General features: G+C 45.1%; 1 protein-coding gene across 1 annotated transcript; it reads left to right on the top strand.

The window, feature by feature from the left end:
- The first annotated feature begins 1,677 nt into the window (after positions 1 to 1,677).
- OTOG (otogelin) lies at positions 1,678 to 103,736 on the top strand. Its single transcript, XM_021005386.2, is given in 57 exon segments — positions 1,678 to 1,750; positions 1,852 to 1,915; positions 2,183 to 2,255; positions 7,426 to 7,504; positions 8,487 to 8,579; positions 8,856 to 9,010; positions 13,020 to 13,138; positions 14,619 to 14,824; positions 18,125 to 18,255; positions 18,800 to 18,906; positions 19,445 to 19,554; positions 20,201 to 20,329; positions 21,099 to 21,207; positions 22,508 to 22,554; positions 23,028 to 23,173; positions 30,064 to 30,196; positions 31,109 to 31,286; positions 33,102 to 33,226; positions 34,375 to 34,587; positions 35,677 to 35,851; positions 38,250 to 38,324; positions 39,752 to 39,795; positions 41,849 to 42,002; positions 47,961 to 48,068; positions 50,258 to 50,396; positions 51,002 to 51,136; positions 53,129 to 53,275; positions 54,674 to 54,793; positions 56,440 to 56,556; positions 57,195 to 57,351; positions 58,699 to 58,725; positions 62,997 to 63,161; positions 65,387 to 65,665; positions 69,699 to 69,816; positions 70,045 to 70,124; positions 70,672 to 72,581; positions 73,485 to 73,653; positions 74,460 to 74,605; positions 78,236 to 78,325; positions 79,354 to 79,537; positions 80,994 to 81,214; positions 84,313 to 84,451; positions 84,770 to 84,964; positions 85,771 to 85,983; positions 88,196 to 88,219; positions 88,222 to 88,299; positions 88,554 to 88,661; positions 89,561 to 89,662; positions 91,625 to 91,723; positions 93,069 to 93,109; positions 93,785 to 93,860; positions 94,078 to 94,256; positions 95,217 to 95,321; positions 96,481 to 96,600; positions 98,511 to 98,556; positions 101,685 to 101,764; positions 101,963 to 103,736. Coding segments are annotated over 57 exon segments (8,856 nt in total). The 3' UTR covers positions 102,164 to 103,736.
- The last annotated feature ends 18,490 nt before the right edge of the window (positions 103,737 to 122,226 follow it).

Below are 122,226 nucleotides of genomic sequence, written 5' to 3'. Positions count from 1 at the left end.
GAAAGGGTATGAAAAGTAAGTTGGACAGGAGGGGGTGGATAGGAGTAGAGAGGTGCCAAAGGAGGGTGGATCTGCCTAGAAGGCTAGCTTGGGACCAGGACTTGGTCTGTTTGCTACTTTTCAGAGAAGTGGGTGCAAGCTTGCCTCTGGGAGTGGATTTTCTAGTGTAACTAATGTGTTCTCACCTTACTTCCTCTATATTCCATGTATCCAGGGCAGACCTTTGAGTATTAGAGATATATTTCTTTGGGTGAATTCTTCATTGATTCCAATGTAAAAATACCCCAGGGAGAGGCAACAGGTTAGATTTATCATATATTTACACTTCAGTGTGAATTAGTTGTGTTGGCAGGGCATAATGTGAGGAGACAGGCTTTGTCTTATGTCATTCTTGAATTCTTATGAATTCATTATTAATTCTTGAATTCTGTAGGCCAAAAAAGGACTTCTTTCCTGGTTCTTCAAAGTTTCACAGTAACCTGGAATTTGGTGGGAGGAAGAGGGGGATGTGTGAAGCCTTTTTAGTGAAATTTGAAAACAAACACTTGGGGACTTTGAGTCACATTCCCTTAGTTACAGACCAGAAATCCTTTCCTGAGGTCAGATTTTGAAGAAATGGATGGAGGAATACAAGGGAGGGAGAAGAAAGGAGGGAAATTGGCTTCCCTCAAAGCTTGAATCCTCACTCACCAAATACTCTCTTCAGTTGAACCTTCTTTCCTTTTGCAGGGTGGGCTACAGGGGTGGGGAACCTATAGCATCCAGGCCACATGTGGCCTTCTAGGTCCTTGGGTGCAGCCTTTTGATTTGAGTCCAAGCTTTACAGAACAAATCCTTTTATTAAGGGGATTTGTTCTGTGAGGTTTGGATTCAAAGGGACACACTTGAGGACCTAGAGGGCCACAGATGGCCTCAAGGCAGCAAGTTCCCCACTCCTGCAGGAGTGGTATCCAGGTCCTAGCTCAAGTCCAACCCTCACCTTCATCTAAACCTAGAAAGTCTTCCTCAGCTATATGGGCCAGGCAGCAGACAGCACAGGACACAGCAGAGGATGGGGAGAAAACTTGGCCTTCAAGGTTTTTTGGGGGGAGGGGGAGGAGGGGGAGGAATTGGGAGCCTGGTAGGAAGCAGAAGTATAGGTAGGAACAGTGCCCATGGGGCCAGATTTGGAAAGGTCTGAAGAAATTAGCCGGATTAAGCAGTGTCTGAGTGCAAAGGTACCCTGCAGAAAAACTGCTCAGGGCGCAGAAATAAGGCTACAGTGACTGTTTACATACCCGAGTGGGACAGGGCGCTGGCCAAGTTGTTGCTAACCAGATTGCTAGAATGGAATTGAATTAAATAGACCCTGCCCACAGTGGAAAGAGGATTAGCACCGGCCCCCGCCCCAGGGCGGGCGGGGAAAGGCAGGTAGTACCTAAATTATAGTAATGAGCTGGGCTGTCCTAGGGCGCCCTCCCAGATTCTGGAAGAAGTGAGGCACTGGGGCTGAGATTAACACAGAGCGTACTGGCCTGGACGAGATAGGACACATGGGATAGGAGCGGACGGGACAGACGAAAACCAAAGGGAGAGACGCTGCTCTTCCCAAAGGCCTCGCCTGAGGTTTGCCGGAGATGCACCCTCGCCTATTCTAGGGTATCCCGCACCCTGTGGTCAACTAGAACCTAGGCCTCCATGGGGGTCCTCGCCTCGCACCCCACAGCGTCTGGGATCTGGCTGCTGTTTTTTTGTCTTTGGGTCCCTGAAGGTGAGCTGGAAGTTAGGAATGAAAGCCAGGGCGAGGGTCGGAGGAAGAGAGGACAAGACCTGGAGCTAGAGGCTTTTTAATTTGCTACCCTCTATTTTCAGTCACCAGGTCGACTCCCTTTAGCAGCCGCGCGGAGCTGCCGCCCTCTGGGACTGCGGAGAGCAGGTGAGTGGGGTGGGAGGTTGGGACCCTTACCAGCCACTCTTCTGGGGTGGTAAAGGTCCCTCCCGAGGGCACTCTGCAGGCACCTCTGCCTCCCCTCTCCTAAGGATTTTTGGACTTTTATCTGGCCCTGGCCACCTCGTTGGCGCGTCTGGGTGAGAAAGAAGCAGGGCCAAGTGAGGAGGGAAGGGCTGGTTTGGTCTGGGCGGGGGGCAACTGCTTAACGGCCTGTGCCTTAAACTAAGCTCAGCTAAGCTTCCCTTAGCCCAGAGTCTCTTCCCTCCCTAGTCTTGAAGACGCCAAACTTCGTCTGGGAGACGCCACTGCCGGCCGGGAAGAGCAGGTAAAGGAACAGCAGGGACACTGGTATGGGGTTTTTGGATGGGGGTGAGAGAAATCCTCTGCCGGAGCCTGCATCTCTCCATCTCTCTGTCTTGACCTGGAAAGAGGGTTGGTTAGTGATGTCCCTTCTACTGGACTAGGAAGGACGCTTAGAGAGAAGTTGGGGCATGTGGGTGATCTGTGCCAAAGAAAATCTTAGCTCCAGCTGAGGCAGACTGTCTAGGGAGGCTATAGGATGACATCTCCTGAACTGGGAAGGAGTTGAATTAGATGAAGCTCTAATGTCCCTTTCAGCTTCGAGATTTTGTAAACCAGGTCAATGGGACAGCAGGGCTGCTTGGGTGGTGTCATCTTGGGCCAAATAGATAGGACCTTTCCGACAACTGACGTTCAGGCTGGCCCAGGAGTCAGACAACGACAACCAGTTCCGCTGAACCTAGAAGCGGGTTTGTGTGAGAATGCCTGCGTGTGTGTATGGGGGTGGGGGTAGATCTACCCAACAGATGACAGACAATGGTTTTGGGGTATTCTAAAGAAGGAGCTAAAGGGAGAGGGGAGTGAGAACTCTCCCTTCATCTCTCTCTCTCTCTCTCTCTCTCTCTCTCTCTCTCTCTCTCTCTCTCTCTGTCTGTCTCTGTCTCTCTCTCTGTCTGTCTCTCTCTCTCTCTCTCTGTGTCTCTCTCTCTCTCTCTGTCTCTCTCCCTCTCTCTGTCCTCTCTCTGTCTCTCTCTCTCTCTGTCTCTCTCTCTCTCCCTCTCTCTCTCTCTCTCTGTCTCTCTCTCTGTCTCTCTCTCTCTGTCTCTCTGTCTCTCTGTCTCTCTCTTCTCTCCTCTCTCTCTCTGTCTCTCTCTCTCTGTCTCTCTGTCTCTCTGTCTCTCTCTCTGTCTCTCTGTCTCTCTGTCTCTCTCTCTCTCTGTCTCTCTCTCTCCTCTCTCCTCTCTCTCTCTCTCTTCTCTCTCTCTCTCTCTCCTCTCTCTGTCTCTCTCTCCTCTCTCTCTCTCTCTCTCTGTGTCTCTCTCTCTCTCTCTGTCTCTCTGTCTCTTCTCTCCTCTCTCTCTCTCTGTCTCTCTCTCTGTCTCTCTCTCTCTCTGTCTCTCTGTCTCTCTGTCTCTCTCTCTGTCTCTCTCTCTGTCTCTCTCTCTCTCTCTCTGTCTCTCTCTCTCTCTGCTCTCTCTCTGTCTCCCTCTCTCTGTCTCTGTCTCTCTCTCTGTCTCTGTCTCTCTCTCTCTCTCTCTCTCTCTCTCTCTCTCTCTCTCTCTCTCTCTCTCTCTCTCTCTCTCTCTCTCTCTTTCCTGACTGTCAGGGACACTACCCTGAATCCCAAGCTGGGCCTCTCTGCCCCACACTAAACTTCCCAGGATGCCTGGGATCCTTGCCTGAGATGCATGATAGAAAAGTAGGGCAATCTGGGGTAGGGGGCGATAGTTGGCAGCAGGTGCTGGTAGACTGTGTTTGTCTACATGGGTGAAACACACAGTGGAGCAATTATCTGAGTAATCCAGAACTTCCCTTCCTCTGAATTTCAACTATAGCCTGCTGAGTTTGGGGTGTGGCTTTCTTTGCTTTTTCTTTCTTCTTAAACATTTTGGTTGGTGCGGGTGGTGGTCAGAGAGCCAGGTGGCAAACTTGTTTCTACCACTGCCTTCCTTTGTCCGTTTCCTCTTCAAATTGTTGTCTGTCTATTGTTGATTTTTGTTGTCACACAGGAGTGAGACAGTAGGACAGAAGCAGTCACTCTCCAGCTGTCTTGATAGACTCAGTTTGCAGAGAAACCTCCAGTGTTCTGAGGTTGTCTTTGTCTGACTTTCTCTATGATGTTGAGAATGGGGAAAACACTATCTCCATAACTCACTTAAAAAATTATAACAGTCTACAAGAAAAGAAGGACTTTTAGAATATGAATCTTTGGACCAAAAGTTAGTAGAACTCAGTGCTGATTTTCCAACCGGTGACTAGTGGGTTTTTTCCCTTTTCCTCTACTCTAAGCACTTAGTCTCTCCTCACTATCCTCTGCTTCTAACAAAAGGAGAGAAATGTACAGTTATCCCTTCCCATCCTGGTTTTGACATATTGAGGGTTGGCAGAAGAAATTAATGGAAATTTTTGGGGAATTTTTCGGAAGCTGCAGATAATATGAAGAGGCCTACAGATAACACAGAAAACGTTTAAAAACTCAGAAATTCATAAAATATATGTATACTATTATATAATAATATCAATCCAAATTTTACAATAAGGTGCTGTAAAGACCCCATAAAAGAAAAGGAAAAAAAATTAGATTTCTCTGGTATGAAGGGAGGGCCAGAAATTTTTCCATGGATTTTCCAGATCACAGGGGCTGCTGCACCCATAATCTTAGCAATGTGGAAGGGATAACTGTGTACTTAGTAGTTATTTTGGATACTGCAGACAGGTGGGAAAAAGTGAATCAGGGAGAGGGGAGGATGAAATTTTGGATTAAGATCAGAGGATCTTAGATCTGATGTTGAAAGTTATCTAGTCCAAAATCCTCATTTTACCATGTGATGAAAGTGTAGCTGTTAGGTTCCAGAGGCAGGATTTGAATTTAGAACTTCCCAGCTTCAAAGCTAGCTTTCTATCCAGTGCTATGCAGCCTCTTGATAACCTCCCCAAATCACCTTTTCATTAACTCATTGGCTCACTCAATACATTCGTCATGTAATAATCTTTATCTAAGTACCCCTGTCTACACCGTATTCTCTTTCTTTGCACAAAGGAGAATTGCTGAGTAAGTTTCCCTCCCACCTTTCTCCTTAGTGAGATGTCTATAGACCTGTAAAGGCTGGCCTCCAGCCCCTTAAGAATGTGGCCCCTAACAGATTTCTCAGGTTACTGTTTTTGGAGCAGCGGAATATCATTATTGTCCAGGCTGTTGCCTGGGGAGCACAGCTGAGACCAGAGGCAAGGCACTTACCTGTCTGTGTAGGGAGTTGAGCTTAATACCAGTAAGACCTGTGGCTCTTTCTGAAAATGGAGGCACTGACGCTTGACTTCAGTTCTATAGTCTTTTTTTTTTAAAGGGATGCCCATTTATTGTGTGTTAGAACATAGGATCACGGATTTAGAGCCAGAAAAAGCCTCAAAGGTCTTTTGGCAACCCCTTCTTGTAGAGATGAAGAAACTGAGGTCCAAGACCAGTTTTTGTTTTGTTGTTCTGACTTCAAACCCAGGCAGAAAGTATTATGACATCCCCAAAGGTAGAGATAAACCTCTGTATTACTATACAACTATGAAATTGAAGCCTGAAACCCAAACAAGTGAGAGTCAATCTAGAGGTTGTTGGTCATTCCAAGGGGGCTACTAGCTTAAGGAGCAGTCCCTTGCTCAGAATTTTTTTTTGGGGGGGAGGTAGTGGCATGGACCAATGATTTCAGTGTACAGTTATCCCTTCTACAGAGAGACTTTCCCCTTCCCTCATCATAGTTTTGATATATTTCTGATCATCATAAGAAATTAAGTGGGAATTTACACCAAATTCACTCTAGGGATTCCTGGGTTCATCATCACTTTGTGCTTTAGGGTAGCTCAGGTGTTTGATAGAAACTGGTGGGGTTCACTCAGGCAGATCTGATCGGTTTCCCAATTTTGAGGTGCCAGGTCAGGGATGGGATGCCTATTACCTAAGCAACTGGAACTTTTGGGGCATAGAAAATTCCAGAAAAGGGAAATTGATTCCAAAGAGGGAACAATGTAAACAATATCTTAGAGGCATGCTGATATCACATGGTTTATTTTTTTTCCATAAAAGTTCATAAGCTTATAGGACCATTGTAAGGCGAGAATACTGAGGCTCAGAGAAATTAAATGCTCTTCCTATCACAGCTAGGAAGTTCCTGAGACACAATTTGAACTGAGATTACCCAGAGTCCAAGTTCAGGATTTTACCCACTTTGCCATGCTGCTTCTTTTGCTGTTGACTCTTGCCACATAACTAGCCCACTTTCTTTTCTGGTCGTCAGTGTCCTCAGTCATGTCCTTTGTACTTCCTGCTCAGGCCTCTTGGGTAGCCCACTGTAGCATATCCATCCTCCTTTGGATTCTTTGTAAACCTAAGACATTCTGAAATCACAGTGCTTGAGAACTTGGAAGAGAATATCGTTGCAAAAGAGCTGGACTCATATGGCCTAGCAGTTTGGGCTCTGATTTGCATCTTTCCCTACTACTGAGCACAGAGCCTTGCATGCAACAAGACTGGAATCAATAGGTGCTTGATTAGAAGGTTGCTGAATGGGGCATTGGATCTGTGAAGACTGAATCATCCCGGTTAGGCAGATAGAATGAGAGTTATGCTCATAAATGTGTAACAACTGGCTCTCTGGAAATGGAATGTACCCACAATCAGCTTTAGGTTTAGTCTCCATTATTATCACTTTCTAAAATCTAGACAATCCATAAAACAATGAATCAAGCTCCAATTTGTAGCATTTGCAAATTCCCAAGGGTTAAATGCTTACAATGAGCCAACCAAATAGGTTTGGCTATAGACTCTTTCAAAGTTGCTGTGACTATAAATGAGGGAAACTTGGCAGAGGGGAGGAATAGGCAAGAGATAGGTTTTAACTCAGTATTCACTTGTACATGGTCTTTGGCCAGACCTTCTGGAAGAACAGTAGTCTCTGTTGGAATCTTCTTTGCCCCCAGTCTCATTCTCTTTCAACAATGTGTATGGCCCCTTGGGATGGATTATTTAAAGTAGGAAACTGTATCGTTCAGCAACTGGGCTTGGGTCTCATGTGTGTGTGTGTGTGTGTGTGTGTGTGTGTGTGTGTGTGCATGCGCACACGCGTGTGTGTGTGTATGTACATCCATGTGCTGGGCTTGGATCCTATGTGCAGTGTGCATACTCAGGCCAAAGATGGGCAGAGGAAGAAAAGTCAGGTGAATGAAGAAAACACCAGATTCCTCCAGTGTCTGAAGGAAGAGACTTTAGGTCTTCTGTAGGAGCAGTAGCTAAGAGTATGTGGACATCGTTAGTGTAATGGAGTTAGGCAATTCTTTAATTCTATTACTCCCTCACCTGACTTTTTTCCCTCTATCCATATGTGGCATGGGTGTGCAAACACATTGCTAATTGTAGTGAATTAGGAAATGTAGTTGACCCTTGAATCTCTGCTTTAAACAACTCTCTTCTCTCTCTCGTCATTCTGAAGGAGGCTGCACCCTTGGCGTCTTCAGCCACGTTTTCTCTCTGGGAAAGACGACTCCATCGTACCAAGTGTGCAACTCCCTGTAAGTTGTCTTAAGCCTTAGAGAGGGACTGGCCTATGAAATTGGAGAGTGCCATGGTCCTTGTTACCTTCATGTTCTTCCTAATCTTGGAGAACTGCTCATAGACTTCCCTTCTCCTAAATGTCTCCTCCATATATTTGGATATACCTGGACAGGAAATTGATGTGACAGGGTGTACCTGTGTGAGCTCTCCCTCTTATCAGACTATCCTCCCATTTTTCTACATACCCCACAGGCTAACATGTTGCTTGGCATGTAGCAGGTGCTTAATAAATAATTGTTGATTGATTCATTCTATTCTACCTCCTATAGCACTTGGCTACAGGTTTTTTTCCCCCCTGTTTCTTGTGGTTTCTTCTCCCCTTCCACACTAATGATCTCTTCTTGCTCATGGCCTTCCCTTCTTACTATATTTTGTTCCCCAATCAGGTATGTTTGGAATTGCCCTTTGAGAGCTGTTGAGAAGAGAGGTATAGATTGAAATCTCTCATATGCCCATAACCACCAGCTAATTGGTAAACATGAAATTAGAGTCAGAGTTATTCAACCACTGGGTTTCAGTGACATCTGTGTAATTGGCTTTCTTCATGCTGTAGCTCAGTGGTGAATGGGGCAGGAGGATTGGTCATATAACACCCTCCCCTCAGTAGCCAATAATGGGCTTGTTTCCCAATCAATCACACAACTCTCACCCATTATAGCCTAATACTACCTCTACATGGAGTTTAGCAAGCTCCCAACCTTTCTCTTTCTGAACTGAGCATCATTTCCTCAAGGCAGTTACAGCTTAACTCTAACTACAACAACTATCCAGTTTCTATTAGGAAAATCTTAACATTGCCCTGTTATCTTCCACAAACCCACCCAGGGAAAAAATTACTGGTGGCATGGGTGATCAAAAAGTATGGAGACTACTGCTCTTCTCTAGAATCTAGAACTTAAAATCTAGACCCTAAGAGAGTAAATTGCTTTTACCTTGCAGACTTATTCTCCTGCTTTAATGGAGGGGAATGTGTGCACCAGACATTCTGTGACTGCAGGCGTTTTAATGCGACAGGTGCCCGATGCCAGACAGGTACGACTGAACCCAGAAAAAGATGCACTTAAGGACAGTGGGGTCAACTTTGGTAGAGAAAATGGGACTTGGAGAATCTCCCCAGTTTGTTGTTTTTCAGGGAGAGAGAACAACAGTGCCCTGAGCCCCTGACAGGTAGCTGGTGTATGGGAGAGACTTTGATCATTCATCTCTGGGCAACTGAATACACTCATCCTCCAGACTCAGCCACTGACCTCCCCCCCTAGAAATCTGCCCTGACTTCCTATTGAAAGCTTTCCCTTTGCTTGTGCTCAGTGTATAACACAGGCCCAGAGAGAGACAACATTTGCCGTACGTGGGGACAGCACCATGTTGAGACGTTTGATGGCCTCTATTACTTTTTCTCTGGGAGAGCCAGCTACACACTGGTGGGTCAGTATGAGCCTGGTGAGCAGAGCTTCTCCATTCAGGTGAGGAAGGTGCATGGCTTTAGCCCTGGTCCCGCTCACTATCACAGATGTGTGCATTTGGGGGTGGGAGTTTTGGCTTTTAAGCTCGTGTGCAGGACACAGTGCTATAGACTAAAGTTGAGATGAGTTGTAAAGAGTTTGGCTTGTTAACTTAGGCTGGGCCAAAAGGATTCTGGATCTTGGTAAGGTCTAGGATGTAGTCTTTCACCTTGGTCTTCAGTTCAGGAGCCTGAATTGATCAGCTTACTCTTAGGCTTCAAGGACTGCTTCATACGAATCAGCCTCGTAAAGCACTGATAGGACCTTTCCGATTGAGATTTGGTGATCAAATTGGACACCTAGCTCAATCTACACCTGAGAATTTGCTTGCTTGCAACTTTTATCCATCACTTATGGTTCAGCTTTCTGGGACCAAGCACAACCAATCTAAATCATTCTTCAAATTCTCTTTGAAAACATCCAGTGTGAGGGGCAGCTAGGTGGCGCAGTGAATAGAGTCCTGGCCCTCAAGTCAGGAGGACCTGAGTTCAAATTTGGCCTCAGACCAAACACTTGACATTTGCTAGCTGTGTGACCCTGGGCAAGTCACTTAACCCCAATTGCCAAAAAAAGAAAAAAGAAAAAGCAAACAAAAGAAAAAAAAAGAAAACATCCAATGTGGAGAGCTTGATGAGATTTCCCATTCCATTTTTAAACAGCTATAGTTATTAGGAAGTTGTTCCTTAACATGCCAAAATTAGTCACTCTACGTGTTCCCCATATAACTCTTAATTCTTCTTTCTGGGGCCAAGGAGAACCCATCTAATCTTGCTTCCACATGACAGTCTTTTGAATTTTTAAACCCAACTATGAGGTGTCCCTAAGTCTTCTCTTCTCCAAGGTAAACATCCCCAGTGCCATCCTTGGACAGCATGATTTCTGGTCCCCTTATCACCTTGACTGCCATGTCTAAATATCCTCCACTTTGTCAATATCCTTTCCATAGGCAGCCGGCACAGAACACAGTATTCTTGTGTGGTCTGACTGGAGCTGCGGGAAGATTCTCATCCTCTAAATTCTGGACACTCTCTCTCTAACCTATGATGGCATCTTTTTTGGGGTGTTTTGTCACATTGTTATTATCTAATGATGAGTTTTCAGTCCACGAAACCTCCAGATTTTCTTCACTTAAACTATTTTCCAGCTACTCCTCTTCCCCTTGTCCTGCACTTGTGAAATTGATTTTTTGAACTCAAGCTAGAACTTTGCATTTATCTCTATTAAATTTTATCATTTCTGGCCATTGTTCTAACTCAGCAATTCTCAACCTTTTTGGTCTTGGGACCCTTTTACACTCTTAAAAATTATCGAGGAGCCCCTTCTCCTAGGAGTCTTTATTTATGTGGGTTGCATTGATATTTACCATATTAGGAATTAAAATGCCTTAGTATTAGGTGGAAATAGTTTTGATCTTAAGTTCAGTCATTTCAGTCATGTACAGACTCTTTGTGACCCCATTTGAGGTTTTCTTGGCAAAGATACTGGAGTGGTTTGCCATTTCCTTCTCCGCTCATTTTACAGCTGAGGGAACTGAGGTAAACACGTTGAAGTGACTTGCCCATGGTCACTCGGGCTGGATTTGAACTCAGGAAGATGAGTCTTTCTGATTTTGGGCCTGGTGCTCTATCCACTGTGCCACGTAGCTATCCCTTTTGACCTTAAAGACCTCCTGAAAGAACCTCAGAGACCCCAGGATTCCCTTAACACTCTGAGAATTGCTGCCAGTCATCTAAAATGTTAACTTTCCCTCCCCATTTTGTTTTTCACAAATCTGACAAGTGTGCCTTCAGTGTCTTCATCCAAGGCCCTGATAAAAACACTGAATAGCATGAGACCAACTCAGGACAGATCCCTTGAGGCCTCTACTGAGAATCCATTAATGACTTTTTGTTTTAGCTTCATTCATTCAGCCAGGTTTTGAATGCATCTGACTAGATTATCCTCTGGTCTACATGTGTTCTTGTCTACAAGAAGTATGAAAGACTCGATCAAATGCTTAGCCTACATGCCAGTATATTAAGTTACACTAAGAAATGTTATTCCAGAGTGGGACTGGATTCTCACGCTGGTTAGCTTATTATGTCTCAGCATTGTCATCAGGTCAAATAAGATAACACTTGGAGAGCCCTTTGCAAACCTTCAAGCACTATATACATACTGAGAGACAGTGTGACTTAATGGTTGAAGTGCTGGGTCTGGAAAATCCAAGCTCAAATTCAACCCCTGGGACACTGGGCTTTCATATTATTGTTGAACTTTCAACTTTCATAAAAAAATTAATTTTACTTTATTTTTGGCAATTGACAAAAATCTATATTCTTTCCCTCTCACTTCCCCTTAGCCCCCATGAGGAAAATACAAACAAACAAACAAACAAAGAAAAGCCCAAATCCTTGGTAACAAATATGCATAGTCAAGGAAAACAAAATCTCATATTGGTTGTGTCCAAAAGATACATGTCTCAGTCTGCACTCCCTGAGAGGGAAGTCTATCCCCTCTCTCTGTCAGATAGAGTTCACTTTTCCTTGTTCAATCAATGGTCACTGCTTACTGACCACCATTTCTAGAAATGTAAGCTCCTTAAGGTGAGGGACTATGTCCCTTGCTTTTATTTGTATCTTCAGTGCTTAGAATAAGGCCTGGCACAGAGTAAATGCTTTCTCGTTTGTTCGTTAATTCATTCAAATTCTGCTTCCTTTACACTTAACTAGTTGTGGTCCTGTGTGAGAATCAAATGAGATTTTTCTCTCTCTGCCTCTCTCTGTCTCTGTCTCTCCCTCCTTCCCCTCCCTCCCTCCCTCCCTCCCTCCTTTCCTTCCTTCCTTCCTTCCTTCCTTCCTTCCTTCCTTCCTTCCTTCCTTCCTTCCTTCCTTCCTTCCTTCCTTCCTTTTTCTTTGTTTCTTTCTCTCTCTCTTTCTTTCTATAATCTATTTATATATCTAAATAGATAGATATCTATCTATATAGATTTCACATGCATGTATAGATACATATGTACGTATATATGGATATACACATATATACATAATACACTTATGTGTATGCTTATGTAGACACATAATGCTTTGTAAACCTTATTAGAAGCATTATAGAAATGTTAGCTGTTGTTACTTAACCTAGCTTTTCTCAGGTAACTCCCTAGTATTCTATTAAATTGTAGTTGGGTGAGAGATGTGTTGGTGGAGGGAGTTCCCACACCAGGAGTTCCCCATCCTGATGAAATCACAAATCCTTTGGGTAGTTTCATTTAAACATATGTAAGTTTTATTGTTATTATCATTTTAAAGCCATAGAAACCTGGGATCCCTATTCCTATTATAGAGAGAGATCTGCCAGGCTACATACCTGTAGGTCAAAGCACCTTTTGTCTCAGACAGTACTTAGGACACACTTGATAAGGTCTTCCTCTTCAACTCTTTTTTTTCTTCCATGGTTCCTTATTAGTCACCCAAAACTTGCCATTATCACACTTCCTCTTGCCAGATATGTAGAGGCAGCTAGGTGACAGAATGCGGGACTTTGAGTTAGGAAGACCTGAGTTCCAATCCTGATTCTGACACACACATTTGCTATGTGACCCTGGGCAAGTTGTGTTACCCTCTCTGTGCTTCAGTTTCCTCATCTGTAAAATGGAGTAATGATAGCACCTACCTCACAGACTTATTTTAAGGATCAAATGAGATAACATGTGAAGTACTTCACAAACCTTCAAATGTTCTATAAATGCTAGTTATCGTTATTATTATTGTTATCATTTGAGTTAATCCAACTAAAGTCTATCTGACATTAGTTATATTTCTAGATGAAGTCTGGCTCTCATAGTACCAATAAAGCTAAGAAGAGTTGAGAAAGAAAGATCCAGACCTCGCCTTGACTCTTGGACCCAGAGCTCCCCATTGGGGCAGGACCTGCTATGGGGCAATGCTGGGAGTAGGCCCCTGGTTCACATGTCTCAACCCTCTCATTTCAGGTTCACAACTACCCAGAATGCAGCTCTTTCCCCTACAGCTGCCCACGGTCTGTCAGCCTCTTCTTTGCAGGGGAAGATGAGATTCGCCTGAGCAGGAATGTCACCCACGGGGGTTTGGGGTAATGAGCTAACTTCCTTGTACCTTGTCCTACAATCCCTGGCATACGGGGTCTTGGGCAGAAGCAATAACTTTTCTAAGAGGAAAGTACAATGGAAAGGAAATTTTTCCATCTTCTTTTTAAATTCTCTGGCTGTGGATGACTTTACATTAAGTCTGCAAGAAATCTTCAGTTTGTTAGGGGGTGCAAGTAGGAGGGTTGTATATATAATATGTGTACAGACTGTGTATAGCAAAGGGCCTGCACAAAGGTCACCAAAGCTTGTATTTGGCCTCTACTTCCCTTTCACTTCTCTTCTCTCTCTTTCTCTCTTCCCTCTCAAATTCTTGGTGTCCAGGTTTCTTCTTTATTGGATCAACTCATATGATAAATTCACTCATCCTGAGGTTTTAGGGACTTCATGTGCCATCTTTCTTGGAGAGAGTTGCATTTTAAAAGAGAAACTTGTATTCATGCAAAGGAATGAATTATTAATGGTTGTATTTGGTAGTGTGGTAGGCTAAAAGGGGTGATAATAATAATTCAGTTATGTTTATTTAGATAGTAATAATAATAATAATAATGCTCAATATAGAATAATGAGTATTTGTATCATAATCACATAATATTTTGCAGTTTTCAAAGTGTATCCCTCATAACAACAATATTATAAGTATTATTATCCCCACTTTAGAGAGGCAAAAACTGAGGCTGAGATAAAGTGATTTACTTACAGTCTCAGAGCTAATAGGTGTTACTAGGCTCCAACTCAGATCTCTTGACTCCAGACCTAGTAGTCTTTCCCCTTCTATGATCTCTTGTTAGTTTGGGGGTAGAGGAGCCTCTCCCTCTATCCCTCCAATCCCTATGAGCATGTTTGGGTTCTGACCTTCTGCTCAGTGTCTTCATGCCTGATTGTGTAGTCAGTAGACTCAGGTTCAAGTCTTCGCTCTGAGACTTGCTATCTGTGTGACCCTGGGGAAGCTTTACCCCTCTGACCCTTAGTATCCTCATCTCCTCATTTCCTCATCTATAAAATGGAGCTATGCACTTACCACATCCATTAAGTGAGATCTGCATTGTGTACTGTAAGAAAAAGCTATAAACTATAAAATATGATGCAAATGTAAATTACTATTGTTTCTATTGTAATAGTCTGTAAACTGTAATTATAATTATTAATGTAATACTTTAATTTATTATAGTTTATTTTATAAATATAGTAAACTAGTTTACAAAATCTTTGTAAGCTGTAAAATATTATATAAATTATTATAATAGCTTGCTGTATAAACTATAGTTTATAAAGAACAGACTTTGCAAACAGTGAGTCACTGTTGTTTTTCTAATTGTCTGTGGTATGTTCCAGTGAGTCTGTAGCTGGTAGTAGATGTTCTAGCTTGGAATGCTTTTTAATAAGCACCCTACTTGGAGCATCTCAGTGAGCAGGAGGTTTGGGGGCTCTGAGTACCCTGTGTTGTCTCTCCCTATGCCACGGCAGGGTCCAGCTGCCTCACATTACAGGGAACTTGCGACTCCATCAGATGGCTGGCTATGTCATTGTGCGGCATCAGTCTGCTTTCACGCTGGCTTGGGATGGTGAATCAGCTGTCTACATCAAGATGAGTCCTGAATACTTAGGCAAGACTCATGGATTGTGTGGGAACAACAATGCTGACCCCCAAGATGACCTGAAGACCAGCTTTGGTGAGTCCTGAGGGCCAGTGGCTCAAGACTTTCTATTCCCCACCCGCTTCCCAACTGGAGCATCAAGAGAGGCATCCAGAATTGGAGAGATCAGGTGGTGGGGTTTGGGGGGAAAGCTAATCTTTTCATCAATTGAGTCAGTACTGTGTGCCTACTGTGTACTCAGCCCAGTGTAGACCTTGGTCCTACTGGATGGGCTTAGAGATCATGTATTTTGTATAAACATAGTTGTTTGCATGTTGTCTCTTTCATTAGAATAGGAGCTCCTTCAGGGCAAGACCATGTTTTTCCTTTCTTTGTATTCTCAGTGCTTAGCATGGTGCCTAGCACATAATAGGTACTTTGTAAATGCTCGTTGATGATTATTATGACCTGGTGTGTTTTGGAGCTAGCTCATATGAACAATAAATCAATTTATTATTTTGTTGATTGTCTAAACCTAAGAAAAGGTTTTAAAAATGTTAATGGTGCAGATTTAAACTTAAAAGTGTATTGAGCACATTTTGGAGATCTGGTTGTTAAACATTTACCAGTACACCCCTGATGATGAAGAGGATGATTTTATGATAGCAGTAGTCATCTGAGAGCCTGAGACTCTAGATTAGAAAGAACCTCAAAGGTCCCATTGTCCAACCCTTGCATGAAGTTTTTTCTACTTCCATGGCTTCTTATAGTTTAGAGGTAGAGAAGCCCTTCAAATCACTCTATGGGGTGATAGCCCATGTGTACTTAATTTTATGTCAGTGTTTTTGCTCCTTATCTTGTAGTCAGGAAATTTAGGTTCAGGTTTTGATGTCTAGTGCCTATGTGGCATTGAACAAGTCCCTTGATTTCTTTGACCTTCCGTTTCTTCATTTGTAAAATGGAGTTAGTAATTCTTGACCTATGTATCTCAGGTTGTGAGAAGGTAGTCACCCAGACACTGCTGGAATCATGATAATAGTCCACAGAGAAGGCACTAGTAACTGAGGAGACTGGGAAAGGCTTCCTGTAGAAGGTGGCTTCCTGTAGAAGGGAACTGGGTCATGTAGAAATCCAGGAAATCTAAGAGGTGGAGGTGAGGGCATCCCAGACATGGGCTGAAAAGACACAGAGTTGGCAGACAGAGCATTTGTGTGAGGAACAGCAAGGAGGCTGGTGTAGGTGGGTCATAGGGAGATGGAAGGGAGTCAGGTGTGAGAGAATGATTGTGAAAGGTTTTAAATGCAACAGAGGATTTTATACTTGCTCTTGGAAATGGTGAGGAGCCACTGAAGCTTATGGGGGGAGAGTGTTTTAGGAAAACCATAACAAAGACAGTGAATGCCAAATAGTATAGTATAGAAGTATTGCCTGATGGAGATGGAAAGTATCTAGAGGAAGGTAAATAGGACAGTGAGGGAACTGGAAATGGTGCCATATGAGAGTTAATTTTTTAAAGTAAATTTTTATTGCCATCTTTATTTTATGTTGCCTAAATTTTGCTCTGTATTCTTTCCCCTCTCCCCTCAGGTAGCAAAGAATTTTTTAAAAAGAGGCAGAAGAGAAAAAATAATCAGCAAAACTAATTAATATAGTAAAAAGATCTGAAAATAAACAGTGTTCCCCACCCATGGATTTCCTGCTTTAAAAGGAGAAGGGGAGGACATTTTCTCTTATCTCTTCATTGGGTCATGCTTGTTCTTTGCAACATTATTATAATTTTGTAACATTCACTTTTGATTGTTTAGTGGTAGGGGCTCTTTCCAATTTATGTAAATGTTTACATTTACATAATCGTTGTGTATATTTTCTTGGCACTACCTCCTTCTGCTTCAGTTCATGAAAGTCTTTCCATGATTCTTTATATTCATCCTATTCCTTGAAGATGTGGGACCTGAATTGGCCCTTGGGCAGGCTATTTTTGTTGGAAGGAGCAGTGTGAGTGAAAGTGCAAATGTTAAAAATGATCTTGGAATTTCTGTGACGGAAAGAATGGAAAAGAGTAAGGAACACTGTAGAGTGGGCGGGACCAGATTATGGAGGACCTAAAATTCCAGGCAGGAGAATTTGGACCTGATGTTGCAAGAAACTGTTGTGTGTTACTAAGCAGCAGAACGAAATGGTGGAAGCTGTGATTTAAAAAATAAATATGTATTTGTTTTATTTTTAAATCATAGTGCCTGGCACATAGTAGGTGCTTAATAAATGTTTATTGAATTGAATTTCCAAAAATCCTCTCCCTCCTCCACTCTTAATAATGATATGTCCCCTGCAACAAAAACCATTTTTTTTAAAAGAAAAGGAAAAAGTCACTCGACAAAATTAACCAACAGATCAACAGTCTGACAATATATAAGTTCCACATCCTTAGTCTCCCACTTCTGCAAAGGAGGGAAGAAGGCACATTTTATTTTATCCGTTCTTTAGGGATAAACTTGGAAATACTACCCAGGATTAAATTCTGTTTCCTTGGTGTTCTTTCCACGTACATTTTTGGTGGTCATTCTGTATATTGCTTTCCTGTTTCTGCTTACTTTTCCCTGCATCAGTTCATATGTCTTCTCATGCTCCTCTGATTCCGGATATTCATAATTTCTTTCACCACAGTAATATCTCATTACATTAAAGTGCCACATTTTTTGAGCTCTTCTCCAACAGATGGACATCTACTTGTTTGCCCCTTTGTTCCTCCTCAAAAATGCTGCTAGAAATATTTTTGTTATATATGGGAACTTGCCTTGGAATTTATGCCTAGCAGGTAGTTTCTGGGTCAAAGCGTATTCATATTTTAGGTGCCTTCTTAGCATAATTCCTAATTGGGAAGCTGCATTTTAAGATCAACCTGACAGTTTATGAAGGAAGGACTCAAGGACGGGGTGGATTAAAATCTTAATCACTAGTATTTATATAGTACTTTGAGGTTTGCGAAACATTTTCCATGTTATCTCATTTAGTCTTCACAATGAACCTGAAGAGATAGGTACTGTTATTATCTGAATTTTACAAATGAGGAAACTGAGGCAGAGATAGATTAAATGACTTGTGCAGGGTCTCGCAACTCATTAAGTATCTAAGGCAGGATTTGAATTCCTGTCTTCCTGGTTCAAAGTCCAGCTTTTTATCCACCACATCATTAAGGGCAGACTTGTTAGAAAAGAGACTGTTCAAACTAAAAGACTGTTGCAATAATCCATTTGTTCTGAAGCTCCTATCTACTTACTTCCTTTATTTTTACATTTTTTTTAGTGTTACCTGATATCTCTGCTATTTTACTGTCTTTTGATGCTATTCTTTCTTTTTCCTTGGTGGTCATCCCTGGGATGACATTTTACCCAACAGGAAAACTGACTGAGGACGTGGCCGAGTTTGTGAACAGCTGGCAGGAAGATCCTCCGGATGAGACTCCTGGACCCAATGTCTCATTTCCATCACGGCCTCCATGTTTCCATCAGAGCCCCACTGCCATGCAGGTCTGGGTCCCTCAAGAGTCTGTTCTTCTCTATTCCTATCCCTCAAGGTCCAGCCTTGGTTTCTCCCTCTATAAGAAGAGAAAATACAGGTTTCTTAGCTGGCCCGTGGGCTCCATTGCTGAGGTCTCATTTTAAAATGTGGGAGGAGATACTTATGGTGGGCACTTTGTGCAGAAGAAAACCATTCTCAGACCATTCAGTACTTCATGATACTGGAGGGGAGGGGTCTAGGAGAAATGTACCTTCCTTCATCCTTTCTTCCTTCTTCCTACTTCTTTCTCCTTTCCCCCTTTTCTATCCTCCTCCTTCTTCCTATTCCCCTCCTTTTCTTATCTCTCTCCCTTTCCTCCCTATCATTCCCCCTCCTTTCTTCACTCTCTAGGCTATTCTCTCTGTCTTCCTCCTTATTTCATCCTTTCTGTCCATCTGACTCTGGTCTAGTTAAGGAATGGACCTGCATAGAGATAGGTGGTGGGATAAGATGTCCCCTCTAAGACCTTTGTGCTCTTCCTTACTCCACCAGTCTGTGCTGCTTTGCTTCTAGGGGGTGTATGAGCTGTGTGAGGCACTGCAGAAGTCCCCATTTGACACCTGCCATGACTACGTCAGCCCCTTGCCTTTCATGGCTAGCTGCACTAGCGACCTCTGCCTGTGAGTGAGTGGTGGTGCTCTAAGGGAAGGCGTCCTGAGGGATGGGGATGGGGCAGGGAGCTTCTGCTTTAGGTTTTAGACAGGGCTATCCCCACCCACAGGATTTGGTCTAAGTCTTAAGCCTGAATTGTCTAGAGTCTTTGAACCTTATGCCTATCTTATTTTCAAAATATTCTTTTGTCTTTTATCTTATAGGGTTGGAATTGAGCTAGAAGGGAAATAGAATTTAATCTCCCCCTTTTTTAGGTAGGGAAACAGACCTAGGGAAGGGAAGTAGGGGGAGGAGGGGATCACACAGAGTGAGTGGCAGAGGCAGGGCTAGGACCCAAGTGACCTGATTCTCAATCCAAAGCCTCTTCCATTAAGCTTTGCTTTGTCCCCAACTTTGTTTCCACCCCTGGATGTAAATGAACAAGTCAGAAGGTCAGCCAGATAATGCCTCTGCTAGTTCTGTATCTATAAGGTCTCAGATATAGAGGTCAGGGTGGAGGGATGGACCTGTTTATCCTAACCATGATCCTTGGTTTCTCTGGTTCAGGTCAGCATCTGACGATGTCACCTGGTGCCGGGCACTGATGGAATATGCCCGGGCATGTGCCCATGCTGGGTGCTCCTTGCAGGGCTGGAGAGCCAAGTTCCCACTGTGTGGTAGGCTGAATGCATGAGTGAAGTCTGCACAAACACCACTGCAGGGAGAGTAAGGGTACCCCCCAAAAGCCTACGGGCACATCTCTGATCTGGGCTCTGAAGGAAGGGCTGGAGGTAGGGAGCCTCACTCAGGTCAGAGAAACCCGGCTTCATTGATAGCTCATTTGCCCAGGCTGAGTCATGGCTGGTGTCATCATGACACAATGGAAACCATACTGGCTCTAGATCCAAAGAACTGGGTTCAAATCCTGCTTCTGACATTCCATCTCTGAGATCCTATCATTCTAATTTATCCCCTTAAAGCTTTCTTGTCCATCCACGTGTTCAGAGATGAAAGGGGTCTGCCCTCTGCTGTCTCTGGAAGGCTGGTGGCTGGTATTTGGATCCTCAGACATGCTGGATACTGTTTCTGCAGTGATGCTTAACGACTCAACCCCACGGCTAGCTGGGGTGGGGGTGGGGGAGGAGATGTCAGAGACCAAAAGACTCCTTCCCTGAGGAAAGGAGATAGGGAAGGGAGAACTGGGTATGGGACTTGGGGCTTTGGCACGAGGATCACAAGAATTAGTTTGGGGACAGGCCAGATGGGCCAGGAAAGGCTAACACACTGCCTCATGGCTTATCTTCCGGTCCTCCTTCCTTCTAGCTGTGACCTGCAAGGAGGAGGCCTTCATCTACAACGAATGTATTAACTGCTGTCCCGTATCTTGCCAGCCCAGGACCCCTTGCATCGACAGCGAGATTGCCTGCGTGGATGGCTGCTATTGCCCCAAGGGTAATGTTGGAGGGAGGAAGTAGGTGGTTACCCTGGGAAACCTAATGCCAGAGCTAATGAACTCGGGGTTGTTGGTGGGTGGCTCTGAGGCCATGCTGTGAGATTCACTGAGATTTATAATTTGACTAAGGAATTCTGGTGTGGGAAAGACAGAGACACTTATTCACATACTCACTCATTCAGTTTATTCACTTAATCACTTACTCATTCACTCACTAATTCATAAATTTGCTCTCTTATTCATAATACATTAATTCACTCACTAAATAATTGATTCACTTATTAACTTGTTTATTCACTGTCATTCAATAAACCACGTCTTTCATGCCCTACACACACCACACACACACACACACACACACACACATGCACACACTGTGTATGTGTGTGTGTATGATGCACAGTTTAATACAACAAGGTCCCTGCCTTCATGGAACCTACATTTTGGTTAGGAAACCAGGATGTCGATACATGAAAAGAAACTTGACAGCACAAGGTAGTGTTTGACAAATACCTAATGAGAGGTATAGATGATTTTGATTTCAAAGGAAGGAGAGATCATTGTGTAGCTAGTGGTAAGGCAAGGCTTCATAAAGAAGTGGATTACGTGGATTAAGGCTCCAAGGGGTGGGAAGGTGCCTGCATTGTGGAGGGCATTAAATACCAGGCATGAAGAGCTCAATTCCCCATGTAGACAGTGGGGGAATCATTAAAGATTTTCGAGCAAGGCAATGTTGTCATCAGAGCTGGATTTTGCTTGCATTCCCAGGTCTGATCTTTGAAGATGGGGGCTGCATGGCACCTGCTGAGTGTTCTTGTGAATTCCATGGGAGTCTGTATCCAACAGGCTCTGTGGTGAATGATGATTGCAACACATGGTTGGTGCCTATTGTGGGAAAGGGTTAGGAGGAGCTGGGCATCCCCATATATCCAGGCTCTGTGGGGCCACTCGGGAGAGACGGACAGAGGCTGGTGGTGGCTTGATCCTAATTAGATGTGGTTATAGAAAAGATGGAGTGCAGTCATGGAGAGATGGTGCATGGGTGGGGGAGGGGGGATTCTCATTCCCTGATAGGCTGATGGGAGGTAGACACTGCCCTCTCACCCTGATCTTGGAACCATAGACAATCAGAGCTTCAGGGGCCTCTAGAGGTCATCTAGTCCAATCCTCTCATTTTGCAGATGGGGAAGCTGAGGACCAGAGAAGGAAAGTGACTTGTCCATGGTCACATATTGAGCTTGTTACTGTGCTGAAGTCAGAACCCAGGTTTCCTGACTCTTTGCTCTCATTATACTATACCTCACTGAGGAAAGACTTCTCCCTTTCCTCATAATTATCAACTCTTTTCTGGACTTCTTCCTTTCTGGCTCTAGGGCTCTTCCCAAAGCTTCTTCCCGCCCCATTTCTGGAGCGTTTGAACCCAGTGCAGACTTGGCCCAGGCTTCCTTGATTCCCTTTCCTGGGCTGTACTCTGAGGTACTGGGGACAAACTCTTCCCTCAGGCCCTCCTCCTCCTCTCCCCAAGCTTTAGAAATGCCCTGTCTAGAGGCCCTGGACAAATAGGCACTTAGTGAAGCCAGAGAGGTCACCAAAAAGGAAAGTACAAACGAAAAGGAAAACCATAAAAAGATACCAAAGAGAAAAGGTTAAAGGGACCAGAGAGTGTTTTAACCTCCCCCTAATACCAGCTCTCTGCTAGTGGGAAGGAGAGGACATGGATGGGAAGGGAGAGGCTGTTATAGGAGAAGAGCATTGTGCTTATTGGATCATTCCTAGGCCCTTGTACAGATATTGCTTGCTTCAGTGGTAGGGGTGGGGTGGGATTGGGAGAATATCTGTACCCTAGGTACAATGAAAAGATGACTGGCTGTGGAGATAGAGGTTCTAGCATCAAATTCTACCTCTGACACTAGCCCTTGGGTGGCTAGATTACCTCCATGAGCCTCCCTTTCATCATTTCTAAAGGAATCCCTAGGAATGTGATCCAGGATCTATGGGCCTTCTTGGGAAGAGCAGAGGGAGATCTAGATAAAGCAGTTGGTCAGTCTGTGAGGCCTAGCTAAGTTTGTGAATAGAGGGTAGATAGAGGGCACCAGTCCCCTTCCTGGTCACTGGAAGCTTGATTGTACCTGGGCCTGGTATAACATGACCTCAGAAATGTCATCTCTCTCTTTCAGCACATGCAGAGGGGGCAAATGGATGTGCAGCACTTCAGCCTGCCCAGGTATCTTGTGGTCTGGGGTGGGGGGTGTCTCAGCTTCATGCTTCCAGATTGGAGGGGGGAGGTGGGGACCATAGGAACAACTCTCTAGGGCCATGCTAGCAGTGATCCAGATATTTAATATAAAGAGGTCCTCTTTGACCTGAGTGTTTTTGCTTGATGATACTAAGCCCTGTAGACTGAACTGTTTTTTAATTTTGAAGTTTTCTAAGCTTTAAGAACATACAAGGTTCCTTCCGTAGAGTTAGGATGATTGTTCCCCTCCCCTCAGAATGAGCGCTTCTGGAGGCTAAGCCTGTGTCTCTTGCATCACGTCAAGGACCCAAGGACAGGGTCTAGGTTTCTCTGTCAGACTCTCCACTCCAAGGGTGGAGGGCTGCATCTCCTCCCTCACATCTTGGCTCCTAGCAGACCAGGAGCCCTAGGTTGGGGTTGCAGTCTTTACCTTGGGTTTGACAAGCTCCCTGCTCTTTCAGCGGAGTGCTCTGTGACTGGAGACATCCATTTCACGACTTTTGATGGCCGCCGGTACACGTTTCCTGCCACATGCCAGTACATCCTAGCCAAGAGCCGATCTTCAGGCACCTTCACGGTGACAATACAGAATGCCCCATGTGGTCTGGTAAGCTTTCTGCTACAATGGTCAGTGCTAGTCCGTGGGGGTGGCAAATGAGAAGAGGAGATTGCATGCAAATGAGCCAAAGGCCACAATCAATGGGAAAAAAAAACTCCTTAGGATGAAAGATAAGGCCCCTCCCCACCCAACTGCTCCCCTCACAGTCTCAGGGTGGGTATCAAAGTTCACAAGCTTGAGACAATCAGAGACTCACTTAGCATAAGATCAGATGCTTCTAACTATGGGTATTCATCGAAGGGTGAAGTGGGGTGTACACTCAAGTAATTAGAGAAGGCTTTATGGAGGAAGGGAGAGACCTAAGCTGTGTCTTGGAGGTAAGCAGGTAAGATTTAGATGGATAGATAAGAGGACTGCCAGGCATGGTTATCAAAACGACCAAAGGCCCAGAGATAGGAATGAGCTAGGTACATTCAGGGAATACTCAGAAGACTCTACTAACTAGAGTGGAAGGCGGCAATGAGAGCTGTATCTGCTTAGGAGCCCTCCACCACATCCCTGACAAGGAATCATCAAATCTCCATCGGAAGACATGCCTTTATTGATGGGGACCTCACTACCTCCAAAGGCAGCTCATTTTACTTATTGATACTTATCCTTAGAAAGGCATCCAGGACCTGAAATCCGCAGGACATAAGTTCAGTTCCAAACTGGTGCTTACTAGGTGCATGACCCTGGGCAAGTCATGTAATCTCGATCTGCCTTAATTCTCTCCTCTGTAAAAATGGGGATAATTATAATAGGACTTATCGCTAAGCATTTTGTGAGGATAAAACGAGGTAATGCTTGTAAAGTGCCTTACAAACCTTTATTAAAGCATCATATAAATGATAGCTATTATTTTTATTTGCATCGACCTGAAATCTGCCCTTCTGTAGGTTCTAGCCAGTGTTCCTAATTCTTCCCTTTGGGGCCAAGGAGAACATATCTAATCCCTCTTCCTTTATTTACTTGAAGACATCAATCAATGTCCCCCTGCCTAAATTTTCTCTTCTCCGGGCTAAACATTCCCTTCAATTAATATACCTATGGAATAATTTCCAGTCTCTTATTTATCTTGGTTTCCCTCTTTTGGACATGCCATAGATTATAAATGTCTTTCCCCAAATGTGGTGCCCAGGACCGAGCTCCAGATGTGGTTTGGCCAAGGCAGCAGAGTAGCACTATTTCCTCCCTCCCTCAGAACACTGAAGTCTTAGTTCATGAAGCTTAAGACGGGAAGTCACTCCATTGTTTATCACTTATTAGCACACAAGTCCATGGGCAGTTCCCCAGGCACAGAAATGATAGAATAGACACTGTCATCTCCTCCTGGAGAAGGGACCTGACTGCATGCTAGGCTATTGGGCAGGCTTAGACTAATTGCAATGTCAGCAGTCTGACCTAGAGCTGTCAGGATGAGTGGAGAACTGAGTTCTGAGGCATTTTAATTGAGTTTGGGTCCTGTCAGAAGGGGAGGGCCAGCTATTATGAGCTTAGGGGCAGTATTTTAAGACCTTTCATGCAGGATGATTTGCAGGATTTTTTTTTTGCTGATTATGACTATTTTTTGCAAGCATTTTTCTTTTCTTTCTTTTTTAATTCAGCAAGAGGGAGAGAAAATCCATTTTTATTCATTGAAAAAATTAAATTAAAATGTAAAATATGAGGTTGATGGTGACAGTGTGTGGTTGGCAGGGATAGGAGAAGGATTGCTTTGGAGGCAGCTCAGCGGGGTAGAAGGCAGCTGATGAGTTTCCAAGAGCTTGCTTTCAGATGAGGATTCAGGTTTTGTTTGGAGGGTTGAATTATGTGTACTCTGGGTACTGTTTAGGTCAGTGGTTCTGGTGGTGGGGGGGTCCCCCGGGGTTATGCTTTCCTGTCTGCTCTAAGGGTTTGATTAGAAAATAGTCTCTTAAATATTATCTTGGGGTCATTTCCCCAAACTTTTCAGCAGAAACAAGGATATCTCCTCTCCTGGAGATGCATTTGAGTCTGCCCTCCAACTGGGGAATAATATTAACGTTCGTGCAAGCAATATGAAAGCTAGTCAGAGTTCTACTACACCCCAGATAAACCAATGCCCTGAAGGGGGGTTGGTGTCTGGATGTGGTCTAGCTATGTAGATCAATGCTCTGAGTTTGATAATCACTCCCTTGGGCTGTGTAGGCAGCAAGAACCATTGAGTGAGGTCTGGAGTGAGTCAGTGTTATATAGTGCAGAGAGTACTAACTCTAGTCAGAGGACCTAGATTCAAATCTCCATTTGACACTTAGCACCTGAGTGACTGTAGGAAAGTCACAAGATCTCTCTGAACCTTGGTGTCTTCATCTGCAAAATGAGGAGAATGGAGTAGATGATTTCTAAGGGCCCTAATATCCCTAAAGCAATGATCCTATGAGTTTGATATAGATCATCTTTTTTTAAAATTAAAAAAAAATTTTTTTTAAGCAATTGGGGTTAAGTGACTTACCCAGGGTCACACAGCTAGTAAGTGTCAAGTGTTTGGTCTGAGGCCAGATTTGAACTCAGGTCCCCCTGACTTCAGGGCTGGTGGTCTATCCACTGTGCCACCTAGCTGCCCCTGATGTAGATTATCTAAGAGATATCTGATCCCATCTTTTCCAGAGTCCCAGCAATCACTGGGGCCCTGAACAAAGATCTTCCTCCTTCGCCCCCCAGATGAAGGGCCCCTTCCTCTGTTCTCGTATTTCCCTCTACTTCCTTGGGAAGAGGGGAACTCAGACTGACTCTGTCACTGACCTTCCCAGTGGGGAGGGACCTGGAAGGGCTAGGCAGTTCAAGGGCATTATTTCAGAGGCTGCTTTCCCAAACTGTTCCAAAAAAGCAGAGATGTCTCTTCTCCCAGAGATGAAGCTTCATCCTCAACACCCAACTGGAAAATCCTTTCCTTGGAAAAGGTGGGAGTGGGCCATAGTGTAATGAGTAAATCTCTGGACTTGGGAGTCAGGAAGATCTGGGCTCTGACACATACTAGCTGTGTGACCCTGGGCAAGTCATTTAACCTCTCTGGTTCTCAGTTTCTCCATCAGTAAAAGAGGCAGTTGACTCACTGACCTCTAATATTTCTTTCATCTTTAAAGCTCTATTTTCTATAGGAAATGACCCTATGATTTCTACTTGACTTATTCCCCTCTCTCCCCACCATAGCTGAGCAGGGAAATGGGGAAGAGGGGCCAGAAAGGCTGCTGGTCTAGGTGTGAGCCTATGAAAGGATAAGGTCTTAGATTGCTGTTAGATGTCAGTCAGTCAGTAAGCACGCATTAAGTGCCTACTATGTGCCAGCACTGTGCAAAGTGTTGCGGATACAAAAGATGGCAAAAGACAGTCCCTGCCCTCAAGGAGCTCACAGTCTAATGGAGCCTCTTGAGAAGCTTAAAGTACTTTTACTTGTGAATGTGCTGCTCTTCATTGTGTCTCATTAAGGGTGTGCTTATACTACCCATTTCACAATGGCAACACTGAGTTCTAGAGTGTCCTTTGCTCATAGTGCCACAGTGGGTGCGCAGCTGAAGCGGAATGGGAGCCCAGGCATCCTGTCTCTTGGTCTAGTGCTCAGTCTACTGGGCTGTTCCATGTCCATGGAGGATTTTTCATTCCACATCATTCCCTACCATCAGCCTCCAACTGAGCCCCTTGAGAGGCAGTGGGGTAGTAGTAGGTAGAGCAGTGGGCTTAGAGTCAGGAGACCTCAGAGTGAATCCTGACTCAGACATTTATTAGCTCTTCAATCATAGGCAAGTCACTCTGAGTGGAAAATGAGCATTAAAAAAAAAAAAGAAAATGGGCGTAAGACTTGCTCTCTCTCCATCCCTGAGCTACTGTGGTGAAAGATGCTTTGTGAACCTCAAAGCAAAATGTGAGAAATGTGAGCTAGTAATAGACATTCATAAAACAACTGTCATATGTGTAGTGCCATGCCAGACGAGGTTACAGATGAAAGAGCCTTTGTTAGGGGAGACGCTTTGATTTAATAAAAGGGATCCCAGGCAGCAAGGGTGGTGAAATGTCATTGGGACCTTTCAGCAAGATATTTTGTAAATGACTCCAAATGTAATAAGCAATTCTCAGGTCCAGGCTTTAGGGTGAGGGAGGAGGTTCCTTCATCAATAATTTGTAGTTCTCTCCCAGGCTGCTGGGGATGGAGCCTGTAGGTCTGAAGGTCCAGGGTGGACCTGAGAAATCACTGAGCCAGCCCTGGTGGATGAAGACTCAGAGCTGAGCTGTTAGTTGCTTGTGGTGCGTGAGTCTCCAGCGCTTAGTGATGTGACTGGTCAGCAAGAATTCATTAATTACTCACTATGGGGTCAGATACTGTGCTAAGCCTTGGGGGTACAAAGAAAGGTTAAAAACAGAGCCTGCCCTCAAGGAACTTACATTCTAATAGGGGAGATGATATATAAATAAATAGGTACATACAAGATATGAATAAAATAGATACATAATAACCTCAGAGGGGAAGATCCTTGCTGAGGGTGGCTCTTGACGTGTCTTGAGGGAAGAGTTGCACTTGGGCTGCCTGGAATCATCCACACTCCTACACCCAATCCCCTTTGTGATCAAGGGCAGGAGTTCATAAGCAAGCTAGCTGGAGTTGGGGCTGCGATATATGGCATGTGATTATTTAGGTCTGACCTTGGCCTTCATAGCTAGGAGTTCTATTTGAATTAAATCTGGCCAGGTGTATCCACAATTGTCAGTAGGGGGCTATGTGATAACCAATGAATCAACCAGTATTTATTGAATGCCTAGTATATACCAGGAACTGTGCTAGGGATACAAAGATAAAAATGACCCTTCCCCTTGAGGTCCCCTCCCCCTCCCATGTAGCCTCATGAATTTAATAGCATATATTCAGCCTCAGTTAGGATTACTAGTTGAATCAAAGTTGTTAGTATGGTACAGGTCAGCAGTCTCTTGTACAGTGGCAGGCAAAGGTTAAGCCCTCCTTGCCCAGTGTCTGTGAATTAGATGATTAAGTAGAGATAGAGACTTGATCAATGATTTCATTGACATTGGGAGCTCCCTGATGAAGAAACTTCCTCTGTCAATGCAGGTTGGCATCTTCTCTGTAATTTATAGTCCTAGAGAGGTATCTGGAGCAAAGGTATCAAACATGAGGCCCATAATGTAGGGGATGCATGGGGGCATGCAGCCCAGAACACTCCTGAGCGTAGCCCAAACTAGATCAAAATGTAGTTCTTATCTGATTGTGACATGTCTATAAAAATAAACACATACACACAAGTATACGTACACATATATGGATGTAACATGTGTGGTTACTGCGTAGCCTTCATTTCCATTTGAATTTGACACCAGTGAGCACTGAGTTAGAGCACACGAGAGTCTGAGCAATTTGCTAGTGTCCTACAGGCAATGTGTGGCAAAGGTGGGGCTTGAACCCGGGTCACCATGTCTCCAAGGCTGCTTCTCTATCCAACTGTGCTGCAGCTGACTGTTGACTCCATGATGCTTAGCTTTTGCTCTCTGTGTTTGAAAGAGAGAGACACACACCCACACCCACACCCACACCCTCCCTCTAGAAAAGGTTCTCCTGGAGGCTTTGAGATTTATCCTAAATGAACCAGAGAGAACATCCTATCTCGTGTTGTTGGCAGGTCCAGACTAGAGGTTGACTCTTAGGAAGGGGCTGGGAGAAGGAACTCATTTAAAAGCTAGATTGGGAGTCAGGATGCTTGGGGTTTGATGCCAGCTGAACTATTTGGCAGTCATGTGGCTTTGGCCAATCTTTCTTCCCTCTTTGGCTCTCATGTGTTTAATTATAGGGCCAGACTGGATGGTTTCTCAAGTCCTTTCTTGTTACTGATCTAGCATCTCTCTGTAATTTTTGAGGACAGCTAGCCTCCTTCCGTCTTCCAGCGTTCTTACACTTTACTTCCTGACATGTACTCTTCAATCCAGTGACACTGACCTCCTGGCTGTTCTTTCCTCCATTCCAACTACTGACCTTCCTTTAAGTCCCAACTAAAATCCCACCTTCTACTGGAAGCCTTCCCTGACATCTCTTAATTTCAATGCCTGCTCTCTGTTAATAACCTCCCATTTATCCTGTATATAGCTTGCTTCGTATATACTTGTTCACATGTTGTCTCCCTCATTAGATTGTAAGCTCCCTGAGGGCAGGGACTGTCTTTTGTCTCTTTTTGTATCCTCAACATTTAGCACAGTTCCTGGCACACAGTAGATGATTAATAAATGTGATTGATTGATTGATGGATGGATGGATGTGGGAGCTCTCTGTGTAGGGAACTCCCGCCTGAGGAAATTCCCTCCACTGATGCAGATTGGCAAGGGCTCTGCAATTTAGAATTTTAAAGAGTTGTTTAGAGCACTGAGAAGTTACATGACTTGCCCTGGGTCACACAGCCAATGGCTGTCAGAGGCAGGACCTGAACCCTAGTCTTCTTGACTCTAAGGCCAGCTTCTATACACCATGATCATAGCTGCCCTTCATTGATATATTATGATTTCACTCTTCTGTTTCTGGCTACTGGGGTATGGGATCTTGCTTTAGCCAATGTCTTCTGAGATCCTGTGAAGAAATGACTCTTGGTGGTGGGAGTTGTGTGGTTATGACTTCATATGTCATGTATGCGTGGCGATATGAGCTAGAAGGTCCATTAAGGGAATACCCAACCTGAGTCCTAGTGCACTAAAGGGGTGTGCACACTGAGGCTAGATGTGAACTGATAGCAATCAGTATATAAAAGGCATCTCCTCTGAAACAACTTGAGGCAGAGAGGGTAGAAGGAGAAAACCTAGATAGGGCTGAGGTCCACTGAGTGAGTGGATCTCCTTTTCTGCCTGGCTTCTATGTGACTGGCCCTCTGACCCCTCCTTGCCTTTGTTTCCAGAACCAGGATGGGGCCTGCATCCAGTCAGTGACTGTGATTCTGAACCAGACACTCCGGAGACAGGTGACCTTGACTCAGGCAGGAGACATCCTCTTGTCTGGTCAGCACAAGGTCACCCTGCCTTACACAGATGGTGAGATAGGGAAGGGCAGGTGGGAAGTGCCAGGTACCCTAGATTTCTTGGGCTTTGTCAGGGCCATTAGTCACCTTTGTCACACCCATTAGACATAAGGGTTAGTACCCAGGCCAATGGCAACATAGTATATGTCCCAGGATGTGATGTGGATGTTAGCTCAGTCCGTGGAATCCCAGATTTGGAAGAGAAGTCAGAAACTATTTAGTCCAACTTAGGTCTGACCAAGAATAACATCTATTACATTCTAGGTAATTCCTGGCCATTTAATTTCTGCCTGAAGACCTCTAAGGGAATAAGGACTTCCCAGATACCAACCCTATTACTGGGTTATTCTTGATCCCCAAAACAGTGTTATTAGAGTATAAGTGAGCACTGAACTTGGAGTAGGAGGATCTGGATTGAAATCCTAGCTATGTGACCATGGAAATGTCATCTCACTCCTCTGAACCTTCAGTTATTCCTTTATAAAATGAGGAAATAGTATTTCTACTAGGGCTGTGGGGAGAATAAAACACTGCATTTAGAATAATTTGCAGCTGTATAATGTGCTGATGTATGTGCTGATCATATCAACAGAAGTGTTATAATGAGGTTATTTCAGACACTTTATAATTAATTCCCTAATAGTTTACATTTCTTCTGGATGAGGAAACTGGGGCGCAGAACAATTCTAATAGCAGGTGCTTCAGATGGTCCCCACTATCAGTGTTAAGTGGGGTTATGCCCTCTACCTTTGTAATGGAGTTATTGCCATACCCTAGCATTGGTACTGGAATGGATTTATCTCTGGGCTCTACCAAACCAGCTTGGGGCTTAGCATTTGGGGGGAGACTTGTAGGCTTGGGGGAGGGTGCTAGCCATGCTCTGTGAGGTCCTTTTTCCACTCTTGACCACAATTGCTTCTCCCAGATGCCTTTGAGATCCGGAAGCTGTCGTCCGTGTTTCTGCATGTGCGGACCTCTGTTGGGGTGCGGCTGCTGTATGACCGGGAAGGGCTGCGTCTCTATATCCAGGTGGACCAGCGATGGAAGGATGACACCGTGGGGCTCTGTGGGACCTTCAATGGGAACATGCAGGATGACTTCTTGTAGGCAGTGATCCCACAGGATTGGGGAGGGGAGCGGGGAGAAAGTGGGTACAATTTGTGGGGAGGGGATAGGACTATCAAGGCTGTCCAGAGCTTGCCAAGATGCTGTGAGGGATAACAGAAAGTTCTCTCTGCCCCCAAATGTTTTTCCACAGCCCATCATGGTGCCTGGAATTCCACCATTAGAGCTTCATCCTTTTGCAATCACATAGGCATAAGCCTCTTAATGCCTGAATATTCTCTAATATTACCTTTAAATATCTAAATATTGCCAAGTATTAAAGTTGATAGTTTTGTATAATTAGCAGTCACTGTCTCCTCAGTGGGACTTGTTGACAGGCAACTGGGATCCATGTCTCAGGAACAGATTGAAGATGGGGAGTGCCTTAGGGGTGATGCAGGATTTGTAGCTGTAAGAGATGCCTAGAAGCTAGATTCTAAGAGGATTGGCTGGAAATGTTCCTCCCTACCCTGCTCTTGGCAATCTAGGGGCTTGAGGCCCAGGTCTTCTGCTTTTCTTTCTTTCTTTCTTTCTTTCTTTCTTTCTTTCTTTCTTTCTTTCTTGCTTGCTTTCTTTCTTGCTTTCTTTCTTGCTTTTCTTTCTCCCCTTTACTCCTTATCTCTTCCTCACCATTTCTCTCCTCTCTGCAAAGGAAAGGGAAATTTTTTATAGTGACTTTACTTCCTCATCTAGAAAGTCAGAGCCTATTATGTTCTGGTTCAAATGTGGTGACTCAGAGAAAAGAGTTTATTATAAAAATCATTATAGCGACTTTCTGTTCAGAAAAAAAGGAAACAGAAGTCAAAAAGTTTCCCATACTAGCTCATTAGGCCGAAAGGAAATGGGAGCTTTAAGCAACAATGAAACGTGGGGCTGGCCACAGGATTTCAGAGGCAGAAGGGATCTTACACATAGATTATGATCTCTTGGTCCTGCTTTCCTCATTCTTCATCCATCTAGCCACACATGAATGAGAGAAACCTTCTATGGCATCCTTAAAGTGGCCACCCACCCAGCCTCTGGTTGAAGGGAGGCAGCACAGATTAATGAATAGAGCACTGGACCTGAAAGTTAAGATGACCTGAATTCAACTCCCCACCTCAGGCACTTGCTAGCTGTGTCGCCCTGACTGAGTCTCTGTGCCTCAGTTTCTTCCTCTGTTAAATGAGGGTTTTGGATTCAATGACCTCTAAGGTCCCTACCATCTCTAAATGGATGATTGTAGCTTGTATGTCTCCACTACAGGCAAACCAACTACCTCTTGAGCCAAGTCTGATTGTTAGGGAGGTTTTCCTCTCAATCTCTGTCCATTTGTGTCCTCTGGCCTCTGGAGCCAAGTAGAACAATTCTAAGCACCTTCCCAGGTTACTGTCCTTCAAATACCTAAAAGACCCCTTGTCTTCCCCAATTCCACCAAGTCTTCACCAGTCTAAATATATATGACCGGGTACCTGTGGTCAGTTCTTGTATGGCACAGTCCCTAAGGATTGTGTCATTATGACCTCTCTTTTCTCAATGTTTTCCACGTGGTCAGCACACTCCCTAAAATATGGTGCCAAAGCTGAGAACAGCACTATGGATGTGGTCTGACCAGGGCAGAGGATGGTGGAACAAATGCCCCCTCCTTTGAATACTCTTACTCTTAATTTGATTTGTGATCACATAAGCCCGAGACCAAAGTCTGCTGGGCTCCTCTCCCTATGTGGAGAATCAAGAGAATTCTGGGTAGGATGAGTCCTGAACTCAGGCTTTATATCATGACATGCTTTTGTATGACTATGCATTTGCAAAACCTGTTCCTTGGCTCTCTGCAGGTCCCCGGTGGGTGTTCCAGAGAGTACCCCACAACTCTTTGGCAATTCCTGGAAAACACTATCAACCTGCTTCCCAGGCATCTCCAGTGCCCCTCTGGATCCCTGTGATGTACACCTGCAGGCTGGTGAGTGAGGTCATTTGGGGTTCAGCAGTGCTTGGGGACTGGGCAGAGGTTCAGTGAGAGGCAGCTGGAGTGAGAGCTTTGGGATTGGGCCAGGGATGTTGGCAAATTGTGGCTTGCAGGAGGTAGGGGAAGAGAGGGTCTGGTAATGATGAGGGTAAGAAGATGTAGAAGGAAAGAGAGGGGAGGCAAGAAGTGGAGGGCAGAAGAGAAAGAGAAAGGTTGGGTAGGGGACCAGACAGAGCTATCCCATTAACAGTGAGGGACAGCCCAGAGATTAGGGAGGCAAAATGACTTGGCTTCTGATCAGGAGTGTGGGGTGTGGGGTTGGACCATAGACTATGGGGGTCAGGTGCTAGAAATGGTTCTGTGGCCAATATCAAGGTAATGTGGTTTGCTGAACTGGATTATAGTCCTAACTCTTCTTTCTTGCACCTGGGCAAGTCCTTCCTGCCATTTAGTCTTCTGCAAAATGAGGTGGTAAGACCAATAGGAGAAAAGAGGGAGGGAAGGGGACAAGAGAGTAGGGGGATGATAGTGGGGAGGGCAAATTGGGGAGGGGATAATCAGAAGCAAAAACTTCTAAGGAGGGACTGGTTCAAAAGAGATAATAGAATAAATGGGGGTGGGATAGGATGAAGGGAAATATAGTTGGTTTTTCACAACATGACTACTGTGGAAGTGTTTTGCATGACTATACACGTATATCCTGTATCGAGTTGCTTGCCTTCTCAATGAGGGTGGGTGGGGAGGGAAGGAGAAAATTTGGAACCCAAAGTTTTAAAAACAAATGTTAAAAATTGTTTTAACGTACAGCTGGGAAATAAGATATAGAGGCAATGGTGTATAGAAATCTATCCTGCCCTACAGGAAAATTGAAGGGGAAGAGGCTAAGAGATAGAGAGGGGGAGATAGAAGGGAGGGCAGATTAGGGGAAGGAGTATTCAGAATGCATGCCGTCTTGGGGGTAGGGGAGGGGAGAGATGAGAAAATTTGGAACTCAAAATCTTGTGGAAGTGAATGTTGAAAACTAAAAGTAAATAAATTAATAAAATCTGGAAAAAGGAGGAGGTAAGGGGTAGGAGTATCATGGTCTCTGCAGTCCCCCTGAGCTCTAATGTTCTTTGGTTCTACTCGTTGTGTCCCTCTAGCATCCTATGCAGCTGAGGCCTGCAGTGTACTCACCAAGGATCTGTTCGCACCCTGCTCCCCTTATCTGAGCCCCATCCCCTACTATGAGCAGTGCCGCAGGGATGCCTGCAGGTGTGGACACGTGTGCATGTGCTCCACGCTGGCTCACTACACTCATCTGTGTCGCAGCCATGGAGTTACCATTGACTTTCGTACCCAGCTCCCAGACTGTGGTGAGTAAAACCTGTGTGTGACCCAGCTTTGTGCTTGCATGGGGTAGGTCTGTGAATGTGGTTGGGTATAGTTTATATGCATGGCCAATCATCCCTGGGGGCTGGGGTCACTCCATGGGGTGGTCATGATTTGTTGTTCTCCTCTTAACCCCGCTCCATCCTAGCAAACATATTTATCTCAATGAAATCAGTTTAAAATGACTATTGAAGGTAACCTTGACAGGGAAAAGCTGTTTCACACAGGCAGCCTGAGAAGGAGATGAAGAACACAGCCTGTCAAATTACCCACACTCAAATGATGGATACTCTTTCCATCCCAGACCTCACAGCTGCTCTTTCTTGTTCTGACCTTTATGTCAATACGTAAGAAAGGGGTGGAAGCCAATCTATTTCACTGCCTCTACCCCATTCCACACTATCCCTGTGTGTCCCTGGACTGGTCACTTAACCTGTCAGCCTCAGTTTCCTCATCTGTAAAATGAGGATGATAATAGCACCTACCTCATAGGCTTGTGAGGATCAAGTGAGATACCATATGTTAAGTACTTTAAACCTTAAAGAAGTATATAAATGTTTATTGCTACTACTGCCACCACCACCACCACCACCACCACCACTACTACTATTACATGAGGTTGTTGTTTGCCTTTTGTTTTTGAAGAAGTGATGACACGTGAGTGAATTGGATTTAAGTGAGGCAGAGTTTCTCAAAGTTGTCAGCCTCACTCTCTCTTCCTGAGTCATTGAAGTCCAATGGCAGGCCAAAAGTCAAGATGACTGGCTATGGCTCAGGATGCAGTGCATGACCTTGGTATCTTCGATGACTAAGTCAGCTGCCTTCATGGCCATCGGAACAAATTGTTCTCATCCGGGGAATTATTCTGCCAGGGAAAATTTCCACATGCTTGGGGTAGACATCCCCCTAACTCGCTGTTATTATTCTCCATGGGGTTGGCCCACCTGTTTTCCCTTGTTCAGTGCCTCACTCATTGCCTCAGATTGAAGGGGAAATGTGCACGCAGTGTGGGATGGGGGCACATTGGAACTACCTTTCCTGATCTTTGACCTGACTGCCCTTCTTTCCTATAGCACTGTCCTGTGAGGCCACTAAGGAATACAGCCCTTGTGTGGCAACCTGTGGGCAGACCTGCCAGGCCCTGGCCATGCCAGAAAGCTGTAGTGATGAAGAGGACCACTGTGTAGAGGGCTGTGCCTGCCCTCCTGACACCTACCTGGACAGCAAGGCAGAGAGATGTGTCCCCAGGTAGGGAGACACTCAGACTCCAGTACAGCCCCTCATCCCCACCCCCACCCCAACAAACCAGAAATTATTTGACCATCAGGTTTTGTAAGTCTTGCCTGGATATTTTCCCTCCCATTTTCATATTATGAATAACGACTCTCATCACTCCGGGGGGAAGGGAAGGAGTTAGGTCAACTTCCTCATTGGACTCCTCAAGAAAATAATCATAATAATTCCTAGCATTTATACAGTGCTTTAAGGTTACAAAGCATTTTGCCTATATTGTCTCTTTTGATCCTCACAAAAATCATGTAAGGTAGGTGCTATTATATTCCCATTTTATAGATGAGGAAACTGAGTCTGAGAGCGATTAAGTGACTTGCTTAGGGTCACACATTTAGTAAATGAGGTAGGAATTAAACCTGGGTCTTCTTGACTCCAGGTCCTGATACTCTATGGATTGGATGTCTATGTATGCCTTCGGCAGATATTTGCTATCACCACGGCCTCTATTATTTTCATAATATATAGGGCCTTAAATGCCAGTTATATAGGGTCTGCCTCTAACACTCAACTGAAAATGCTTCTTCTAAGGTCACCATTGACCCATTATCAACCAAATCCAATGACTCATTCTTAGCCATCACTTCTTTGACCTATTGGTCTTATTTGGCATAATTGATCACCCCATTGGGATTCCATTGAATAGATATTTAATAAATGCAAACATGAAATTAATCAATGGTCAATCAGCAAATGCCAGGCACCATGTGAGGGTGTAGGGAATGAAACAATTTTTACTTTCAAGGAGATATTGTTCTATCTTCCCTTTAGCCTGGCATTCAGGGCACCCCACAATCTAGGACTTTCTTATTTCTAAATTTCTACCTTCCTGAAACTTACGCACCAGGCAACCTGACCTACTTTACTGCCTCTTAAACTTATTAAATGTTTTCCTGTCTCCATGCTTTTGCTTCCATCATTCCTCCTCCCTGGTGTACTTTCCATCTCTCCTCTACATAGGCAAATCCTGACCATCCTCTACAATTCAAACTCCTTTCTTTCTATGAAATCATCCCAAGCTACTGTAGCTCACAAAATTGTAGAATCCAAGAATACAGTGTATTATTATTACACTCTGCTCTTGGATTCTATGATTCTGTGAGCTAGAGTAGCTTGGGATGGTTTCATAGAGAAAAAGGAATATATATATGTAGATATGTATAAATATGTTTATATATGTATCTATAGGTATATGTGTATTTGGTATGTATATGTGTATGTATATATGTGTATATATGTGTATATATATATGTTATATTATATATATATACACACTTTTTAGCTACTTTGCCATATTGTTGAGTCATAGCTTGTAGTATATGGTATGCTGGTAAATGTTTAACAACCAGCTCTCTGAAAATGCTTGAAATACTTTTAAGTTTAATCTGCAGTTTTAAAATTTTCTCCATCACTTTCTTAAGTCTAGAGTTGGGACTCTAGATAAGATGATAAATCAAGCCCTGATTTATAGCGTTTGCCAATTTCTCCATTGGAAATGCTCATACCAAAAATTTAACAACAGGCTCTTATGAGCCAGAATGAGCTGGCTCCAGCACACCTGCTTGTGGTCCACTAAAACCTTCAGATCTTTCTCTTATGGATTAGTGTCTATCCGTGTTTCCCCATTCCCTAACTTCTACTGTTATATTTTTAAAAAATGAAACAGGCTTTGTCTCTAAACAGCAAATATTCTACTGGAGAGATATAATATGTACACAGATAAGTAAGTACAAGGTGACTTGTGGAGGGAGAGACATCGACAATTGGATTGGAAAAACATCACAGAGAAAATGACTCCTGAGGGAATGCATTCCGGGCATAGGAGACAGCTTGTACAAATACATAGAGGTGGGAGGTTGAATGCTAACTTTGGGGAGTAGCTGGTAGTCCAGTTTGGCTGACACACAGCATGTGTGAAGGGTACGAGTAGTAAAAGTTGGAAGCTAGTTGCAGAAGGCCTTATCAAGCCAGATGAAGAGTTTGCATTATATATTGGAGGCAATAAGAAGCCTTTGTGAAGACTCTTTAGCAGAGGGGTTACATAGTCAGATCTTTGCTTTAGCAAGACTATTTCAAGTTGTACAATTAGGGGGCCCCCAGGACACTCATGGATAGGGAGTAGAAGATAGATGATGAACCAGCAAAGGAGACTAAGAAGGACTGCTCTGCTAGGTAGGAGAATCAGAAGAGAGCAGAAAGAATCAGAAAAGCTAAGGAAGGAGGTTTATTCCCATTAAACTTAATCTTTCATGAATGTTCAACAGGCTGGAATTTTGTGTTGTCCCTGCCTGTCAAGATCTTTGGGGATTCTGATTTCTCTCACTAACTCTCATTTCTCTGCTCTTCATTACTAAAGGAGCCAGTGTCCCTGCTATTTCCAAGGAGTTGATTATCCCCCTGGAGAAAACAACATTCCATCCCTGGGCCATTGGTAAGCTTGCCAAGGAGCTATGTCAGCAAATGTGAGTGTATGCCTAGCCCTCACTGGCATCATACTGACCAGTGGAGCTATCCTCACACTGGCTATTTGGGACCACCTGGGTCCAGTTGTAATAATTAGCTCCTTCAGGGTGTTTGCAGGGACCCTCGGAAGCCATAAGTGAACCAAAATGCCTTGGTATCTCCAGAGCTGAAGACATCTTATGCAGTTTTTGGACCGCTCTATCTTCAATAAGTGTGTGTGTGTGTGGCCCAGCTTTCCTGGGTGCCTTGTCACTGGCTGGCTGGACTGTCAATCAGAATCTTGCCAGTCAGTCATGGACTAATAACTGATTAAAACTGTCACTGAACACCCAGATGCTGACTGAGAGTTTGGCCAACCAGTGGGTGAAAAGAAGGAATGTGCTCCTCCTCCTACCCTGTTATTTTCCCCATAACAATTTCTAGGGGCCCATTAGAGTAGAATTCCCATTCCAAACTTCTTTGAATAGGGCTATTTTCCTGTCCATAACAGTTTGACTGAGAGACAACATTGTGTAGTAGATAGAGAGCTGAGCCCAAAGTTCAAAGTTTCACTTCTAACCAATACTGGCTTGGTGGCCCTGAAAGTCTTTAACTTCTCAGTGCTTCCAGCTACTCTCTAGGAATATACATGACTGATGGGAATTGGGGGTGGGGTGGGGGTGTGAAAAAGGAGTTTCCTCACAAGGAATTCCCTTGAGAATGAAGTTACAGGTCCAACTTCCACTCCCCTCCTCCAACAAAAACAAACAAACAAATAAGCAAACAAACACTTACAGCATCTGATTAGCCAGAATTCTGTTAACCAGAATTTCACTCTGGGACTCATACTGTCCTGAGCCCAAGGTCTCATTCTCCTTTACCTTCCAACATGTACTCACATACTCTCCCATACCAATGGAGGATGAGCACAAAGACAATAAGACAATGTCAAGGTCACATCTGCCTAATCTACTGCCCCTTCTACCTCTCTCCATGGTCCTGGAGGAATAGATGGCAGGTGCAAGATGGCTGCCCCCAAGGTTCTGTTGAGATCCTCAAGGATTTAATAGTCGTGAAACTCAAAGGCAGGAAGGTGGACTCAAACATTTTAGGAAGACTTTCAACCATGAGCACCTAGAGCCAAAAGGATTTCCTTTGCAATTTCTAATAACCAAAAAGAAAAAAATTAAATTCCCCAGAATTCTCCCACTTCTTACTTCCTCAGATGTGCTGGTTAAGATCTGAGATATGTCCCAACATTCAGCTTGGGGATAGTATTTACTCTATAGGAAATCTGGTCTGGTGCAGTTGTGTGTGTGTGTGTGTGTGTATGTGTGTGTGTGTGTGTGTGTGTGTGTGTAGGCAGAAAGGAGGATCTCTCCCATTGTTTGACTCATGGAATCTCTTTTTTTGAAGTCACTGCATAGATGGAACCATGAGTTGTGACAGCGGAGCACCAGGTAAGGTTAGGGGAATATGGGAGGAGGGGGGGCAGCTTGGGTCATAGGATCACAATTCTAGAGATAGAAGGGACTTCTGAGGCCATCTGGGCTATTAAACTCTTTGTTTTTAGAGTCCAGATGACTCCTCATTTTTCAGGTAAAGTGTTTGAGACAAATAAAATTGAAAAGATTTGCCCAAGGTCAGACATGTGATTAGGGGCAGAACTTAGATTTGAACTCAAGTCCTCTGATTCCAAAGCCAGCCCTTTTTCCATTGCACTGTGATGAGCTAACCATTGAGGGGGACCTTGATAAAATCTTTGTACTGGGAGAGCCATCTTCACTGTCCGAAGGGAATGGAGTGGGACTACATTATTACACATTAAACATTTATTAAGCACCTACTGTGTGCCAGCATTGTGTTAAGCATTGGGAACACAAATAAGATTCCACCCTGAGGTAGAGCTGTGAGTGGGGTGGGGTTGGGGTGGGGTCAGGGGAGTAGTGTACCTGGACTGACTGACAGGTATAGGGAGACGGAGTAGAAACACTTCTGTCACGTAACTTCATGGACCTTGTCTGGCCATAGTCACACAGACATGGGTTCCTAGGGTTTAAAGCTAGAAGGGATCATGGAGAATGTCAAATCAACCTTCTTATATTACAGATAAGGAAACTGAGGCACACAGAGGGAAAGTGACTTGGTCAGAATTGCATGGGTATTAAATGTGGTTCTTGACTCCATTATGTTAAAAAAAAAACCAAACCTTTGTTGGTATGCTTATGTGTATGCATGTGTGTGTGTCGTTCATTAAAATCCTACCTCAGATACATACTAGCTGTGTGGCCCTGGCCAAATCACTTGATCTCTCTGAGACTCAGTATCCTCTTTTCTGTAAAATGAGGTGAGACTCAATGGTTTCTAAGGTCCCTTCCAGCTCTAAACTTATAATTCTATGAAATTTTAAAAAATCATCATATTCTCCCACTCCACCCAACTCTAACACACACACACACACACACACACACACACACACACACACACACGCAGCAGCAGCAGCAGCAGCAGCAGCAGCTGTTCTTTCTTTTTATCCCTGAGGAACCTTTCACCTGAAAAGAGAGACTTATGATTCTGCCTCTTAGTAACTTGGAGGCAAACCTAGATATCTCTCCCTGTGGGTCTTGGTTCCTTAAACTCTCCTATCCCACACATGTGGGTTTGTCATTCACTCAGTTGATTCCCTTGATGGATTCAAGCCTGGTTGGAACTTTGGGCAGAGGTTACAAAAGCACTCTCACGCTACACTTCCCCCCCCCATCTAATTGAGGTGACAAAAAGAAATATAATAAAAGAATAATTAACTTCTAAATGGTAGAGTAGAGACTGTATGTGAGCTGATCACAAGAGAGTCAAAGATTAGGGTGCAAGCTACAATAATCAAGGAGGGCTTCTGGGAGGTAGTGTGACTTGATTCAATGGATGAAGAGGATTTGAATAGGCAGAGGAGAAGGGAATCCTTAAGGGATCTTAAGTCCCCCTTCTGGGGATTTATATGACATTCTCTCCTCTTTTTGGGTTTTAATGTGCCCCAAGCATTGCCTTGCACACTGTAGACTACAGGGGTTCAGGTGATTTAAAGCCTTATGGAAATTTCTCTTTTCTGTTTCCTCATCTGTAAAATAATAAAAGCATCTACATCACATGGCTGTTGGGTAAGACTCAAAAGAGATAATATAGGTCCAGTACTCTGCAAACCTTAAGGCCCTACTAAATGGTGGATAATATTACTATATAGAATTTTATACCAAAAGGTACTTTTTTCACAACCACTCTGATTAAGTAAGATACCCACAAAGTATTCTGGGTCTGGGAGAGAGGAAGAGTCTGGAGTGGGAGTGGAATGGTGATCTTTGACAAATCTGGACTGTGTTTTCTCAAGTCCTGGATGCTAGTCTAGGATTGTGCCAGAGGTACATCCCTTCCCCATCCTGTGAACCAAGTTTAAGGCATGGTCCTATTACCTCCTAGTATCTAGATCTCCTGTCCCTTATTGCCCCGATTGTCTTTCAGTCTCTGCCTGCCCTCTGGGCCAGGTGTTTGTGAACTGTACTGACCCCCATGCTGACCTTGCACTGAGCAGAGAGAGGACATGTGAGCACCAGCTGCTGAACCTGACTGTGCCTGCCCATGGACCCTGTGTCTCAGGCTGTACCTGTCCCCAAGGGTATGTATCCAACTCTGCTGTCTCTGTTATACTTGGGATGAGTAGGAAAACGCTCATATAGGAAGTCACATTTGGACTGAGCCTTGCAGGAAATGAGGGATTCTGAAAGTCAATTCTCAGCCAATAAACCAACATTTATTAAATGACTACTTTATACCTAACACTTTGCTAGGCAAGATAGATACAAAGATAGAAATGAAAGCTGTTCCTACTCCTAAGGAGCTTTACAGTCTAGCCAGGAAATACAATACTCACATATCGATGCATATTAAAAAAAAAAAGCATGAGGAGGGAATGCATTTCAGGCATAGGGGAAGTCATATATGCAAAGATAGGGAGGCAGGAGATGGGGATATTGTATAAAGGGGGTAACCTGAATTAAATAATGATTGAAGGGAAATTGTATGAAACAAGACTTGAGCTACATTGTGGAGGGCTTTGAATGACAGACTAAGAACTTTGCAATTTATCTTAGAGGTAATTAGAAGTCATTAAAGATTATTGAGCAGGAGAATGACTTGGCCAGATCTGTTTCAGGAATGCAGATTTGTCAGGAAGGAGGGGCATTCAAATGCCTCTAGTGGCAATTCACGTGAAGATGTTTCTGATTGATATTGAGGTTTGTTTTTCTCCCTCTTGGATCCATTTATATTTTTAGTAGGAGTCAGCGAATTAGTCCCAGGGAATGAAGCTGTGATAATGGAATTCCAGGCACCAACGGGAGCAGGGACATCAGGATGGCTGGGGCTGGGTGGCTTCCTGATACCCATGGAACGCCATTGCTTGATAGATTGGCCATGATTGGGTGGTCACTTCTCTCCCTGGTTTTCTCTTTCTACTGAAAGGAGTGATAAAGATGGGAGTTCTTTCTCCAGAGGGATGGCTATAAACAGGAGAGATTTTTCTTTTTGGAGTGGTGGGGGCAGAGAGAGCCTGAGAAATGCTTATATGCCCAATGAAGGTCTTATGTACTTGGGGGCTTGTTGCCAAGATCAGATAAAGACTAGCACCCTTTGGGCAAATGCCAAAGGGTTTCCCTTCCTTAGAATTCTTCAGGCGGACTGGATGACCACTTTTCAGGTCTATAGTAGTAAGGATTCTTTTTCAAGTTTGTGCCAAGCCAGATGGCAGCCAAGGTCCCTTTCAATCTTAAAATTCTTGGATTCTTTGTGCTTACCTAGAGAATCCCAAAAGAGACTGCATAGGGTAGTGAAAAAATCACTGATTTAGGAGTCAGGATGTCGGGCTCTAGTCTTAGCTTTGCCACCAACTTATTGTGTGACTTCAGGCAAAGTCACTTCTCCTTTCTGAATGTCTTTCCTTATTTATAGCACAGTGTAGCCTATAGGACACCAGACTTGGAATTAGGAAGACCCAGGATCTGCCCTTACTACCTATGGGACCTGGGCTCTTAAACACGATGCCTCTGTTTCTTCAAATGTAAAATGAAGGGCTTGGACTCCATGCCCTCTAAGGTCACTTCTATCTCTAAGCCTATGATCCTATAACAAGACCATCTCTAAGGCTCCTTCCAGCTCAGATGTTCTGTGGTTCTAGATTTCTTTCTCTGACCTCATCCTGTAATTTCCATTTTGCCTCGTCTAGTCCCAGTTGCCTGACTCCAGGGACAAGAGGATGCCCAATAGCTGCTACTGACAGTATAGGTTTTGGTCTGGGCATAGGAAGGAAACTCTTTAACAGGCACATGGCAAGAGTTCCTCTGCCTCATGACCCTGATGAAGAATATTGTTTTCAGAAGCATCTTTTCCTCTATGACAGGGGTTCTTAACCAAGGTCAGTGAATTTAAAAATTCATTTTTTTAGTTAATTTTATCTTTATTTAATTTTATTTAACTATATTTCAATGTAATTGGTTTCCTTTTAATCCTTTTTAACAATTTCATTCATTTAAGAAAATTATTATGAGAAGGCATTCCTAGGCCTCACTGGATTGCCAAAGGGGTCCAGAACAACAAAAAAGGTTAAGAATCCCTGCATTAGAGGATGCCCAGGCTGGGTCTGCAGGTGGCTGACTCAGAGTCCTGGCACATGCCCCCCTTGGCATCTCTGATTACTAGTCTTTGGATTGATTGTTGGATATGTTTTGGGCATTGTGCCCTGGGGAGTAGTTGTGGAAATGTTCTGGCCAGCCTCCTGGGCTGGGTGATTTTGGAGGTCCTATTGGGTCATTGTTCCCAGGTCAGGTCTAGAACATAGGTCAGAGCATAGAGTCATAGGCTTTTAGAACCTTAGGTCTGGAAGGGATCTCAGAGGGCATGGAATCTCATCCCTGATCAAGGGAGCATTCAGCCTTCACTTAAATACCTCCATCAATGGGGAACTCACCATGTCCCAAAACAGCCTATTCTGATTTGGTACAGCTCTAATTATTAGGAAATTTTTCCTTTTGTCAAGCAAGCTGAAAATTGCCTTCCTATACCTCTGTTTCCCTGTTTTTCACTGGGGCCGAGGAGAGCAAGTTTAATTCTTATATAGAGAACAGGAGCCAGCCTCCCCCCCTTCCATTTGCCCTTTGATTGCTTCTCTTCTCTCCCCATGCCAGACTCTTCCATTTTAGTTGGAATTCCAGGTCACTTCTTAGCTTCACTTTTTCTGTATTCAGTATGCATGCACAAGGTTGTATTGCATATATGTTAATAATAATCACTATGTGATAGACAGTATTTATATAGAACTTTAAGGTTTGCAAAGCACTTAACATATAATATCTCATTTGATTCTCACAATGATCCTGTAAGGTAGATGCTATTATTATGCCCATTTTACAGATGAGGAAATTGAGGCTGAGAAAGGTCAAGGGACTTGTGCAGGGTCACATAGCTAATAGGAGTCTAGAAAAGGATTTCTTCTCCATCCACTGAGCCACCTGGCTACCTAGTGTTTTCTAAGTCATGCTCTCTGTGTGTGCGCAGGGAATGTATATGCTGCACTCTGTGTGTCCTATGTATGTGAATGCTGTATTCTGAGATTGCAAGAGGCCCTAGGATTGTTCTTCATGTATTCTCATAAAGAAGACATTTTATGACCTGTCCCTGGGATGAGATGTCTGATGAGAGATTTTATTATTTATTAAAGTTCAGCCTGTCTAACTTTGCAGGTCCAAGGCCTGATCTATAGTCTTTAAACTGTGTCCTTTAGCCCACGGTAATGTCATCTGTCACTTTGATGAGTGTTAGGGCCTGACTCAGGCCGTGAAACAGAAATAAAAGAAGAAATGCCTGCGGCATAGGGCCAAAAGCCTGGGCAGTTGCTTCCTAGAAGTCTGTTTAGAGCAATATAGATGGATGGATGAATAAAAAAGCACTTATTCCTCCCTTACTATGTGCCAAACACTGTGCTAAGCCATAGGGACACAAATTTAAAAGCAAATACTGGCCCTGCCTTCAAGAAGGTTACATTTTAGTAGTGAAAGAAAGCATACGTAGAGAAGAGACAGCTAAAGATGGGGCATTTTCGTTCTGAAAGTTGCAGGGATGGGGAATAGGCCATGGTGGAGCAGCCTGTAGTGAAAATAATAGAATTGATTTGATCCTGGCTCCATGACTGGAGGGAGAAGGGAGTCAGGATGTGGGTAGCAAGGCAGTTGGCAAGACTGTAGAAAAGGTGACTGGAGAGTTGGGAATGAAGTAAAGCTTGGCTGGGGCCTTCTAGAAATAGCGGGCCAAGAGATATTCACCACTCAGCACAGCAGAAATGCGAGCTCGTGGCCTCTGGAGGCTGCAGGGGCTCAAACCTGAGCCTACAAATCAAATAAAAATTGGTTCACCCTTGTGTAAATGGAAGCAGTAGGGATCATCAAGAAGGGACCTGAGGGAGGGGGTTGGGATTGAACACCTGCAAGGATTGGTGCAAAGACCTCTTCTGTGCCTAGAACTGGGCAGAGATGTGGAAATTCAAAGGCACAGTCCAGGTTATGGCTTGCCCCTGCCATCCATAGGCTCCCAAACATGGGATGGATGACCTGATGGCTAATCTGTGTGTACTTGCTGTGGGCTCACAGCAGTGGGCTGTAGCTGTGTATACATGCTGCATATCCCAGAACATACATGTAGTCAAGTGCATTGCACCCACAGACACATATTCACATCCATTCAATGTGTCTAAGTACTTATCTAGACAAATATACTGGTTGGATCAGTGGAGAGCCCAGTACAGGATTGAGTGTGTGATTATCCCATCTCTGACAGGTGATGCTCTTGCAAGGACCATCTAGGAGATTGAATGAGTGAATGAATGAATGAATGAATGAATAAATACAAGAAAAAAGCACTTGAGTCCTATTTTGTTCTAAAAATATAAAACCAAGACAATTCCAGCCTTGAGAAAGCTTATATTCTAAGAGGAGGAAACAACCTACATATTAGAATGATCACTTGAGAGGAATGTTTTGGTTTGGGAAGTCACAGGGAGGGTTAGTAGAGCAACTGGGGAGTTGACTTGTCCTTTCTAGTAGCAATGCTGGCATTCCAGAAGGCACTCATTTATTCACTGGCATTTCTTAAGTTTTGTGATGTTTAAAAAGCTTGAGAGATATAATTTCTGGGTAAATAGTTATTTTATTAATAATAATAATAATAATTTTGATAAGAAGTCAGTGGCACTCTTAAATGCCAAAGACCATCATGGTGGCTTGTTCACAGATTATATGCCCTTGGAAAAGGGGTGTTCCTAAGGTGGCAATCAAGTCTGATTGGTGAACAATTAGTGAGAGAAAATGATTATTACAATGAGGGGCTGGACCTATTCTAATAAACTTTGATTATGTTATTTGCTTCTAAATTACCCAGCCTTGGGCAATCTATTCAAAAAATTTATCCCTACTCACAACTGAGTAGAAGGTTGGGTGGGGTCTGACCAAGATTGAGGAGAGTTAATTCGATCTCATTATTAGTAATGCCCTTCAAGAGACTGAATTTTGAAATGAGGAGTACAGAAAAAAGGGGGATCTCTGAATCTCCCCAAATCATTGGCTATTAATAACAATTTCTCTCATCCTCCTTTGGTGACATAACCTACTCCTAATTACCAGGTCACTAGCAACTTGTACAAATGAGTCCCAGGAACTCAGTTCCAAACAGTTAACTTTCACCTGGCTTTATGCCCTTATACCATTTCCCAAGAGCACTGGAAAGAGTAGAGATCTGGCTGATTGTGCTCCAGTATAATCATGCCCTCACTGAGTAAAGAATACAGTTCCTCTGGCTTACTGAAGAGAGGTTCTGGTAGGACAGAAAGTGACCAGTGGATGGAAAGTGAGGTGGCTTCCTGAAGGAAGAAATCAAGTCTTTGAAAGAGGCAGCACGGTGGAGGGCTAGAAAGAAGAAGTTGGAGTCAGAAAGCTTTTGGAAATATACTGTGTGGTCTCAGGCAATCAGATGACCTCTCTGGGCCTCAGTTTACTTTTTGGTAAAATGGGAAGAGTAACACTTATTCTACCTGTCTTACAGAATGCTCCTAAGAGCATTGTGTGTAAATTTGAAGACTAAGTCACAATACAGTTCATTATATGTCCTTTGTTTTCATCAGCCACTAGTGTAGACCTACTGTAGAAGTAGGCACCCAGTTAAGTTTGAAGTGAATTACATTGCTGATCAGAGAGGATCGTGTGTGTTGGGAGAGAGAGAGAGCATTGACATAGCAAAGCACTGGTACCATGCGTGTGCCAGGAGTAGGAGCACACCTTGGGCAGTAGCAGCCAGAAGCTGGGCCTATGACTAGTTTGGGCCTGGGGGCACACTCTATTCAGCCAGTTGGTTACCGGTGACTGCTGGGAATTGGGAAGTCCAAATGCTGGAGAGACTGGAGGCCTGGCTAGGGCTTTGGCCAGACGCTTGGAGTACAGGCTCAGATTATCTGAGGACCAGGGTGGGCCTGCTCCGCTTCTTAGGAGATGTGGACACCTGATGTCTAAGCCTGTGTCCACTTGTGCATCCGCAGGTTGGTGAAACATGGAGATGAGTGCTTTGTGCCCGACGAGTGCCCATGTTCCTGGAAGGGGAAGGAATACTTCCCTGGCGATATGGTCAATTCTTCCTGCCACACCTGGTAAGCTGAAGGCAGTCACTCTTCTGATAGCCCGCCCCTCACAGTCCGTGCACTTTGTGGGGTGACATGGGGCTGTCTGGGCTGCTTGGCAGGTCTTCCTTTTCCTCTCATTGCCCTTCCACGTGCACGTGTATGTGTGTCTGCACATCTGCATGTGTGTGTGTGTGTGTGTGTGTGTGTGTGCAATTTGGATCCCATAACATGAAACCTGAGGTGACCAATTTGAGTGGCCCTGATCTGGGAACCAGGCCAGGAGACTGTAAGGAAACAAGTAACCTTGAGAAAGCAAGTCCCTTTGGTTCACATGAGTTGGCCTTCCCCACCATTCGCCACCAGGATTTTCTAAAAGATGCCTGAGCTTGTGGGGACCTATGAGCTATCCTTCTGGTTGACTAATTATCATGCCATGTTTTCCATTCATCTTTCTTGCCCTCTCTTACATAATGGCCCTGTCACACAAACACACACATACACGTATCCCCATCTCCTCCCTCTCTCTCTCTCTCTCTCTCTCTCTCTCTCTCTCTCTCTCTCTCTCTCTCTCTCTCTTCTCTCTGTCTATCTCTATCTCTCCCCTCCCCGCCCAAATAAGGATGATAAAAATTGGCCACTTGAAGAAGAAATTCATTAGTTCAATGGAGGTGGAGCTCATCACATTGGCATCCTTGAGAAACTGGCAATGTCCCCCTGTGAAAGCTTCTGGTCTTCCCTCTCTCTTCCCCTTGGTTTCATCATCTGTAAAGTAGGAAGGCTGGATTACTGAATCTTTAAGGTCCCTTCCAGTTTCAGCAAAAACATTAACTGCCTATCACACCCCTTCCCTGTTTCAAGTCTGGGGCCAGCTCTACCTGGCCCATGTTCTGGATTTGTCGTCCGCCCCCTCCCTTGTCTCGAGGGGCAGAAATGGTAACTTCCCCTTTCCCTCTGCAGTTGCACTAGAATCAAAGGCAGAGAGTCATTGCCATTGCCTTCCTCAGGCATCCTCTAGGAGTCCCTCACACTCTAGGGGTTTTCAGGCCTTTTTACAGTTGCTGAGCTGTTGCTAGGTGCCTCACCCCACTGCCTTATTCCCAGACAAATCCCAGCCATGCCCACTCTCAGGATCTCCCTGCTCCAGTGCTGGCTGCCTCCCTCTGCCTCTGGTCAAGTCCTCAGTTTCCACCTTCTCCATCCATCCTGACCCTGGTGGATGCTCTGGCCAACCGCTCTGCCACCCCCACTCTGTTTCTACTTAGTGGGCAGGTAAAACAAAGTCATGTTCTTCAGCTGCCTTCAGCAGTTCTGTCCTCCCACCCGGGGGCTCTGGACAGAGGCATGGCTCTCACTCAGCAGCATCTGGCAGCAGCAGCATCAGGAGACCTGATGTTCTCCTCCCTCCTCCTGAACCCTTTCCCTCCCACCCTCCACCAGACCTGTGGGGCTGAGTTCATTCCCTTTTCTCTAATTCTGGGAGGTCAGATCAAAGGCACAAAGCCCCACAGAGAGGGGCTGGGAGATCCTATCACCTTTGGAAAGAGTCTGGGCTTGACTGTGTCCGGCTGGTGGAACCCCAACCTGCCTGAGATTCAGTTCATTTATTAAGTATTTTCTATGTATGGTGAGTGCCTAGTGGTTGTGGCAGGGGAGATGCAAAGAGGAGAAGCATAATAATGCTAGTAAAGTTAAGTCTCCTAGGTGTCTTACCTAGCCTCCACTCTTCTCTATGCAGAAGTCCCCTCCCCATGTGCCCAGGTTTCAGAGAAAACCAAGTTGAGCAAAGAGCTGATGTATGTGCCTGGTATGTCTGTGACCCCTAGAACAACCCCTTCTCCTTCCATTAACCAGCCTGCTTTGCATAATTAATCCACCTCCATTGAACTAATGAATTTCTTTTTCAAGTGGCCAATTTTTATCATCCTTATTTGGGCAGGGAGAGATAGAGAGAAAGAGAGAGAGAGAGAGAGAGAGAGAGAGAGAGAGAGAGAGAGAGAGAGAGAGAGAGAGAGAGAGAGAGAGAGAGAGAGAGGAGATGGGGATACGTGTATGTGTGTGTTTGTGTGGCCATATATGTTTGTGTGACAGGGCCATTATGTAAGAAGGGGCAAGAAAGATGAATGGAAAACATGGCATGATAATTAGTCAACCAGAAGGATAGGCACAATGTAAATGCAGCTGAACTGTGTTGCCAGTGAGCCTCCTTTCCCTTCCAGCGTGTGCCAACACGGCTCCTTTCAGTGTACTTTCCACCCCTGCCCTGCCACTTGTACCACTTATGGTGACCGACACTATAGAACATTTGATGGGCTCCTGTTTGATTTTGTGGGGACCTGTAAAATGCACCTGGTGAAGGTAAGCACATCGGGAGCTTCTGTCCCATAGTGGTCTTCTGTGACTCACTTTGGAGATCTAAGGGCAGAGTGGTATTGAGGTAAAAATCTGGTATTGATTGAGTCTCTGCCTGGGCCCAGGTCTGGGCATGGAGCACAGTGCTCAAAAGAGTGGGAATGAATTTCAAGGGCCTGGAGTCAGGGACAGCTCTATGTGTGAGCAGAATGGATGACTACCTGAGTGGTAATTTAAGGTGGACCCTCTGGCCCAAAGTATCAGCAACACTGTTCTTTTGCCATTATAACTTCGTGTCTTCAGCTGTATACTATCAAAATGCAGGTGTACTTAGGAGGGGTCACATAGATATTTTGGGGAGAGAGCAGACCCTAATTCAGGGATTCCCTGATAACTTTATCAGCTAGCACCTTAGCAGAGGTGAATTGACCAGGGAAACTGTGTCAATGTGATAGTGGTAGGGAGGGAGGGCCCTTTGTAGGAGGGAGGGAAAGAAGTATAGACTGGTGAGATAGAGTCAAAAAACTGGCTTAGCCTGGGGCTAGTCTGGACCAGCAGTGTGCCCTCTGTGCTTCTGTTAGAATTGTGTTTTTTCCTCATTTCTCTTTTAGAGTACATCAAATTTCAGCTTCTCCATCATTATGGAAAATGTAAACTGCTACAACACTGGAATCATCTGCAGGAAATTTATTTCCATCAATGTTGGCAACTCTCTACTTGTGTTTGATGATGACACAGGCAATCCTGTAAGGTTAAGCTTTGGTGATGCCATGGTAGAGGGATAGGGGAATACACAGAACAGGTGTCATATAGGGGATGCTTAGGCTTGTCTCTCCTGCACTGAATTGAAGTTAATCAGAGGCAGGTCAAACTGAGATTAGGAGCATGGAAGTCAATGTCAAAATAGCAGGTCAGCTCAGCAGCACAGGAGTCAGCAGACCCCATGTATTAGGATTGCAACGTGGAGCAATAGATTGGGGATGGGAGTCAGGAGACCTGAATTTTGGTCCTATGCAATTTTAATTGAGTCATTTCTTCTTTCTAGTTCTCTGTTACTTCTCTTAAAGGAGAAGGGCAGGCTAGGTAAGGTTTCTTTTGTGTACAATTTGAAAGGCAATATGGTGTAGTAGATAAAGTCCTGGGTTTACAGTAGGAATATTGGATGGAAAACCTGCCTCGGATCTTTATTAGCTTAGTGACTTTGAGCGAGTTAATTAACTCTAGTTTCCTAATCTGTGAAATGAGGAGGTCAGATGTGGTGGCCAGTCCCTTTTCCACTCCAAATCTATGCTCCCATGATCTTTGACCTTCTGTGAGTCAAGGTCAGGTTGCACAGTGGAGGCCAGAGCCTTAGAAGTAAAGGAGTGAGAAGAGTAGGGTGAACAGAAAGGCAGACCAGACAATGGCAAGTGCAGGGATCTGTGCCTGCCATACACATCTTTGCCCTGACTCCAAGGCTCCAAGAGACATAGTCCTTTAATGGAAATGCAACTGTGCTTTCCATTACCTGCCTGGTCCCCGGATCATATCTGCTTTGTGGTTTGAGAAATGGAACAGCCTTGGGTGATCTGGGACCTCACCGGTCTTATGGTTGTCCAGAGTGTGGTGGGAGGTCTTGCCAATGGGCAGTGAAACCTACCACAGGCTTGTTAAAGGCAGCTTTAGAACCTTCTGCCCTGCTTGACTTTGGCTGTGGTGAAGGTGGGAGGGCAGAGAGAGCTAGGACTGCTTCCTCATCTCTACCTGATCCCACCTTATTATGGCAGCAGCCATTAACTTTCCTCACTTCTCATCTTACTGGTCTTGTTCAGTGCTGGCGGTACAGGCAGGGACTGAAAATTAAGCTAAGGATCAGGGAGAGGGCAAATTGGAGGCCTGACTAGGACATTCAAACGATGAGGCTAAGGTCTTGACTAGGGACAAGGACTGACAGATGGAAGTGAGGGCCATGTAAATGATGAGAGAACCAACGTCCCAACACAAGAGGTTCTGGTAAGGAGGCAGAAAGTGTAGCCAGAGGCTGGAGACTTGCCTAGTAGCCAGAGGCCTGATTGGGGGTCTCCAGAGTACCTTACTAGGCCTGGGGAATTGAGAAATATTCTTAGGTATTATCAGTTGAGAACAAGCCCAGAACAGAAAAAAAAGATTAGAATGAAGTTTATGAAGTTGTTTGCAAGAGGGGAAAGCAAAAAAAGTGGTAGCCTGCTCCACTTTTTGATGGAGATGATCCTGAGATGATGGAGACTTATCAGTGTCCATGGTCTAGGTAAGCCTTTGGGTTTCTTGGGTCAGCCATCACGGATCCCACTTCTGACAGCAAATTATTGCCTTATATCAAATCCAGAAGTGAAAAAATTTTAGGAAGAAGTTTATGAAGTCATCCAGCAGAGGGGGTGCCGAAAAAGGGATGGGCCACTCCCCCAAATCTCTATGAGTTACACATTATATAGAGGTGAAACAAAAGAACAAGAAAACAACAGCTGGTCAGCATGGAGGTAGTTTCCAGATAAGACATGTAAGTTGCTTGAGATATTTTGGCAGAAAATTCCTTACACTCCTTGTAGCAATCTCCACTCCCCTGGAAGGTTTCTGGGATTAGCATAACCTGGACATCCTGAGTGAAGCCTTAAATATATCTGGTCTCTAAGCAACAAGTTTTTTATCAGTCTTACAGGGGTAGGTTAAAACAGTGCAATGAAATTTACCCATAGTAATGATTGTTTGACCGTTCCAAATAGAGCCCTGTGAGCTTCCTGGATGAAAATCAGGAGATACACATGTGGCGAGTGGGATTTTTCACCCTCGTGCATTTTCCTCATGAGCACATCACTCTCCTGTGGGACCAACGGACTACGGTGCATGTGCAGATGGGGCCTCAGTGGCAGGTAGGCAAAACCATGGAGTTGGTGACCTATGATCTTGGATCTCCAGTCCAATAGCAGGATAATAGAACTCAATTCAATTAAATTCAATGAACATTTATTAATTGCAAGGCAATCTGCTAGGCACTGGAGATATAAAGATAGAAATGAAAATATCTCAGCCCTCAATTTTCTAACTCATTTAGAAATCAAACTTTCCTTCTTTAGCTGATCATCTGGACCTGGGGACTTGATTGAAAATGGTCTGCCCCTCTTCCCTTTACCCCATCCTTGTCTACTTCTCCTCATCCTAATTCTAATTCCCTGAATTTCTTTGATATCGCCTCCTTAGATTCTACCCCTTCTTCACCTCCCCCTCCATATAAAATATTAGAGCTAGAAGAAACCTTATGTTGTGATAAAAAGCTGTGATAATGAGAAACTGAGGCACAAAGTTCTACTCATGATCAATTTATTACCAAGGCCAGCGATTGCAAATAAAAGGGACCCAAGACTTCTCAGTAGCCAAGGTTGCATCTGACAGTCAGAGAAGCTATACATACATACACATATATGTTAAGAGGGTAGCAGTACAAAAATAGTCCAGTGATGTAAACTAAGCTAAGACTATGATTGGTCTGACACAGAGAGATGAAGGATGGGTTTACATTTGGCTTGACTCAGAGAGGAGATTTCCATAGACATGGAAATGGGAAAAACATAGAGTTAACTAACATCCTTTTGAAAGTCTCATGGTAGGCAAACGTCCTATAAGACTCATCTCCCTCCATGATCAGCAAATTCATTGATGTTAGTTACAGGCTTGAGGAAGCTCAAACTCACATAATGAGAAGGGCAATCAATACATAGCTGATTGATCATTAATACATGATACATTGACTAAGCCTTATTAAAATATTACAAGATAAAGTGAGGTGTCAGTTTTCAATTTCACACTTAGAAATCATTTTGACTCTTCACTGAGAGTTGAGGCTTGGGTTCCAATCTCAGTCTTGCCACTGAGTCATTGGAGACTTGAGTAATTTCCTTTCTTGGGGCCTCAGTTTCTTCATCTATAAGATAGAATTGAATCTAGATTGAAGTGAATCTAATCTCTAGAGTCCTTTCTAGCTCTAACATTTTAGAATTGTAGATTCTCTGTACCTTTTTATCTTTTCCAATCTTTCTACAATGCCTACATCTCATTCTTCACTCTTCTTACCCTCTCCTTGCCCCAGGTTACTGGTGGATTTTGGGATTGTTGCATGATCATAAAGGTCTAATTTTTTCCTTCTGAGTTACCAAATATTTGAAAATATATCAGTGCTCACAAGAAAGGAGGGACAGGTTTATGATTAGCCCTTGTGTCTGTGAAGGATCCCTGGACTAGTTAATGGTGAGTGATCTCTGCTTTTTCTTCAGGGGATGCTGGCTGGGCTCTGTGGGAACTTTGACTTGAAAACAGTCAATGAGATGATGACCCCGGAGAACCTGGAGCTAACAAATCCCCAGGAGTTTGGCAGCAGCTGGGCTGCAGTAGAGGTAAATACCCTCTAAGCTTGCTCTTTCTCTATACAGAACCTGTGACATTTCTCAGTCATCTACAACCTTTTACCCTAAGACCATGTTGAGGTTCCAAAGACCAGTTCAAGGTCACCATCTATTCAAACCACTGCTTATGAACCCAAGAGAATTAGTGAGTGACCACACAGGAAAGGCAAGTGCCATTACAGTAATAATTCAACAGGACTTTTACTTACACTCCAATGCAAGGACATAACAAGAAACATGGATCAGTCAGCCAATGCTCTCACCACCAGTTTCCTGAACCAAGAATTCCCAACCATCTTCTCTGTCAGACTCACAAACCACTTTGTTTTATTAGGTAGCTTGATGAAGTAGTGGATAGAATGAAGAATTCGGAGTCAGGAAAACCTGAGTTCAAATTCTGTCTCAGGTACTTACTAGCTGTGTGACTCTGGTAAACTCATTTCATCTCTCTGTGTCTCAGTTTTCTCATCTGTTAAATGGGAATAATACTAGCACTTACCTTACAGGATGGTTGTGAGGATAAAATAATGTATATAAAGCACTTTGCAATTGTGACGTACTTAGATTTAATGCCTTCTCCATTACTCTGCACGCAGCTGATACTTAATATTTGTTGAAGATGAAAAAGTCATAGTTAAGTGGGATTTGGTTTGAAAGTTAGCAAGAGGCAGTGTGCCGTACTGGATAGAACACCATCCTCAGTGTTAGGAATACCTGGGTTTCATGTCTTGGCCCTGACTCGTACTAACAGGATGATCCTAGGAAAGTCATTCAATCTCTCAGTGACACAAGAAGTAGAGAATTTTTTGGTTCTGCTTGTATCAGGAGAGGGAATTTCTTCATCAGAGATTTCTTTGAGTGACATGATAGGTCCAGTCCATATCCCTATATGTAAAGTCAACTAAGAACTCTCACCTGGAAATGCCCCCTCCCTGGTCATTGCCCTGATTCAAGGCAGTGGGCTGATTATACAGGTACGCCCCACCTCGCCCTAATGCTCATCCCATATCTCCCTCATCCACTAGTTTGGTGGAATAGTAATGATGGACTAGCCCATTGGTCAGAATGATCTTTGAGACTTTCCATCTGGCTTCTTCCTTGGAATCGATTGAGTGACATGGGAGACGCTGGCACAAGACCACCCAGAATGGCATGCCCACATCAAAGAAGGTGTTTCAGTTTTTGAGCAAAACAGAATTGTAGTAAGTCAAAAGAAACGTGAGATGTGCAAATTTAGAGACATCTGTTCTTTAAATGTTCACGTGGACTATTTGTGCCTGACAATTTGTGGTAGAGCCTTCTAAGCTTGTATTGGTCTGATCAGCCACAGCTGGACATGCTGTGCCTTGATTCTTAACACAGTGATGTGGTTTTAGTTCTCTTTGAGAATGAAGGACAACAACCAGCCAACCATATCATTGGAACTTACTGATCAAATCCAAGGCTGGATATAACCTATGCCGTTAACAGCTTGTTAGTACTAGAGTCTTTTGGCATAAAGAGCACGTTTAATCCAGGGGCTGGTGACTTGTGCTACAATCAGTGTTTTCTGTCATCCCTTCCCCTGAAGTCTCTGACCAGCTGGAGGTGAGGAGGGGAGTGGTGGTCACTGAATCCTACCTTCTTCTTCTTCTTAGTGCCCAGATAGCTCTGATCCTCGAGATCCATGTAGCTTAAACCCCCTGCGGGAGCCATTTGCTAAGAAGGAATGCAGCATTCTGCTGAGTGAAGTGTTTGAAACCTGCCACCCTGTGGTGAGTAAGGCCAGAGGTCCAAGGTACTGGCCTTAGGTACTTCTTGGGGGAGGGGCACATCTAACCCACTCCAGACACTCTAAATCTGTTTCTCTAGACTTCAAGGACATTTAATCCATACCACTTCTGTTTCCTTTCTCTTTTAGAAGGCTCTAATAGCTATCTGATATTCTTCATGCTATAGCATAAATCTGTCTTTTAATCCTATTTAAAATGATTCGCTACCCCGCTCAGTGATAACACTGCACAGCCTTGAAGGTCAATATTAAGCCATTACTTAGCCTTCTGTGAGCAGCCTGTCATACTCCGCTGTCTCCTAATTCCAGTCTCTGAACCTTGGAACCAATAGAGCATTTATCAGGGAAGGGGGCTGGATTTTCTGGATTAATTTTCTCTGAGGACCAGGTTGGTTGCCAAGTCCTGGACAGCTCCTTTTTTGGAATCTCAGAATTGTCCTTTTCTCTAGGTGGTCCCTGAGTCTGCCCCCTTGTGGCAAGCTGGCTTTAAGGATCTGAACTACCTCAAGGGGGTGGCAGGGCTCTTGCACTCATCCACCCCCTCCTTCCTGCTGTCCTTGGTAGCTGTCCCAGAGAATCAACTTAATGGCTTCTACTTTGGTCCTTTTTTGTGTCCCTCAGGTGGATGTCACCTGGTTTTATTCCAATTGCTTGACAGACACATGTGGCTGCAGCCGAGGAGGAGACTGTGAATGCCTGTGTACAAGCTTATCTGCCTATGCCCACCAGTGCTGCCAGCATGGGATTGCTATTGACTGGCGCTCTCCCCGCCTCTGCCGTGAGTGTCTGCACTGGGCAAATCCTAATTAAGTCCTCTCCTTTCTGGGTTCTTGACCCATCTGTGTAGGGTGGCCTCAAGGGCAACAAGAATCATGAATCCCAGTGCTTCCTGAAATTCCTTCATGCCAAGGGTTTTTTTTTGGGGGGGCAGGTGGCTCTAGAAACCATAAACTGAGCTAAGAAGATCGATGGAGATTATTTAGTATTCCTGACATTATACAGATGGGGAAACTGAGACCTGTAGAGACTATAACTTACCCAAGCTCATACAGCCATTATATAGCATTACAACCTAGGGCTTTGAGAATGATAATAAAAGGCATTGCCTCACCTCCATAAATACACTGCTAGTGTTGGACTTTCAAATGTATCTGGGGAGGTATTGAGGGTCCAGGGGCCCTTCAAGGTTCTCCTTTTTTCACACTCATTGGTCAGGACTGCATTGCCATCAATGACTTCATTCTATTCCCCACTTTTCTAGGGCCAATGACCAATTCCCTGCCTAGAGGAGGCCCTGAGCTATGCGCTGCTAATCTGGAATTTCCCCACATCCCACAAGGCCCGATTATAATAGATGCTTGCTGATTGACGGATCTCTTGAATGGCTGTGGTGCCCTAACTTGGCCACTAGAGGGGGCCCAGAGCTCAGGTATTTAGACGCTGGAATTCAGAGTAGGCGATTTGTGCTAGAATGAGCTTTGAGAATCATAAATTCTCAGACCTTCCTAGTTCAGGCAAGAAACCCCTCTTTCTACAGCTTTCCTGACAGCCTCTGCTTGAGTTTGTCAAACAATGGGAAGTTCACTACCTAACAAAGCAGCCTTTTCATTTTTGCATAGCAAGCATTTTCCATAGATGGATAGTAAGTTTTCATCTACACTGAATTAAAATCAGACCCCTCTATAATTCCATTGGCAAGTCAATCAACAAGTATTTATTAAACACTAACCACTTGACAAGTGCAGTGCTAAGAGTTACAAAGAAAAAGAGAAAGCAATGCCTGTCCTCAAGGAGTTTCCATTCTACTAGAGAAGCACCTTCTTCCCTATTTAGAGAACAGGTAAAACAAGTCTAATCCCTGTTCAACATGACAATCCTTCAAACATTTGAATGGCAGTTACTCCCCCCTGCCCACCTTCCTTTCTCTTCACTAAACACTCCCATTCTCTTGATGATACATTTTGCAGAGTTAAGAGAGGTAGACTGTCAGGCCCTGTGTCCTAATACCTGGAACACAGACAGAAAGGGAACCACAGTTTTGGGGAGTGTTCACTGAGACCCCATCCTAGAAACCGTTCCCTTAGGAGGGTCTCTGGAGACATCTCTCTCTCTTTCTCTTTTTCAGCTTATGACTGTGACTATTTTAACAAAGGTAAGAATAATGGAGTGTAAAGAACAGGGGACAAATGGGGAGATGGGCTGGTGACTGAGTAGACGGCTCTCTTGGGCTGTCTTCTTAAAATGGAGTCACGGTATCCAGGGGTGACAGCATCACCTTTGAGGGTCGGGCACTTCCAGCCTTGTCTTGTACCCATATCAGTCTCTTGATCCAGGCAGGAATGATTGAGGGTGGGAGACGACTGGGATTTTAACGCCATTAGACATCTGTTCGTGCTGCATGTCTAAGGAGCCTTAGGACCACTGGCAGTCCCTCTGGATCCATGCTGGGTGTTGTATCCTGCTCCATCCTGGTCTGGCACAGACTGATGAGTCCCTCTAGACTCTTTCCAGTGCTGGGGATTAGGGAGAGGAGGTCAGGTTTGTCCAGGCCAGTGATATAGGCACTACTTCCCATCCCCATCCCATGTCCCCCCACCCCTGATAAAGGAAGCTCATGCAGAAGCAGCGTCAGTCAAAAACAACAACAAAATCAGATTTGTGAAAAACGCCATCCCTAAATTGCTTCAGGACATTGGACCTGGGGCATGTGGCTTCATGACGCGAATATTCCTCAGGGATAATTATTTATGAATGGAAATCTATACTTCTGGGGATGCCTGGAAGAAGCCTGAACCGTGGCTTGGACTGATTGCCACTTTTTTATATTAAATATAACTGAACCAAATTAAAATGTGTATGTGAATATCCACGAGGGTGTTTGAATGTGAATGTGTGTAAGTATTTGTATTGCTATGGTCACATGTCTATGAATAGTCATATATGTGTATATATGCTCATATTTATGTATATGTGTGAGTGAGAAAATGCCATCCAAGCTAAAGACCAGCAAGTTAATACCCAGCAAGAGGACTAGCAGATTCATTAATCAGGGTCTTATGTGTCTGTCAGTTCTGATCATTTGCATGTTTGGATCAGAGCCAGAACCCCTCAGCAAACTGATGAAGACAGCCACAGTGGTGTTGGAACCTTCCTTTCATTTTCTGTATACCTTTCTTATGTGGTTTCTAGGTAGCCTTCCCAGTGTTCTTATTATCATGTCTAAAAGTATTCCACTAACATGATAAGAGGTGGAGTAGGGGGAAATAATTTAATTAATCCAGGTGTTGTTAACTTAGGGTTTATTTTTCAAAAAAAATATTTTGATAAGTTCATTTCAGTATAATTAGTTTCTTTGGTAATACTATGCATTTTATTTTATTAACTTTAAAATACTATTCTGAAGAGGGGTCTAAGAGTTCACCAGATTGCCAGAAGGGTCCCTGACACAAGCAAAGTTGAGGCCTCCCCCACGCTTTAATCCTTGATAGCTAACAGGAGGCTTTTAGAAATTGAAGAGCCTTAAAACCCTAAGGAAAGAATCACTAATGGTGGAATTTCAGGCACCATGATGAAGAGAAGCTTCCTTAAGCATTGGTTCAATCCTTTGACCCAGGTTCTCTTCATGTGGGGAGAAATCAGTTGTGTACTGGTAATTTGTATTATTAACATTTTTTCCATCACTTTCTTAAGTCTAGGTCAGTCAACAAACCAATAAATCAAACACTAATTTGTAGCATCTGCTGATTTCTGAGGTGTAAATGTTCCCACTGAGAATTTAACACTCAGCTCTCTGGAGTCATTATGAGTGGGCTATACCACACCCATGGGAGAAATGTACAGGCAGTGAGTGCCCTTTCCTGATGTGGGACTTACTGGCTCTGGCTAAAAGCAGGATGGATAGAATGCCCAAAGGAGCTAAGCCTGCTGTTCTGTTCTATCCTGTCAGTTTATACTGATGCTAAATTCTCAAAGCCACATTGAGTTTTAGGGCTTGGCATCATATCTGGAGGTAGGTGCACCTACCTGTGGATGGGCTGGTCTTGGCTTATAGGTTGAAGCGTAGGAGATCTTTTCAGAGAATATTCTTGGACGAGGAGCCATGTTTTCGGAAGCGAGGCTGGGGCCAGGTTACCCTTGGGACATTGTCATGTGCTAAATCCTTCCAGTGAGCAAGCTGAAGTTAGAGCCTCTGAGGGGCTTCGTGCCAGATCATGCCAGGAAGGGGCTGGCCATCTCCAAGGGGCTCTGCTGCCCAGAGGGCTTGGTCGGCGCATTAGGTGATCCGAGTCTGCTAGATCCAGCTGGAGGCTCAGAAGCAAGTCGGTAGGCCTGATCTTGGGCAAAATTCTTTTTCCCTTACCCCCACTTCATTGGAGCCTTTGTAGGCCAAGGGCCCCGGTGCTGTTGGCCTCTGCTGGGTGCCTCATTTCATAGGGGAAGAGCTAATCAATTTATTCACTATGTGGGTGAAAGAATACATGGTGTGGTGGAAAGAGCGCTAGCTCTTTGGAGTCAAAGGAACTAGGTTCAAATCCTGCCTCTACCATTCACCTTGTACAAGTCATTTAGCCTTCAGTGTCCTCAACTGTGAGATAAGGGGTCACTACTTTAAGATCCCTTTCAACTTTACATCTATGAAGTTATGGACCCATAAGATGTTTAGGGGCCTAGGGACCTTCCTGGGAATACTTGCCTTCTAAAGGGGGAGCCAGGGGAGGGCCATGCTTTGTTATTGTTGTTATTATTCAGTCGTTTCAGTTGTGTTCAACTCTTTGTAATCCCATTGGGGTTTTCTTGGCAAAGATACTGGAGTGGTTTGCCATTTCCTTCTCCAGCTCATTTTACAGATGAGGAAACTGAAGTAAACAGGGTTAAGTGACTTGCCCAGGGCCACACAGCTAGTAAATGTCTGAGGTCAGATTCAAACTCAGGTCCTCCTGACTCCAGGGCTGGTGCTAGCTCTTGCTGATTTTAGGTCCAACACTCTCCACTGCACAACCTAGCCACCTTCCCATGTCATTCAGCCTCACAGAGTCACAAGTATACCCAAAAGGTATAAAGTGTTTGGGAGTTCAGAGGAGAGAGAGCATTTTCAATTGTGGGGAATGAGTAAAAGCTTTGTGGAGGAGTCAGCATTTGAATGGGGCCTGAAAGGATGGGTAGAGGTCTGGAGAAGATAACAGTGTGAGCCATGTCCTGGTGTTGGGAAAAACAGGTCATGCTGAATAATCTGTTTTGGAGTGTAAGTTACACGAAGGAAACCAATGAGTTATGAGGTTAGAAAGTTAGATTAGAATCACATTGGGCATGGGTCTTGAGTGCCAGGCGACTGAGAGGTTTGGACTTTAATCCACAGAGTCTTTCTAAGGTGTGTGTGTGTGTTTGTGATGTGGTCAGAGCTGTGTCTTAGGAAGATTGCTTGGACATGTGTCAGAAGGATTGGCGAGAGAGAGACCAGAGGAGACTAGATAAGGGGTTATTATAATGACCCAGGTGAAGGATAATGAAAGTCTGGATGAGGTTTGGTGCAGATCAACCTTTATGGAGTTTCCTCCTTACTAAGATGGCATCAGCAGGAGGATATCCTCTAGGGGGCTACTTCCCTCTGTTTCTTTTCTTTTACTTTTTTGTTTGTGGAATTCATTGGCTTTCCATTCTGTTTTTTCTTTCTTTTCTTTTTTAAAAATTTATTTTATTTTCAATTCAGGGAACAAAACAAACATTTCCATAATAGTACAATAAAAAGATGATTGCACATAAAACTGCAAATCTACTGTGTACAACTTACTCTTCCCTCTAGATATACAACAAAGTTATCATGTATATTTTTTTCCCTTTTTTTCTTTCCTTCTCCCCTTCACCCACCCTAGAGATGGCTATCATTAGACACAAATAGGCGTGCACACACACACACACACACACACACACACACACACACACGATATTCCATGCATACTTCTATTTATCAGTTCTTTCTCTGGATGCAGATAGTGTCTCTCTTCACATGTCCTTACTTTTAATTTGTATATTTATAATATTTAAAATGATTAGTCAATCAAAGTCATTCTTAAAACAATATTGCTGTTACTGTATACAATGTTCTCCTGGTTCAGCTCACTTTACTCTTCATCATTTCATTCAAGTCTTTCCATGCCTTTCTAAGATCAATGAGCTCATCATTTCTTATAACAGTAGTATTCCATTACAACCATATATTACAACTTCTATTTCCCAAGGAGTAAAGACGGAGGCATGTGTAGGTAACTGACTAGAATTCTGATACCCTTCTGAACCTTTCTTCATGGAGTTTGGTTGAGTTTTCTGTGAGTAGGGAGCTGAAAAGTGTGGTCAGGCCAGGTATCAGAAGAAAAGAAGAAGACTTCATGGTACAGTGGGGTGGATGACCCAGCAGTCTCTCTCCAGCTTTAGGTAAGGGACCCTATCAACTGGTCAGCTATATGCCTGGCGGCACCCAGGTGACTGTGAGAAAAGTGAGCGGTGCTGTTGTCCTGGCTGTTCATGAGAATGTGGGTCCTGAAGACACCATTAACTTCTTGCTGACCTCTTCAGTGTTCAAGTCCAAGGCCGGTAAGAGTCCTCTCTCCTGTAGTGGTGGGGGGATGAAGAAAAGGTTGATCTTCCAAAAAAAATGTATTAATGTTTTCGTGCTTTTACATCACAGTCATTTCTGAGCAGGGGAAATCCCCACCTTCCTCTGAATTAAATTCTTTCTCATGAGAAAGAAAAAGAATTAAACATCAGCACCTGAAATGGTGACCCCCACCTGATGGGCGGGCTGATCTTAAAGGTTCAAGCATGAAGTACTTGATGGAGACATGGCTAAAAATTGAGAGTTGCCAGGAAGTTTAGTAATTGGGTAACAATCTGATCCTCCTAGTCCATTTTACAGAAGAGGAGACTGAGACCCAAAGCCACCCATCAAGTTAGTGGCAAAGCTGGTACTAGAACCCAGAGCTCTACATTCCTAGTCTGGAGCTTTGGAAGTAATCCCAGGACCTTGACTGGTCTGCTAATTAGCTATGATACTCTCACCTCACCAAGCTGGGCTTCCTCTTGTCTTGTACATTCAGGAGAGATGTGGGCAGAGAAGTCTTCCTCTGTTCCTTGCTGGAAGGGGCTGTAGGAGGTCACATATGACTGAAATGGCTGAGAGACTATGACTTTTTCTCAATTCAACAATTCAATAAGCATCTACTAAGCACTTACTAAGTGCAAGTCTGTGTGTTGGGTGTTGGATCTCAAAGACAAACAATAAACCAATCCTTGCTGTCAAGCAATGTTGGTTGCATGTCAGGGAGGATAGCCCTGATCTGCCTTATTATGTCTTAAGGGTCCATCAGGGACAAAATCTCAGGCTAGAGAGACTATGGGTTCAACCTAGGATCCAGTCTGGTGTGCTCAGAGACTTCAGAGTCATGGCAGGAGCAGTGAGACATTTTAATTTAATTGCTCTTCACCTCAATTCTTAGAAAAGTCACTTTAACCTCCTTGGGTCTCAGTTTCCTTATCTGTAAAATGAGGTGTTTGGTCTAGCTGACCCTAAGGTCCCTTCCAACTCTAAATTTATGATCCCAAGCCCATATAAGGATTCTTTGAGTGATATTGGATGTGGCAAAAAGAGTTCTGGACTAGGTCTAGTCTGGCCCTGGTGCCAATGTATTATGAGATCTAGGTAATAATGATGATAGCTAGCATTCGTGTAACATAAATTATAAGGCTAACAAAGTGCTTTACAAAGATTATCTCATTGGAACCTGACACAACAACCCTAGGTTGTTGTTGTTGTTATTGTTTATTTGTTCAGTCCTGTCCAACTCTTTGTGACCCCATGAACCATACCATGCCCTTCTATCATCAACTGTCTCCTGATAACCCTAAGTGGCAGATGCTTTTATCACCCCCATTTTACAGATGAAAAAGCTGAGGCAGACAGTAGTCAAGCAACTTACCCAGACTCAAACAGCTAGTAAGTGAGGCTGTATTTGAACTAAGATCTTCCTGACTTCAGATCCAAAGCTCTAACCATGGCACCATCATTTTAATATCTTCATACCTCAGTCTTCTCTGTAAAGTAAGATATAAATGATCTTTAAGGGTCCCTTTTAAGGCTAACATACTGTGATTCTGTAGGGAGTAGGCTAAGGGAAACTTTAGAATTTAGAAATCACAGGCAGACAGGTTTTGGCCCAATATAAGGATAAGCTTTCTAACCACTGAATTATCCCAAATGTGAAATGGAAAGTAATGAATTCCCTGCTACTGAAAGTCTTCAAGGAAAGATTAGATGACCTTTTGTCAGGAATTGCTGCTGACAAGTGGCTTAAACTAGGTCTCTTCTGAATTTCCTTCCCATTCTGAGACTGTGTGATCTCAATATTGTAGGGCTGTACGTTATCTGGGGTCATGGAAGATAGAGAAAGCAGAGAAGCTGAAATCCAATGAATCCTCAAGCTTTGTTTTATCCATTAATTTCCATGTCCTGTCCATAATTCTAATTATAGTACATTCTTATTTTCCCTTCTCCTCACCCTTGGATGAAGAGAGGTATTATTGAGCAAATGAAAAGTGAACATGAGATGAGGGGCAAGGGGAGGCAGAGGGCTGGTTAATGCGAAGGTCATCATTGATTCCAGAATAATAGAGTTACTTGGTTGACCATGCTTGCATGGCTAAGGATTTTCCCTGGCATTGTGGTCAAGCCCCTGTTGCCCCTGGTCTAGGCAGGGCCTAACTGCCTCAGTATTCTCCTCCACTACCCATTCGGAAGCCCTAAGGAGTATGGTTATTTGTAGACTCTGGCTTGGTGTCGTTTGAGTCTGCCGACAGACCCAATTACTTCCTCCACGTGACCACCAATGGGTCTCTGTCCCTGGCCAAGTGGGAGCAGAGTGAAGGCTTCCAGAACCGAGCCACGTTCACCATCCACCACAGCACATGGCTCCCAGGCTATGATGCTCTGGAGTCCTTCAACGAGCCTGGCTCCTTCATCAGCTTCTCAGGCCCAGTGCCCATCCTGCAGAGGTACCAGCACTCCGAGCAGTTCCGGCTCGCCACTCTGCTGAAGCTCGTAGGTAAGAGCCATGCCACTGAATTCAGCAGGTATTAGTGAAGCCCCTCCTTAAGGCCCTGTTCTTGGTGTTGGGGCTGTACAGGGAGATGGAACATGGTCCCCTGCACTTGAATAGTTTATGGCTTAATGAGGGAAAGGACAAGTACACAACATAGTTATGATATGAGGAGGAGTGTGATAAATGTGAAGGAGAAATACAGAGAAAAGGCTATAAGACCTTTGTGGGGAGGGAGAGACAGAGACAGAGAGACAGAGAGAGACAGAGACAGAGAGAGAGAAGGAGAGAGAGACAGAGACACACAGAGAGAGAGAGAGAGAGATGGAGACAGACAGGGACACAGAGACAGAGAAAGATAGAGACAGACAGAAAGAGGGCCACAGAAAGACAAAGAGAGGGACAGAGACACAGAGAGACAAAGAGAGAGGAACAGAGAGAGAGACAGAGACAGAGACAAAGTAAGGCAGAGACACAAACACAAGGAGCTATAGAGATACAAACATACATACAGAGATACATAAATAGATACATAAATGAATTGATGGATAGATGAATAAAGGATTTATAAAACCACATACTATGTGTCAGGCACTGTGCTAAGTGCTGGAGGTATAAATACAGATGAACAAGATAATCCCTGTCCTCAAAGAATTTACATTCTAATAAAGGAAGATAACATATAGAGGGGTGCTGCAAAGTGGGGGTGAGGAGAACTCCTTCTGGGACGTGATGAAGAGAGAGTGTGAAAGTAGCCTGGAGGCCTGGATGCCAGCAGGGTAGGGGAAAACCACCAGGGCTGGGAGATTCAGGGATCAAGGATTCTGGGATCCCAGGTTCTGATGGGAGGGATCAAGGTAGTAGAAAGAAGCAGATGAAGAGAGAGCTGGGAAGTTTCATAGTGATCTGGACCCCAGCAAGATGAAGCAAAAGTTCATCTTTCAGCAAGGGAAGGGGAAGGCTCATGGAAAATTTCAGGAGGATTTAGCGTCTGGGTGAGGTTGTGAAAGAAGGGAGAGAGATGTTAGCAGTTGGAGATGAGGAAGGTCTCTTTTAAGTGTGGAGGACTGTGTAAGCAAAGGAGTGGAGGTGGGAGAAGACAGGACAAGAATGAGGAAGGAACAGTCCAGTTTGGTTAAAGGGAAGGACTATGAAGGGAAATTCTGTGAAATAGGTTGGGGCTCTGATACGGTTGGCTTTAAATGCCAGGATTTGGAGTTTATTCTTCAGGAAATGAGGATCCCTGAAGGCTTTGGAGGCTAGGAGTGGTTTGTTCGTAACTATGCTTTAAGAAGATCACTTGGGTAAGGACGTGGAGGGTTGATTGGGGAAAGGGAGAGATTGGAGACAGGAAGACTACTTAGGACTGCTGTAGTCTAGGCGAAAAGGGAGGAGAGCTTCAGATATGCTAACGAGTCCGTCTATGCTAGCAGGAACCTCCCGACCCTTTTACTCTGGTGAGTGGGGGCAGGTGAAGCAATCGTTGGCTTAGCGCTAATGGTTTGGTCTCATTGTTTGGTTAAGTAGGAGGCAAAGGGGCTCAGCTTGATCTGGGGGGTGCCTTTGCACAGAAAGGCATGACTTGTGGATACAACTACAATATCTAAAAATAAAACAGTCTCCGGGGGAGGTGATGGAGAAAGTGATACGGGGCCACAGCAGCTTGGGTTTCTTGCTGACGGGTGCACATGCCAGACCTATTAGGTCAGAAAGTTCCATTAGGAACTATGTCCCTGAGGAGCCATGACAAGGGTCTGGGAGAATAAGGCCTCACGCCCACTCCCCACTCCTGAGGTGTCTCTAAGCTTCTCCCTTCTTTCTCCCTTCCACATGGCCTCCCAGCTCCCTAACCATTGCTACCTAGAAGGAAAGTTTACCTGATCAGTCCTTTTGTCTACACCCCTATTTCGTGCTGCCTGAGGTGCTCTCATTGGCTTCAGTGAAAGAAATACTGTTCCGTTCATTCGCCACTTATTATCTATCCTGAGCAAAGTACTATGCCAGGCAATGACAGAAATAAAAAGTTTAGATAAGTCCCTACCCTCATGGAGTTTACAGTTTGCCAATATTCACATTTTATTGTTGACAAATATACAACCGACCTTACATAATAAGTGATTTGTTTGTGGTTGAGTTGTTTCAGTCCTATCTGGCTCTTTGTGGGGTTTTCTTGGCAAAGATAATGGAGTAGTTTGCCATTTCCTTCTCCAGCTCATTTTTACAGATGAAGAAACTGAGGCAAACAGGATTAAGTGACTTGCCCAGGGTCGCACAGCTAGTAAGTGTCTGAGGCTGGATTTGAACTCAGGTCCTTCTGACTCCATGGCTGGTGCTCTAGCCACTGCTCCATCTAGTTGCCCTTATAAGTGCTTTAGAAAGGTCCAAAACAAAGTACTCAGTGAGGTCTTAGCCAGACCACATCTGGAGTGTGGGGTTCATAAGAGCATTCAGTGGAGGGCATGCAGGATGGGGAAGGACTTTGAGGTCATGACATGAGGTCAGTTAAAGATTCAGGGTCAGTCACTTGAGAGCTGCCGTCAAGCATTAGTCAGCTGAAGGCATTAGAGGGGTTTAGACTGAAGAAGAGAAGAATTAGTGGGGGATGGGAGAACTGTCTTGATGTATTTGAAGTTTCACCCCATAGAAGTGCTCATCTTCCTGAGGACTGGATGCCCCTGTCTTCTGTAGACATTGTTTGTTTCCTGAAAGGGGCTGGAGAAACCTGCTAAATTTGTATTCTTTTTCTACGCTCATTGAGCACCCTTTGAGCATCTGCTAGCGGGAACTACAAGACATAGAATAATAGGGTTTAGAACTAGCAGGGCCTCTGGCTCAGAGATCATTTGATTCAGCCCCCTTTTATAGATAAGGAAACTGAGGCCCATTGAGGTGCCCAAAGAGCTGGGATTTGAACAGCTGGGATTTGTAACCATCTCCTCTGATCCAAATTCACTGCTTTCCCCACCACCCCATACTGTTCCTCTCTATCCCCTAACACTTCACTTGAGTTGTGGTTTTTGTACGTGTAGGTTCCCTAGTTTTCCCTACCATGGATGTTTCCTTTTCTTTGTGAAGCTTTTCCCTAGCAGAATAATGCCCCCAATTCATATTCTTATAGTGCATTCAGGTGTCCACAGCACTTTCCTTCATAGCTATCCTATGAGGCAGGTGTAATACATGCACTAATATTCCCATTTTATAGATGAGGACAATGAATTCAGAAAAATTAATTGACATTCAAAGTCACATAGTTAGTAAGTGGCAGAGTGCCCAAGACCAGAGCCCAGGTTTCCTGCCTCCACATTCAGCAATCTATCTCTTATACCCTACTGTTTCCTGCTCATTGGTAGCTCAGTCTAGTGTTTCAGGTTTCCTGTTGCCCCCAAATAGAAAAAAAAATAAAGACATGTACCAAAACTCCTCTAACCTAAGGGCTGAAGGCTGTCAGGTGATGGTAAGGTTTTCTTTCCTGTGTCTAGATAGAGCCCCATCCCATTACCCTAAGCTGCCAGGATGGTGGTGATCCCATATATGCACAAAGACCATCCAGGGATGGTGATCTAGGGTCTTCTTTCTTCCTGGGGCCATTTTCTCTCCATCTTCATAATGGAACTTGCTTAGGGTTTAGCCAAGCAGATGTTCTGTGTGTCAAATTGCCAGCTGTTGTGAGTAGGACTTTAATGAGTGTCCAGGGTAGAAAGGGGACTAAGTCCTCACCCAGGAGTATAGGCTGGGTCAGCTGTTCACCGTGAAGCTTTCTGATGCTCCCATATAAAGGTGACAAGCATCTACAAGCATTTGCTAAGTACCCACTGTGATATAGCAGTGTTCTATGTCCTAAAGATGCAAAAACCCCCCCAAAACAAAAAAGGAGCCCCCAAGGAGCCTATATTACTTCTAGCTTCTGGAATCTCTCACCTTTATGGGTCTGGGCCCTTGAAGACAGGACTTGAGCCTCTCCCTCCCCAGTGATACTTTGCCCAGGGCTCTGCATATGGTGGGCGTGTGATATGTTTGTGAGCATGATTCATTTTCCCAGATGCCAGATGGCAAGGCACTGCCTACCCCACCTGTGAGTGGCGCTATGATGCCTGCACCAGCCCTTGCTTCCAAACTTGCCGGGATCCTCGAGGAGCCAGCTGCTGGGAGGTCCCCAGGTGAGAATCTTTCACTAGAGCACAGGAATGAGTCACCTGGGGGAAGGCAGCATACGTGTTCCCACATATGCCTGAATGTGTACACATGTGTGCCCATTTGTAGGCATGTGTGAATGAGTGTTGTACATACAAGCGTGCATGTATGGGCTAGGTTGTAAAGAAAATTGACTGGGGGCAGAGTTGGGGATATTCCCTGCATGGAATACAGTGTCTCCATTGTTCCTGCAGGGTTGAAGGCTGTGTCCCTGTTTGTCCCACCCCCATGGTCCTGGATGAAGTCACCCAGAAATGTGTCTACTTGGAGGACTGTACGTGGCCAGGTTTCCTGTCACTCTCACCCGCTCTGTGGATTTCTCAGTGCCCTGTGGGATGAGTTGTGGGCATAGACCACTATGAACTCACAGGACCTAAGCCTGCTCCCCCATGAGTGGACTTGGAGAGTTTGGGATCCTCCTCTACTGCCTAAGAAAGGTCTGGAAGTCATCAGGAAAGTGAGAAAGGCCAGGGGAATGGGCAGGCCCATGAGCAGGAGGCCAGGGTCTGAAAGCCTCAAAATCAACCTGGGGAGATGATACTCTTGGGGTGCTGAGGTGGCTACTCAGTCACTACTAGCCTGAGCCTATACCATGCCCTTGAACTATGGAGGGAAGAAGAGGCACAGCCCTATCCTTGGGGAGGCCCTAGCCTGAAGAGGCAACATTGTCCGGGTCCTGGGAGAACTCCCAATCCTAGGGAAGAGAGACCAGTCATAGAAACACAGCCAACCAAATATCAGTTCTAGAGGGAATGATGGCTCTCGGGTTGTGCTGAGCAGATAATGGACCCCACCTCAGCCTCTCCCCTTATCTGTTTTAGGTATTGAGGCTGCAGTGGCTACATCCAGTGTGAAGACCCTGGTTCCTGGCCGAGATTTGATTTCCCCAGAGGAATCTCGAACCCCTGAGATGTCCCCAGCCATGGCTGGGCCTAGGGCACCTACCAGCCCACCAGCCCTCACCATGGCTACCTTGTCCCTGGCCCACCCATCATCCCGGGACACAGCTTTTGCCCTTGCTACGACTTCAAGCTTGCGGGCAACAATGAAGGAAGGAACAGAGCCGAGGCTTGGGTCTACCTTGGGAGGTACCCTCCAGCCTCCCTCAAAGTGGCTCACGGTTGCAGACCTCTCGACGGTGGTCCCAGCCGATGCGCATCTGCCCTCTGGCTCTACCATCAGCCTGCCAGCTCCAGAAGCCACCTCCTCCTCCATCTCCCCACCCAGGATGCCAGTGTCCAGTGTAGGGGCAACCACCATAAAAACAACTCCAGCAGAAGTGACCTTCACGGGAAGCCCAAATGCTACAATGGTCCTGATGCTCCCCACAATTCCCAGCTTCCATCTAATGTCCAAAGCTGTGACCATTCCTACACCAAGCCCCTCGCCAGTAAGGACCACTCAAACAGGAGCAAGGCCCTCCCTCAGTCTGGCTGTCTCTGAGAGACCCACTGAGATCTCGCCTGTGGGGCTCCCTCCCTCCGTGGGGCTCCAGGAACCATTGTTGATGACCCTGAGCACAGGGGAAGGGAATAGGACAGAAACCCCTAGAGTCCCCTTGGCTGAGGAGGTGACAGGTTCTAGCAGCTCTCTTCCATCTGTTGGTAAGACCTCTGTGAGCCCAGGACCAGAAGCTGCACGAGCCACAGGGCAAACTGAGACTGGCCGTACCACAACTACAGCCCTTTCAACTTCCCCAGTCAGGAGCCGGTTTTCCACTACCCTCATCATCCATCCACCTTTGGGTGCAGTTCTCTCAGTGACTGAAGCCACCAGCCCTGTGACCCTGACCTCTGTGACTCTGGGCACCTCTGCCCTCTCTGCAGCAAGGTTACCTGCTACACACTCACCAGTACCTGTGCCCTCTCTGGTTTCTGAATCAACTGTGCTATCCGTGCTGTCAGATATCAGCATGCCTCTGGCCGAGGCAGGGACACCATTGGGCACCCAGGAGACCAGCCACCTGTTATCAACTTCATCCCACCCTCCTCCATGGACCCTTATCTCCAGTCACCCTGCCCCTAAAGGATCTGGGGTTTCCACTCTGGCCCCAGGGAAGGACACACAGTTGTCTGTGCCCGTAACCACCTCCCTGTCCCCTGTGACCTTCCACCCTACACTTCCTCCGACCTCATTGGGCTTGACTCAAGTTCATACAACTGTGCAAGGTGTACCCCTGACCATGGTCACAGCACCGGCTTCACTAAGGCTGACCACCCCTCTCCTGTGGTCAGAAGCCGCACCCTTGACCTCAACCCATGAGATGTTTGTGCAAAGGGTGTCAGGGGCACCAGGCAAGAGTACCACTGAAAAGGGGGCTATCCTATCCAAGCAAGTGCCCCTCCCCACAACAGAATATAGTACATCCTCTTGGGGTGTCACAGAACTGCCTGCTACACCTCACTCCCCAGTGACTCCAGGGACTACGGCCAAAGGTGCTGGTGCCACATCCCTGCCACGTTTGTCCACATCGCTCCCCCTTGGCCCCCTAGCTACCAATGTGACGGGAATATCTTCATCTCCACAAACCACTCTGACCTCATACTTCCCAGCTTCTATGGCCCAGACTAGGGCCTCTGGGATGACCCTAGGGCTCCTGGCTCCAGAAGAATCTGCTGGTGAGGACACAACAGGACAGCCTGGGCGGTCAGCCCCAGTCGGAGGTGTCTCGGTGTTACCTACCTCAGTCTTGATGTCAATGACAGAATCTTCTACATTCCCAACATGTGTTGTGAGTAATTCATCATGGTTCTCTGGCTGCCTGTATAGTGACCCATCCCTTCCACCCTTCCCACATCTACAAAGCCTCCTCACTCCAAACACGAGTACTGGACCCTGCCTCCAGAGTATACTTGTAGCTGGTGACCAGCTCCTTCTAGACACTGGCTATTAGCCAGAGGAGAACTTGGGTTGCTTGCTTTATTTCTTTTGGGGTCACTGCCTGAATCTTTCAGGCTGACTGGCGTGACTCAGCTAAAACTGACACTCCTCACTTCTGCCCAGGCTGTGTGGCCTGGGCTTTCACCATCATGTTTGGCATGTAGAGCATTTTCCTGGGCACAATGCCACTCAGACATAGAAACAGTGCCCTCATTTAACCTTGTTCTACTGTGTCCTGAGCTCCTTAGATCAGGGCATTGCGTGTGAAACCATGTTAGTGTATGCCTATGTGCCCACTGGAGGATGCCACTCCATGACCCCCAAGAGCCCATTCCTCCTGGCACTTGCCAACACACTACAGACCTCTTTCTTATACTATCTGTTCTCAGTGCAGGACCCGACTTCCCTCCTTTTTTTCTTTTCTTTTGCATTTTAATATCCAGCACTTAGCACAGTGTTTGGCATATAAAAACACTTAATAAATGCTTTTTTATCCATCCATTCATTTTGGATTCTTCCAGAGTATGAACGAAACACAATTCACCTAGTGATGAATTATGTGTGCCTGCCTCCACCACCTCAGTCCCTAAACCCAATAAAGAGTTATTGTTGGTGGAGCTGAGGCAAGGTGGGAACTGCCTGTGAGGACTGCATGTCCTTTCTTATTCTCCCATACCCCCATACACCTGGGTAGGGATTCTCTCTACTCTGGCAAGAGAATGACACCATCTATCTCTCTTCCCATCTATCCCAGCCCATCATAGAAAGTGAGTGTGTCAGACATATCTGTGTAGAGGGAGAGCTGATCCGAGTTAACCAGACCCAGCAGTGCCCATACAGTGCCTCACCCCCACCTTGTGGGATTCTAGGCTTTGCTGTGCGTGCCAATGGAGACCAATGCTGCTCCCGCTGGAAGTGTGCCTGTGAGTAGCCGCTGTGGCTTGATGCTAAGGCCATATTCACTTGACCATGGGTAGGGAGTGAGGGGAGCAAGGGAGCTTGGGTAGCAGAGACACTCCCTCATCTTGAATGATCTCATGCCCGTTAGAATTCCGGTCCAGAATATGACAAACCTGATCTGTAGGAGAGCAGAGAGGTGACCTGCATCCCTGGAACTGCCCCTCATGCCTTCTCTACACTAGAATATAGGATTATGAGATCATTGAATTAGAGCTAGAAGAAGCTTTAGGAGTTATCTAGTCAAACATCTTCATTTTACAGATGAAGAAACTGAGGCCCAAGGTGGCTTGCTCCAAGATCATATAGTCAGTAAGCATCAGAGGCAAGATTTAAACTTGCATTTAAACCTACTCTTTCTACTCTATCTCCCTTAAAAAAACAATTAGTGTTTTGCTCCAATTGTAACAGAAAGGAAGGGGAAGGGAAGAAAAGGAAAGGAGAGGAGTGGGAGGAGACCAGGAGAGGAAAGGCCAGCCAGTGTCTTCAGTGTGGGACCTGGAGGGTGGGAAGCTGGTTCCATCACCTGTCGCCCAAATGTGAAGAAGTGAGGCCCCAATGAGATGCCCTTGCCTGGCAGCCAGCTGGCCCCTTCTCTGAACGAAACTGGGCTTGCAGGCTTTAAAGAAGCCAAGCTTTGGCCGTGCGATGATTTCTATTAAAATGGGTCAGCCATTTTCCTGGTGTCTCTAGGAAGGCAACGCAGACTTCCTCTTCCTGTGCAGGTCAGTACTGTCTCTTTAACCAGAATCTCTCTTCTGTCTGCGTGTAGGTCGATGTTCCATTTTTCCTGACTTGAGCTTGGTGACCTTTGATGGGAGCTACGTGGCACTGTTTAAAGAGGCCTCCTATATCGTCAGCCAGCGCCCAGAGGAGATGATCACCGTCCTTGTCCTTGACTGCAAAAGTGCAAACCTAGTAATTGCTTCATGCCCCCACTACCCTTAGGGTGTCCAAGGAACTTTGGATGAATTTGGGGAGTGAGAGTGGGAAATGTGCCCAACTAGGCAACCCAGTGAAGTGTTCTCAGCTTAGCTCTCTAATGAACTTTCCTTGTGACCCTTGGCCAATCATTTCATTCTTTGAGCCTCAGTTTCCTTATCTGCAAAATGATCATCATCTTTCCCCCTAAATCTGCCTTTCTTCCAAACTTGGCTATTTCTATTGAGGGCAGCACCACTCTCCCAATCACTCAGGCTTGAAACTTCAGAGCTATCTTCCACTCTTCCTTTCCTCTTCTTATTCAATTAGTTGCCAAATCTTGTCATTTCTACCCCCACATCTCGCACACATCAATCTTCTGCATACTCACACAGCTACCACCCCCAGTTCAGGTCCTCATCACCTCTCTTCTGGACTATTGCGGCAGCCTCCTGATGGGACTCCTTGTCTCCTTCTTCTCCCTCCTTTAATCTACATGGCTGCCAATTAATATTCCTAAGACATAAGTCTGATCACAACACTGCATATGTGAGACACTTTAGGAGTTTCCTGTTGCTTTTTAAAACAAAACAGAACAAAAAAGCCAGACAACTCCACCTGACAATTAAACTTTCCACCATCTAGCTCCCATCTACCTCCCCAGACTTATTTCTCATTGCTTCCCTTCACACATTTTATGTTCCAGCCTGACTGGTCTACTTGTTCTTCCTTGAACTTGACGTTCTATTGACCACTTCTGTGACTTTGCACAAACTAGCCCTTGTTCCTGGAATGCTTGTCCTCTTCACTTCCATTGCCCAGAATCCCTAGACTGCTTTAAGGCTTAGCTCAGGAGCCACTGACTCCTCCAAGCCTTCTCCTGGTTCCCTCAGTCATTAGGATTCCCCTCTGCCTCCAGTGAGACTGTATCTCCTCTGGGTACATGGCATTTCCACCTCTCCCTGTGGAATTCAAGTTCCTTAAAGGTTTCATTTTGGTTTTTATGTCTCCAGTAGTTCAAATGGTGTCCAGGGGAATCACTTAATAAAGAAATAAGTTTTTGGAATTGAATTTAAGTAACAGTTGCACCACCTCTCTCACTGGGCTGTTATGAAAAAGCTTAGTAAAATTAAGAGTGCAGTAGACATGGGACTTATTTTTATTATTGCTGTGGTTGTTATGGAGTAGAAAGAGAACTGACCTCAGAGCTAGGAAGACCGAAGTTCAAGTGTCACCTCTGACATGCACTGGCTGTGTGACCCTGGGCAGACCACTTACCCTTACGGTGTCCCAAATGACTCTCTGAGATGATACTGGTTGAATAATTGACAGTTTTCATTGGTAGCGGGAGTTTCCTCACTGGGAGCTGTTCATGGTGAGATAATTGCATGTCCAAACCAAAAAAAAAATTGTGGAAGCACAATGAGTTGGAGAACTAGGTTTGGGAGGCAGGACACCTGACTCTGAACAACTCTGGGGGTAGCAAGTTTGTGTTGTGGGTTGAATATAGGTAGGCATCAGAGTGTGATGGAAAGATGTTAACCTGAGATATAGGAGAGAGAGGTTTGAGGTTCAGCTTTTCCATTAAACTGTGTGATCTTGGCCAAGTCATTTTTCCTTTTTGAGTCACAGTTTCCTCAACTGTGGAATGAAGGAATTTGACAGCTCGTAGCTCTTACACACCTTCATTTTATTAAATATTTGTTGGAAGAATGAATGGGTATTCAAATTTGACTTCTGCATTACTCCAACCAAGACATTGGGAATACACAGAGAAAAAATCGAGCCTGTCCTCAAGGAGTCTGCCTTTTCCTGGTGGTCGAGGGAGATAGAAGTAGCACATACATGCATAAATGCAATACAATGTGTTGGAGAGAGCATAGGAGAAATTCCAACCGGGTGTTTTAGGAAAACTTGAGAATGCAGAGAACACTTTATTTTTTCTGAGAGTATCGAGGAAAGCTTTGTAGGGGATCTGAGCTGAGCTTTGAAGCAAGAGAAATATTCTAAAAGATGACCGTGAGGAAGGAGTGCATCCCAGGCTCAGAAGACAGCTTTGGGAAATTCATAGAGGTGGAGAATGGCATGACAGATTCTCAGAATTTAGCCCATTTGTGTTGGAACAGAGTGTGTGAAGGGGAGTAACGCACAATCATTCTGGAACAATCTAGATTGATTATGGAGGGCCTTCAATATCAGAGTAAGGAATACAGGTTTTATTTTAGAGGCAATAGGGAGCCTCTGAAGGTTTTTAAGTAAGGGAGTCATGGTGAGGCTTCCGACATAAGGAGATTATTTTAGCAACTGTGTGGAGAATAGATAGAAAATGGAAGAAATTGAACCCTAGACTATCAGAGTCAAAAGAGTGCTTAAAGATCAGTTAGTTGAACTGCCTTACTTTATATAGGGGGAAAGTCAGGACCAGGAAAAGGACTTGTCCAAGACGACACTTAAGAGTTATTAGCAATGCCAGGGCAGAAACTCAGATCACAGGATTCTAGCCCAAGGCATTTTCCTTTATGCCTCTTTGCATTACGGCACATTAGTCCCCACAGAAATTCTGTGGAGATAGCTCTCCAATCTCTGCATGGAAGTTAACATATTTCAGATGATTTGTGGCCACTTTTAACCTTAATGTGGCTGCCCTGTAATTCTGTTGGGCCCCAAGGCTGGGGTACACATGGAATGCTAAACCTTTTCCACACTGTCCAGGATGAAGTGGAACTTGGGAGGGAAATCTGTTACGAAAGAATAGCACAAAGCATTCTGTGGACAAACAAACTTCCTGGGGGTCTGATTCTATTGTGGATTATTGGTGCTTTGTAAAACTTAAAGCATTATGTAGTTGTTAGCTATTATTATTGTTTCTATCTTTGTTAGAGTGGATAACTGAGAAGGGGCTGGGTAAATTATCCTCTTTCTCCCCTTCCGTATTTGTTCAAACTGCTGTGTCCCCAAATGATTTGAGAGAGCTTTCTGAGGGAGAACTGGGGACAGGAAGAGTTGCTCAAGTCTATACAGGAAGGGCCCTATGGATGGCAATGGTTAGAGAGACTGGGAGGTGAAACTTGGGTTCAAATTCTGGTTCAAAGAATTTATAATGTACGGTACCATGGTCAGATTAAGCTTTTAAATTATTATTTATTAATTATATTAATTGATTAATTTGATTAATATATTTGATAATTAATTTAATAACCTTTTAAAGCCTCAGTTTTTTGATCTGTAAAAGAAGGATAAGGTACAGTCCTGGCACATGGCAGGTGCTTAAAAACTGTTTATTGACTGGCCTCCACTTGTGTCAGAGGGTTATTGTGAGGATCAAATAAATTAATTTTTATAAAGTATCATTAATACATCATAATGAGTGTATATTTGTATCATACTTTCTAGTTTACAAAGTGCTTTTTTTCTTACAACAACCCTGATAGGTAGTATAAGTAATATAACTCATTTTAAATATGATGAAACAGAGGTTAAGCGACTTACCCCAGGGTCCAATTGCTATTCAGTATTAAGACTGATGTTCAAACCAAGTCTATGGTCTCCAGGTTAAATGCACTTTTGATTTACCATATGACTTTCCTTGTATACATGCGAGTTATTAACAATGCTGTTTTTCTGTAGGGTCACTTGAACTGGCCTCCTTTCTGCCCAGTGATACTGAATGTGACCAACCTAGCCCACCACATGACCATTGATCGACTCAACAGGACGGTATGAACTTCCAGAATATTCCTGTCTCAAGGGCAACCCTGTCCTAGAATTACTGTGACTGGCTCAGAGGGTAACAGGTGGGCCATCCCTGGCCCAGACTACCATCACCACTGGCATTTTTCCCCCTTGCTTTGACCAGGAAAAACTATAGATGGATCATTTATAAATTTCACATCGATCAATGGGCATGATTGTAGAATGTATTATTAAAGACCTGCTTTGCGAACATTTAGAACTGGCAGTGGGATTACTGAGGGTCAGCATGGCTCCACCAAGACTTATTCATGCCAGATTGGCCTTATTTCATTTGTTGACAGGACTGGGAGCACAGTGCTAGGTCAGAGGGATTTCATAAACAGCTCTTCTTCCATGTTTGTGGCATCCACACATTCAATCCATGGGCCACCTATGTCTTTATCCAAGTTACTGATTTAAAAAAAATTAAAAATTAAAAAAAGTGAACAGAAGTCTTAACTATAGGGTCAATGGGATTAAACTCTACTATTCTAGGTCTAGCCAGACTCTGCTCTGGCCGGAGTACTGTATTCAGCTCTAGGCCCCACATTTCAAGAAGACAAGTTGAAGTGTGTCCCGTAGGGAGATGGAGAAATGACTAGAGACCAGGCTATAGTAGGGACAATGGAAGGAACAATTAATGTAAAACGTGATAATAATTTTCAAGTATTTTGAAGGGCTGTCATGTGGAAGAGGGAGTAAGCTTGTTCTGTTTGGCCTCAGAAGGTAGAGTTGGGAGCACTGGGTGGAAATATAGAGGCAGCTTTAGACTCAGTTTAAGAAAAAACCCTTGGGGACAGCTAGGTGGCACAGTGGAAACAGCAACGGCCCTGGAGTCAGGAGGATCTGAATTCAAATCTAGCCTCAGACACTTGACACTTACTAGCTGTGTGACTTAACCCTGACTGCTTCACCAAAAAAAAAAAAAGCAAACATTATAAAGAAAGTTTGAGTGTATGCATATTTAGAGATGAATTAATTTCTGTTTGTCGCCTTTCTTCCTTCTCCTCTAGGTAACTCTCAACTCAAGGCCCATCTGGCCACCAGTGAGCCAGCATGGATTTAAGATTGAAGATACGGGAAACATGTATGTGATCCGGACTCCCTCACAAATCCAAATCCAGTGGTTCCACAGCTCAGGGCTTATGATTGTGGAGTCCAGAAAAACTGATGAATTTGTGGGTGGGGGTCTATGTGGTAAGTTCGGGATCTCTGTAAGGGGGTATGGGAAACAGTTGGTAATGGTGATGGGAAAAGGGATGTGTGGGGAGGGGCTCATGGAAGGGGGAGGGCAGTGCTGTCTCTCTGATCCTTAGATTGTTATAGGGCAGACAGGACCATGAGAGACAATGACCCAGAGCTCAGGCTGTCAGGAAGGTCTCTGGCAGAGACCGAAACCAGCTAGGACTGAAAGGCAAGACCCAGAGGCAGAGAGAGGTCAGATAGCCAGCAGGAAACAGAATCCCCCATTATAGGTCTGGAAGTCCAAAGGAGTCCAAGATCAGAGACCCACATCAACACACACACACACACACACACACACACACACACACACACACACACACACACACGTATGTATGCATGTATGTATGTATATATGTATATATATACATACACACGTATATATATATATATATAAACGTGTGTGTATGGAGAGAAAGTATATGCAGTTATAACATATAGATACACACATACATGTACATATCTATAAATATGTGCTACACATATACATAGGTTATAGTGACACATGCACACATGTGTATATATGTGTTTTTGTGTCTCTATATGCATGTGTATGTGTATACATATGTATATATACATGCATGTACATGTATATACATATACATGCATATATGTGCATAGATATAGATACACAGTTCTTTTGCTTCTGTTCTCTTTGTTTTTGTATCAGTTAGTACAAGTCTTCCACCTTTCTCTGAATCACCTCTATACCTTGTTCTCATGCAGCACTAAGATTCTGTTGCCCTCACACACTAGTTTGTTCGGCCAGTCCCCAGGGAATAGGTGCTTCCTTCGTTTCCATTTCTTTCAGCCACAAAAAGTCAAACACAGTCACCACCAGTCCCTTTAATCAGGAAAAGACTGCTCCAAGGAGCGGGGCTACTCTTGAGAAAGTTTAGAAATGGCTACACAGGACATAGACAATAAAAGGCAGGGCATTAGAAGCCATCTTCTCCAATCCTTTCCCAGGTGTGGAGACTTCTTAAATCACAGCTGGAGTTGAATCAGTAGATGTGCCTGTTAGTGGACCTTACCGGGCTTGTGAGTGGGACAGTCTGACCTGCAGCAGAACCAGCTGCCCTTTGCCCTGACCCTAGACATTGGACCGTGGGCTCCTGACGCTCCAGGGGCCTAGGTTGGGAGTGTGGAGACTGTCTAGCCAGGGAGGCCTGTGTTTTAGGCAGTTCGCCATCACCCTCAGAGTAAGCAGCTTGAGCTGAGGTTGGTCTTCCAGAGGTGACCAGTGGGTGTGGAAAACCAAAGTCTTGGGAGTCGAACAGGGACGGGCACAGGAAATTGGAATTTAGAGTTGGGACATCCGTGTTTTCTGCTGTGATGCTCACCACCCCTACCTTGGCTGATCCAGGCTCTTCAAGGTGGTACTTGTCACATCATTCCACTCTGCCTGTAGGTATCTGTGATGGTGACGTGGCCAACGACCTCACCCTGCCTGATGGCACTGCGCTGGAAGAAACTGAAGACCCCACCCCCTTTCTGGACAGCTGGCAGTTGCCCAGCACCCTGACATCGGTGGGTCAGTTCCGCTACCGGGAGGACAGCTGTGCCACTGCAGACTGCTCACCTTGCATCCGCATGGTCTCCAACCGCACCTTCAGTAGCTGCCATGATTTTGTATGTTTCTTCCTACCTGGAAGGATGAGAATGGAAGGGTCAGGAGGGAAGGGCCCATCAGAATGGGATGGGACAGGAGATGATCAGTGGGTGTAAGAGAGTTTGAGCCTTCTCCCTTAATCCATCATCCAACCTCAGCCCTGTGCCCAGGTGACCTATCTCCCATTTGGCCCCTGGATTCCTTTTTGGCAGCCTATGGGGTTCCCATTGGGAGATATCACAGGACAGAGCAGGATTCAATCCAACCAAGCTAGGGGCACGTATTAAGAGTAACATAACTCTCTATAGCAGAATTCCAAGGCCAGAGTCAGGAATTGGGATGGGCCTGGGGCAGGAACAAGATATCTCTCTGGCTCCCTGTAAAATTCCATAGAGAATAATCCTGGTAAAGAGGTGTGGGGTGGGGATGGTAGAGAAATGTGCAAATGAGCCTCCATGGTGCTTCTCTTACTTTCTAGATTAAAATGTCTTAACATAAAGTCTGTGACCTTGTTTTTAAAAAATTGATAAATATTTCAGTATAATTAGTTTCCTTTATAATCTTATGTATTTTATGCATTAAAATTAATAAGCCCTGCTGTAAATATTCATTACCACAGTGTTTATAGAAGGAGTGACCCTAATCTGTCCATTACTGTCACCTGTCCTAGTCTGACCTCTAGGTGCTGCAATTTCCTAATCCCTTGTCCTCAGTTGGAAAAAATCCCTTCTTCCCTTTAGCTCATCAGTGAAAAGATTGAATTAAAAAAACTTTTAGGGTTTAGGATTGCACCTGTGATTTTTACCGGTACAGGAAACTACATGGTGAGAAAATAGCCTGTAATAATGCAAGTCAGCACCTTCTTTGCAATTTGAAATCTTAAAGAGTTGCTCACCCAGCTTGTGCATCTTTGCCCATGGGAACACTTAACACATGGTTTCTGTAGGTAACATCAGTCAGGTCAACAATCATTTATTATGCACCTATTACATGCCAGGCATTGTGCTAAGCATTGGGGATACAAAGGAAGGCAAAAACAGTCCTTGCCTTCATGAAGCATACAGTCTAATGGAGGAGACAATATGCAAACAATTATGAGCAACAAGATTATAAATAAATAAATATATATATATAATATATATAATATATATACATGTATATACACATATATTTGTGTATACGTATATATGTGTGTATGCACAGATGCACAACACACACACATATATATACATATACACACATATATATACACACACATACACATACATATATGTATATATGTGTATTATATATATATGATAAATTGGAGAGTATCTCAAAAGGAAGGCATGAGCATTTAGGGGGACTAGGAAAGGCTTGTTGCAGAAGGTGGGACTTTAGCTGGTATCTGAAGGAAGCCAGGAAAACTAGATAGTAGAGACAAGAAAGGGGAGAATTTGGGGCATGGGAGACAGTCAGTGAAAATGCATAGAATCAAGAGATGGAGTGTTGCGTGTAAGAAACATTAAAGAGGGCAATGTCACTGATCATAGAGTATGTGGAGGGAAGTAAAGTATAAGACGGCTGGAAATGTAGGAAGTGGCCAGGTTATGAAAATCTCTAAAAGCACAACAGAGGATTTTATATTTGATGATGGAGGAAATAGGGAGTTCCTAGAGTTTATTGAATGAGGGTGGGAATGGGGCTATGGTGGAGGGATTGACATGGTCAGAGCTTCAATTTAGGAAGATCACTTTGATAGCTGAGTGGAGGCTGGGCTAGAGTGGGGAGAGCTTTGAGGCAAGACCAAACAGCAAGCTGTCCAGTCCAGGCATAAAGTGATGAGGATCTGCACCAAGATGGTGGCAGGGTCAGAGGAGAGATACTATAAAGGTAGAGTAGATGGGATTTGGCAACAGATTGGATCTAGGAGTTGAGAGAGTGAGGAATTGAGGATGGCACCAGGTTGTGAGCCTGGGTGACTAGGAGAATGATCATACCACTGAGAATAATAGAGAAATAAAGAAGAAGGGAAAGTTTGGAGTGGGAATGGAGGGGGAAGATAAGCTCAGTTGTGGACAGGTTGATGTCTATGGGACATCCAGTTTTAGATATCCAAGAGACAGTAGGAGGTGTAAAGCCGGAGATCAGGAGAGAAGTTGGGGCTCTATCCATTCACCAGGGTCATGACAGTGCCGCATTATAGATGGGGACAGCATACTCTGTCTGGGAATTTCACCCATGGTGGTTTGGCTGATATATGTAGAGGAAGGAGGGGAAAGGGGTTGGGAAGGAGAAAAGAAGTGCCAGGCATTGTGTTAAGTGCTATTTACAGATATCACCTCATTTCATCTTTACAACAACCGTGAGAGGTAGGAATTATTATTATCCCAATTTTGCAGTTGAGGAAATTGAGGCAAACAGAAGTTAGGAGACTTGCCCAGGTAACACAGCTATTAAATATCTGAGGCCAGCTTTGAACTCAGGTTTTCCTGACTCTAGGCTGGAATTGAGAATTTTGTGATTGTATTGTTAGAGGGGTGATTTCCACCAACAATAAGGAAAAAGTCACCTTACAATGTCACCCAGATGCAGGTCCAGGGCTTAGGAGCTGGTTAATAGAATGGAACAGAAACTCTTTCAGACCAGGGGCTGCCTTTAGTTTTCACACAGTGACTTTTACATGTCCATACACAGCAGGTGCTTAGTAAAGTCTTGTACTGAAACAGATTTGTCCAGTAAGGAGACCAGTGTGACTGAGACAATTAGCCTCAGCAGATTTAGGGGCAGAGTATGGAGATCAGTATGGGACACTGTGTCTGCCCATGGTCTAGGCCTTACAACTTGAGTAGAATGTGGGCTCTGACATCCAAGGCCTAGCTGCAGTTTAGAGGAGTTTCCCTGACAGGGGAGGGTAAGTCAGGGAGGGCTTCCCAAAGGAGGTGAGTATGTAGAAGAGGTGAGGGGTGGGGAGGAGACAAAGCTGTGGCACTTGACATGGGGGCTGTTCTCCTAAGGACCTAAGGAACAAGGCACAGTAAATGATGAGAGCTTTCAACATAGGGTGGCCCCAATGGGGATGGGCAGTGATGCCTTTGCTGGAGTGGGCAGGTGGCATTAATTGGTGGGTCTGCTCCAGGTAAGCCCAGAGTCGTTCTGTGAGCTGTGGATCAGAGACACCAAATACGTGCAGCAGCCCTGTGTGGCATTAACTGTGTATGTGGCTATGTGTCACAAATTCAACGTGTGCATCGAGTGGCGGCGCTCTGACTACTGCCGTGAGTTGGGGAGGGGAGGAAGGGAGAAGCTTCTTTGTCACCACCAATCCTGCCTTCTTCTCTGTCACCTCCCTCTTCCCAATCACCCATCCTTCTCTAATAGGATCTACCCTCATCAACCAAAATTAACCCTGAACCAATACTTCCTCTACAGATTTTGTATGTATAGTTTTTGAATGTCACTCTCATTAGAATGTAAGATCTCCGAGGGCAGGAATAACGTTTTACCTTTCTTTGCACCCCTAGCACTTAGCACAGTGTCTAGTATATCGTAAATCCTTAATAAATGCTTTGACTGACTTCCCGACTTCCCTCCAGCCTTTTTATGTCCTGGAGACTCTACCTATCAGGCCTGTGTGGCAGTCTGTGACACTCCTAGAACATGCCAGGATGGCGGACGGGAACCCCCTGACCCAGAGCTCTGTTCAGTGCTTGGAGAAGGCTGTGTGTGCCCTGAGGGCACTGTCTTGCACAGGCTCCATTCTGCACTCTGCATCCCGGAGGAGAAATGCGGTAAGTGCCAATTATGGGGTCCCACAATCCAGCATGCAAGTTTGGGGGAGCTGGGGATCAGAGGCCGTTGAAATGGAGGGGGACACAGACATATTCCCTGCCTCTCTGATGCTGGGGAAGGAACAAGTCTAGAGCTCCAATCCAGTTGTCCTGTGCCAGCCTGCAGGCTCTGACCAGCAGAATGTAAGCTCCTTGAGGGCAGGGACTGTTTGATTTTCAACTTTGTATCTCCAGCACCTAACACAGTGCCTGGCAAAAAGGAGTCAATACATGCTTGTTAATTAATTGATTGGTTCTGGACTCAAAGTCAGGGAGAGAGGATTTGGTCAGGGGAGCAGGGGAAGCAGGCAGGTATAGGAGGGATGGAGGAGGATGCCCTGTGAGGTTTCATCCTTGAATTAGCACAGGGATATGGGGGAGGGGCAGAAAGGGCTACATCTCATCTCAGAAGAAGGCTCCCCTTTTCTAGACCACATAGTTGTTCCAGTGTCCTTGGGGACCATTCTCCCTAAACAGATTATCCTGACTCTGCGGTCAGAGGATTTGTGTGATGATTACTACCTGTGTGACCTTGGACAAGTCATTTCTTCATTGCCTTGGATCTCAGAGGGCTGCCTAGATTGCTCATTGAGATTCTTTCCATTTCTAGATTCTATGCACTATATGGCCCTAGTGAGTGTAGGTGATGCCCTTCTTGTGCTGAATCTTGCTCTGTGGAGGTGGGAGAATGGATGTCCCAGAGAGACCCCAGTGAGGCTAGGTCAGAGTTCTCCCAGCCTCCCTCACCTCCCTGCCCTCCTTCACAGCATGCACAGACAGCTTGGGTGTGCCCCGAGCTGTGGGTGAAATCTGGAACAGCTCACTCAGCGGCTGCTGCCAGGACCAGTGTGTGGCCCCCAACACTATCATCCCTGTGGATCTCGGCTGCCCTGAAACCCAGCCTGGTGGGTGCCAACGTTTTGGTGAAGTGGCCCTGCAACTCTCCACAGAAGACCCCTGCTGCCTGAGCACAGTCTGTGGTATGTCTAAGTGAAGCCATCTGCTTACTGGTTCTGGGTCTTCCCTTTTGCATAATGGAGAAAAACAATCCTTGCCCTAACATCTCTCAGGTTATTGGATGGATCACCAGTATTTCAGAGCTGGAAGGATATTGAAAGATTATCCTAAAGTTATTAATTCATTAATATCAATATAATCATTAATAATATTTATATAATCATTAATATATTAAAGAATACTACTATCATGATTAACATTAACATGTTATGTAGTCTAATCCACTCATTTTATAGACTTGCCCCAAATCACCGTTTGTTAGTCATGGACCTGGGATAAAAATCCAAGTCTCTTGGTCCAAATTAGTCTTCTCTCTGCTGTGTTAGATAACACTCCTAATTTCTTCTGAAGCATCCCCATGACACAGTGCAGGACAATGGGAAGAATACTGGATTGAGCCAGAAGACAAGGCTTTATCCTTGGCTTTGAGTGTCTTACAGTCTAGACCATTAAGGAGGTATTAGCTTTTTTCTGCTTGTCCCCCAGGCGTAGAGCTGGGATTGATGACTGGGAATTGCCAAGAGGCAGATTTGGGCTAGATGTGGGAAAAGATTTTCCAGCAGTCAGAGCTGTCCATAGACTGCTTCAGCGGTTCATGGGCTTCCATTCAAGTCAATGCTGGATGACCCGTCCTTGGGTATAATGTAAAGGGGATTCTTGGTCAAGTCGGAGTAGGATTCAATGGATTCTGAAATGCCCAGATGGTGCCTGAAAATTCTGGGATTCTGTTAATCTAAGTCAAGAGCTGGCTTTACTCTTTAGCTTTCTATATGACTTTGGGCAATATGTAAAATAAAGGGTTTAGACACTTCCCTTCTCTGGGGAAGAATTGGAAGAGGCTGAAGATGACAGCGGGAGAGGTTGCACATGATGCAACTTTTGTCAGGTCCTGCTTGACCATTTGACTTTGTTCATTGGGAAGGTTCAAACAGGTGTTGGGATGTATATTAAGAAATGGCTGTGATGTGAAATACATTGATAAAAGTTTAAAAATGAAGGTGTGGGGTTAGATCATCTCTATGGACCCTTCCAGCTCTTAAAAAAAGATCTTGATTCTAATTATTAGTTTATGACTATTCTGTTATCTAATAGATATCTAACAATTTTATATATATAGAGAGAAGATGGTAGAGAGTATATTTCTAAGTAGAGGACCCATGTCCCTCAAACCTATTAGACCAGAGGTCCTCAAACTTATTTGGCCTACCACCCCCTTTTCAAAAAAAATTACTCAGCACCGCCCTGGAAGTCTACTTTCTTTAACCCTTTAACTTTTTTTGAAATTTGCATCATTTCAAAAAACATACAATTTTTTTAAAAATGACATCTTAAATTTAATAATTTATTGTACATTTGTGGGTTTTTTCCTGCATAAAATTGATGATGCAATGTTGTCTCATGTAACCATATAATATCATAATGCATGCTGGACTTCCCCACAATGTGTGACACACTCACCTGCCAACACTTGCTTGTTAAGATCTGTTGGCGGACTTGACCATTAATTGGTTATAACTTGCATTTTGTTTATTTGGAAAATAATGTAATCACTACGACTTTAACTCTGCTACCCAACAGATGAAACACGTATGGACAGTTTTTCAAAATTTCCTTATCTTCTCTTCTTTCTATGCTTCTACCTCCCCCTTATTTTTATTCAATGCCCCCCAATTGCACCTGAGGCTCCTACCACCTCCCCCATCATTCCAGTGCCCCCAGGGGGTGATATTGCCCACTTTGGGAACCTACGTGTTAGACTATAAGATCCTTGATAGCACATTGTCATTCTTTATAAATAGCTGCATCATTGCATGCTCAGTGCCCACAACAGTACACAGAAGGATGGTAAATGATGGCATGGTTATGCATGGAGATGGGGAGGCCGGTAGAGGAGTCTGGGTTCAGGGAAGCAGTGGGGCCCTTAGTTTTGGGACTCCCATGGGGCTTGGGGCTCAGAGGGTGTCCTACTAGGTTGAGAGCACAATGTGGAACCTAGCATGTGGAGGCCAGTAGAGGTAGGCCAGGAAATGGGTAAGGGCAGAGATCAGGAGCCTTCCCTGAACATTAAGTCAGAAGGGGCTGGTTGGCTCTCTGAAGACCTTCCCTATGACTGAAGAGGGCTGGGGAGTTCTCAGGCCCCCTTGGTGACTCTATTCTGTTTTCTTACATGGTTAGTATGTAACCAGACACTGTGCGAGGGCTGACCCCCACCTGCCCCCCTGGGGATAGGCTCCTCATGCACTACGAGGAGGAATCATGCTGTCCCAGCTACACCTGTGGTAAGTGAACATCCAAACTGTTAGATGGGCCACTTGGAGATGCCTTCTTCCCTCTGGGAAAAGGGGCTCCCCAGGACCCCGGCCCTACTGAGTTAGTTGTCCCTCAGGGATGGAGGATGGAGATCTCATGGTGGGCACAGTGGGGGAAAAGAGATCTACAAAGGCCACATCTAATATCATTTTCCCTGGATCTGGTTATGGGCTTTGGCCAGATATAGGGATGGGGCTCAGGGCTGCTTGTGACTTTTCACCAGAATGTGACCCAGAGCAGTGTGAGGCCCAGCCCGATCCTCAGTGTCGCCAGGACCAGATGGTGATTGCCGGCCGGCTTGGGGACACTTGCTGCATCTCCTACTTCTGTGGTACAGTGGCTGTGGCATCTCTATTAATGAGGCAGGGCTGCCTCTTCCCACTCCCCAACCTTAGAGAAAATCAAACTCCTTCTCACTGCATCATTATACTTCAAGATCAATGACCCCTTGACCAAGGCAGAAGGAGGTAGCCACTCCAGTATCTGTGAGGCCCACATTACCCATCTGGAGCTCTTTTCTTCCCTACCTGGGCCCATGCTGTCCTGTTAAGAGAAGTAGCAAGGAAGGGTTTTCTCCAGATGCATGGAATGGTAGTAGGGGGTCTCAGTCCCTGTCACTGGGGAAGAATTGGAAGAAGCTGAAGATGATAGCATAGATAAAATATGGTGGTATGCAATGGAAAGAGCCCTGGCCTGGGAAACAGGAATCCCAGGTTCTAATTCTAAGACCTGAGATCAAATCCAGCCCCAGACACTTATGGGCTGTGTGACCCTGGGCAAGTCACTTAAAAATAAACAAACCTCCATTTGCCTCAGTTTTCCCATCTGTAAAATGGGGGATAAAAATAGTGCCTACCCCCCAAAATTGTTGTGAGGATCTAATGAGATCATATGTATAAAGAATTTAGCACAGTGCCTGACACATAGTAAGTGCTATGTAAATGTTAGCAATAATAATAATAATTATTATTATTCTTAGTCCTGGTTCTGCCACCTGTTCACCATGTGACCTTAGACAAGGATACCCAGAAGAGCTTTCTGATTAAGCCCTCCCTAGGACAAGACCACTACAGGGCCTTGAAAACACCCTCCCTGTTTTTGGTGCAGACCTCCCTGTTCTGTTTCTACTCTGTTCCAAGACTCTTGGGCTCTATAGCTAGCCACACTGGCTTCCAGAGCCTCCCCGTTCCAATTGATGTGGTCTTTTCTCCTCTCTTCCTGCCTATACAGCCTGTGACACTTGTCCGGACCCAATACCCACATGTCAGGAAGGGGAGGTGCTCACAGTGGACAGTGACACCGCAGAGCTGTGTTGCCCAGTCTATAGTTGTGGTGAGTCTGTCTTGGAGGGAGCTGTCCACAGGTATGAGGCACGAGACCTTCCATTGACGCTCTCTGCTGCCTGTGCCCTAGGTCCCTGCTCAAAAGCTCTGACTTAGGACCAATGGAGAAAGTGCCCTCCTCTTAAGGCAACCCCATTAAGCACCTAAAACAAATAGCAGACCTCCAGTGCTTAGTACAGTGCCTGGCACATAGTAGGTACTTTATAAATGTTTATTGACTGACTGCCTGATTGCTTGAGACTTGGATTCAGGTCCCAGTTGTGCTTCATGCTAGCTTGTGTATCATTTTAGGGTAGTTGGAAATCTTGTATTTTGTTTATTCTTGCAACAGGGTTACCCTTAAAAAATTTTCACTGATCTGTTTTGTTTTTACATTATAAACATGTTTAGATTACCTCTACTCCTTGAGCAGTCTCTTGTAACAAATTATGACAGTTAAGCAAAACTAATAATAGAGTAATCTCATCTGCATGTGTGTGCAACCTACCACATCTATAGCCACCCCTCTCTACTTTTAAAAAACTGCTTTTTAAAAAATTCACAGAAACCTATTTTCTCTCCTTCCCCTCCTACTCCGTTGAAGAAAAGCAAATTTCTCATAACAAATATGCAGAGTTAAGCAAAACAAATCCCCTTATTTGGCATATACAAAAATCTCTGCTTTCATTCTGCACCCAGAGTCCATCATCTCTGGCAGGAGATAGCAGAGGTCATCATCGGTACCCTGAAATCATGGATGATTACTATATTAATCATTGTTCTTACACATTTTTTTTTAAAATGAAGAAAGATCTGGGGTGTTTTTCTTAGGAATGTGGGGCCCCAGAATTTAGCCTTATATCACTGGACTATTTTGGCTGGGGGGTGGGGTAGAAAGGTGGGAAATGAGTTGGGGAAGGGTAACTTAAACTTCATAAAGTCAGCACTAATATGCAAATAATTCCAATTATAAAGTAGATAAATCAGGAGCATAATGGAAAAAAGAACAGAGCTCAGGGTTAGGAAGCCCTGGTGTTCACCCCAGCTCCCACTTATTAGGCAATACGTCTAATGTCTAAGAGCCTCAGTTTCCTCATCTATGAAGTGGGAATGATAATTTTTGCACTATTCACCTCACAGGGCTGGTGGTAGGAGAATGTCCCATAAACGTCAAAGTCCTGTGATAATGTGAGCTATTATCAGGGGATGATTTGATTTACAGAAATTTGATTTCAGGAGGGTAGCCATTAAAGCCACTTCTCTCATCTATTTTTTCCTCTCTTATAACACAACTAAATGTTTGGGTTTCTAGCTCCAAGCCCCCATAAAGCTGAATTGTCACTATGATGAGGGACCCTAGCCAGGCCACCCTGAAGATAACTTTTGGACAAGGATCTGGTCCCCCAGAGGCCTAGCTATACCCATCTATTGGTTAAGTCAACAAATCCAGTTATCCAGAAGGCAGGAATAACCAACACTACATAAAGTTGGGCATAGCCAAGGCTAGCCCATCCCTGCCCTCTCGTCTGCCTCTTGTGCCCTTTCCCTTTCTCATTCTCTCCCTCTTGTCATCTCTTCCAGGTCTTTCCAATTGATTTTAAACCAAGTTTGTTCTTCAGGAAAGTCAATGTTTCCACCCCCCGATGCCCTCCTTTACACATTACGTTCATGTCGATCAATCATCCCTGCTGAGATTATCACAAAGTCCAAATCCTGGAAATTAAATTTAAGGAGCTTTTTATTGGAAAGTCTTACATTATTAATATAAATACAGCACAAGAGCAAAGCCTAGGCTCCCCAAAGATCCTTAGAGGCAGGCTAGAGAGATGAGCTCATTCGAGAGGTTTCAGGAGTATCTGATATGAAATTCTGTTTAGACACCTGGTCCCGTGTGAGGACATCCCCATGGTTTCATGCTCAGATACTGGTTACTTCAGTGTCACTGGTCCAACCTATTCTCTTTCCCTGCCAGAATGCCAGACTTTTCGCTGCCCCCAACTGCAGTGTGGGTTGGGCGCATCCCTGGTGGAGGTGTGGAGCCCTGACAGATGCTGTCCATACAAGTCATGTGGTAAGTGAACCCCTGGGCAACAATGCCTAGGCTGGGGACATTGGCTGGCACCGGGACTCTTCTCTTCCTGGGTGCTCCCAGTCTCAAGAAGGTTCTGAGCTTGGGCAATGCCATGATGGTAGTTACTGAAATCTGACTACTTCCAAAGGGTTCCTCATGAAGGAGCATGGTAAGCCCCTTACATTCCCATCACTCTCAGTGCTGATTCCTTTGTTCACTTTCCTACCTGAGCAGAAGAGAGTAGGAAACACTCCACAATGCACCTGGACATTTGCTAGTGTCAAACCTGTGGGTTTTTTTTCCAATCAGAAGACAGTCTCTTACTTAATGGGCCACCTTGACTCTGTTCTTTGAAGTTAGAGCTTGTGTTTTTTCTAAGACATGTACAATGTCCAATACATATGAGGATTAGGTGCAAAATCCTTTTTTGTTAAAGAGCTTGGAGCCACAGAAATATAAACTTATTAGTATATAGTTTTTCAAACACATTTTTAGCAGAGCTTGAACATGTTTCTTTTCTTTTAAGAAAACATTTTATTAATGGCTTCTATTATTACATTATCATAATTTCTATTTTGAGAGAACCTTCCCTTAACAGCACAAAAAACATAAACCAAAACCAAATGACTGCACCACTAATCTCACTCACCAGTGTAGGTAACGTTCCATGCCCACAGTCATTGGATTGGACATAAGATTTGGGAGGGACCTTAGTGGTCATATAGTCTAAATCCTTGTTTTGTAGATAAGGAGGGTGTGGCACAGAGAGGTTGCTCCAGTCACGCAGGTGGTATACTACAGAGGCAGGACGTGAACCCAGGTCGTCTGACTCCTTAGGCAGCACACATTTCACTGAACCGTACTGTCCTCTGCCTTTCTAATGAAAGGAGAGCAGTACATTTCCTCATCTCTCCTCTGGGACCAAGCTTGGTCACTATAATTATATAGAGCCTGGACAAAAGATTTTAAACAGAGAGAAGGATAGGAAGAAGTTTTTATCCCACTTATCTTTGAAGACTAGTCTCCAGAGGTAGACAGTGTGGCTGCAGATTGAAACATCTATCTCATTGCTTCCTCCCTACCCTCTGTCCTTTCCCTCTGGTTGAAAAAGCTTCAGTGTTCATTTTCCTGGGTTCTAGAACACTCTCTGTTTTCCTACTCTGGGTTACAACTCACATGGGGAAATAAAATGAGAGCCTGAGGTCTTTTCTGGAGGGCTGTGTACATACCTGATGGCCGGAATATAGGAATCAAGGCTCTGGGACTGTGGCCTTGGTACCAATGGGTAGCAACTTGGCTTGGCTGTCCCAAGCTCAACCTGGTTCTGGCCCTTTCTATCTTTCAGAATGTGACTGCGACACAATCCCTGCACCTAAGTGCCACCTGGTAAGTAGGCTGTGACTCTCTTTCCTTTGCTCCATATCTTGGGTTCTCCTCCGTCTTTTCTCCTCGCTTATCCCCTGTTGACTCTTTTCTTTAAGTAAGAGTAAAAAAATGGTGGGAAGAGGCTCTTCCAGGAGTTAGGAGCCAGGCTTTGCCACTAACTTGCTCTGTTACCTTGAACAAGTTAAAAAAAACACAAAACAACACAGAGTATTATAATTAGAGATGCCTCCCTGTATTTCCAAATGTGAAAACTGAGTTCCAAAGAAGGGAAGAGGCTTTTCCAAGGTCACACTGCAAGTTAGTGGCAGGGTCAAGATGAGAACTAGGCCCTGTGACTCCTATGACAATGCCCTTTCCCCTCTCCCCCAAACTGCCCATCTTCATCTCTCTGGGCTTCTGTTTCTACATCTTTAAAATGGGAATGATGAACTTTGACTCGTGACCCTCTCAGGGATAGATTCCCAGGTGTGTTTTGGGTGGATCTGTCCCTTTTTCACTGATTGGCTAGGCTAAGAAGAAGTGCAATTCCCCTAGGACTGCCAGGCCACTTCCCAGTGTCTGGTAGAGAGGGAGCAGCAACTAGGACAGGGATGCCCAGATACCCTCCTACTGCTACCCTGGGCAGAAAAACTGGGTAGCCATAGGAGATTGACACTGACCTCTGTGTGCATACAGTGGGAGCTACAGCAGCTTGATACAGAGTTTGCACAGAGTGCTGAGAATGTTTGCGATTGTGTCAAGTATAATTGTGGTGAGTGAACATGGGAAACAACAGGGTGTTGCCAAGGCCTATTCAGGCCCAATGGCTCCACCAGTCTCCATCCGCGGTGAGGGAAGGAAGTCTCCCTCTGAAGTGGCAAACCTGTGACCACCAGGAATGGGGTGGTTGGGTTGGAAATCGGTGTGGAAGGCCTACCCTCCTCCCCCTGGATCATGACCGTGATCAGTGTGTGTCCCTCTATGACCAGTGAAGGCCCCAGTCTGCCTGAGCCAGGAACGTGGGGTCTTACAGCCTGGCCAGAAGGTGGTAGAACTCTCAGCTGATGGTGTCTGCAGAACCTCCCACTGTACTGATGTACTTGACCCCCTTACCAGCTTCTACCAGATCAACACTACATCTGTCCTCTGTGATGTACAGTGTGAGGAGGTAAGACTCCACACAGAATATGGCTTTGGGGGCCTGGTGGGAAACCTTCCTTTTTCTTCTGGGATGCTAACCAACTTCAGGGGTCCATAAACTCCCAAAGCAGGAAATGAATGAATGAACGAATGAATGGGAAACCATGTCCTGATTAAGGATTCTAAGTAGGAGGAGAACGAATGTTTCAGAGGAATAGAGAGAAAGTGGAAAGTGGCTAAGGAAGGAAAGCAGGGTCAGAGTAAACCATTAACCATGAACTATGACCCAGAGGGATGTTTAGAGGATGTAAGGCTGAGGCAATACTCCTGAAGTAACTGGAGGGTGATGTCCAATTGTTCCCTACCTCCATTGAGGGGGGAAAGAGAGGGAGAGAGAGAGAGAGAGAGAGAGAGAGAGAGAGAGAGAGAGAGAGAGAGAGAGAGAGAGAGAGAGAGAGAGAGAGAAAGTGAGAGAGGGAGGGAGAGGGAGGGAGAGAGGGAGGGAGAGAGAAAAAGAGGGAGGGAGAAAGAGAGAGGGAGGGAGAGAGGGAGAGAGAGAGAGAGAGAGAGGGGAAGGTAAAGAGAAAGAATGAAAGAAAGGAAGAAAGGGAAAAGAGAAGGAGGGAAGGGAAAAAGTTAGGAAAGAAGGGAAAGAAAGAAGAGTACACAAGGTAGAAATGCAAGAAGATTTTAAGTTGGATACTAAGAAGATACAGGTCTGAACCTTAGAACAGACAACTTTATCAGTTCCTGGAGTTAGATATGGTCTTTCCTGGAGACTGCAAAGGAATGGGCTGGATGACTTCCTGAATTCCCGTGTATCTCAGCAAGTCTCTTGTTCTGTTTCTCCTGTATCCTTTCTGAATCCTATGACGACTTGGAAGCTGTGCAAGATCCTTAGGAAGGCATCCATGGTACCATTCAGAGGAGAGCTAGCAGGTACAGGGTTGGGTGTCTCAGGGTGGAATTGAATTGGCTTAATTTGCAGAATCAAGAGTACCAGCCTCCTCAGGACCTGGCTACCTGCTGCGGCTCCTGCAGGAATGTATCCTGCCTCTTCACATTTCCCAACGGCACTGAGGTCATTTTTCTGGTGAGCCGTTTCTCTTTCCCCAGCCCTCCCCCTCCCCAATGACTCCTGGAAATAGTCTTGGTCTAAGCCTCTCTCTTTTTCCCCACCCCTGGGCCCAAGCTTGATCCCAGAGCTCTCTTCTAGAAAAGTAAGGACCAGAAATGCTCAGAGGACAGCATATTTTGGGCAGGGCTAGGGAGCATGTGTTAAGCCATACAACAAAGGAGTTATTTTTTTTATCCAGGGGTTCCCCCTCAACTTCCAATGCTCATTTATTTGCATCCTACATTCATTTAATGTTTTTGCCTTTCCGAAGTACTTTGCATTGGTTGTGCCAGTTGAATGTGAGCTCCTTGAAGGCAGGGGATATTTCAGTTATGTTTCTGTGTCCTCAGCATCAGTTAAATCAGGGTTACCAGCATTTATTAAGTGCTTCTTGTATGCCAGCCACTGTTCTGAGTTCTGGGGACATGAAGAAAGGCAAAAAGACAATCCCTGTTCTCAAGGAGCTCACACTTTAATGGAGGAGGCAGCGTACCAATAGCTATGTACAAACAAAATATATGCAGTATAAATGGAAGTTAGGATCAGAGAAAAGACATGGGGGTGGGGGGGGAGACTGGGAAAGGCCTCTTGCTGAAGGTAGGATTTTAGCTGAGTCTCAAAAGAGGTCAGGGAAGTCAGGAGGTGGAAGTGAGGAGAGAGAGTGTTCCAGCCACAACCAAGTGCCTGGCATATAGTTGGCACCTAATAAATGCTTGTTGATTGAGTCTCTCAATGACCTTGTGAAAGAAGTGAGGTATATTCACTTTGCAGAGGACATTGAGACTCAGAAATGGTGAGTGACTTTCCTGAGGTCACACAACAAGTTCCAGTTGCCTTCTGGGTATCACTTTCCTGGGGGTCAGATGAGATGACTTCCAGCTCTAAGATTCTGTGGTTTTATAGAATTAGTGGCAGAATCTGGACCAGAACCTAGGTAATCAATACTCTTTTTTAAACTACCAGACATAGTGAACAGACACAGGCTAGTAACCTAGAGGCCAGGCATGGCAGAAACCAGTATAGTGCCCAGCAGTAGGGTAGCTGCATTTCACACAAAGCCTTCCACAGTCCTCAGGGAATGGTTACTTTGCCCAGACCCTCTGGGCCAAATGTCCCTTACACATCTCACTTCCAGCCTGGAGCATCTTGGATCTCAGACTGTGCTCGTCATGACTGCAGCAACACAGCACTGGGCGTGGTCCTGGTTGTGTCCCCTATCACCTGCCCACCCCTCAATGAAACCGAATGTGGGAAGGTAAGGGCCATGGAAATGGAATATCCAGGTAGATCACTGACCTAGCACATTGTTTATGACAGCTCCTGAGCCCCTCAAGCTTCAGTTTCCTTCTCAGCCAGGGCATACTCTAGAGCAAGAAGGGACAGAAGGGAGATCTCCCTTCCTTCCAATCCTGCTATACAGCAACCTCTCCATCCATCCATTCATCCATCCGTCCATCTGTTCATCCATCCCCATCCATCCATCCATCCATCCGTCCATCTGTCCATCTGTCCATCCATCTACCCATTCCATCCATTCATCCATCCAACCATCCATCTATCCAGATCCCTCCCAAGGCACTGCACGCATTGATTCTACTGTTGATGTTCAAGGATTGTCAGTTAACATCTAGAACTTAGCTTAGCAAGTCAGGGTGAGACATCATGGCCTTGGAGGCAGGAAGATCTGAGTTCAGATGCCATATCTAGTGTACACTGCTTATGTGACCCTGGCCATATCAATTCCAGGCAATCCTATAAGACTATACATTGCAGAGAAGGTAGAGAAAATTTCTTCACCAGGAGCTCTTTTTGCCAATGAAATCACTCTTCGTGTGAATAAATATATTATCCATACCTCAAGGGAAGACTTTTTTCACTTCTGGTGTTTGGGCCTTAACTTGGACTAATGTTGAAACAATCATGGCTGTTGAACCTCAGGAAAGCTTAGGAAGGGGCATTATAGCCCTCTTCTCATAAACAAAGGTCTGTCACTGGGAGGAAGGATTCGCCTTGACTGTTTTGACCCCAAAGGGTAGAACTAGGGACATTAGGGCAAACCCACACAGTGGCAGACATAGGCTCAGTGTAAGGGACATAGTCTCAATATTTTTTAAATATCCTCAAGTGTAAGGGGCTACCTTGAAAGGTAGTGAGTTCTCCACCATTGAAGGTATTTAAACAGAGGTGTCAGGGTTACCAGACAGAGTATTCTGTTTCAGGTCTGGGTCAGATGCAATGCCTCAGATGTCCCTTTTCAGTTCTGATTCTGTGTGATACCAACCAGTTTCTGAATATTACCTATGATCCATGGGTATATACACATACATACATATATACATACACACTCACATACCTACATACACAAACACATTCTTTCTCAGGGGAGATCATAGCAATGGGATGGATTTTCATACCTCAAAGACTCCCAGCCTCCAGACACCAGTTCTCTCTTCTCCACCTCTACCTCTATCATAGGACTACAAAGAGAGGAGAAGGAAATGCCCTTGTGTATGCAGAATTAGAACCCAGGTCTCCTGACTCCCAATCCAAGCCTCTTTCAAGCACATCGCTCCCTCCCCAGAGTTGGTGCAGGCAGCCACATATGTAGGGCTGTAGAGCCCTCTCTGAATCTGGAGGTCAACAATTAGTGTTGAAGAAGAACAGATGACCAGAGAAGGGGCCTAGAAGTAGGAAGGGAAGGACTTGGATAGACCAGGTAATCACCAAGGCAAGGCCATATGTCATCCCCAGGACCTAGGCTTCTCCCCATGCCCACACCCATACCAACCTGTCCCAAGTCTCATGTAGATTCATGCAAGGTAGTCAAGAAAAACATCAGGGCTTTCACAGGAGACTCATCTCTGGTCATCTCTGGCTGCAGAATCCAGGAAGAGGAGAGGGACCTGACCCTAGGGTGGGTTCAGAGTGTCCTAAGGTAGATAGTGGGGGCAGGAAGGGGAAACAGATATTGGACCTGAATTATCAGGATGTTCTCCACCTCCTTGACTGGGTCTCTGGCCTCAGACCCTGAGCATGAAGATACTTTCCTAGATAATGCCTTGTTAAGCTTTTGGGAGCATGCCTATGGGTAGCTTGAAGTAGGAGCATCAGATGCTTCCAGAGTCAATCTCCTGACTCTATCTCACCATCTTCCTCTTTATTTAGGTGGGGGGTTCCGTGGTACCTTCTCTGGAAGGATGCTGCAAGACATGTGAGTATCCCAGGCCCTACCATGACTCCAAAGGGACTCTGGGACTGGGTAGCACAGTGTTGGGGGGAGTTTTCTGTATTCCTGGTGGGATCTGATAGTTCCTGCCTGCAGGGCCTCAGCTGAGACTCCAGAACATTGGCTGCTCAGGTATGACTGGGCATAATTATTCTATGTACCACACTCCTCTTATTAGAGGTGACACTCCTGAGCACTTGCTAAAGCCAGTCTTGTGCATCTTGTTAGAGAGCCAAGCAAGCAAGCACCTATAACATGCCTCCTGCATGTCAGGCACCATTCTAGGCACTGAAGATACAAAGATACAACAAAAGGATACAATGGATGAAACAATCCAGACTCTCATTGAGTTTATGTTCTAACAGAGGAGATGAGAATGCGTATAAGAATAAAAACAAAGTAGTTAGATCCAAGGTAGTTGGGGAGGGAGGGAATTAGAGGGAGAGGGAGGAGTGCTGTGGGAGATCTGGAAAGACTTCATGCAAAAGATGGTGCCTGGGGGGCAGCTAGGTGGCGCAGTGGATAGAGTCAGGAGAATCTGAGTTCAAATCCAGCATCAGACACATAACACTCACTAGATGTGTGACCCTGGGCAAGTCACTTAACCCCAATTGCCTCATCAAAAAAAAAAAAAAGATGGAGTCTGATCTGCATCTTAAGAGAGTAATCCTATGAAGTGACATAAGGAAGGCATGGGGAGATGGTAGGGGGTGGTGGTGACCGGTGAAGGAGATGAAGTATGAGTGAGAGACCAGCTTGGCTGGACCATGGAGTATAAAAAGGGGAGTGATGTCCAATGAAGTTGGAAAGGAGAACCAGGTCCCCAGGAGCTCAGAGACCTGTCATGTAACTTCTTCCATGGTCTTGTGTTGCAAAGGAAGGGAAAGAATACCAGCTCTGGAGAATGAGGCTATGGGTTCAGATCTCACCTCTGCTGCTTATTGCCTGTGTGATCTTGGGAAAAATCACTGAACCTCCCTGAGCCTGAATTTGCTTGTCTACAAAGTGAGGGAGCTGTGCTAGGTGGCCTCTGAGGCCCCTTCTTGCTCAAAGTCTATGACATCCTGGGATTCAAGGCTGCTCTCTGTAGGATTTTTTTTGGCTAGGCAATGGGGTTAAGTGACTTGCCCAAGGTCACACAGCTAGCGAGTGTTTTGTGTCTGAGGCCAGATTTGAACTCAGGTCCTCCTGAGTCCAGGGCTGGTGCTCTATGCATTGCGCCACCTAGCTGCCCCATTTTTTTTTTTGGTGATTGGGGTTAAGTGACTTGCCCAGGGTCATATAGCTAGTAAGTGTCAAGTGTTTGGTCTAAGGCCAAATTTGAACTCGGGTCCCCCTGAGTCCAGGGCTGGTGCTCTATCCACTGCACCACCTAGCTGCCCTTCTGTGTTTCTTTCTCCTCCCAGAAGAGCAGTGTCCTTCGAGTGACTCAGAGTTCCCTAGGGTCATGGCCCATTCCCCACTTGCCCCAGGAGAGAGATCAAAGAGATCTGCCCTGGGCTTCCTCCAGCCACACACTCTGGCTACTGGCTACCTGGCCACATGGAACCTCCCTAAGCAGCTTTACCTTGTAGACTAAGTGGACCCCCAAGAGATCTGTGGATAGATTTCTAGTGCCCATGAATGTGGAAGGGAAAAGAGTTACATCTTGATTTCAATATAACGGTAATCATGTGTATTTTATTTTATGCATTTAAAAACATGATTCTGAGAAGGGTCCATAGGCTTCACCAGACTGCCAGAGGGGTTTATGACCCAGAAAATGTTACTGTCCCAGACAGACAATTTCTGTGGGTGGGCCCTCAGATCCCCCTAAGGGCAGCTTAAGTTGGGGGATGTAGGTGGCCTGAGTGTGTGATCACTTCACTTTCCCCTGATCCCAAGGCCCCTCGCTCTGTTTCCCTCCTGTTACCTGTCCCCCTCCCTCCACTTTCCCTCATTGTACCCTCTCTCCAGTCCCCTGATTGGATCAACCTCCTCTTCCGTCATGACCCACTTTCCTCACCCTCTGAGTATGACCTGCGGCCCTGTCCCCCTCTCCCCAGGTTTCCCGGGGGCCCTGTTTCTGCTCCCGGTTATCCCTGCCTCTTCTCCAAGGGTTAGTGCCCGCTGTCACCCAGGTCAGTGGGAGTGAAGGCGAAGTGGCCTTGCGTTGGTGATTCTGAAAATGGCCCATCTGCTCATGGAACCCGTGGCCCTCATCTCCCTAGGGAAAGGGCCGGAGGGAGGGCTGGGGGAGGGGAGGGGACAATTTGTGGCTCTGTGTTCCTGCTTCCAAAACCCTTCCCAGATTGTCCCTCTGGCAGCGCCTGGTCTTCAGATGTGGGCAGTGAGCTGGCCCCCAAAGCATGCATGTGTGCACCCCCACACTGCTCGCTTCCTACTGTCCACACAGAGACTAAACGCTGCTTTGCTCCTGCTTCTTGCTGAACACCTCCAGGATGTGGCTGCATCCTCCAGGCCTGGGGCCACTCAGGTTAAGGACTATTAGCACATCCACCCACTTCCATCTGAACTGCTCTAGAATGATTAAGCCAAAAGGATCAATTGGATTTAATTCAATTCAACAAAACATTTTTTTAAATGGAGGGAAGCTGAAATAGAGGCTGAGTAATTAGGCCAAATCTCTGGCTGAATGGAAGAGCAGGTGCTGATTTCTTGACTTCAAATCCAGTGTTCCTTGCCCCAGGTTCCGATGGATGTCTCATTGCTGCAGGATGTCCCATTGCTGGACAGCCACTCTCCCATTGGCGTCCTCCACTGTCCCTGCTCACATTTCTCAACCTCCCTTACAGACTGGTGCCCAGCATTGAGGGTTTCAAGTACTCAGGCTCTCTGGGTTGCTTCCTCACTGCCAAGTCCCAGATATATGACTTGCTAGCTCTTTCCCTTCAGATGGGGATTCTCTTCCTCCCATGGAGTCAGGCCCTGGGAGCTGTGAGGGGTAGGGGATAGTAGTGCATGAGTTGAGAGTAGCTCAAAGGACTCAGTGCATGACAGCTAAGTGCCCGGGAAATGCCCACCTTCCCCTTCCTTACCCCTCTTCTGCCCCAGGGGGCAAGAAATTTGGGTGGTTGGGTCAGCCTCACTCAGCTTTCCTTGCCTCTCCCCAGGTAAGGAGGATGGGCGGTCCTGTAAGAAGGTGACTGTCCGAATGACAATCCGGAAGAGTGACTGCCGAAGCAATACACCGGTGCGCTGTAGGGCCCCGGGGATAGAGGGAGAGACCCTGGTGTGAGGGGGAAGGTCAGGCCAGAGCACCACATTTGGCTTCATTAGGGATCGAGAGGCCAGGCTGGGAGGAGGAAACTGTTGGGATGGGCTGGGTTGGGTGGTTGTGGTGGAAATCAGGCAGCTTCCCCAGGCCTCCCATTCTGGCTGTCTGCCTCAGGTGAACATTGTGAGCTGTGATGGGAAGTGCCCCTCTGCAAGCATCTACAACTACAACATCAACACCTATGCTCGTTTCTGTAAGTGCTGCCGTGAGATGGGCCTGCAGCGGCGCTCGGTGCAGCTCTTTTGCACGGGAAACGCCTCATGGGTGCCTTACACCATCCAGGAGCCCACAGACTGTGCCTGCCAGTGGTTCTGAGACCTTTATTCCAAGGAAGAGCTGGCTAGTGACCCTTCTACTCCCCCTTCCTCCAACTTACCTGATTCTCCAAAGGTCTCAGGGATATTCCCCTGGCTCCTGCCCTTTCCTTGCACCCTTGCATGGGAGAAATTTCATCCCCATGTCCCTCAGATTCACAGGAACCACTGGCCATGGGCAGCTTGGCAGCAAATATGCTGTGGGGGTCAGGAAAGCTAGTCTCAGCTGGTGAGCAGAGCTCATCACAGAAAGGCCTGCCCTTCCCCTGCTTCCTGCTAAGGATATTGTCTTGTACAGTTTGGGTACAGCTTAGGGCAGAGGCAGGGGGATGGATTTCTACCTTAGGAGCAGCAGGAGAGCACCTGAGCCCCTCAGCCTACTCTTGCTAGGGATGGAGGGAGGGAAGACAATATAGAAGTTGGGAAATTGGCCACCTCTGGTCACTTTGCACTTTTAGCCAGAGAGAGGCATGGATGGTAGGATCCCATTGGCCCACAAAGGCTTTAGTTTAGCTGAGAACATGCTGGTTGTGATAAGGAGTAGATTTACTGCAGCAGATGGCCCAGGGAGGTTGAAGGGGGTTGGGAGAGGGAATTTCTGTCCTTGGAGGAATCCTATGAGGACAAGGTGCATGCTGGCTATCTCTGGTTCTTCTGAGGGGCAGGGGAATTGACTTAATGGTCTAGAGAACCTCTTTCACATCAAGGAAATACTGCCTGATTCTGGGCATTTTTATCTAGGGAAGCATTTAAAGGTCTAGGCATGTACATACTATTCCTCATATTGAGTCCCTCCCTGATACATTGTAGGAAGGGCCTGGTAGAAGCCCGTGGCCTTCTTCATGGCTTAATGGGCTAGTTGAATGAGAAAAAGAAATGATTCTTTCTTTAGGGGACTCCAGGTTAGACCAAAGCTATCTAACTCCAAAGCAGCTCATCTCTCTCAGAGGCAATTTTTCTCCCTCATGACACCTCTGAATGCTCCCAGGGCTTTTGCTGACTGGCCACCTTTGATCTCGGCCTTCAAACAAACCTTCCAGTCCCTCTAACACTTTCTGATGTGAGACTCCAGAAATGTTTTGCAGAGAAATCCAGCACAGGGGGAGACATAGTTCCTAATCTCCTCCATTTGCAGAATCTCTATCTCTGAAGGCCTTAGGGTTTTTCTCCCAATGAAACAGCTTTCAAGATGGAAGATGAGAGTGCTTCTAGCATACTTACTGCCTGAGCATTTGGCCCTACGTCGACTGCTGAGCTCGGGGATGCCTTCCCTAGACTTGGCCTGGCAAACTTGGCGCTAGGCTAGAGGGGCTGAGGCTTCTGCTCCTCCTCCCATGCCCACCCCATGCCTCCAGCTCCTTGTCCAGCCTGGGGAGGGCAAACTTACTGGCCAGTCATGAATGTTGAGGCCTTGCCTTTCCCTTTCAAGATTCCCTGGAGGCCTTTCCTAGAGCCCTGGAGATGCCTACTGTTGAGGAAGGGGCTGCACCGAGATAAAAGGAACACAGGCTTTTTGTCACTTGTAAATTTTTACATCCATGTCATTCTTCTGCATCCAATAAATGCCAAGAAGAAAACTGAGAAGCATATTAGGAGTGTCAAATTCTCGTTGGTTTGACTTTGGCACAGCTCAATTACGGCACCATATTGGAGGCTAGGGCCAACTTGGCTATAACCATCTTGTTACAGGGTTAGTATTGGGGGGGCATACTCTCTGGTTGAGGAGAAAGGGGTCCCCTCTCTGACAAGCTTACTGTGATATGGCGGAAGGAGTGCTGCACTTAGAATCAGGAAGACCTGAAAGATTAAATTTCTCCTCAGGAAATGACTAGCTGTGTGACCCCAGGCCAGTCAACTCCTCTGCCTTAGTTTTCTCATCTGTAAAATGGGGATGATAATAGCATTTTTGTCATGAGGCTCGAATGAGATCACTTGGTAAAGTGCTTGCCTAGCCTTAAAGCACTCTATAATTGAGAGCTATTATTATTACTGCCCAGATATACTTCCCCTGACGAGAACATCAGGATTTAAGACACTTCACTTATGTGGAAGACTGTCCAGCACCACAAAGGCCATTTCTTCCTTCACTGTCCTGCAGGACAGGTTTATGCATAGGTAGAGAACTGACTCCCCTAGAACCCCCCCAAAATCTCAAGCCAAGTGATGATGGAAGAGAGAGCCCTGTAGCCTGGCCTGTCATCATGGGGGTATAGAAGGAGAAAAAGGAGCATCTCAGAGACAGAAAGGGGACCTTAGAGGCAGCTAGGTAGCATTGGGCAATCCCCTAAGGGGGTGTTTTGGTCAAGAGTGTTGGACCTAGAATCAGGAAGACCTGAGTTCAACTCCAGCCTCATATACTTACTAGCTATATGATCCTGAGCAAATCACTTAACTCAATCTTAACTTAATCTGCCTCACTTTCCTCAATTGTAAAAAGGAGATAATAATAGTATCCACCTCCCAAGGTTGTGGTGAGGATCTAGTGAGATAATATCTGTAAAATACTTAGCATGGTGCTTGGCATCTACTTAATAAATGCTTGGTTCTTTCCTTCTATCTAATCTAGCACCCTCACTTTCTAGATAAGGATCCTGGCCCAGAGGAGGCTAGAGATTTGCTCAAAGTCACACCCACCATAAGTGGCAGACTCAAGGTATCACCCTGGCAGTGGGTGAGGTGCAGTGCCCAGGGTTGACAGCCTCTGACAGTGTGTGTGGTGGTCCTGACGCCTTTCTGGCAGGTGGAAATTGAGGGTGGTGCTGGCTGCTGACCCATGAGGGGCAACTGGGGAGAGTTGAACAAGAAGACCTCCTCCAATGTCCCTTCCAGCTACAGCTCCATTACCCAATGTCCCAGCAAACTGGTTTAGATTGAGGAGGAGTGTGGGAGGGAGGCGTATACACCACAGTACACATGGGATGTGTACCAGCACCTGAATGTGTACCAGAAGCTTCTCATTCACATTCCATCTCTGGGACATGTTCTGTCCACGGCTACTGTCTCTGGCACTCAGGATGAGGGACTGGTTGGTTCCTGGAGAATTGTGCTGAACCCAAGGAATAGGCACCCCCCCCCAAAGAAAATGCTAAAAGCAGCAACCCTTCACACTCAGGTGGGTGCCACCCCCACTCCAGAGGCCTATTCAAGCCTCCAGCCTGACAGTCCTACCAATGAGAACCTAGGTTTTCCTGGAAAGGGACATAAACTTGGGATTGCTTGAAAGGTAACCCTTTTCCAATCAGACCTTCAGGGTGTGAATAACTCATGGGCAACACCTGGGTTTTTGCTCCTCGATATTTTGGTTTCTTCTGGCTCAGGGTCATGTGCTTGATTTTCTGCTGGTGCTATCCAGCGGCTCACGGTTTTCCCTCAAGAAAAGGGGGTCCTGAAACTCTCCAATAACTTCACATTGTCTAGGAAATCTCTTTTTCTGTCTTGGGGAGGCTGGGACTTGGCTTCATCCATCATGGGCAGTTCTTCAACCATACGCTGGACCATTATTCTGCCCTGGTCTCCATCTCTAAGGTTCCTAATCTTAGATCCCAGGTTGGGGAGGGTCAAGTGGATTGTCCAACTCTTGCTCCCTTTTATTGACCCAATACAAAGGGTGGCTTCAATCCACCATGGCCTGAACCAATCGAATCATTCCCAAATGCTGAGGCTGAATTGCTCATCCTCAGTGTGGCATGAATGGGTGGACAAATACTCAAGTCCAGTAGATAACCTCAGAAATAAAAATGGCTGGCATTTATATAGTACTCTAAGGTTTGCAAAACACTTTAAAATATTGTCTCATTTTATATCATTATCTTCATTTTACAGTTAAGGAAACCAAGGCAGACAGAGGTAGAGTGATTTACCCAAGGTCACACAGCTAATAAATGTTGTTCAGTTGCTTAGACTCTTCATGACCCCATTTGGAATTTTCTTGGCAAAGACACTGGTTTGCCACTTTCTTCTCCAGCTCATATTACAGATGAGGAAATGGAGGAAAACAGGGTTAGGTGACTTGGCCAAGGTCACACTGCTTGTAAGTATCTGAGGTTGGATTTGAACTCAGGAAGATGAAATCAGCCCAGTGCTGTATCCAGTGCCACCTAGTGGCCCTTTCCCCCATAGCCAGTAAATATCTGAGGCCTAATTAAAACTCAGAATAAACTACTCATCAAAAAGCCTTTTTCACTCCTTCTCCTTCCCTTCCTCTTTCCTTTCATCTCGTGACTCAACTCATGCTTCCTTTCCCTTGTCTGTTGACTCTTCTTCCTCTGACAGAAAGGTAGTCAATTGTAATTAAATTCTATCCTGTGTTCTGAGACATGCTGATCTCTAAGTCCAACAGTTTGTGGGCCTTTCTAAGGGTGAAAAATGTCCTGAATGCATTATATATAAGTAGATTTTTTTTTTCCATAGTAGTCAAAGGCATCATGGATTTATAGTCTTGTTTCTAGGAGAACCATGCAACAAAATCCAATCTAGCTCGGATGAAAAGTGTAAAAGAACAGTGTTGCTAGCGCTGGATGATAAATTATTAAAGACCTCAGTTTGTCCATTTGTTCTCACATCTGTTTATAAGATGAATGTTGATACATTACTAACACAGGTTGTGCCAAGCTTATGTAAAGTTTAGTCTCCATTGCTCTGGAGCCTGCAGATTGAATTCTCTACATGGAGATGGAAGGGTATCCAGTGGGATTTTGATACTCATCAGCCCTGAAGTTCCATGGTTGCTTCTGACTGTGATAATCCAATCAAGAGTCAACTCTTAGGAACCCAGACTGGGAGGGTTAATCAATGGTGGCAGACTGAGAGGTCTTCTAATGAATCAGGACCAGAAAGTAAGGAATTCAACGTATGTGAGGGTGGCAACCTGTGGCAATACTTTCTGGCCCCTGCTTTGCTCCCACAGAGTATCAATTTGCAACAGCCCTTTGACCATTTTGACTCCATTTGACGAGCTCTCTTGGAATGCGTTATTTTTGTTGGCAGCTAGGTGGCACAGTGGCCTAGAGGCCTAGAATCAGGGGTGTTCAAGTGGGGCCTTAGATACCTAGCTGTATGACCCTAGGCAAGTCACTTAACCCTGTTTGCCTCAGTTTCCTCATCTGTAAAATGAGCTGGGGAAAGAAATGGTAAACCACTCCAGCATCTCTGCCAAGAAAACCCTTATGGGGCTTGAAGAGTTGGACACAACTGAATTACTGTATAACAACAACAAATTTGAACTCAAGTCTTCTTGATTCCAGGTCCAGAGCTATACTACTACTACTACTACTACTACTACTACTACTACTACTACTACTACTACTACTACTATTATCTAACATTTATATAGTGCTTACCATGTGCCAACCACTGTACTAAGTGCTTTACAATTATTATCTCATTTGATGTAAATAACCACCCAGGGAGGTAGGTGCTATTATTATCCTCATTTTACAGATAAGGAAACTGAGGTAAACAGGAGTCAAATGACTTGCCCAGGGTCACATAGCTAGTACATGTCTGAGGCTGGATTGGCACTCGGGTCTTCCTGATTCCAGGTCCAATATTCTTGACCATAAAGCCTCCTTAAGGGACTGCCCCATATAAACAGTGTCCTTTTACCTAGCAGGTGGTAAAGAGTAATAGATTAGAAGTGAAAGGGGCTGGGTCCAAATCCCAGCTCTGCTACATAACTTCTGCGTGACCTGAACAAGCCACTTCTCTCTGAGCCTCAGTTTATTCATCTGTAAAACAGTGGAAGTGGCTCTTCCAAACCCTAAAGCTAAGGTCTTTTCAACGTCTGTTCAATGAATGGGTAAGTGGGAACCTCTTAGGAGCGTGATGAGAGGTTTAAGGCAGTGTGGTGAGTAGCGGAGGCCATGGTAGACAGACTGATTGATGGACCCTTCCCTCAGGCACAATGCTCTTCCACTGCTATCTCAGCCTCCTACCCTGTCCTCTAATCTTGCTGCTGTCCTAATCCCTAATGTCCAAACTAAAAGAGGCCCCAGGGGTCATTAGGCTCAGCCTTGTTATGTTGCAGAAAACCTGACAGTCATTTAAAATCGGGATATTTATAGTCCGATTTTGCCAATAATTTGCTGTGTGATTTCTCAGCATACTACTACATCCCATCTCTCAGTCTCAGTTTCCCCATCTGTAAAATTGAGGGGCGAGGGTTGGATGCTCAGTCTTTAAGGGCCCTCTGAGCCCTGAGGTGCTGAGAATCTGTGATTGGTTGGGGGACGTGCTTCTCCAAGGCAACCACAAATGATAAGCTGAGCTAGGTCGAGGACCCGGGCTTTCTCTCTCCAGGCACTGAAATTCCCTTCTGGAAAAGGGTGAAACCTCCCGTGACATGTTTTACAAACACGAGGGACCTTTAGCTTGCAGAACAATCCCATTCTCCTCAGTCCCGTTTCAGGTTCCCACCCTGATTTTCTGGGCTTAATCCTCTTCCTGTGGAAATCAGTAACGACATTGTGATAGAATGATTCACGTTCAAGGTCAAACCAGAGCAAATCAGAGGCGACATGCTGACTTTCTTTCCCTCAACCCACTGCCCCCCTCCCCCTTGAAAGAGGATCCCTTGAAAAATGTGTAAAAGCCAAGGAAGGGTGTTAACTCTTGCCTTCCCGAAGCCTTGTCCTGCTAGCCTCTGCGAAGGCTAGTGGTAAGAAGGCATATGAAGGAATAGAAGGTGAGGATGCCTTGGGAGTGAGCTCCGTAGGTATAACCCCTTTTCCTGAGATATGGAGAGAACTGGGAAGGTGTGGTCATCCCCCAAATCCCATTACTTGGCACTCCCCAATATCTCCCCTGCAGCCAGTCAATTCTATCCAACCTTTGCAGGGAGATTCGTGATAACAATAGCCAGTATTTGCATAGCACTTTTTTAAGGCTTGCAAAGTGTTTATATAATATCAATGTCTACACACAATAATTCTAGCTCCCATTTCATTAAGAGGAAACTGAGGCTGAGAAAGGGTTAAGTGACTTGCTCAGTGTCACACAGTTAAGTGTCTGAGGTGGGATTATAAACTCAGGTTGTATTCATGCCAGGCACAACACTGTATCCACCAGACCACCTAGGTGGCCCACATTGTTTGGGATCATGAAGGCTTTAGTGCACGCATCTAGCAGGGGGAGTACCTGAGACCATTAGCAGCTGACCCATTAATGGGACAGGTCTGATAGCCAGCCTCCAGAAAGGGGAAACAGAGGACAGACCTGGATGGGGGGAACGGAGTGATGATGATGGGACACTGTTATTTTGGGGGGGGGGCGTGGAGCATCCCTCAATGTCGCCACTTTTCCACCCTGCAAGAAGGTGGGTGACTGACTCTGGCACAGGATCTGAACCACATAGGGTTAATGTCACTTTAGGGCACATCTCTCCCCCTCTCCCCCCCGCCCCCACACCACCTCTCACTGATGTAGCCTGTTGAGTCCTGCCTCCCTGGACAGGGAGGGGTTACTGGCTGGTGATAGGGCAGGCAGTACTCCCTCACCCCCAGCCACACTAGCCTGTGGCAGTTAATCCCCACCAAGGGGAGAGCGCGCCTGCCGCTGCACAGCTGTCTCAGGAACCCCGATGGGGATGGGGGAAGAATGGAGCTCATAGGGCCAGCATTCTTCAGACCTCTGCACTCCCAAGCTTAACAAGCAGAGATCACCTGGGGGCATGGAGAGGGAGCTGGTCAGGGACTTCAAACCTGCCAAAATTCAGGTCTCCTGGGAGTGGTGGAAAATACCCTGGACCAAAGCGTCAGCAGGCTTGAACGCTGAGTCCTGGTTCTGTTTCTCAACAGCTGTATAACTTAGGGCAGTCCACTTTCCCCTCCCTGGACCTCAGTTTCTTCACCTGTAAAATGAGAGATTTGGGCCAGATGGGCTTCCGAGGTCCCTTCCAGCCTGGACAGCTTAGGTGGCTGCCCACAGCACTGCTAGCCTCTCCCTTCTCCAGCTCTTCTCCTCAGTCTCTCCCTGTCCCAGCTCTGGGCCTGTCCTCCAAGCAGGCTTCTCTTCTTCTCATCCTGCATGGATACAACACTCATTCCTGACTTGGCTGATGCGAATGCCCATGCCCACCCTCCTTTTCTCTACTCCTATATATCTAGCTCACTCTTAAAGACCAGTTCAATGTCACCGCCTCCAGGAAGTCTTCCTTGCTCACCCTAGCCTTCAGGGATCTCCCCTGCCCTTGAACCCCTGTAGTTGACATAGCCACACCCCCATGTGACTTAGCCTTCATTTCCTGTCTGTGCTAGCTATCATTTATCATGTGTGAATTGTCTCCCTAGCCAGAGTTGCAATGATGACATCACAAATGTAAAGCTGGAAGTTATCTCAGAAACCTAAATTAAGAAGTTTAGGTCTGGCGAGGCTTGGTGACTTATCCAAAGTCACACAGTAAAGTAACCACCGAGAGGTAGAATTTGAACTCGGATTCTCTGACTTGTTATTTCTTACCTACTGAATAGAGCTAAGCACACAGAGTAGGGGATCAGGAAATCCATATTGGCTTGTGCTCCAGTCCCTGGTGGAAAAATTAAGTAGCTCAGTGAGGAGCCCTAGAAAGTATACCTCCTTTGTGCAACATTTATATCCCCAAACCTCAACGAAGCCTGAAAAGGGTTAACCATGCAGCAGCTGAAGGGAGAAGGCAGGCTGGAGGGTGGGCCCTCTCCTCTCTCTCTCCCTCTGCATCCCCCCTCAGCTGATGTGTATCAGTTACGGCCAGCTGTCCCTCCCCACGGCAGCCAGCGCCCATCCTGCCAGGCTGCCGAGGCGGGAAAGGCTACCTGGCTCTCTGCCCGCCTGCCTGGCACTGAGGTAGCCAGGCCTTCAGCCCATCATCCTGGAGCAGCTGGCCAAAGGTAGCCAGGGAGAATGGTGTCGACAGTTACTGGAAGCTGCTGCCTGCCACCTGAGAGGGTCCAGGAAAGGCCTTCAGATCTTTTCCTGACCCACACTGCATGATGCCTTTATTTCCTCTACCACCACCCATCCCAACTAGACTGGAAGCTTCCAAAGACCAGGGATCATAATATTCAGACCTGTCTTCTGTGCTCCCAACACAGGCTGGGTCCCTACTAGGGATTCATTCAACTTGGTATGAAGGAAACAACACTGGACCTTTACTCAGGAGAGCCCTGGATTAGAACCTTGCCTGCAGGCCCTCAATTTCCTTATCTATAAAATGGGCATAATAAAATCTCTGATATTGACTTTGTCTTAGGTAAATTGTGACTTAGAGTTGTGCAAAGTGCTTTACAAACTTGAAAGAGAAATATGAATGGAAGCTTTTGTAATAGCCAACAGTAACATTTCTGTGGTATTCAAGATATACAAAGTACACAATTAATAACATCCCTCCGAAGTATTACCGTGCTCATTTTACATAGGAGAAAACTGAGGCTGAGAAGTCATGCTACCTGCCTTGAGTCACACAGCTAGCAAGTGACAGAGACAGAATTAATCGATGGTAGGTCCTTCTGACTCCAAAACCAGTACAAATATTTGTTGAATGAATGAACGAATAACAGTTATCTTCAAGCACAATAAAGATTTGGTATGAATAGGAGAAATAAGTTGTTTTCTGCATCCATGGAGGAGCAAAGAGGAAATTGTCTTAAAGCAGGACAGATTGTGGTCAGACACACAAGGAAGAACTTTGCTGGCACCTCTCATGGCTGGCAATGAGAGCCTCAGACATTGGAGGGACCAAGGGAAGGTCTTGTAATCCTCAACTCCAGAGATGTCAAAGAAGAAAACAGAACTGATTTGCTCTTGATGGCATAGATCAGGGACTACAAACCCAGGCCCTGGAGGCTGTATTGGACTGTTTGATGGCCCATTATCCAGAATTTTGCTCCTTTGATCAGATAAGTATGGAATTAAGTGAATGCTTGAGGAAGGGAATCACAGATTTAATCAATAGTGGTGTGTAAGTATTGTTGAGTCATTTCAATCGTGTCCAACTCTTCCTGATCCCATTTTGGGTTTTTTGGGCAAAGATACTGAAGTGGTTTGCTATTCCTTCTCCAGCTCATTTTGTAGATGAGGAAATGAGACAAACAGGGTTAAATGACTTGTCCAAGGTCACACAGCTAAGACGTATCTAAAGTTGGATTTGAACTCATGAAGATGAGTCTTCCTGATTCCAGATCCAGTGCTCTATCCATCTTGCCACCTAAGTGACTTCAAAGTGTGTAGCTACAGTTAAGATCACTCAGTGCCCCAAGAAGGGCAGGATGACCGGGGTGGTTTTGTTCACCACCCCAGCTTCAGGAGGGTACCTGATCAGCCTTTCCAAGGCAGGCACTGTAAAAGCCATCACTGGGTCTCACCCAATGTTGCTTAAGGCTTCCATGTCTATGGCTACCTGTTACCCTGTACCAATACCAGTTCTGGATTAAGCTGGCGGCGTGATTGTTTGGTTGAACCCCGAGGCCCTACATGCCACTTATATTGGAGATCACTGCTTGGAGGGCAGGGATTGGCGATCTTTCAAAAATTCTATGGCACGTTGGGTTCTAGCAGTGAAGGAGAGGGAAACAAAACAGCACTGAACTCGGGTCCTGCCCTACTTATTTCTAAACACCCAAGGGGCTCAAACTCCAGGCTGCCACCTCTTCCTGAACCCCATCCAGAGAGGGGACCAACTCTTTTGAAGACCTAGCTCTGGGTTCCAGCCTTTGTGATGCATCCTCCCTTTTACCCACAGCATTCCCTACAGCCCAACCCTTCATCCCATTCTGGGCCATATACGCTCTCACGAGCTAGGTTGAGATTTCACTCATTTTGACCAGAGGGTGAGGGGAATCAAGTGTTGTTTCCAATAAGAATGCACACCAGGGGAATCCTGGAGCCAGCTCAAACCATCTCCTGAGAGTCAATTGTTAAATTTTCAGAGTAAGTATTTACAACTTGGAAATCATCAAACTACAAATCAGGGACTGATTTATTGCCTAATTTGTTGTCTAGATTTAAGGGGAGGTGATAGTGAAAAATGTTAATAATGCAGATTAAACTTAAATGTGTGTTCATCTTTCCCCCCTCTGGAGAGCTGGTTGTTAAACATTTACCAGTACACCACTGCATCAGCCCATGTTTCTTAACACAGTCTCAGGCATTCAGAACAGGCAGCCTCTGTTCTCCCCTGGTTTCCATTTTACTACCTGCTCATTTGCCAGAAAACAAACAAACAAACAAACAAACAAACAAACAAGAAGGTTAACCTGCTTTCCCCCTTAGCCCATTCATTCATCTTTTTCTGGATATACCTGAAAACAGTCCAGCACAAACTTAATTCTGCCCCCAGGCTTTATTAACACATCACCTCTCTCTCTTGGCAAGCTCTGGTACTGTGGGCTTCATAAGCCATCTTTTCTAAAAATAAGTGGTAAGCAAACCATGAACCTTCTTTTACTTCCCTCCACACTCCCTGCCCCACCCCCGCCTTCCCCAGGCTTCCAAGAAGGCATTGGAGTAAAAAATGCGATGGCTCATTCTGATCAGTTAAAATGAGGAAAACCACTCCCTGCCTTCTCAGTAAGTGGGCTTCTGGGGATACTGGGAGCTCAGCTTTTTGTGTGTGTGTGTGTGAGGCAATTGGGGTTAAGTGACTTGCCCAGGGTCACACAGCTAGTAAGTGTTAAGAGTCTGAGGTCAGATTTGAACTCAGGTCCTCCTGACTCCAAGGCCGGAGCTCTATCCCCCAGCTCAGTTTTTCAGATGGCACCTGGAAACCTTCTCAGAGTCTCTGTTGCTCACTGCTTCTGTTCCTTATTCCCTTAGTCTTCCTGACTCCAACTCTTTTGGACAATAGAGTTGAAGATATCATTTCATTATTTATTGCTGTTCAGTCATTTTCAGTCATGTCCGACTCTTCATGATGCTAGTTGGGGTTTTCTTGGCAGAAATGCTAGAACAGTCTGCCATTTCCCTCTCCAACTCATTTTATAGATGAAGAAACAGAGGAAGAAGGGGTTAAGTGACTTGCCCAGGGTCACATAGGTAATAAGTGGGGCCAGACTCAGGACAATGAGTCTTCCTCCAGGCCTGGAACTCTAACCACTGAGCTACCTATTTGCTCCACTTCTATATTTTACCCACCCCCATTTTACAGATGAAGAAACTGAAGTCCTGAGAAATTGTGCATTGCCTAGGGTCCCTAGAGCTAGTAAGAAGGAGAACTGAATTTTGAATCTAGATCTTTCACTTTTTCACCACCTCTCATTTTACAGTGAGAAACCTCTTTCAGCTGTTTATTAAATGATTCATCTTGGCTGAGGTTCCAGGAGGAAGGGGATAGATAAAGGAGTCATTGCCAGGAGGAAGAAGAGGGGATCTGATAAGGAAAATGAAAAAGTGAAGACCAAAAATACCGATTTCACAGCCTTGCTTAGGGCTCGGTGAAGACCTCACAAGATTGTTGTGAGGAAAGGGCTCTACGGATAACTGTAAAATATGACCTATGTTCCCTCCCTCCCTAACTCCCTTGCATTTAATTATCATTATTTGAATTTATTCTTTATAAGCTTATATATGTTCTTGTTGACTCCCACTTTAGAATGTAAGCTCTTTGTGAAGAGAGATTATTTCATTCATTGCATCTCTACTCCCAATACTAGGCCTTGGCATATAGTAGGTGCTTAATAAATGCTCATTGACTGATTGATATAAATATCAGTTATATCATTTAACATTGTTCGGGTAGTCTGAGCCATGGGTTGCCCATAGATAGAGTGTTTTCCTCTCCAAGGCCAGTAATTACGTGAGCTAATATGAACTCCTATATTTGGTCATCATGGGACCATGGAAAGAGCAATGAATGTGGAACCAAAGGCTCTGGGTTAAAATCTTACATCTGCCATTTACCAGCTGTGTGACCTATGGCAATTGCTTAGCCTCTTGGGGTCTTAGGAGAATGAGTAAAATCTCTAAAATGAAGGAGTTAGACAAGATGGTCTCTGAGGTCCCTTCCAGCTGAGTAGCCATTGTGTTCCAGGCTCCGTAGGATTTCCAGGATCTATAAACTGATCCTTTCTTTCAAGGAGCTCATAAAATGTAGGCACTTTGAGGACAAAGATTATCCTTTTTGTCCTTATATCCCCTGTATCAAACTTTTTTTTTTAAGCTAGAACTTCTTCCGGTAAGGAAGGCCCTCTACCAAAGCTGATCAGTATCTTCTCTGCTATTTAATAGGTTTAGAGAAAGTCACCTGAGACAGAGGTTAAGTGACTCACCCAGGGTCACATAGCCACATGCCAGGGAAAGGACTTGTACCCAAATCTTATTAGCTCCTAGGCCAGCTCTCAATCCACTAAAGCACAAGGCCTTCCACTGGTACCTCTTAAATGCATAATAAATGATTGTTGAATTTAATGAAATTGAATTGAATTTTAACCTCTTTCAGCCTCACCTTCCTCATTTATCAATTCAATGTCTATCAAGGACTTAGTGTGTGCAAGATCCTCTTCTGGAGACAATATGTTAATTCCTTATCTGACAGTCTAGTAATATCATTGTCAATAATGCACATTTATACAGTGCTCTATAGTTTATAAAGTGCTTTCATATCCATTATCCCATGGGAATCTCACAATAACCCTTGAGGGAGATGGAGCAAGAATTATTATTGCCATTTGGCAGATGCAGAAACCGAGGCCCATAGAGGTGGCATGAATTGCTCAACATCACCCATAAAGTGATGATGTTAGGACACAAACCTTGTATCCTTTGAGCCTAGGCATGGTGTTCTTTCCACTCTGTGAAGGGGCCTCTCAAACAAAGGTGTGGGAATAGATCAGAATGTGCCAACCTTAACCATACTGTGTAAGGTAAAGTATCTAATGTCTTTCTGCAGCTACCTGGTTGTGGGGATAGGAAACCAAGGAGAGAGTGGGAGCCAAAGTGGAAAGAGAAGAATTAGGGGAGAAAGAGAAAGCATTATCAGTTTACAGAATTTTCAGAAGAACCTTTGGTAGTGAAAGTTTTATGAATGTTTGAAATTGAAAAAACAACAATTTTCCAAGGCTGCAATGGGAAACATTGGACTAGAAACATTAAATTATTAAGGTACCAGCACAAGACAGCAGAAAGAGATCTGAAATCCGAAAAGTTGGTTTCAACTCTCACCACTGATACTTATTGTCTATTTACCTTTGGGCAAATCCCTTGATTTTTCTGTACCTTAGTTTCCTCATCTGAAAAATGATGGGATTGGACTCATTTGTCCCTTCTGACTCTAAATCCATGATTCTCTGAACCTAAGTTGTTTGACTTCCCTGTGACTCATAAAGGGGTCGTGTTTGATGGCCTCTGAGGTCTCTTCCATTTCTACATCTACGATCCTACGACTGCATGGGTAGCCAGTCCTTTGTTCAGCCACACGTGGAGAGATGCACAACCAGATAATCTTCAGAGGGTCTTCCCACCTCTGGAATTCCTAGATTCTGGGATTCTATAATTAAGACTGTCTCTTGACTTTCTTGTGAGGGGGGGAGGGATATTGTGGAAACAGAAGAGATGATTTCCCAACTGATTAAATATAGTGAGGAAAAAGGAAGAATAAAGGATGATTCTAAGGTTGTGAATTTTGTTGACTGGAAGGAAAAGGAAAAGCCCTTCACAGAAACAGAAGAGTTCAGAAGAGGGATAGGTTGGAAATGTTGAACCTGAGATGCCTCTGGGACATGGAGTTTGAAATTTCCAATAGGCAATTGGTGCGTATTGGCAACTAATGATAGTTGACTCCATTGATGCTGATGAGAGCACCAAGAAAGAAGGTGTAGAGAGAGAAGACAGTCCGTGATAGATCCTTGGAGTACACTCCTGGACATGTATGGTGATCCAGCAAGGGAAACTGAGGAGGTACAGCTAAACAGCTAGGAGAAGAACCAAGAGATATAGGTGTCATAAAACCCAAGGTGAGAATATCCAGGAGGAGATGGTGGTCAACCAAGTCCAATATGGCAGATAGGTCAAAGAGGGTTAGGTACCAGGAATTGGATTTGGATTGGCACTTAAGCAAAGCAAAAGGCAGAAGGATTATCTTTTTAATTGTTCTGGACACTATACCTCTCTTAATGAAGCCAAAGATTGCATAAGCTTTTTTGTTTGCTTTCTCCATCCTTTTGCCTATGATTGAGTTGGCCATCCACTAAAACTCATGATGAACTGTTGTCTAGCCATGCCTCTCCTATTCTATACTTGCCATTTTTAACCCATTTAATTAATCCACTTTATATTTATCCCTATTAGATTATACTTTATTAGATTTAACCCAATAATCTCACCTATCAAGGTCCTTTCCTATCCTAATTTCATCATCCAAAGCATTTGCTCAACCTCCCAGTTTAGTGTCATATGTAAATTTTATAAATGTTCCTTCATCCAATTCATTGACAAAAAGATTGAATAACTCAGGACCAAAGAAGGACAGATACTTGGGACATTCTATGAGGACCACCCTCCTGACTGGAATCTATATATTAAAGACTACTCTTTGGATCTTATCATTCAACCAGTTCTGAATCTGAGTAATTATATTATCACTCAGCCCATCTCTCCCCTTTTCCTCAAGGACAGCATGAAAGAATCTGTTAACATTTTGCTGAAATCTAGACATACTAGCCATATCTGTAGTATTCCTTTTAATTGACATAATCAGAGTAAAAACCAGGATGGGGTAATCAGGGCTTTGACCTAAAACTTAAAGTGAACTGACTTGAATTCTTTGAGCAAGTAGAAACAATTGGTTGGGGGATTGCAAGACCTTTGGTGTTATGTGTATGATGGGGGAAGATGTACATCCTTCTCCTGACAATCTTGACTTCTCATCCTTCTACCTTATGGTTTTCCCTTTTCTAGATGTTCACTAACCATCTCCTTTAATAATACATTTAGAATTTTGCCAATACTCAAAGTCAGGCTCATGGGTCTGCAATGTGAACATTCTATTCTCTTCCCTTTAAAAAAAAAAGTAGGTAGATTGCTCTTTTCTGGTTCTGTAGTGTGCTCCCCTTTCGCTATTATCTTTCCAAGATTTCAAGGTTCAGCCATCATGTCTGTCAATTCTTCCAACATATGACCAGTAGTCAGTTAGGAGATCGTAGACAGTCAGTGAGGGTCAGCAAATTTTATATGACAAGATGGTCCACTGATGGCTGGTGATGCTATCTCGTGATTGTTTGTGATCTAAAATTAAAGGAGCCAGGGTGATCAGTGACTGCTGGTGAGTAGAACCCAGCTGATCCCACTGATTCCAGGATGGTTAGGGAAGAGACACTCAATTGGCCACTGATGGTCTATAAGGATGTCCTGGAAAGTTTGTAATTGTCAGTAACATTCCTCCCTCTGATTTGATGCCTGCTAGGTTAGTCAGAGATGATGAGTTGAGGAGATGCTAGCACAGTAGCTGAGGCTAGTAAAGGGCCCTCAGGGCAGCCAGTGAGGATGAGTGAGGAAAGAAGCCCTGAGGTATCGGTGGTGATCAGTATTGAGAAGGCCCTATCCCTATGGGCTCCCTGAAGTGGAGGAAGAAGTTTGCCATTCCTCACCCATCCCATCACCTCAGAAACCAAATCGTTAATTAGTGCTACCCCTTCACTGCCAGCTACCCCCAGCAAGCTTGTCAGCGTCTGGGGCCATGCTCTAATTTCAAAGCTGCCTCCTGCACCAGCTGCAGCTTTCGGGCTGAGCCCTGGAGGAAAGGAGCAATACTTATCCCTTTCCTTTTAGGAGGGAGTTCTGGGGGGACATGGGGACTGGAGGGGTGGATAAAATGCGGGGCCTTTTGAAATGAAAGCTGGGTTCGACCAGCAGAGATTAATGCAGGAAAAAATGCTGTTTGTTTGATAAGGCCCAGATGGTGAGGGAGATTTGCAGAGCCTGTTGACAGCTCCTGATGGCCAGCAGCTTGCCCTCCTACCTCCTCCTCATGCTGCCCCTGCTTGGGATCTCCAAACAGAGAGGGGCGGGCAGCTCAGGGGTGCTGGCCACAGAGCCCCCAACTGCCAGGCTGGAAGCAAGCATCCTACACTCAGTGATGACACCGCCCAGAAACAGGGACCTTTGTGGTCTCTTGGAGGCGTTCGCGAGACTTTGAGCCACAGACTACTCAGAGCCGTAACTAGTATGGAGTGAACAGATTTTGCTCCAAGGTGCAACATCCAGGGGGCATTCTCCTTTTCTACAGTAAGGTGGATTAAAATATAGATTCCTATACTTCCTCCCTGCAGCAGCTGATGCTCTGTGCCTCACCTTGATGACTCCAGCCATCATAGGGAACAATCACCCAGGTCTCCTGCCCCTGGGTTGGATGGCCTCTTCTGTTGGTTTATCAGCATCCATATCCTTTAAACCATTCCCAACTACTTTTGCCTCGGGAGGCAAAATTCCTGTTTACAGCTTTGTTCCTGGTGGATGTGATACCTTTCCCTGCAGATGGACAAAGTGGAGGAAGGGGGAAGCAGGACTCAAGATTGATTCATTCTAGGGGTTTGGAAGACCTGGCAGGAATCTTTTGAATCCCACTAAAGGGAAGGAAACTTGACAGTGAGAAGGGCAGGAGAAAAGAACTGGGTCGTTACTTCCTTGGGCAGAAGGAAAAGGGGATTCACCTGCCAGGTGGATTTTTAAGGCATAATGATAATAGCTAACATTTATAGAGCACTTTAAGATTTGCAAATAATTTCCAAAATATTATCTCATTTGACCCTCAAAACAATCCTATGAGGTAGGTACTATTATTATCTCCATTTTACAAGAGGAAACTGAGGTAGATAAAGTTAGTAAGTGTTTGAGGCTGATTTTCAACCCAGTCTCCATCTGCTACACTATCTAGCTGCATAGTTTACTTTCAGGCAGGCCATTTGTAGTTGGGAAAGGAGTAGGATTCCCCAGCTTGGGCTCTGGGGCCTGGCAGAGGTCAGAAACTTGACTTAGGAACCTTTAACTAGATGGTATAGATCAGGAAGCTGAGGGCCACCTAGCCTGGGTTGAAAGTTTTCTTTTGACCACTCATGCCCTTTTTTCTTGATATTTTGGTCTCTTCTCTTTTCCCCTTTGACAAAGATGCACAAAACCTTAAGGGTCTGCTAACAGAGGGAGAAAAGAGAGAGTGTGGGTCTTGGAGCTGAGAATGATGCCAGGGCTAGGAGAGAGAAGGAGTAGAGGAAGAAGGAAGGAAGGAAAGAAAGAAGGGGGAGGGAGAGAAGGAAGAAAGGAGGGAGGGAGGGAAAGAAAGAAAAAGAGAGAACTACCAGTTTGGTTTCTGAGCCCAAGGACCATATTGCTAGGCAGTTTAGACTATAAGCCAAGGTACAAGGACTAGTGATTGAGTCTTATCATCACAGATTTAGAAGGGGCCTCAGAAGCCATCTAGACCAGACTCTCATTTTACAAATTAGGACACTGAGGTTTAGTAAGGTTACTTGACTTGCCCCAGATCACACAGATAGTATATGTCAGAAGCACTAGTTTAATTTAAATTCACTGAGGGCAAGGAGTTTCTTTTTAAAATCTTTTTTTTGTTGTTTTTGTATCCCCAGCATCTATTCCAATTCCAGCTGCATAGCCTAGATGCTAAATAATGTTTATTGAATTTTATCAATGATGAAGCTGAGACTCAGAGAGAAGTGACTTGTCCAAGGTCACTGGCAGAGCTGAGGTTTGAACCCAGGTCTCTGAATCTAGTACTCTTTCAAATGAACTGTGCTGCCTTATAATCTTCATCTTCTAAGTCTGGGGAGACAGAGATGAAAAAATGTGTCCCTGCCCTCAGGGACATAAATGGCTTGGCAAGGGGGGGAGGGGGAGAGACTGAGGAGTAAGAGAAAGAAAAAGAGCTTCTAAGACCTAACCAGCCCCAGAGAGGGGAGGTATTGTCCCGACAAAACCAAATTCAACCTTTTTATTGCTGGGCTTAAGACTTTTCCCTAAAGATCCAGGAGCTGATGAGGCCTGATGAGGCCAGAGAGCAGCATCCTTCCTCATCTGGAAAGATGAGAAGAGACTGGTAATCTCCATTGCTCAACTCTTCCATTTTCTTTTTTAAAATTTTTTATTAAATGTATTTATTTTTAATTTTCAACATTCACTTCATAAGATTTTGAGTTTTAAATTTTCTTTCCCTCTCTCCCTTCCCCCTTCCCCAAGATGGTGTGAAATCTGATATAGTCTCTACTTATACATTCATATTAAACGTATTTTCACATTCCTCATCCACTTTCTCCATATCTCTTTCACCTTTTCTATCTCACTCCTCCTTTTCCATTTTTCTCCTTTCCATCTCTTCTTCTTTTATCTTCCTTCATTTCCCCCCATCTCCTATGTCTTCCTATCTTTTCTTCCACTTCCACTTCATTGTCCACCTCCCTCCTCTTCCTTCATTTTTTAAACCTCATTCTCCTCCATCTCTCTTCTCTAACCTCTTCCTTTATTTGTGTAACCCTCCTCTTTCCCTATGTCCTTTCCCTTATTTCTCCATATATTCCTTCTCCACTCCCTTCTTCCCCTTCTCCATCTTTCTCTGGGCACGGAGTCAGGAAGACCTGAGTTCAAATCCAGCCTTAGACACTTACTAGTCCTATGACCCTGGGCAAGTCACTGTCTGCCTCAGTTGCTTCAATCATAAAATAGGGACAGTAATAGCACCTACCTCCCAGGGTTGTTGGGAAGATCACATGAGATATTTGTAATGTTCTTATCATAGTGCCTTCCCCTGACTCTGAATTCAGTACTCTTTACACTCCCTCCCTCCCTCCCCCCATTCATTTATTCATTCACTCATTCAACAAACAGTTATCAAGCACAGAACCAGGGTTCTGTTTGAGGCAATGGGATTATGAATACAGCTATGGTGCAGACCCTGCTCTCAAAGACATTACAGAATAATAAAGGGGAAGGGATAGGGGCTGGACTTGTGGTTTCATGTATATAGGGAACTCCTAGAACTCCTAGAAGAGCAAACTCCTTCTCTTAATGCAGGTTGGCATCTTCTCTGCACCTCATAGTCTTACTGAGTTGCATGGTGGCACCGAAAGGGTTAAGTGACCTTCCCAAAGTCCCATA

Source organism: Phascolarctos cinereus, unplaced genomic scaffold, assembly GCF_003287225.1.
Source record: "Phascolarctos cinereus isolate Bilbo 61053 unplaced genomic scaffold, phaCin_HiC Scaffold_9;HRSCAF=440, whole genome shotgun sequence".
Taxonomy (NCBI): domain Eukaryota; kingdom Metazoa; phylum Chordata; class Mammalia; order Diprotodontia; family Phascolarctidae; genus Phascolarctos; species Phascolarctos cinereus.
The sequence above is the reverse complement of the archived record's forward strand: the minus strand, read 5'-3'. Positions and strand labels throughout refer to the sequence as shown.